This window comes from Conger conger, chromosome 8 (assembly GCF_963514075.1).
Source record: "Conger conger chromosome 8, fConCon1.1, whole genome shotgun sequence".
In the NCBI taxonomy this organism is placed as follows: Eukaryota; Metazoa; Chordata; class Actinopteri; order Anguilliformes; family Congridae; genus Conger; species Conger conger.
Genome location: NC_083767.1, coordinates 57,830,655 through 57,953,683, shown reverse-complemented (window position 1 = coordinate 57,953,683; position 123,029 = coordinate 57,830,655). Strand labels below are relative to the sequence as shown.

Sequence of the window (123,029 nt, the reverse complement as noted above, 5' to 3'; positions counted from 1 at the left end):
TATCTTCTCCAGACATTGCGTATAGCCTCCTGGCTCCGGGTACTTCATTACTGAGTGTTCTAATGTCGTATATTATTTCATTTTTAATATTTATTTCCATGGTAGCTGCCCCACCTTCTCCTAGGGTCACATCTTTCGATTTTCCTATCAGCAAAAAGAATGATCAACTTCTGAAAAGTTGAAAGGGTTTTACCGCAGTAAAGATGCCAGGCGGCAGGAACAAAGGGAAGCGTGTGGCTGCTCCTGATTCACCCGAGTGACCTCTGTGACCTCTGTGATAATGCCATTGTGTGTAGTGAGAAATCAAATTTAGTGAGTGATAAAAAAACACCGTGCTTTTTTTATCTGTTCGAAAAATAGTTTAAACCAAAACAAGGGATATTTCTTTATTAATATAATCTAAATATAGTATTGAGGTTATAGGTTCTACAAAGCAGTATGCATTGTACTGCTTTGTATACATGGGTTCCTTAACACATTGGAAAATACTACTGATGTACTGAAGTCCAAAACAAGCCTCTGGATGTATTTGATGTATCTTGGGGTCGCCTTCCCAAGAATAGAATAGTTTACATTCCAAATGTGCCGTGTAAACACAGATTGTAAACTCCTGTAATCATTGGATGTGTTTTTTTTTTTTTGTACATGCAAACAATTCATGGAGGCTATAACCCACCCTGTCTACATAAAGACTAGCATCAAGCAAAATATGTGCTAACACTTCATGATGAAATTTTATATCCATGTAAATTGTCATATGTCTAAGACTACTGTGCACCACATGAATACACAAAGTTATGTTTCATTCAGTATTAATAAACAGATTTACTCAGTTTGTGGCTCCCTGGCTTCATGTAAGCTCTTTCTCCAATGCGTGTAAAGCATGCTTATAAAGGGAAATGCTTCACACCATTTTTATGCATTACCATAACGATATGAAGGTTTGACTGCCCCCTCTCCCCTCCCACTACCCCATAGTAACAGATGTTTAATAGCAAACTGAACAGACTTACACGGACAGCGTTGTAAGCATCCGGTGAAGTGTGTGACGCAAAGACTCATTCAGCGTGATGAAACCCAGCTGCCAGACTTAATGAATCAATAGGGTCGACATGGCTCAGGCAGTAAGAGCAGTCGTCTGGCAGTCGGAGGGTTGCCGGTTCGATCCCCGCCCGTGTCGAAGTGTCCTTGAGTAAGACACCTAACCCCTAAATGCTCCTGACGAGCTGGTCGGTGCCTTGCATGGCAGCCAATCGCCGTTGGTGTGTGAGTGTGTGTATGAATGGGTGAATGAGAAGCATCAATTGTACAGCGCTTTGAATAAAGGCGCTATATAAATGCCAACCAATAGGGAGCAGGGCACAGGCCCAAAACCCACACACCAGTCCATCACCACCAGGGGGATCCCACCTGGAAAATCCATCGATCCATCCATTATCTGAACCCGCCTATCCTGATCAGGGTCGCGGGGGGGCTGGAGCCTATCCCAGCATACATTGGGCGAAAGGCAGGAATACACCCTGGACAGGTCGCCAGTCCATCGCAGGGCACACACCATTCACTCACACACTCATACCTACGGGCAATTTAGACTCTCCAATCAGCCTAACGTGCATATCTTTGAACTGTGGGAGGAAACCGGAGTACCCGGAGTAAACCCACCCAGACACGGGGAGAACATGCAAACTCCACACAGAGAGGCCCCGGCCGACGGGGATTCAAACCCAGGACCTCCTTGCTGTGAGGCGGCAGTGCTACCCACTGCACCATCCATGCCGCCCCCACCTGGAAAATTTAACTTCTAAATGGCTTTGCTAGAACACTTAACACTTCGCTACAGACAGCAAACCATCACCCTTTGCTTTTCTACTTTTCAACTGGCATCAGATGTGTGTGGCGCTGAAATGCTGAAATGTTAGGCCCCAAAGGCAACCGAATCACGGGGCTCTCGCTGGGTTCTCTGGAAAGTAAGTTATGCACATAAAATGGCAGAAATGCCGAAACGTTAGGAGTCACATTCTTAGAGAGCAACATTTCAGCCGTCTTAAGTACATAATGTTTTTTCCAGAGAACGCAGTGAGAGTCCTGGATGCAGCAGGCTTTGGGGCCCAGTGCCAGTCACACTGCTTACAGTGAAGCCAACCAAATGCAGGCAATGCCTGTTAACTGAATGTTATGTTTCAGGGCATTTGTAAACTGGCCTTCTCTTGCATTTGTTTCTTGTGCTGTGCAGGTCTGAATGTGGCCAAAATGTGACCACATTTCCCAACATTTCAATTCAGTCAAGTCAGGAAAAGAACTGAATTAAATTCATGAACTGAAATGCAATTCACTCATTCAAAGTGTTTATGTTCTTTGAGCTATATACAAAAATAAGCTGAATTTCAATGAAAGACCATTGTGAGATGCTGTACTAGTGACCTCAGCGCTAAGCTATGGCTTAGATTCCCAAGCAACACTTGGCACAGAGTGATTTCCAGAGACAGCTGGAGTTGGCCTATAAGTATTTGCAGGTGTGAAATCATGTTTAATAATGCCATCTGGCATTTGATGTAGTCACTATTGGAAAAATGTTAACTCTTCACAATTCAACCTTTCTAATAATTGTAATAATTATAGAAATTACACATAATCATCAAAATAAACAGCTGTGCCACATAGTTTTCAACCGGTCAGATTACAATAAACCCATTCCAGCTAGTGCAGTGCCTTGCAGAATACTTTACACACATTTAACCAAAATAAAACAGCATGATTGACCACAAAACGATGGCACAAAGTGACAGGATTAAAGGTACCAGGCCTACACTGTGTACGGTATTCAGACGATAGAACAATAAAAACTTTGCAAAGGGACAAGGCCATGGAACTCAGACACATGGAAGATCGATTCCCCTTGGTGCTGCAAACCCTCCTTCAAGGCTCTTTCTTCACTGGATCACATGACTGAGAGACTGCACTGATCGGCCAGAAGTCGGCTTGATATCATTCAAGCTTGATTGCAATCTGAATCTCTGCGTCCCCTGATCTTTTCTTTAAATATTTGATGGCGGAAGCGACCACCAAACTGCTTCTTAATCACACATCAAAGCTTTGTGTGCAATAAACAACAAAATACATTTCGAGAAAATCTTAATTTTGATAAGATTATATATATATATATTATTCATTAGACAACACATTTTTGTTACATTTCTGAAGTTGTTTTCTTAAAAAATGAATTTTTTCAAATAGATTTTAGCATTTTAGGCTGTCCATCAGTTTTGTTCAGCCCTGTAATGCTACATCACCCCCTATCTGTAAAAATAATGGAATCTTATCTTTTTCATAATTCTTGAGGAAACTGCATTTGAAGAACATGGTTAAAAAAGGGGTAAATGCGTCTTCTCATTGTTCAGTTTGGGCTGGGACTTTCATTACCAGTACAATCAGTTGAATATAAAAGTTTCAGTCATTTTAGTCAATGTCAATTTCCTTTAGAAAAATCAGGGTGGAAAATATAAAAAACACACAGCATGATTTGGATCAGCAATGTTTACTATTATTATTATTATTATTATTATTATTATTATTATTATTAGTGCATGAGTGTTGTCTAAAATGATATTTCACAAAATGTTTTTTTTTAAATGTAAATGTCATTTATTTATAAACGCGTTTTAACGAAGATTTCCTTGACCACTACGGTAATAGATTAAATTACGCCTTCTACTAACGCAACCTCTCTAGTCCAATCACAAAAGATAATTTTGAACAACGTCATCATATGTGCGCCACTAGCTGCCACATATCTCAGTACACATGCGCGGAATGCAAATTGTACTGTTTCAAACTGAGTGGCGGGTAGAACTGCAGAGTGTGGCAACACAGCGGAATTTCAAGAAAACGTACTGCAAAATAAGTTTGAAAATGTCGAGTACATTGAAAGGAATTACTCTCAAAGGCAGCGCGGAACTGGTTGCTGAGTTTTTTTGTAAGTTTGAATCATATGGGTTATTTGGATAGTTAACGTTTGTCATATGACGACCAATACAGTGAGCTTGGGGGAGGGGAACTTCACGATTTAAACCAACGGTAGCTAAACTGGCTAGCTTGCTAGCAAGCTGTATAATTTTGTTATCTAACTTAAGCTAACAATGAATACATTTCGATTTCGATTCAATACGATTTCGTGCCTGTTAAGAAAATAGCTTTTGCATATTGCATAGTGCCAACTAACCACTAGACTTGGAATTGTAACTGTTACTTGACGTTTCCGTTTTTAGTAACTTGCAGTCCTTACTTGCTAGCGAGCTAAATGGCCGAGCTAGTTAATGCGGATTAAGTTACTGACTTGGGCTAGCTAGCTAACTTACTGTTGTGTAAATCCCGTGATATTTTGTGCAAGAGTATTGATAAAACACCGCTTGATAGTTAGCTGCCAATGTCACAGCTAGCTAATTCAAAATGTTATCCACCGCTAGTTGGATAACTTGTGAGCATGCTAGCTAAGTACCCTTGCTTCACAAACGCTTTCTTTGTTTCGCAGCATTTGGTATCAACAGTATTCTTTACCAACGAGGCATCTACCCTCCAGAAACCTTCACGCGAGTCACTCAGTACGACATGAGTCTATATCTTACCACGGACGCCAAGCTGAAGAACTATCTGACCAACGTGGTGACGCAGCTCAGAGGTAACGGGGGGGAATTCCATAGGTTTGGTCCTATATTCATTTGAATAATGTATGGAGAATCTCCATTCCAAATTGAAGACGGGGCTTCATCTGTGCCAGTGAAACTGGTGCTTGTCATTGTTTTTATGTTTTGGGCTTTGAAGAATGTATACTAAATGACATGCCTAAAGACTGTACAGTACTGGAGCATCTAACAGGGAAAATGTGAATCGAGAAACAATAATTTGACCAGCCATCTCTTGGTTATTTTGTTAAATTTATTTTTGCAGAATGGCTATTTGACTGTACGGTTCAGAAGCTTGTCCTTGTGATCACGTGTTTGGAGACCAATGAGGTGCTGGAGAGGTGGCAGTTCGACATCGAGTGTGACAAGAGCGCTAAACAGAGCAGGTATTTCACCGGGTTTTATCTAGGGAGTGACAATGTCATGTTACAGTTTTCCTCAGTCGAAGTTTCTTGCACAAATGAAAATGGCGACCACATCAACCATAATTTTCACATCCATGGAAGGACAGACAATTCTTATTTATTTTTATTAATTGCTTGCTTTATTATTAAGGGTAGAGCATGAGTCCAGAGAGCTACAAAGTCTGTATAGCTTTGCTTGTGAATTTTACTGCTAAAATAAAAATGAGATCTTTAGACTTATAAACTACACTTTAGACCAGTAAGACTAGGCTACATTTGGAGTGATATTTTCACATCATTTTAATCTCTTAGTCACATACCACATAGTTTTAAGCCTTTGCCATTTTGAGCTGTTCTTGGCTAATAGAAATATGACCCCAACGTCCTCATGCAGCCGTAGTTCAGTCTGTTGTACTGTGAATGCACTTCTGAAGGAGGAGAACGTGTCGGCTTGAGTTGTCAGTACTGAACGTTTCTTTCCTTTGTGCCAGCGGTCCCAGGGACAAGTCCATCAAGGCCATCCAGGAGGAGATCCGCTCCGTTATCCGACAGGTCACCGCCACCGTTACGTTCCTGCCCCTACTGGAGACCGCCTGTAAGTACTGCTTCCCTCGTTGTGTGGACATCTTGCTGATCCTTCTCCCTTACCGGAGAAAAGGGGTGACATTGGCTCAGGCGGTAAGTACAGTTGTCTGGCAGTTGGAGGGTTGCCGGTTTGATTCTGCCCAGGGTATGTCGAAGTGTCCCTGAGCAAGACACCTAACCCCTAAAAATGTTTCTGACAAGCTGGTTGGTACCTTGCATGGCAGCCAATCGCTGTTGTTGTATGAATGGGTGAATGAGAAGCATCAATTGTACAGCACTTTGGATAAAGGCACTATATAAATGCCAACCATTTATCAAAAGGCTCTTCTCCTAGGTGTTTTGTCCTGAGATCAAGGGCTTTACCTGGATACACTAGCCAGCAGTTCTGATTTGGCCCTGTTGTCAAAGCCCTAGTCCTGGGGTCTGTATCATGAAGCAGGATTACTTGGATAGCAGGATAACTGCACTGAGTTAAACGCAGGACCAAGTCATCTCAGACCATGGACTGAAGTAAAAAGAGCTTTTAATAAGGGGTCACCAACCCTGTTCCTGGAGATCTATCGTCCTGTAGGTTTTCACTCCAGCCATAACACCGCACACCTCATTCAACTGCTAGAGAACTGATCAAGCTGCTAATTGGTAGCATCAGGTGGGCCAAATTAGGGTTGGAGTGAAAAAGCTGCTAATTGGTAGCATCAGGTGGGCCAAATTAGGGTTGGAGTGAAAAACCTATCAGATGGTAGATCTCCAGGAACAGGGTTGGTGACCCCTCTCTTACTCCGTGCAGTTATCCCACTAACTCCGTAATCCCACTTGGTGACGCAAGGCCCCCAGATGTTAATTCCGGCCGAGTTTTAGTCCGGTTTGAGTGAGATTTCGCGGCAGCCGGCCCCCTAACCCGCCCGCGCCCCCTTGTGCCCAGGCGCGTTCGATCTCCTGATCTACACGGACAAGGACCTGGAGGTGCCCGAGAAGTGGGAGGAGTCCGGGCCACAGACCATCGCCGACTCGGAGGAGGTGCGCCTGCGCACCTTCACCACCACCATCCACAAGGTCAACAGCATGGTGGCCTACAAGAGGACGGACTACCTCTAGACCCCCCCCCGCCCGCAGGGGAACCCTGTATATACCCCACCCTCCACCCGCAGGGGAACCCTGTATATACCCCACTCTCCACCCGCAGGGGAACCCTGTATCTACCCCACCCTCCACCCTGCCCAACAACCGGTGTGAAAGTAGTTCTCTTTACAGTGTTCTGTTTCTCCCCCTCCACCCCCAACCCCCAACTCTGTCTCTGTAAGATGTGTACAGTGGGGGCTGCTGAGGCGTCCTCTACACTGCCTGTTGTAAATAATGCCGGAGTGACTGTGTTACCTGTGTCCGTTCTTCTTGAACTGTTTCTTCTTCTTCTTCTTCTGTCCTCTTTCCATGTGCAAAGCCCAGTTTTAGAGTCTCGTGGTTTCTTTGTTCTATTTTAAGAAAAGGAGTATCTAAAATAAAAAAAAATTAGGAAAATTCCTCTGAAAGAGTCCTCTTTATTGTTCTTGAGTGTGCAGCCATTTTATACAGGAGGACTCTTTCAAATCCTGCATTGACTGGGTTTGGCCACAGGGTGGTAGCAAACGGCCAACCATTTTCACAGCGGTTGGTACTGTGGCTCCTGTGTAGTCCGATGTGCCTTAGGCTAAATTAACCCATATGACTTTGGGGTGTGTTCATTTTTTCTGGCTAAACTAACTGATCAATTGGATGTCTTGAGATGACGTGTTGGTATGCAGTCTTCCTTTTTGGGCTATTTTTTCCATAACTGTTTTGACGTTTAGTTTAACATAAATTATATTCATTATATCATTTTAGTGTTTGTACTTCATATGCAGTAAAATGAACTGCATATGATGGTACAAACCTTGCACGGTCATGGATAAATAAACTTTGGGACACAGATTCAAGCTGCAGAGGCAGCACTGGATGTTCCACAACCCATGTAAAACTGGGTACACTGGGTACGCTGAGCTCCAGCCGCAAGCTGATTTGGATTAAGCCGGCAAAAAAATAAGGCACAACATGGACCGCAAAAATGTCATCTTTTCATGAAGATTCTATCAATAGAACTAAGATAATTGCGGGCTGAGGGCAGCATTTTAAGAAGGTTAGGAAAGTAATGTTGGGAAGCTGGGGAGTGTCATGTGAAACAATAAATGGAACGGGGTCTTGTGGTCAGAAGATAGAGACTCCAGATCTGCAGTGTAAGAATGCCCAACAGTAACCACGTTATTAAAAATGGCAATTTTTAAAGATTGTGTTTAATAATGCATTTACCCTGTTTGCACATGTACAGTACATATACAGAGCTATATGTACAATTCTAAACAGGGGAAATGTGGCCTGTATATACCTTTTAAAAAATATATATGTTTGGCACTCTAGTAGTATATGAAGCCACCACTAGAGGGCATATTGGTGAGTGTATCTATTTTTGTACTATCTCTGATTTGTGTTAATTTCAAGTAGACTTTGTGTTAAAGTTTTACATATTCAGCCCCAAACTGAGAGGCATGTAGAAAATATTTTGTATGCTACAAGAATTTTGATAAAGGTAATATGCAGGTAACATGTGACTCGTGTTAATAAAGCACAAACAACCACACTGTAGAAAAGATGTCCCTTTACTGGAATTTACCATTAATTTCATCAGTGTTCATCAGTTTCAACATAGCGAAAAAAACAAGTCTTCATGGAGGCTACGAGCATCCACGCCAGACTCCTCCCGCATCCACAAGTGCTGAGGCCCACCATGGCACTGCATCCTCTCAATTCTATGACATCATCAAGGCCGTTATTCTCAAAGCATAGACGGGAGGTACGTCAGACACGGCTTCTAACCAATCGATACAAGGATAGGCTCTGAAACCTATCATACCAAAAAATGCGACCAATCGTCTGACCACAAGCGATCTACTGGGACACAAAGTGCTGCACAGTTTACGAAAGATACAATAACAATCAATCTGGATGTTGGTGAATTATTTATATAGTTTCTACACACTGTAACAACCTGTTATCTGTGTTGTGCGTCAAACATAAACAGAGGTGTGACCGTGCCTTCTTATATCACAGGTCCTGGGCCCCCATTGCAACATACAGTATGAAACAAGAAAGGCTAAGGGTACCCCCAGGAAAGAAAACCTCTTCTCTTACTTTACCTATCTCTTTTTGGGGCAGTTGTCTGGATAGCTGGTCATTTTATTTTCTTTCATAATTTTTTTTTTCCTCATGTTTTTCATTATAAAAGTGCACACAAATATGAGGCATTTCAAAGAGGATTTTTTTGATATGCAAATAAACCTCCTCGTGGTGATACTTTATACAAAACAGACTCTAGCAGCAATGGCTTCTTTGGTGGTCCTTTGAACTTCTATTTCAGACTTCAAACGTCCATCCATTTCACACCCCCAACTCGGGTTCAAAGTGGCTTCAAAAGAGGACACCTGCTGGTCAGGTCACCGTCCAAACCCGGTGACAACAGGTGTCCAATCACCTGTCCCCCTTGCCCCCCAGCAGGCCCGCGATAGGCCCTGGCTGAATGACGTCAGAGGGTCGCAGCGGAAACACCTCTTCATTCTTAAATGCAGGCCGAACACACCAGCTCTAGTGCTTCTAAAAGTAAAAGGCGAGGAATTGCGTATAATTATATCGGTGGGATGAATTCATTTTGTGGTTTTACAAAGTGAAAAAAGATTGGTGTATTTGTGTTGTCCATTAAAAAGCTTTAGTTTTTGTCAAATGTTATATAGCACTCTCATAAAAGGCTTCTGTATTATCGACATTAAACTGTATAAAACTAATAAATATATAAAACAATAAATACTAAGATGTGGTGTAAGACAGTGTGAAAATGCTAATAAGGTTATTCTAGTCTAATTGGTAGTGCGTGTTCGTGCAGTTCAGATAGTCTGATCCATGTAGCCGTGTTGCGTTTGTGTTTGTTTGGATTTCCAGAGAGCAACTGACGGAGCTCCTATCAGTTGGAACTGCACAAGCGTCCATCACGTCCTCCTCTCTGCCTTTCTGCGTGAAGGACACAGACACGATCATCTGACACTCTCCTTTGTGCAAAAATAAAGGACGGCTAAATGAATAAATATAGCTTAAACAGGTGAAGGTTTGAAAGGGAGTCTGGAGGATTTGGGGGGTGTGTGTGTGTCCTTGGGGAACATTACAACGCTCCATTGACCATTTCCTGTTTCTCCTTCTGCTCCGCCAGGACGTTCCAATTCTGCCGGTTCTTCATGCACCCGTCCAGCAGAGGCGAGCACGAGTCGGAGATGTTGGTGAGGGTCTGAGGAAGAAGAAGAGGAGGAAGGTGGGCTTTCAAACACTGACCCCTTCATCACACGGAGGTAGTGCTTTTATCGCGCGCGGAAATATTTCCCACCTCGTAAAGCTCCGTGCAGATGGCGTCGATGAAGGAGACCTGCATGCTGGGTATCTTATCGCTCTTCTCCCTGTTCATCAGGTCCTGTGCGACACAACCGGCCAACAGCACTCACTCACACGCTGCACTCCCATTATCACACAGGGCAGCGTGACCTTCATTTCCATGTACATAACGAGTGCCACTCTGTGTGTTGTATTAAACTACACGGGGCACGGTTTGAGGGCAGCGTGCTCCATCACTGTGGCTGTCCTCCATTCGATGTTCTTGTTCCGATTGCTTTGTCCATCGTCCTGTGTTATTAATTTAATGTGTATTTCCATGATGCCCTGAATGAGCTGACTTTAGCAGGAATGCCTGCTAATTACAGAATCGCACACAGAAAGTGGTTTGTGTTGTGCAAGACATACTGCTAACAAATTGCTGAAATGTGCTTGTTTGGATGAGGCAGGGAACGATGCACGACTTACAATGGGCTCGATGTTGAGCTCCCTTTCCTTGTCTCCTTGCTCGAAGAACTCTGTGGCGACCAGCTCCGCTATCTATAAAACGGCAGGGAAGAAGAGGAAGGAGAGGTCAGCGGGTCAGACTCACCGGTCTCACGCTTTCTCCAGCTGTGCCTCCCTCTCACTCCCTGTGGGACAGAGACAGATTAGGTACAGAGAAGACGGGCAGCAGGGCCAGGTCTGACAGGCTCACCTCGTGCTTGATTTTCTATCAGCCCCGATGAAGGCCAATGTGGACGAAACGCATTGGCATTATGCATTAACCGGTTTTTATGCATGAACCGGTTTTTATGCATTAACCGGTTTTTATGCATGAACCGGTTTTTATGCATGAACCGGTTTTTATGCATTAACTGTTTTTTATGCATTAACTGGTTTTTATGCATTAACTGGTTTTTATGAATTAACCGGTTTAAAAATGTATCATCTGTCTTAAGTGCTTTAGTCTTGTAATGAGACTTAAGCCCAGTTTAATACTGTGTACTGCGCCACCTTTCAATTGGAGGTGCTATCTTCGATAAACTGTCAAATTCAATCAGTCTATACTAGCTGGACCTGATGTAGTTACAATGATACTAAAACAATAACTAAAACTAAATGGAAACTATTTAAATGAAAATACTATTTGAAGTATAACATAACTGAGTATGTATTTCCATTTATAAGGAGGTCAATTATAGATACTTTATGAACATTTTCTTGAAGAAACTACTTCTCCACAGAGACTTTATGGGCTCACCAGGGCAAATAAAGGATAAAAAAAAGGATTCACACAGTTTAACTGCTTTCATCACCGCCAACAATGGCTGATTGAGTGGGCCCATTAAGCTTTCATGAGGTACCACATAGTACCACTTTGACTGCCATGAATTTAAACAGCACCATTTTCCCTGCTCAAACGATGATGAAATCTATGTCCAAAGGACAGTAACCGGAGTAGACTCTGCCTCTGAATCTCAGCCTGGGCAGGAAAGTCCTCCATCCGGCCTTGAATACGGCTCTTTGTGTCAGACCTCACCCCCCAGCAGAGAGACACCTTTCCCTCTCAGTCCCCCCCCCCCCCCCCCCCCCCCTCCATAGTCCACAAAACCTGTTTCTCCACCCAGGAACACGACAGAGGTCCCACCAAGACGCTTCTCAGAAATGTACCTGCGAAGGAGACGTGGCCATAACCTCCAGCAGTGAGTGTCAGCAGCAGGTCTCTGCGGGGGTGTTCTGCTGTCTGGGTGTTTCTCACTTGACTGACTGTGCTCATGAGGATTAGCTGAGAGAGTGCTGATCAGTGCCCCTGGGCAGTGACTGTCAGGTGGAATATGAGGCAAATCCTTTGAGTTTGGCCAGTTAAAGCCACAGCTGCAGAGCCCAGCTCTCATGAGATGGTGGAAAATACACACACACACACGCACACACACACACACAGATACACATACACACACACGCAGACACCCACACACTGCACCCCCCCACACATACACACACACACACACACACACACACACACACACACACAGACACCCACACACCGCACCCCCCCACACACACACACACACAGACCCACAGACACATACACACACACGCAGACACACACACACACACACATACATATACACAGACACACACATACACACAGACCCGCAGACACACACACACACACACACACACACACACACACACACACAGACCCGCAGACACACACACACACAGATACACATACACACACACGCAGACACCCACACACTGCACCCCCCCACACATACACACACACACACACACACACACACACAGACCCACAGACACATACACACACGCAGACACACACACACACACACACACACACACACACATATACACAGACTCACACATACACACACAAACTCACGCGCACACACACCCACACACTGCACCCCCCCACACATACACACACGCACACACAAACCCATACACACACGTGCATACACAGTCAGGCACACTAAAACGAGGTTACTCTTGGTTTGCGTGGCCTTACGTAACGCGGCTTCGCGGGATGGACTTCGTCTGTTTACGAACGGCAAACAGGATGTGACTGGAGCTCAGTTTGTGGTACACCAATCAGCCGCTGGCAGCAGAGGAAACCATCAGCAGTGCGTTCTAATTACAGCTCGTTCAGCAGGAGAAAAATGCTACTTGTTTCTGCTGACGGCGGAGAGTCAAAACAGACTCATTTCTGTGCACGGCTCTCTGTCTGGATCTTTCAGCCCAAATGGTCAACGTGGACCCGGATCCTTCAACCACAGCAAGAGGAAGTGGCCTTTAGCCAGCACTGTGGATGTGGATGACCCACAATACAGCTAAATCCGCTGTATTTCCAGCGCTTATGAGTGACTGCCTTTTCTAAAGCCTTTCCTGTTACTTAAGCCAATTGAACTATGACAGTTACAAGATCCAGGATCTAACCCACTTTCACTGAGTCGTAATGCTCTTTGTTTCTTACTAGCCGACATGGCTAAGCTCCATAAATGGTAAATGGGCTGCATTCATATAGTGCTTTTCCCAGCAACATAGGCTACACAAAGTGCTCTACAGTCACTGTAACAATTACAATCGCCCTTTCACACACACACTCACACGCCAACGGCAATAGGCTGCCATGCAAGGCACCAACCAGCGTGTCTGGAGTAATTGAGGGTCAGGTGTCTCAAGGACACTCCGACACAACCAGAGCTGGAGATCAAACTGACGACCGCTCGACCTCCTAAGCCAATGTGGCCCCGATAGAACACATTTCAAAAAATTGGATGTACAGCTATTCACAATCTAGTGATGCGACCAGGCTCACACATCGCTACCGTGGAGGAGTCAGTCAGTCAGACGTCAGTCAGTCAGTCAGTCAGTCAGTCAGTCAGTCAGTCAGTCAGTCAGTCAGTCAGTCAGTCAGTCAGGAAGGAGGCTGTCTCCACGGCTACACAGTCAGAAGCATTCGGCAGGGTGTCTGAGGGCAACCATGACGGTGACGACAGGCCAATCACACTCACCCTCCTCTGAACCGGCCAAGGCTTGGTGATGGCAGAGACATCACAGGCTGTCATCAGCATTGACCTGTTGGATATGGGGTTCGAGGGACCGTCCATAACACATACACACACACACACACACACACACATACAGGCACACACACAGTAAATAGCAGGATGTTAGGCCGGAACACTTGCTGCCTCTTTTTAGAGATAAGCGCACTATTATATGAATCACACAAATCTACTCATAACCAAGAGGTACTGGAAGAGGATTGCGCGGGGTATGAAGATGGTTTGTATCACTCACCTCAGTAAGTCTCTGTGATAATCATCATCCCAAACAAACTGGCTGTTTTTGGTGAGATCAAAGAATTCACCTCTTTTCCTGTAAACAGACAAGAGACAAAATTACTCTCCTGGATTTGTCTGCCGGCTACACACAGCGACTTCAGGAAGCAAACAAGATTACAAAAAGCCATTAAGACTCAATACTGTTTCTTGAGTTCCTCATTTGTCTCTGAGTTGTTATTAAATAAAGGCTTTGCTCTTTAGAGCCAAAGCAAAGCGAAACCACATTAATATAAGGCTGTATCTCTGTCTGTCGTGTTGAAAAGCATCTGCAGTGAATATTTAGGCTGAATAAACCCCGTTGGCATTGTTATACCTGTGCCTGCAGAGGAATGCAGAGATTTGCAGGGTTAGTTCAGATCTACAAAATGGAGGACAGGTTGAGAAGTGAGATGAATGTCTGTGCTAAGAGTCCCCACACCTTTCTTTGCCTATCCTGTCCCAACTGTGCTATGATAGCCTGTCAGTATAACACAACATAACATGAGGTAATGGTGGGAACAGACCATTCAGCCCAGCAATGCAATGTACACCAGAGTGCACTGTGTGGCACAGACACAAAACAGATTGGAATAGCACAACATTCACAACCGTGGTGCCTGAGTCCAAATCCAGTCCTGGTTTTCTTTCCTCCCAGATAATTAGATGAACAATTAGTTCAGGCACAGGAAGGGTGGAAAAGCAGCAGTTCTTGGCCCACAAGGACGGTGATTTGAGAAAGGCAGGAGTACTTTGATATGTACGGCATTGCATGCAGTGTATGTTGTATACTCAAATTTAACTTGTCATCATATAATCATTAGGGTGAGAGGCACTCAGCAATAGATGCACAGACAGAAAAATGATTGTGAAAACAGGTCCTATAAATGTAAATACATAAGATATTTACAGTAACAATATTTAATTTGATATGAAAATGACCCCCCCATGGTAAAGTCTATTTGCAGCTCTGTTCCCCCATGAAGCGGCTGTTGCTGTCACTTGGTACCTACTTCATGTAAAGTGCCAGGTCTGTCGCCAGAATAGCCTTCTCGATCATCTTCAGTGTGGATTTGTACTCCTCCAGAGACAGGCCACTCAGGATCTGATTACCCTAACAAAGAGAAAGAGAGGGATAGAGTGCAAGAGGGTCCAAAGAAAGGGAAAGGAAAAGGCAAAAGAATGAAAAAATAGGGAGATGGATTGAGAGATGCTGGCGGTCTGCATGTGATACCAGATGGTGGGGCCTGTCCATACACTGTTGTAGTGGTGCCGTCACAGGATAAACCACCCAGCAGCCATACATCTGTTGTATTTTTACACCCGTGTGGATGCTCGCCAGTTTTGTGTCTTGAGCAGCTTAATGTCCCCTTGGGTGAACTGTGGCGAGACGCAACACAGCTGAACGCATCTGAACTCATCCCGCGCTGAAGGGACTCTCTGAACTCATCCCACGCTGAAGGGACTCTCTGAACTCATCCCGCGCTGAAGGGACTCTCTGAACTCATCCCGCGCTGAAGGGACTCTCTGAACTCATCCCGCGCTGAAGGGACTCTCTGAACTCATCCCGCGCTGAAGGGACTCTCTGAACTCATCCCGCGCTGAAGGGACTCACTGAACTCATCCCGCGCTGAAGGGACTCTCAGGCGATCTCGGTGCATTCCAGGGGATTGCTTTTTGTCACTTCCTCCACTGTCATGATTTATGGTCCGAGTCTTGAGGTTCTCTCCAGAACGTTCCGTGAGGCGCACGTCTGTTTACCAGAGTTATATTTAGTCGGCGCTCTTGGAAGACACCGCAGGATGCAGGAAGAGCCACTTGCCTTAATTGCAAGACGTGATTGTAATGTGTAATTAGACAAGAATGACTGCGATTTTAAAGGAGCAAAGTTTAGCATGACATTAGGGTTCAGTGTTGTGTTCTCAGTCTGAAGGCGCTAATATTATCCCCTTTTTACAAACTTTGAATTTAGACTCTGAACAGGAATAGAAAAGAAAAAGGATGTGTTAATGAGTTGCGAATGTGTTAATATGAGAATGTGTTAATGAAAGCAGAATGTGTTAATGTGAGAATGTGATAATGTGAGTGTGATAATGTGAGTGTGTGTTAATGTGAGAATGTGTTAATGTGAGAATGTGATAATGTGAGTGTGTTAATGTGAGAATGTGTTAATGAAAGCAGAATGTGAGCATGTGTTAATGTGAGAATGTGCAAATGTGTGAATGTGTTAATATGTGAATGTGTTAATGTGAGAATGTGTTAATGAAAGCAGAATGTGAGAATGTGTTAATGTGAGAATGTGCTAATGTGTGAATGTGTTAATATGTGAATGTTTTAATGTGTTAATGTTTTAATGTGTTAATGTGAGAATATGTTAGTGTGAGAATGTGTTATTGAATGCAGAATGTGTTAATGTGAGAATGTGTTAATGAATGCAGAATGTGTTAATGTGAGAATGTGTTAATGAATGCAGAATGTGTTAATGTGAGAATGTGTTAATGAATTCAGAATGTGTTAATGTGAGAATGTGTTAATGAATTCAGAATGTGTTAATGTGAGAATGTGTTAATGAATTCAGAATGTGTTAATGTGAGAATGTGTTAATGAAAGCAGAATGCTCACTGGGCTGTTGAGGATCATGAGGCACTGGTCAAAGTGGTGATGCTCCATGATGGAGTGGCAGTAGAGCTGTGCCAACGGGTGGTCACTCCTGCAGCCAGAGACAGAGGCGCAGTCAGTATGATATTCATCACACACGTACACACACACATATACACACACACACACACACACACATATACACACACACATATACACACACACACATACACACACACACATATACACACACACACACACACACACATATACACACACACATATACACACACACACATACACACACACACACACACACACACACACACATATACACACACACACATACACACACACACACACACGCACATACACATACACACACACACATACACACACACACACACACACACACACACACACACACATACACACACACACACACACATACACACACACACGTACACACACACATACACACATGTGCACACACACACATACACACATGTGCACACAAACACATACATGCACACACACACAAACACTCATTCACATGTAAAAATATTTTTTCATGCTAAATTGTGCACTACATAGCAAATTCATAAGCACTACATGAGCATTCATAAGTGCTCATGTTAAAAACTGCAAATAAGCATACGGTGTGTATCATTGATGCAGCAAGTTCCCATTACATACCAAGGCAACCCTCACAACATCCTTACGTCGGTTATTGACATAAGCGCTTAAGAATGCTTATCCTGCTTATGAAGGAGTTATAAACAAGTGTCACCTGATTCTCACATTTCTTAAGTGACGTTTTCGTAAGGGACAAATGTAGTGTTGGAGGCTATATTAGTGGCTACATGCAGTGCTGTAGGCTCTCTCACCTCTGTATGTAGGAGTTGTTGACCCCTCTGTGGTCCAGGTCATGACTGAGCGTGGCGATCATTAGGGCCAGGATCTCAAGGTCGTTCATCTTGCTCTGAACAAGAGAGGACAAACAGCAGCACACCTGCTCAAACCGCATTGACGCTCAGGCATTTAAGCAGACACTCCTCTCCAGGAGCAATTTAACAGCGTACGTTCCTTTTAACATGCAATCTATTTATACAGCTGGACATGTAATGAAGCACTTCAGACTAAGTACCGTCCTCATGAGTGCAACAGCAGTACCCCACCAGGGAACTGAAGCCGCAAGCTTTGTGTTAGAAGCCCACTGTCCTACTGCCAATGCTTGCTCACCTGGGTCTGACACCACCCCACTTTGAATTAAAATGAAAAATTCATGCGACAAATTATTTTTTTGTTTCTCTTACCCACAGTGTTGTCTGTGGCAGGAAGGATGAAAAAGTTATGAGCAAATATGTATTTAGTAAAAATAGGATAACATGCCACCACCTCTCATGGTTGGCACTAAACTGCCTTTTACTAACATTACTCCAAGGCAAAAGTAACACAGGTTTAATGACAGACCGCAGGTAATGAGCAGTTACCATGCCTGACTCCAGTGCCTGTGTTCCCCTGACACACGACACACTCCAGAAAGCATTAGACACAGAGGAGACGGAGAAAAAGACCCTAAATCCCTCCATCCCAGTCGCAGATAAAAGACAAACGAGGGCTGATCGCCTGTGTAATTACCCCCACCCCCCCGTCGACCCTACTGCTCTAAAAATACATTTCTAGGCAAATACACGTCCACTGCCAGTCTAAAGGTACTCTACAGTATGACTGCCTCGTTGCACTGAAAAGGCTGATTGCTTATTCAGGAGGTTCCAAGCTGTCTGTGTGGCAGGCTTTTATAGCCATTTGACCATTTCTTAGCAACACGGATCGCTTGTACTTCTGTTGTTCACAGCAGAAAAGAGACCTACCTATCCGCACAGGCAGGAGCAGAGGCAAGCGTATGTAGCAGCTGTGTTATTCCTGTCTCCCCAGAAGCCCAGGGGGTTAATTGCAGTGTGCTTCGCTGGAGCTTAAACATCAGGATTAGACATCAAGACCACAGAACTGCATTACAACTGGAACAAATCCAAATCTGTGAAATACAGTAAGTATTAGCCGGCCCAGTTGTAATTCAGTTCAGTGGTCTATAGGTCTAAACCCGAGGTTTAAACTCCTGCTACTGTAAACACACTGCAATTGACCCAGGATGTCAAAACCAATGATGGAGAAGGATGCTTGCAAAGCTCTTCCACTTTACTTAGTTTCTATTTATAACCCCTTTCTTTGCAGTTATTGATTTTATGAAAACATTTGATTAAAAATGGGATATTTCATTCAGTACAGGTATATTACATTATAATAAAACTAAGGACAGAATAAAAATATTGTGTATATAAACTACATAAATGAGTCTTCTCTGCATTTTCTGTCAGATGCGATTTGGCATTATCTCAGAATATACAGGCACTAAATAAAAGCTTACTCTTGTGAACTTTATCATTACCATTATCATATCACTAACTACGACCTACTTCGACAAAGCCCAGAAATTATACATTTTAGTAGGTGAACATAAAGTATCTCGGATGTTGATGAGACTGCAATAATCAATAATAAAGTTTATGGGGCTGAATGGCTTAATGTCCCTCTTATGGATGTGCATGTTGTGCACTAAAAGGTGAGATCTGAGAGTCCTGTGTATCTGGTACTGAATGTGCTTCATAAATGTCTCGCAGTGTGAGGCCTACTCTGGCCAAAGGTCAGCCGTGGTTGATTGTGATACGCAGTGTTGATTCAGACTTCAGAGGTCAGTGTCCTTCCATTATACTGAGAACATTGACCTGTATCCTGCTAGACGTGATGTAATCGGCATACCGGTCTGACCTGTGTCTCTCTGGATGTGACACTAGATTATTATTATTATTATTACTATTATTATCATTCTGACCTGTATCATATTGGATATAACATCACAGGTGCATCACCCTGGCCAACACCCTGCAGCCTTACCTGTATCCTTCCTGATTTTAGCACAGCAAACATGCACTGTGCGGTGTTGAAGGCATGTCTCCAATTGTGGTAGGCCACATTTTTCCTGTAGTTCTTTTTCACACTTAGGATCCAATGGCAAAGACTCTACAGAGAGAGAGAGAGAGAGAGAGAGAGAGAGAGAGAGACAGAGGGGGTGAAGGAGAGAAGAAGGAATGGTGAGTAAATCTGGAAAAACTTTGAATGATTCAGCAGGTGTGCTCTTTGAAACCACAGGCTGTGGACAAACGTCCAAAGTGAAATAGGCAGATATATAAACAATTACAGAATTTCATAGATGGTATCTGACTAATGACGGCCTAAAGTTGAGCATGTTGCAGTATAACCTTCTTCACTCTTCTCGTGAATTAGCATTCAAGGCGGTCATCGAAATAATATTTGAGTGGATGAATTATGTCAGAAGCAGGTAGAAGTAGGAAGTCACTTCAGGTTAAAGGTACAATAGGTAAGATTTTTGTGTTAAAACATTGTTACAAGATCATTGTAAGTCCCTTCCTATCATTGAAAAAGGCTCACTGACATGTTGACTCACCCTCTGCCTGTGTTTATGGTCTTTAAATTCGAGTTTCAAAATATACAGTTGACGGCCCAACACTCTGCACCAAAACATTGTATAACTGTACAATAATTCAAGCGCATTGGTTGAAAATACGTTGTAATTGCCACAGCCAATGGCGTTTCAACGTCAGCGCGTTTACAGAGAAGGGGGAGGGATAAACAGTGTTGTGGTTTGAAGGTGTTTGTTGCTGCTATTCCTCGCTTGACTGTTGAAGTCCAAAATGACCTATTGTCAGACCTAGGTGCCTTCAGACTGGCTTCCTTAAAAGTAGACCATTGATTTTCAGAAGAATTTGAATGTTTATTTATATCATATAACACTGGAAACCAGGGTTTTCAAAGATCCCGTACAAGGATATAAACAGTGCTGTTGCTGTGATATCCTACCATCCCAAATGTGCTTTTGCTAACCTTGTGTGGAGCTCTCACTCTGGAAATCTTGGCCTCCTTCTTCAACTGTGACTAAGATATATCCATGCTAACGTTCAAAAAGTTATTTATTTAAATTATTTACGATATTTAATGGGACTGTGATTAATAATTTGTTAAGCATTTATAACTGAAGTGTATTCCAAATGTTGCCAATAGTCATTTGCTTCCCTTTTGAGGTGCAGAAAAAGCAAGAGCGTCATTGATTTATCATTTTGAACTTTCCCGAGAATCCCCCTGTAATCCAACTGTTCTGGTTCCTGTCTGTTCAGTGCGAAAGCACATCAGTCAATTACAGTGCAACCGTTCTCGGGTAATAGGTGAGTGGCCACGCTTAGAGTGTCTTAGTAATTCACTAAGCATTATCCGCCCAAGCGATGGGATTCCCTGCTGTTGTCATGGCCTTCTCAGGCGTTCGACCTGCTTGGCTAGTTCTGGCCGCAGGATGGTTTCATTATACCAGTGGTGTAATGAAACACTGATGCACCAGTGCATCGTGAAGCAAACATCACAATGAAAGTGCATCGCTGTGACATGTACGAATGGATTTGTATGGCGATGAAGCATTGATTTACATTACAAACTTTCATTTAGGCATACTGAGGCACTGAAGTTAATATGCACTTGTTAACTTTGAAAGCGATACCGTTTGTTATTTCAATAATCTCTTGAGTGTTGCTGGGGGGAATTTGTCAAATCTAATGTTCACATTTACATAGCACTTAACCGCATCGTGATTAATCGTATCATACTCTAATAAGAGAAATGATATCGCATTGCATCGTCGTTCAGAGTATCACTACCAAATCGTATCATGATCGAGACAGTACCTTGTACTTCATCTGGAAGTTCTGCACCAGGCTGAGGTCCACGAACATGCGTATGGTGGCCTGTGTGGTCTCTGCGTCCGACAGGTCAAAGTCGCTGAAGCTGAAGTCCATCAGACGCAGGGACTGAGCTGACGGAACAGTCGCTGCCTTCAGGAAGAGGAGAAAAGGAGGGGTGAGAGGATGTACACACACACACACACACGCACACACACAGGCACACACACACGTGTGCGCATGCTCACACACCAGCCCACGCACACACGCAGGAACAGGGGAAGCCATTCCTATGGGAGCCAGGATCTCCATCAGGCATTAATAATCGATGAGCTGTGATCAGCACGGGCTGAGGCTCGCAAGAGGAGCATATATCTCAGATACGTGTCCCTCGCTGCAGAGAATAGACAGATGGCCTCTAATGCACCTGAACACTCCCCACCCCCTACACTGTCTGTTTCTCTCAAACGCTCTCACCGTCCATGTTTTTCTTCACCGTTCGCCATTCTTCCTCTGTTTCTCAAGGTTTCGGGTTGCTTCGATGCAATTATTCCGGCCAGACGTTGAGCAGTCCAATCTACTTCTGGACCTACTTCTGGAGAATTCGCCCACTGAATGCCACAATCTTCTTTGACCTTTTTTTTTTGTATTCCTCTGCACTTCCCTAGAGTGAGAAGAAGGAAATAGTCCACCCCACACCCACTCACCCCTTTTCAGTTCCCACTTGCATTGAGGTCCACAGGGTGAGTAACCTTGACTCACAACCACTCTTCCCACTGTGATCAGCGGATGAGCATGAGAGAGGCCACTTGCATTGATTAATGAAGTGCAGTCTGCCCTCGTCACTGTGGCACCCACACACATTTCCACAGGGTTCGGCATGGCCTGCCAGGCCGAATGGAACCTGTGCTTGAAATAGCATCTTTCCAAACGGACACATCTCACTTGAAGGTTACTCAGTGCTCAGCATCATATTTTCCAAGTGGTTTTTTTTTTCTTTTTTCCAAATGTGGGAAGACAGTAAGAACAAGAATATGACGAAAGGCCATTGTACGAAGGCCACCGGATGCCACGGAAAGTTACTTGGGTTCCCACGCACGACTATGAGGAGATGAGGAGTCGGACATGAGAATCTACCAGAATCCACAATCGTGGATGAGAGAGACGGTCCTTTCCCCGCTCCTAGCTCCACCCATTGGAGGAGGCAAGGAAAGGAACTGAGGAAAGGACGCGAGGATGGAGGAATCGAGGAAATGTGAATTAGCAAAATGGAACGTCTTTGGTCTTCCAAGCATCAGTTTGAAGCCACATTAATTACAGATGTGGCAGATGGGGAGAGGTGGGTCTATAGGTCCATCATTCGTACGTCATGCATTCAGAGAAATACATCCACAAAGGAATGCGCTTTGCTTTTCTTTGGTCAAGAATCCTTTGGAAGCCTCCTAACTCCTAGCTCCTTCAAAGAGCATTTAACAGGTTGGAATGGAAGATGGCAGACCTTGATCGATTTCCGGGTCATTATACTGCTACAGTATAGGGTTGGGTAAAATATACAGTACAGAAGTTCAGTCCATTAACTGAAAGGTTCACAAAAAAAAAAACATTGGGGGCATTTCTTTATTTTATTTCAGATTTCCAAAACTGAACGAACTGCAACCGAATTAGACCCCAACCCTGATACAGTACGCACTTCTCCTATTGACCGCTGTGGTGCTGGTTTGTCGTGGCAGTCACCGTGCTGCCGGTATCATAATGAGGAATGTCAGGACGTATGGCATTCGGACACAGTGAGAGGGGGCGGACAGAGGAGCAGGGCAGAGGGCCGTCACCATATGTTCCCACCGGGAGGTCTTCGATCCTGGGAACAGCAGCAGCCTCCTCCATGGCCGGCTCAGCTGTGTCTGGTTATCAGCCCGGGTATTGCTCTTTGCCTTCTCCAGGCCTTTCACGAAGGGCACCATCTGCTCTGCCTCTCCGGGAGAGACTTTTATGGACACCCACTACTTATTTTGGTTCCCCAGTCCACAGAGCTTCCAAAAGGACTATCTTTTCAACTTCCTGCTTCATTTCATACAAATTTTTACAGTGGTCTTATAAGTTCATTAGCCCCACCCAGGTCAAGGAGAAATAATTATGTCCCGTATTTTCTCTCACTTCATAGTATGGTGGTCACACATTTCCCTGCATTACAAAACCATACAAATCTAATCAAATACATTGAAATAATGTTGATGGAAACAGCAATGCAATAAATAAAATTACCTTGAAAATCCACTGTTCGTGTGAATCGATGGATGGACTCAAAATAACAATACCATATTGTGCCTCGGACCTCGGCTTATGCTACTTATGCTAATATAATTCACGCGGCTGCACTTGCACCCACACTCTGATATTAAGTTGCAAGTAAAACACACGTCTTACTATTGTGGCCAACATTCATCGATATTACATTACATACTCAATTCAAGCCCACAAGGTCAGCAGAAACTCCAGACCATTCAGACACACAGAACATTCCCGGTCTTAATTTCTGTAGCCGAAGGGACAGGATTGAATTATGTTTCTCCCTCAGACTCGTATTATCTCAGACTGATGAAGAGTGATCTTTTGGAAAGACCTAATAGCGCTTGACCTTGGGTCAGCTCAACCGCTCCTCTGCTGGGACTAAGGTCTAAGGTCTGCTCTGCATTAAAGTCTACGGCTGCTCCAGGAACCAGGCCTACGTCTGTATTCATTAGCCCTGCTGCGCTGAGGGGGGAACGAGTAAAATGAAACTGGTGTGGTGACTTCAACCACTCAAACTAAGTCATCTGTCCTCAGAGGAAATTACGGAGAGATAGAAATCCTGAAATTATTTATTGAACTACAAAATCATTTCTTTACTGGTTATTCATACAATGGTATTTTTTCTTTCTGGTCTTAAAACATACATTTCTGCTCATGCATCAGAGAATACCTAAATAAAAAACAAATAAATAAAATGAAATGAAAGATAATGATAATATTAAAATGTAATTTACCGCGGTTACCTGCAGCGCCCGCGATTCTTCCTCAGCTGCAGAGGCGTGGTACGAGAGGACCTGAGGGAGACACACACACACACACACACACACACACATACACACACAGACACACACACATATACACACACACACGTACACACATATACACACACACACACATACACACAGACACACACACATACACACACATACACACACACACACACCAATATTTGTCATTGACTAGGGAATTACAGGCTTTTAAAGAATAATACATAAAACACAGTTTGACACAGCACTATTTTTAAAAAGCATAAAATCCAACAAGCTACTCTAAGCGTGGCATTTGTATGAATTCATCATGTTGTGTAAGCTATTATGTTTTGAGCATTTGCCAAAGGGAAAGACTCTCGGGGAACGGGCTACAAGACGTCGGGAGACCGGTGAGGACCGCGCGGGGGCTGGATGAGCAGGGTTAAGTACCAGCTGCAGTGGAGAGCTTATGTCACTGTGTGCTCTGACTGTGACAGCTCGAGAATAGGGCCGGTCTCAACAGGGCCCCGAGGAAATGCTGATATGTTTGGGTACGTATGAACATAAAGTGCTTCGGATTACAAACTTATTCCTTACGTCAAAATAAGGATTATCTTACGTCAAAATACAGCATTGATTGGCATATGTTTCCTTACATAATTGTATGTTTTGGATTTATAACGTCTGCATACAATTGGCTACAGAAATGCAATGCAATGCACTTTAGATTAAAGAATTTAGATTCAGACATTTATGAAAAGCATGTGTGTGTATGTGTGTGAATTCAGTTAAATTTAATTTGTTTTGTATAGAACTTTTTTATAGAAACTAATCACAAAGAAAACAAAAACAGGGAATAGGAAAAACTAGGCAAGACAGAACCCCCAAAATGAACACACACAGACAGACAGACACAGACACACACACACACACTCACCTCTAGTGTGACCTCCTGTTTGGCCATAGCCCTCTCCACCGTCTCGTACATCTGAGTGTTCTGAATGCCTAGGCCGCAGAAGATGGCGAAGGCCTCCAGGAACTGCTCGTCATTTCGGTTAAAGGCTTTGATCTTCCCAGCGGCCTCGTCCATCTTATTCAGCAGCTGACAGACACCTCCGAACACAAGCACGCTACCAACGTTAGCCAGTCGCATACTTCGCAACATACACATTTTGTAGTCAGGAGACTTTCATTTGTGCTCATCTACGTTCAGATGAGAGTTGCGAGCCATTTTAAATATTTCCGTATTTGTGGAAACACTACCTCCTGTGGTGTGTTTCATTGAGTTTTACATATTAGACCCATGCCAATTATAATCATTTAAATGACGACTAAATCAGGTAGGTAAGATTTAACTTACAAGTATTTTCAGATACAGGGCTGAAACTATTTGTCAGAATAACTCACCCTTTTCACAATTCAAAATCAAATTGCAAATTTACTAGTCGTTTAAATTAAACTTCCATTAGTGCACAGAAGACAGCTATATTCACATGTGCTAATTGGCAGTGACATCATGTGAAATAGTTTTCCTGGTTCAGTTAATTTATGCTTTGTTAAACATTTAATCCTGTGCAGTGACCTTGTCGCTAGTCATAATTATTCTATTCATATTGCAAAGCTCAAAGAACGTTGTAATTGCTTTGAGTTGTCCACTTCATAAATATTCATGGGAAATTGCATGAAACAGCATTAGGCAGCAAATTCAATCGCCAGTAGAAAAATTGTGAAAAAATTACAGTAGGAGAAAAGATGAAATTTCCAGGAATAGCAGTGGACATTATTCAAATTAATTCAGGGCTTCATTACAAGGGTATGTTTGATCTGAGGAGAATCTAATTGGATTTCAGAATTTCTTAAATGAAAAGGGAACTTCCTATTGTGTCAGTAAATCGAATGTATTTTTGCCAGCAGGTTAATGTCATATTACAATTTAAAACTGAACGTGAAAAAGGTAAGGCCATTATAAAGTGAGAAACAGGGGGAAAGGGTGTAGTTTAATCTGGATTGTCAGGGCCACTGTTAAAAGGGGAATGATATGTGTGCAGACACCACTGTTGAGCAATTAAACATTAAGACATTAACATTAAAAATCACAGTTACATTACATTTACAGTACAGACACTGTGTCACACAGCCACCACGCATTACCACGGTAACATTTCTGAAAAATACGTAAACTCTTATGCACACGATTTCTGTGGAATGAAACTTCATAAAACAGATGAAAAAATGACGAAAGATGTTCTGTTTTTTTCAGCTTTCAATGTAATATTCTGAACTGACTGAACCAAAGTGTATTTGATCCCATCTCTGATGCTCCTATCCCCTCTGAATCAACCAGAAAAATGTATATAAGTATTTACATACTTGACATAATGCAAGTGCCTTGGATGACAAAAACATATTGCAGTGAAAATATTTTCTAAAATCTATATTACTTTCTACCGAATGTCCCTTGTAGCAAAATATGTGGTTCTCGAGAATAAGATCAGACTCATGTCCCCTACAAGGGGAAAAAATGAATTGCTGGGTCATTGGAGGACACAACAGACCACATAACTGATAAATGGGTATAACAGAAACTGGAGGAGAGAGTTATGATGTACTGATGCAGTGCTGGTTCTTTTACTCTGTACATAACAATGGTGTGGGCGAAATGGACCTCAAAGTGACTGAGGGTCAGAAAGAAAGTATTCTCCACTGCCGGCCTGAAGTACCCTCTCTGACTTCAATCTTGAAAACAGACTAAGAAGGATACTTCATACACCTCTGTTCAGACTCCTTCACAGGGAAGGAGATTACATTACATTACATTACATTATTGGCATTTGGCAGACGCTCTTATCCAGAGCGACGTACAGTTGATTAGACTAAGCAGGAGACAATCCTCCCCTGGAGCAATGCAGGGTTAAGGGCCTTGCTCAAGGGCCCAACGGCTGTGCAGATCTTACTGTGGCTACACCGGGATTAGAACCACCAACCATGTGTGTCCCAGTCATTTACCTTAACCACTACGCTACAGGCCGCCCTGTATAGATTCCCCCCTCATTCATTCCACACTCATTCACCTGCAGTGACAACAGCATTGTTTTGATGATTCAAAGACAATGGGAAGGCAGGTTTAACATGGACTGGCTGACAGGAACGGGTCAAACCAGTGGTCTCCAACCCCAGTCCTGGTGAGCTACTGGGTCTGCTGGTTTGCATTGTTACTCTGCACTTAATTAATCAATTAGGGCAGTTGATAACACAGTTAACTCACCTCACCTGGTTACCTGGGTCTCAACAGGGTGCTGATTTTCGCCCCAGTGAAGGCATGTGCACGCAACGGCAGTGAAAGAACACACATCCTAGGCAAGTCGAATTTGGAGCATAGAGCATGGAGATGTCCTTGCATTCTCTTTGAAAGTCCATCAGCGTGTAAAACAAGGGGGCCAGGCACCAGGCGGCACAGAGGGTCCTACCTATAACCTTGTCCTTCTTTCCGTTTTTGATCGGGGTGCAGAGCAAGCTCCTCATCTGCTTCCGCGAGTGCTCCGCGCATTCACTCTGCCACGGAAACAAAACAGGCCAATCAGAAAGCTTTTACATGGCATTACATGTCATTTGGCTGACGCTTTTATCCAAAGTGACTTACAGTTGATTAGACTAAGCAGGCGACAATGCTCCCCTGGAGCAATACAGGGTTAAGGGCCTTGCTCAAGGGCCCAACGGCTGTGCGGATGTTATTGTGGCTACACTGGGTCCCAGTCATGTACATTAACCACTACGCTACAGCTTGCGTGAACAGTAAAAGTAAAAAATGTAAAAAATGACCAAGTTCCAGAATGTTCCAAAGCCTCAGTGTTCTCACCGTCCAGGGGAATCGCATGTCTTTGGTGACGTCTCCGATGTTCAGGGGCTCCATGGTGTTCTTCACATACTGCGCATACATGTAGTTGATCTTACTTACGTCGCAATCCCTAGAAAGAGAGAGACCACAAGCTCACGTCAAAATTCATGTTTTAATATGAAGGCGAGCCTCTACGTATGCATCTACTGGAACACAACCTTGCAGAATGTTTACCTTCTGCCTAAGGGCTTCGGCCCCGGGTTTCTGAGAGAGAGAGAGAGAGAGAGAGAGAGAGAGAGAGAGAGAGAGAGAGAGAGAGAGAGAGAGAGAGAGAGAGAGAGAGAGAGAGAGAGAGAGAGAGAGAGAGAGAGAGAGAGAGAGAGAGAGAGAGAGAGAGAGAGTCTGACACTTTCTGCCTGGTGGATGCAGTTGTGGTCATACGTGAGAAATGTACTAAAAAATGTTTTACAGATTTTTTGGAGCAAGATTGTTGTGCTCTTCCTGAAATGAGCTCATTTCTGAATGTCAAATAGCTGCTAAGCCAATGATTGAAGACAGATTCATAGGGACGGTTTGCATGGGTGTGTGGCATGTGTGTGTGATTTTCAATGAAGCATTTAAATCACCAACATATTCCTGAACCTTGAATTTACGGACACGTTGACCAGCTGAAGAGGCTCAGGGAAGCTGGTTACACTGACACTGTCCAAGAGTAGGAATGGACACAGTTTCTATAAGCAGGTAAAAGCTTTTCAGAAGGCACTCGTGGCTACATGACATGGACAACAGCAGACCAGAGGCCATCTCCTCAGGCCTGTGAACTCTGCTGATGTGGAGATATGTTAAGCATGCTTTGATGAGCTGGGAACACTAAGGCCACGACAGAGAGAGAAAGGATGAGGGTCTACTCGAGGGGGTGTGATTGGTGGGTCACAGGTTAACAAACTCAAGATTTACTCACACACGCAAACATTCCTCCAAAGAAGAGTCGAGTGATTTACAGAAATGCGTCTGGTAATGTTTCAGCGGCAAAGCTGACTAGCATATTACTGCCAGAGTAATACTTTGTGTGTGTGTGTGTGTGTGTGAGAGAGAGAGACAGAGAGAGAAAGTCAGAAAGACAGAGGGGAGAAATTAAGAATTGTGGGATAGCAGGAACAGCATGGGGCCTCCATGTTGACTTTAATTGTCTCTGTACTTGCTCAGAATGTCGAACATTAATTTGAGCTTTGCTTACTCTCTCCGGAAAGCTCTAAAAACAGGTCAGATACAGTAAGCGATACTGTGGAACGAGTAATAAAATAAAAAGTAATTGTTTCCACCAAAGCTATTAAACAAATACAGTAGAAGGTAAAACAATCACTGAAATATGCATGAGATTAAGACGGTAAAAACAACATTGATATTACATTCTAAACAAAGCTACAAATGGACTACAGTCTGATAAACAAGGCCCAAGATTAAAGCCATTAGAAAACTGCACAAAGTTCAGAGAGTCAATGAGTCATCGCTGGTTTCATTTTGAACAAACACTGCAAACTACAAAGACCAGGACTGTGCATGAAAGAGGTTACTTATATACAAAATGAGGTTGGTGGATGTAGAAAAATGTAAACCTAAAAGCTTCTGAATCTTAAAAAAATGAAATGTAAAAGTATGAGAGCCAGAAGGGCCTAAGAAAACAACATGCTTTTCATCTCAGTTATTCCACTTGGCATTTCAGGTTTTCTCTCTCTCTCTGTCTTACTCTCAGCTGCATAAGCAGAAAAAATACTTTGTAAAAAAGACACAGAGTAAGCATTAAATAAACAAATGAAGTTATTGGTCCAAATGGGACCAATGGGGGTCCAAATGGGGTGGCCTGTAGCGTAGTGGTTAAGGTAAATGACTGGGACATGCAAGGTCAGTGGTTCTAATCCCAGTATAGCCACAATAAGATCCGCACAGCCGTTGGGCCCTTGAGCAAGGCCCTTAACCCTGCATTGCTCCACGGGAGGAGTGTCTCCTGCTTAGTCTAATCAACTGTACGTCACTGTGCGTCTGCCAAATACCAATAATGTAATGTAATGTAAAAATGTACAAGAACAAATAATTTGAGGATTATATGGGGATAGGGATTCTTATGGACCCAAATTTCAATTTCATTTTGTTTATTTTTCCTTTATCTCTCTCTCTCTGACTCTTTCTCACTCTCCTTTGCTCTCTCTCTCATCTGACTCTGAAGATTCTTCTCAGTGTTCCAGAATATAAACTTGCAGAGGATGTGTGGTCTGACTCTGACCCAATGGGGGTATCAACCGATGGCCTTCTCGAAAACCCACAATCTCTAGTAAGAGAAGTGGTCCCCTATGTGCCAACTCACTCTGGTGTCCAGCAGAGGAAACTAACAAATATTCAACAGGGCGAGGGACTTCAAGTGGTTGAAGTTAGCACATGCACATTGTTTTACTCAAACAAACACTTCACTGTCCTATACAAATCACAAAAATAATAAAACAGGCACTACAAATGTCTGTGTATCGGACAGTCAGAAAGCACCGCCTTGCCCTTTGCTTAACTGCTTAAACTGAGGCTGCCCCTTCACTACAGCCAGTGACCAAGCCATCAAGAACAAACCCCAAAGGTTGGCCATAGATCAGCAGAATTTTTCGCTGTCTTAATAGCAGCCCTGATACAAACTTTTACGCAATCGTGTTCTTCAATTAGACACATGGGCTTTTACTGGCTACTGGTGCAAGTAACAAGATGACCCATAACGGATTCAAACCGACAGCACTGAGAATCCCCTACCCTACAATCTGCTCACTGGCTACCCAACAGCTTCCTCAGTCAACCTTTTTATCTCAAAATAACCCTTTGGGAAGTCTGGTACTACTGAGCTTTCACAAGATATTTATTTTCACCTGTGCCTCCCCTTAAAATCGGTCTCACGGAGCATCTTTGTCGATTGCCTTCTTTGGGAGTCTGGTGGCTGTATACCAAATTACTGCCTTCCTTCACATCACAAATACATGCACAGCCAATGCACATGTCAGGAAAACCCACGTGGCCAGAGAAACGTTTGGCCTCGGTCACCATACCAGCTGTGTGGTGAGCTCGTTAACCTGCAGAGGTTTTTCCCGGTATCTTTTTGAAGGACAGAAATTCCTTTATTTAACCCTAAGCCCGAAAATTACTCTCAGCAGTTGTTGATGGAGGAAGCACTGTTACAGACCTTAAAAGGTTTTTTTGCCTCAAGCCAAATTCAACTGGTAGAGGACAGAGCGTATTCTCTGGATGAAACACCAGTGTTATTACTGATGAAGGATTTTAATCAAATCCTTTCATAACTGCTCTTTATCTCCCACCTGCGAGAAAACAACTGGTTTCATAACCTCCTTCTCCTTTCCAACTGTGAGGATATCCTGTTTCATATCTCTTACATCTGTACCTCCCTGAAAGATCAAAGCATGTCACAACTCCAACCTCTCTCCCACCTGAGAGCAATCAACATGTTTCATAACTGTTCCCCGACCCACCATCATCCTTACACCTGTCCAAGTCCAGAGAGGGCCACAATGCCCGCTTCAATTTAACTTATGGAGGATCAAAACCAGAGAGGACGAAGGACTGGTCTCCACATCTAACTGGAGTGTATGTGCACGCACATGCAAATTCACACACGCACACGCACACACACACACACACACAGGCACACACACAGAGTCCATGTTGCAAATCTATGGGGAGGACACTGGGGTTACTACAAACATATACTGAGTGTATAGTATTGTGCATAGTTGTTGCAAGTCAGGCTCCCACAGACATGAGTCAGAGGAAGAGCATTGTGCGAATTTGCCGATGCCTGATGACATCATCCCGGCTGACTGAGCCAGGTTTGTATGGCCGTGTGGGGCTGCTGCTCGGTTGGTCAGAGCGGTCTGGCTTTGACACTAGGCCGCAGGTCCCGTCAACACACTGAAACAGCGCCTTATTGGACGAGCCGCCCAGCAGCCCCACCAATGACTGGACAGGCTGGACAGAAATCGTTTCTGAAAGATATTTAATCTTAAGGAAAAAAAACCAAAAAAAACAGATCCCCTTACCGTTTGGGAACCTCGACGGGCTCGCCAAGTTCCTCGTGCTCCATGTGAAAGACGCTGGAGAAAGAGTTCTGTAATACAATTAGAGGAGAGATTATTTATCTTGGGGGTCATTACCGCGGAGGTAACGGAGACGGCTACACACGCACTTCTAATGTCATTCGTCTCAGGTGATGGCGCAAGTAAACCCAGCATCAGTCTGCTGCCATCAAACACCTCGGGGTTTTTTCCCCTGGAAGGATCGGGTTCCTTTACTACAGTTAGGGCATTATCGAGCGCCGCGCCGAAAAGGCCAGGTCTGCGCAGGGTGCTGCCTTCGGGAGACCTGGAGCGGCTCGCCGTAAAAACGGAAAGCTGATATATTGCCCATCGGAGCAGCCAGAGCTGAAGTTCATTTCGGCATTCCTGGACATGTGTACACCACCTTATAGGGACTTGTTTAGAATCTCTGCTCCCCTGCAACCAAAAAAAAAATACTGTTGTATTTTTAACACCGGGGGGGTGAAACGCGACCAGATGTTAGACTGCCGCCATTAAGGCGGAAAACCTGTCTTCATTTGAAATAGACGTACTGCATGTCCTTCTTTTATCACCGCCAACATTAAACCTCGTTTCAGTACACAGCACGACACTGGCTGTTCATGAAGGGCTGACAATGATCTCCTCACATTCACATTCATATTCACACAGAGGAACCTCAAACTGTCAAACTCAAACTGTCAGACTGAAAATTACAGTTCTTTTCCATATGAAATGGCACTGAACCACGTCAAAATCATCTCCATTGTCGCCAAGTTTTATAAACTCCTACGCTTTCTCTCTCACATTTCAGTTTATGCAACCTATCTCATCACCTGGGTTTCTTACAAATGCACCTTAAAAAAAGATTATAGTCCTTGTACTGTGACAAGAGGTGAATGACACAAACTCCAAATTTTAAACTCACAAACTCACCCAACAGCAAAAATGAAAAAATACGGTTTCTTCTCACTGTGTGCCACCCATCCAAACATAAATTACAAATTACTTGGACAATGGACAGATAACTGACTGTCAGAACTGTATTTGCGATATGAAAAAAGCCAACACAACTCAGTAATATTTATCCTCCGTGCTACAATATTATCCTCTGCTAAAAAGACAAAGTAGGTGTTGCTACAATATTCCAGAAAGGTTGTGTGATTTGTTAGCTGTTAGCTGGTGGATACCTCCACCACTACGGTGATAATGTTGCTATGAAGATGAAAAGGGTTGTCGAAATGTTATGAACTAGTAGGGCTGAGCTGTGTATTCAACAATGTCTTGCAAGTTTCTACACTGCAGTAACACAACAACGGTGCTTGAATGTTAAAAGAACGTTTCAGGAATGGTATGATGTGTGATCTGCAGTATCAGTAAGGTTTTCAGCGTAAGTACTCAGCATTGCTACAACATAGCAGAAGGTTAGAGTTGCTATGTTCACTGTACTGAGGTTTGTAATCTGTTGGAATCGGAGTATGCCGTGGAGAAAGTTGATAACGTTGCCCCAACGTCGCAGGGTTGCATCGGTTTGTGTCGATAGTCACAGGCTGAAGTCAGTGTTGACCCTGTAGTGAAAGAATCCCTGACCTTGCCCCCTCCCCAATTCGCACACTGATAGAGGACAGCTGTCCTGGAAAAACAACTACGCCTGGAGTTCAAAGGCAAAGAGACGCTTATCAGGAAAACCACAAATTTCGGGCTTACTGCAAATCAATCGGAGGAGGTGGCGCCTCTGATGTGAAACATTTCACAGAGTTTCTTTGACCTGTAGGCCCTGGCTTCTACAGGCAGTCTCCCCCAAGGGCTATGAATGCACATTCATGGATTCAGCTCAAGCATTCCTAGTGAATCAGTCCTAGAGATTAAAGTGTCAGCACTGGCCCATTAGATGACAACAGCAACATTTATGCATCAAAATACCTGCCATCAATTGACATCACCACGAAAGTTAACCACAGGGGGGCTAAGCTGTACATTACATCAGTCTGGTTCGTACCGAGTTTGCTATCAGACAGGAATGCCGTTAACTTAGCACGGAATTTAGACCAGAAACAGAGCTGAAAACATTCCTGCTGTACATAACAAAATGGCAGTTCAGGAGTTATTCCTCTTCAGTGGCAGGGTAAATATTATGGTGCTGTTCCATCACATTTCACGGCTGCCTGATACCTGGGCAGTGAAGTCAGAGGCCTTGCCCAGCGAAGAGGTTTACACAGGCTGCTCCACTCAGCCGCTGTGACAGATCCTGGGCTCCTGTCCCAGCACCCTCTCCGACTGACGACCAGAGAGGGGACCAGCTCTGATTGGTCTCCCCCCGAAGAGAGCTGGCCTGTCACTGGCCTGGCCAATAGTGACTCACAATATTAAAGACCTGCTTAATAGCTTTTCCATAATGCCCGCACAGCATCCACGTAATACTCAAACAGGAAAATAATAACGCAGCACAGCAAGTATTAGTGGGGGAGGCAGAATCGGCGGGAACTTTGGTACAGCCTCAAGGCTATATTACTCTTTGTAATAAAACTGATTCTCCACAGGCCTAAAATAAGATTGCCCTTTTAATTTGCACATGTTTTTTTTAAAAACAGTGGATCCTTGGAAACTGGGCATAAGAAGTTAATTCACTGAAGGCAGTTGCCCGGTTGCCTTCTATAAATGAGGCCAGTGTGGCTCCTGATGTCTAAGCCAAGTCATCCGCCTCTCACCAAACCAAAGGCATCCGACACAGGCCCTCTTCTGCGGCCTCTGAGGGAGGAAGATATTGGTCATCTTCCCCAAATAGGCTTGTTACAAGGAGGGAAATGGCTTACATATTGCACCATGTGTAAACGGGCCTTAAGTCACAGGATGTACTGTGTGGACCTCACAACAGCACTGGTCCCCACAAAAACACAAAAACAAGGTAAATACCTCGATTACTTTCCGTCTTTTCCGTAACAATCCATCCAGCTGGGCAATGCATTGACATATCCATTCATACCTGTTCTGTCTATAATAGTCAATATTTTTACACAGGGCAGCAAAAGCTTTAGTTACTGAAAATAATATCAGCAGCACCCAGGACAGGACAATTCATTCAGGGCAGTGTATGGGATACAGCTTGGTCTCAATGCCTTTTCCAGCCATCTCAGAAAATTAAATGAGAATAATTTGAATTCCTAAATTGATAGCGAATTCTTGCGAACTGACTGAGCTGGAATGGAAGTGGCCCGACCCCGGCGGTGTCTCTCCCCGCTCACCATGGAGCCTCCGTCTGCGATGAAGACGGTGCAGCACTGAGCCTGCATGAAGGACAGGATGGTGGCGGCGATCTTCCTCAGGAGCACCTCCAGAGACTGCTGCTCCTCCAAGATCAGACTGGCCAAGTCCAGCAGCACCTACGCCACGCCACCAGAGAGCACACCACAAACACACATTACACACCACAAACACACATATTATACACACCACAAACACACACTATACACACCACAAACACACACATTATACACACCACAAACACACATATTATACACACCACAAACAGACATTAGACACACCACAAACACATTATACACCACAAACACACATATTATACACACCACAAACAGACATTATACACACCACAAACACAAATTACACACACCACAAACACACATTACACACCACAAACACATACATTATACACACCACAAACACACATTATACACACCACAAACACACATTACACATCGCAACACGCATTACACACACCACAAACACACATTACACACCACAAACACACACATTATACACATCACAAACAGACATTATACACACCACAAACACACATTATACACACCCGGAGAGCACAGACTACACACACCAAAGTGTGTCAAAGCATACTCTCCCAATCCCCCCGACACACACACTCACACATGCACGAATACACGCACACATACACACAAACACACACACACCACACACACACACACACCCTCTTGGTCTTGGCATGTTGCCAAAAACACAAAGTAGACCAAAGGAGAGGATGCTCTGAAAATATCAACATTGAAAATGTTTATTTTCATACAAAACAAACGCTGTGCATTGGGCACACTCTTTCAATAGGTGAATTATTAACTATAGTGGAAGGGATTTTTTTCTTTAACATAAAATCAATGACCATTTCCTTTTTTTTGCTCACATGAACCTTGAGGTAGTTGTCTGAGCACCAGTTGATAAAATTGAGGTTCGAGGTTGAGTGAAATGAAATCACCTGGTGCAAACTTTTTTGCATCTGGTGCAGATCACATTTCAGACGTGCGACGCAAACTTTCCATGCCTGATATAGACAAACACTGATGGAGTGATATAGAAAGACATATCCAGAGTATCTGGTGTATTTCTCATGGTAGAAAAATAAGGCCTGAGTTTAAAAGCTAAAAGTTCAATGTCTTTGGTGCAGAGTGTGCGCGTCACCGTGATGTGGGCTGGATTACAGTGACTGTCGTTTATAAAAATGCCCACACACCACCACCGACACACCCTCAGTGAGTCAGCACTGGCATGGTCTACATTCCGGGGCGACATGGCTCAGGCAGTAAGAGCAGTCGTCTCATTGGCTCAGGCAGTAAAAGCAGTCATCTCATTGGCTCAGGCAGTAAGAGCAGTCGTCTCATTGGCTCAGGCAGTAAGAGCAGTCGTCTGGCAGTCGGAGGGTTGCCGGTTCGATCCCCCGCCCGGGTTGTGTCGAAGTGTCCCTGAGCAAGACACCTGACCCCCAAATGCTCCTGACGAGCTGGTCGGGGCCTTGCATGGCAGCCAATCGCCGTCGGTGTGTGAGTGTTTGTATGAATGGGTGAATGGAGAAGCATCAATTGTACAGCGCTTTGGATAAAGGCGCTATATAAATGCCTGCCATTTACCATTTACCATTTACACTCCACCCAAGACTGTGGAGGTCATCCTTTCACAATGACCTGATGCCTCGACCGGAACTAATGTTGCAGTCTGGCCTCACCGGCTCTACTGAAGCCCAGTAGATCCACCACAGAGTCAGAGTCTGAGCCACAATCTGAGGGATACTTTGCGCAGGCTCGGTGTTACTTGGCTTCATTCCATATGCTTTGGACTTTACAAAGCATGATGGATGGTAGTGGCTGTCTAAAACAAGGTCTGTAAACCCCCCCCCAGCTTCTTGCCACGTTTCCTGGATTTAATTATCGTCTATCATGTCAGCTTCACGTGCTCGAAGTATTGACGTTACTTCATCACCTGGGGGAAATATGCCGTGTTGACTGGAAGGTCATTAGTGTAGGCGGTTCTGGGTTGCGGCCCAGTGAATGAATTTGCAGCTTGCATTGTGCGACTCAACGCATAGGCGGTTACTCACAGCAGGAGAGTTGCTATTTCCACCTTTTCATTTTGTAAATTAAAACTTTATCGATTCCAGGGCTTGCCTGGTTTGTGAAATTGGCAAAAAAAAAAAAAAAAAAAAACTTAAAATAATGACACACACTATTGCACATGACACATCCAGAGGACGAACACATCATACAAACACAGTGAACATAAACACACACACACACACACACACACACACAAACTGTATATATCACAACTGCAACACGCACTCAGAGAACCTGAGCCATACAGGCAAAGAAACTAATCCAGAAGAAGGACACTTCCCAATTCACTGGCTTCAAACCGCTACTTTCTAGGCCGCTAAATCATCTCTGTTTTTACCATTCTGCCATTATTAATCGCGCACTTACGGCCGTTTTTTCCACGGAAACCGTCTACGGTGATCTTAAACACTGCTCTGCTTCGTGAATAAGACAGCAAAGCTGTCACGTCCCCAGCCCGCGTTAACGTGACAGTTACCCGCCCTCCCCCGCGGTCAACCGGGAAACGCGGTAACCGCAGTCACTTTCCTAAACAACGTCCGTCCGTTCGCTGGAACATAGCCGGAGCGCAGCAAGACTGTTCCGGAAACCCCCCCTAACCCCCCCCCATCCTCCACATCCCACCCGCTCTCCCTCTTCCCAGCCCTTCAGGAGGTCGCACCTGATTCCGCCGGTTCTCCAGCTGGGACGTCTCGTAGAGCTGCGCGTTGTGGAGAACGATCCCAGAAAACGCCAGATAGGAGGAGAAGTCCTGTCAAGAGCAGTCAGAGGGAGAGCCGTGTGAGTAGGGCATGACATTTACTGTAAAAAGAGGCGGTGACATCCCCCTCTCACCCGACGCCCACCCCCGGCAAGAACTTTCCAGAGCACCAGTCTGAGTGACACACGAGAGGAAAAAAAAGAAGAAAGTTTCAGGTTTTTTTTTTTTTACCTTTTCATTTTGCTCTGTGCTGTTTGCTTTAAGGCTTTTTTTACCTTTTCATCTTGTTCTGTAAACGTGCCGTTGTTCCCGCACTTCTTATTAATCGCCTGTGCCACTCCAACCACCTGGTTTTTAAAGACAATAAAATAAATATAATTAATAATAAAATAATACAAAATAATTGGTACTTTCTGCCACCTCAACACACGCCAAGTTGCATCAACTTTGACCTAAGTATCAGTCAATCAATATATTACATCCTGTAGATAGGCGCTCAGCAGTGAACAGCACACTTCTCTTTTACAGAAGCTTCCGGAAATCAAACAATATATTTATAGGAATAAAAGCAAGGCCCAATTATTTGTGTGACAGGTTATACTACATTCAAGAATCTACTAATATACACTCAGTGAGCACTTTATTAGGTATTTATTAGACCTATTTATTTTACTTTTTAAGTCTTCTGCGGCTGTAGCCTTTCCACCTAGTGGTTTGATGCGTTGTGTGTTCAGAGACGCTCTGGATGTTTTTTGTTTTTTGCAACTCCAGAGACTGTTGCTTGTGAAAATCCCAAGAGAGATCAGCAGTTTCTGAGAAACTGAAACCACCCTGTCGGGCACCAACAACTATTCCAAGGTGAAAGTCACTTAGATCACATTTCTTTCCCATTCTGACATTTGGTCTGAAAAACAGGTAAACCTCTTGACCAAGTCTGCATGCTTTTATGCATTTATTTGCTGCTACATGATTGGCTGATTAAATATTTGCATTACACATTACAGGCTGGTGTACAGGTGCACCTAATAAAGTGCTCAGTGAGTGTTTACTGTGCATTACCATCAGTATCAGAGCAGATCACAGTCCCTGATTCAGGTCTCATCCCGGTAACAAAACCAATGAGTTGAGCACAGGATTTGGTGCAGCGCAGCAGTGCAGCAAGGGTAAAGCTTTTCATTTCCTGGATTTTTTTGTCTGGACTATATGTTTTTTTATGACAAACATAAACCTGACACTTTAATTACAATGCAATAATTGTCGGCAGTAATTATATTGTGTATATATTATACTGTCCCTCGGGAATTATAAGAACGGCTTTCAGTTGATTCGCTGTTACTGTTCCTGTCATCTGCGCTGTTTCATCTAAGTCGTTTGGTGTCGTTTGGCTCCGAGAAGCGGTATTTTTATTTCTGTTCTTCCGGGCATTGGAAGGTACCTCCAGTGCACATGAAGGTATGCTCTGTATACACACCTTAATCTTGGGACCACAGGAGATAACAGCGCTCCCATAGCCTTCCATAGAATGCTAGTATGTGTTTTGGCTCATGGCCCTATTGACCCATTTATCTAGTCAGGCTGACGTCTGTGGTGTTTGATACGATGAAAGCCAACTCCGTCCTCACCTCCTCTCTATGGTTCTTGATGGGCATGCAAAGAATGCTCTGGGTCTTGTATCCCGTGATCAGGTCGACCTCCGCATTGAATCTCGGGTCCTGCGGAGACAGTAACAAACAGTCTTCAGATGTTCATCATTAGCCAGACTGAGAAATCCATATCCAATATGGAGAACCAGAGATTTTTTTTTTCATAAATATGTTAATCATTACTTGCCGCTTGCAAAATTCCTACAATAAATATAGTTTATTGTTTATTGCTGGCATGATGAGGTTACAGCTGCTGAACATATGAATATGAAAAAGATCACAAATAACAACTCTATTTTCGGAAAGTCATAAATTTAATATGGCAGCCTTATGTTTCAACTATCTCATCTATGTGTGTTATAATTATATCTTAGTTTATAATATAATATATATAACAAAATTATATCCACTAATGCTGTGCATCTGCTGTGAGAATGGCATGAAAAACAAAGTTTCAACATTAACATTTAATGGGCTACATTACGATGCATTGGGACTTTCTAATTCATGATGCCAGAGGATTTTTATTAACCCTCCTGTTATGTTAAGGGTTTATGACCCTTTTTATGTTTGGGGTTGCAAAAGAAAAAGACACTTTGTGTGTCACCTTCTTATTGTCTCGCAAATTACTAGGCTTTTATCCATAAATATTAAAAATATCATTTTAGAGCCTGAGGTACAGGAAGTGAAAGTTTGGCACCTGTATTATCCACAAAGAAATCTGAGATAAAAATGTAAACGGTTGTATATTTTCTGACATTTTATACAGTTACAGGGTCAAAAAAAGCCCATACAACACATGCAACACAAGTTGGTACAGGACTTCTGAAAACATCGCATTATATTTATCGCATGTTTACTATTTAACCCCACCAAAATAGAACATTTTAAATATCATACAGTATCAATGTGAAAAAAAGGTTAGCTGGTTTTTAAGAGATGTCCAACAATACAAGCCATATTAATTATCTTTAAAATAAATCAGCAGTCGTAATTGCAGCGTTCTTGAGTAACGCAACCGCAGGTATATGCAGCCACACGTTATGACCTTTCCCTGTGAAACAGGCCTCTTGCCTGTTATAATTACCCAGCATGCTCTGAGGCCCCACGGTGAGAATTGTTTACCGACGGTCCCTGTGGACACTCCCGCTGAACATCACTACGGGGGAGCTTTCTTAACGAGACACCCGTCGCACACGCACGCACACACCGACACGCGCACGCGCGCTAGCGGTCAGCCTGCGCCTCTATGGGCAGGTTACCTCAAATGACACGGCCTGCAAAGCACCAGGACACAGGGAGCCCTGTCAGAAACGGGAAGGAAGCGGAGCAGTATATCACGGGGCGGAGGGTAAATATCGGGGAAAGGATACTATTTGGACTGAAGGGTGAGCTCAAAACGGCGCGAAGAACATAAACTGTGTATTTTAAAAACTCCTCCGACTAATCAAGTCCCCCACAGTCGACTTCCTGAGTTCCCACACACCACAGTCTGTTCATCGCACGGCGGACGTCTCTTACGACAGGACGTGTCTAAAGCCTTCTGTTGTTTTTATTCGCTCTGCTGTATGCAATGTGGGCTACAAGAAATGTGCAAAGGGAGCATTGTAAACAACGTTATCGTTACTTTTTTCTTTTTACGGCAGAATTCAGCAACCATCACCAAGCAAACATATGCCATTTAATGCATTTACTCTTATCCTGCCAAACAATGGACAGAAAGCATTTCTAATAAATGTTAGCTGTCTTTGTATGGCCCTAGGGTGAAACATGACCAAAAGAAAAACAACTTTAATTATTCCCACAGAAGAAAAATCTGTTAATGTCTGGATCTCTTTATTCACTGCTCACAGTGTGAGCCACCTGCGTGCTAACGTTTTCCGCAGCGGTCATTTTCACCTCCTTAAAAGTTAGCATGACACCTCGTAAAAATGCTCTCATTTCAGGCCAAGGGCCCTGCAGCCAATTCCGAACCGCAGAAAACTGTGGCCTGCAAGTTTTAAGACCTACAGAGAGAGTTCCTCTCACGTGTGCACCGAAGTAAAGTCATAAACTAGTCACGACATCTCCTTTTCAGGATTCACAGAAAAATTGTTCACAAAATAAATGTAAAAAAAAGATTGAGTTCACATGCTGTCAGATGCTTTTTCCTCACAGGTGCTCCCAGGGGTGTCCAACAAGCATTCAGAATAGAAAGTAGTCCCAAGCCACTGGAAAGGTGGTCTCCATCGTGCACTGTGTGCTTTTAGAGGAAGCTCAGATACAGGCCCGATCCCAGCAAAAACTCGCTCCACTGCCCATGGTGGGAGATTACCGCTGTCCTAATTGGACACTAGTGTATTGCACAGCGATGAAGTCTCTGTCTCTCTCTTTCTCTCTACCTCTCCCCATTAATTCAAGAAAGCGTTATTAGTATGGGGCATTTTAGAATATATTGGCAAAGATTTACATCAACATCAAAGATTTACATCCCCCTTGGGTCTCGTAGGGACACCTTGTGATTTGCTCAGAAATGAGAACCTGCTATAAATGGTACTTATAAAATGGCAAACCTCTGATGATCGGGCCAGATGATACGACTTGCCACAGCAGGTAAACACGTACACACAGGTATGCACACACTCATAGACATGTGCGTACACACACACACACACACACACACACACAGTTCAGACATCTGATTCTTCTGGAGCACACACACATTTTTACATGTTCGTGTGCACTGTACACTCCCAGCAGATTTCATTATGCTCACTCTTGCCCCATCAGTCATTTACACAGCTGGAGGATTCCTTGGAAAAACAGTGGTAATGTGTAAATAGTCCAGTAAAACACTGAACAGATGCCCAGATGACAGATCATTTTCAGAGCCTCTCTGCATTGTATGGCGTCTGTATCGTCTTCCCCATACCCAACAGTAGGGAATAACATTAATATTTTTCATTTTATTTGTATTTTTTTTTACTCTTTCCTACACGAGAACAGAACCCAGTACCCTCTAGTCTCAGACATAGCACCTTCATCATCCCCTCAATGGACTTTAAACTATCAAAAAAACCACGGGCCCTTGCCACAGTTTAGCTAAGGAAGAAGCCGTAACGTCCAAACCAAACGTGCGCAGAACTCAAAGCCACGCCTGATGTCACAGAGGGGGTCAAAGGTTAAAGACACATACAGTCTCCTGGGAACGTAAAAGCAGAAATCTGACCTGGGTGTAAAAGCAGCAGACTGAAGGGTAATCCACTGACTGAAGAAGAAAGGTTTTTTTTTTTTTTTTTTCATGCAGTCTGTCTGCCTTACATTTTATATCTCCCTGAGATCTTACAGTACGAGGGCAGAGCAGGGGCGTGTGTGCACATGGTCAAAATAAACACGTGCGTACATCATTACCAAACGCACATTTAATCCTGCGAATTAAATTATTGTCATTGATCCAAATCAAACAAAATGCCTTTCGAAATATGATCCTCACAAATCAATATCCACAAACTGCTGTGGGAAGAGACGACTTTGCACAAAGACTGAATGTGGTTGTATGTCTGTGCGTGTGTGTGTGTGTGCGTATGCGTGGGCACGTGTGTGTGTGTTTGTGTGGGTGTGCACGCGCATGCGTCTATGTGTGTGTGTGAGAGCCAATATTTAATTCCTGCTGTTGATATCTACCTTCAGTCTGATATTTAAAACATCAATTGGGACTCACCCAGAACAGACAATTATCCCTCATTTGTGGACTGTGTATCTAACACATTGTCATCATCATCTGAAAACGTTTGATATTTCTCTGCGGATTCTCAAAGCCACCCAGTGCTCTCACGGGGGGGGGGGGGGGGGGAAGCAGGAAAAGTGGAAAATAAAACAGCGGAGTACCTCATAGGCGTCCTTTATGTTCAGCGGCAGCCCGGTGGCCGCCACGTGTCCCACAATGCCCTTGTTCCAGTCCAGACGGATGCAGTTGTTGGACGCCTCCTCCAGCGTGGAGCCCTCGGCCACGTCGAAGAGCCGGCTGACCAGGAACTTCTCGTTGGAGCTGTCCTCGTGCACCAGGAAGAGCGAGTAGCGGTCGGCGGCGATGAGCTCGTTGATGTGCAGAAAGATCTTGTGGCAGAGCGCCGTGATGTCCAGGTAGCTGGACACCTCCCTCACCAGCTCCAGCAGCCGGGCGCAGCGGTCCTTTCCCTGCTGCCCCTCGCCGGCCTCCGAACGCTGCGCCCGGAGGGGCATGAGCAGCCTCTCCGAGTCACTGAGGAACGTCAGCGAGCCCTCCGAGTCCTTCACCACGATGGGCCGCAGGGGCCTGTCGAACTCCGAGGCCGAGATCTTGCGGGTGGGCGTCCCGGGTACCGGGGAGGGCGCGGTGACGTCCGACCGGCCGCCCTGGAGCGGCGCCGGGCCGGGCTCGGTCAGCGATCTGGAACCTTCCTTGGAGGGCTGGATCGTGTGGACTCGGTCGGCGAACCAGGCGTTAACCATCTCCCTGCAAACACACGACGGCGTCACTGGGCATCAGCTGCACTATTTTTGCCGGTGGCTTCCAAACCGAAAATGACCGGGCCAACTGGACAGGCAAGCATTCGCACAGCTTCTGTTTACAGCTGCTTTCATGCCACCAGGAATAAGAGAGAGAGAGTGTGTGTGTGTGTGTGTGTGAGAGAGAGAGAGAGAGAGAGAGAGAGAGTGTGTGTGTGCGTGCGCGTGAGAGTGTTTGAGAGATGGAGTGAGGGAGAGTGAAAGAGTGTGTGAAACTGAGGGAGAGAGAGAGAGAGATAAACGACAAGTAAGTGATAATGCGCTTTCTAGGAACCTGCCTATTTAGGTCCGTGCAGGTCCCTCCAGCTGCTCTCTGTAATCACTAACACTATTTACACCCTCTCACTGTCTCACTGGCCACAACAAAACAAGCCATTTTCCGCCTGTGACATTTTACACTCCAGCCTCTTGTTTGCAGTGCTTTTACTGAAAGCCTGGGCATCAATTACAGGTCATTAGTGGAGCAGAACAACACCACACATTACACACCAATGGACTTTTGAACGCCATGATACACCAAGAGACCCCATCCTCTCTACAAAACACATAGACCTGCATTCAGCACAATAACACACACGCACACCTGCCTTTGCTAAAGTATGTATATAAGAATAGAGAGAGAGGCTTTAGTGAAAGAGAGATTGACAAGTACAGTGTAACAAGTACAAGTAGTGTGTTAAGTACAGTAACACACCCACACACCGGCTTTCACTTCACTACAGTAAGAGAGACAGAGAGAGATAACAGCCCTCACTATTATAACTTACAATTACATTTTTAAAAAATCTGATTACGCTACAGTTTAACATAAATAGTAACTAAGGTAAAAATAGAGCAAGAAAAGAAACAGCAGGACTTTAGAGGTACATTCAGAGACATGCTAGGATATTATATCCAGTTTGCACTAAGACTTTCTCATGTTGTCAGAAATGGGTTATACAGCCGTTACAGTAAAGCATTGTATGGTAACAAGAGCTAGCATCGATAATGGTTCAAAACTGAGTTTGAGTGAATTCAAATCCTAGATGGAACACAAACACTGCTGTCAACACTGTCAAACACTCACTATCACCTAAGAAAAAGAAAAAAGTAGCATAAACAAGTTGTAAAATGCAGGCTATCAATGTGTTCAGGGAATGCCAAAGTCTGCCAGCAGTATAAAAGTTAAACTGCCACTGTGGAACTTGAAGAAGATAGGGACTTGGCTCCTTAGTATAACACAAAAATGGCCACTCCGTCGCTACAGTGATCCTTTGCGATAATAACCGTGACTACTGTATAGTTCAGTTCAGGAACCATTTATAATGATACTTAATGTGTCTCCGCAATATATTACAAAATCAATAGCTTTCACTATGCAGAGCTGTAGCTGAACAAAACAGCTTTTGCTGACTGACATGGAATTGCCCGCATTGTAGGCTAAGTTTTGATTTGAACGTTACTACCTCAGTTTGTTCAATCTTAACTAATTTTGAAAAATGAATGCACTTGAGCTGGACTAAAAGGGCTACACCAAACACTCCTGCCTATATTAAGTGCATCAAAGGGGCACATTTAATTTCTTGAAATGAGACGGATGGTGTTCATGAACATCAGGGACAATCTAACCTAAATACTTTTCGTGTGTGAGATCAATATTGAGTATAATACATTCTAAAATTAGGCGTTTTTACTACTCGTTTATGTTATTCAGTATCATCCAAATTACCTCTCTAAACGCTGAACAAATATGGCTGTATTTGAATCACGTTGAGACTCCATAATAATAACGAATAAAACTTCCATATTTGGACTGAGACGCTATCTTTCCCTCTCTCACTCACACACACACACACACACACACACACACACACACACGCACACGCATACTCTCTCTCCCTCTCTCGGGGTATCTGCTGTGACTGTCAATTCATTCTGACTCCTGAGCTGGACTGTCACGTGTAGGCTACATCTTCCTCTACTGTACAAAACAGTGTTGCGTGCGAGGAACCCAAAGTGTGCACAGCGCACGGACTATAGCCTGCTGTTGGTACTATAGGCGAACGAATAAACAAAAACACGTTTGTCAAAGAAAAACTAATATTATGGTTCAATTTCATCGTGTATGCAAGTGTGGCTGCGCTACAAAATTCATTACGTTACTGTATCGATACTGTTACTGAATTGGAAACAAATTGTTGAGGTTTTCATTCAAATATAATGATTGTGGCCAAAAGAAAATCGTATTCACTAAAAGCTACCCGTGAGCTATAGTTATAGTTATTGATACCGCCTAGGTTATAACACGTTGTTGTTAAACAAATCGCACCTACAACATTACGTGGATTATAAAAAGCGTTCATGATTAAACACCAGTATATTTTATAGTGTATCGATCTTTCTTTGAGCTGTAACTGACTAACTACTTTACTGGATCGATAACGCAGTGAATGAATAGATGAACGTGACAAATGCTGCAGGACAGATGTGCGGTATTAAGTGTATCGACATAACTCTAAATTGTTACCACAGCAACCCTCAATGACACCATACATAATAGGTAGGGTACACCTTTGAATCACAATGACCAAATACTGCCTTCAACTATACAGCAATAAATGCAGATCGCCTTTGCACTTTCAGACAGTATACTGATTGCCTATCAGTGGAAAAGTGTGCGCAAACCTGCCGAAATCAGTTATCCATGTGGGGAACACTTAGTCTTACCTCGTGCCTTTTCGTACAAAGTAGGAGTGAGCGAAGTCCAAGTGATCATCCAACCATGCCTCCATCATGTCGTCTGTCGGGGAATCACAACTCTCCATGCCTGAGCCAACTTCCCATGTAATGAATTGGCATTAAATATGTGTCACTTTCCCCGTGTTGTTGCGAGTAGTGAAAGAAAAGACGTCTCCTTCAGCCTACATGATGCGCGCGTCCTGGCAGAATTCTGCAATGCCTCTGATCGCAAGACGCGAAGCTGCACACACATCTCTCTCTCTCTCTCTCTCTCTCTCTCTCTCTCTCTCTCTCTCTCTCTCTCTCTCTCTCTCTCTCTCTCTCTCTGTTTATCTCCCTCTCTCTCCCTCAATCTCTCACTCACTCCCTCTCTCTCAACAACGTGCAAAGGCGAGAGGGAAAACATGGAGTAAGGCTACTTCCACTCGCTACAAACATGGAATTGCACGGGGCACTTTCCCCGATTGACATGCTGTGAAGCGTTTGAGATTTATGCTCCGAGTGGCCTGCGCTGTTGGTGTGCGAATAACCCGGATCCCATAGCCTCGAAATTATAATATGTCCTCATTTATTTTCACTCAGTTGTACCATGATGGATGAGCACAATGAAATGGTAAACAACGGAAATGGGCACAGGTGAGTACATCTGTTTTTGAGGAATAGCAAAGTGCACCATATCTGGACATATATGGTTCATTAGATACTGTGGCATTCAGTGAAAGTCACAGTTGAGACAAAAGAAAACAGTGCAAACCGTGTGTTGTGGGGGAAAGGGGGATGGTAAATCAATGGCCAACGCTGTGACAATGTGAGCCCTGAAAAATGGGAAGGCGCTTGCTTGCATCCTGCAGTTTGGGCTGGTGTTACTTTACCAACAGATGGCCCCATCTTTTTCCTCATGAGGAAACCAAACGTGCCTGAAAGGCATATGTCCTTCTGGCTTCTGAGAGAGCGCGAGAGAGAGCGAGCTGTTCAGTAAGGACTGACCGGTAAGTGTGTACCCCTCCAGGCTACTGTAAGCTTGACGGGACATAAAGGAGGCAAACCACACCCCTCTCCGACAAGCTGTTGTCAGCGTTCGCCTCGATCTCCAAAACGGGTCAGGGCAAGAAACATGGTAGGCTGTCTCTTTTCCAACAGAAGTGGAGCACCAGACCGTTGGATCAATGCTGTCGAGGAGAGCCGAACGCAGAGGAAGAAGGCAAGCTGTCGCTGCTGACACCAGACTTTCTCTGGATCCGACCGCTTCTAATTCATTCGATTTCACTGAGCTGTCGATTGAATACTCAACTGGGCCTGGTGTATCCTGTCACTTATTAAAGAAATGAGCTGGCAAAGGCATGTTTATGTAAACAAAAAATTATATTATATGAAAGGGCTGCAGTATTATTCAATTTACTTTCATTATGAATATCTGGCATTAAACAAAAATTAGGCAGTGACCTCAAATAAGTTTGGCTGTTCAATTATTATAGTCTAAAGCATATACTTATGAATATTGTTATTTAGCTTAATGGAACAAATAAATGATCAATAAACAAATGCAGATCAGTATTCACTTAACAACGATACTACATAATCATTTAATGAATTAACCAACAATCAATTTATTAACTTAACTTCCCTAATAATAATTGAAACAAGAGCTAGCTGTGGGTCTTGAGGGCCAAGCTTGCCAAACATTTTATGAAGCAATACAGGTCAGATTTTTTAAGATGACAGGTATGGCAAAAAAAAAAACCTGACATTTTTTTGGATATCACGGAGGCACAGGAAAAGATCTCTTTTGCTGGAGAGACCTGTGTGATGATTCAGCTGTCAGTCATGAGTCAAACAACGCTGTGCTCCACCATGGTTCCCCTGGGAGTAATTTAAACAGTGCTCCCTCTACTGTAAACTCTGACTACACTTAAGAGCCGTGAGAAGATAAGCGCGAAGCTCTGGAACTTTCCAAGCGCTGAATGTTGAATTGCACAATGCTTTTCCATGTACGTTTCGGGCGAGATTGACTTCAAAAATAGAAAATGGCCTTTCTTTGTGGGGATGTTCCCTGCCCGTTTTCCACGAACCGAAAGGATAAAAAATGGATGTGTTACATAATGTGCCTCCAGTTCCCCAAGGCACAACCATTTTTAATTATTGGCTGAATTCTTGCAACGACAATATCAATCTTAAAATCCTGCTTGGCTGATTAATTAAAGTGTTTCCCTGTTTGACTTCTATACGATTCTACTCGGCTACACCGCCTCAATCTCTAAAACAAGACTACCTTTTCTTAGCTTCTTTCTTGAGAAAGAATAAACAGTATAAAAAATAAAAGAATTAATTAAATAATTTTTTCCATTGTTCTCTGCAGTTGGGATTGAGGTTGCAATAATCAAAGTAAAGCACCTTAACCCTTTGAAGAGTAGGTGTTTTTGGCATGTTTTTTCAAAATGCTAACTCGGGGCTCATGAACTCCGTTGCTTTCAATTACCAACAGTGATTGGCACATCAGCATTAAATGTTCAGTTAAGAACATTCTAATCACATATTTCTGTATTGTCACCTTAAAGGGTTAATTCAGTACCAAACACTCTGCTCTTTGTCAGCAGTGAAACGGTTTGGACTGTAAGTACTTAATTCCAACATCCCACTGGCTCTGCTTTCCGAAATTAAATGGTAGATTTAGAGCAAAAGATTGTAAATATTTATCCCGGATGTGTCACGTGTTTTGGCGTCTGCCACTAATGGGAGCCCCCACTGGAACCGCTCTATAGATAGGTCCGTTTTACCCACAATGCCTCAGACCTTCATCCTGAACCAACGGTCATGGGACTTTGCCCCGGAGTCTTGTCTAAAAGGGCCAACAGTAAACATGTGTCAGTGAGAAATATGTGTGGGATTTATAACTCTCACACTCTCTGACATAAGTCTGCTTAACAAAGTCTTGCCTTATACCAAGGAACCATTGAAATGCATCCCGGTTTGTGTACATTTGTCTTTTAGCAGAGCTGTAAATTTAGAAGCTTTGGGGGAAAAAGGACAGGGGGAAATCCCTGCAGTACATTAGCGAAACAGATGATGGTGTTCCGGTCTGAAAGAAAAAGTAGTTATCCAAAGGTCACTGAAAAGAGCTGAGCATATGAGAATGTGCCAGTGCAAGTTTTAAGTTTTTTCCTCCCACATACGTGAACTATGTGTGTGTGTGTGTGTGTGTGTGTGTGTGTGTGGCACAACTAAGTCCTGCAGGATAGCAGAGCATGAGTTATAGATCTATAACAAGACTCAGACCAGTTCCATTAGGGCGGCCTGTAGCGTCGTGGTTAAGGGACCCGCAAGGTCGGTGGTTCGATCCCCGGTGTAGCCACAATAAGATCCGCACAGCTGTTGGGCCCTTGAGCAATCCTCCCCAGCATTGCCCCAGGGGAGGATTGTCTCCAGCTTAGTCTAATCAACTGTAAGTCGCTTTGGATAAAAAAGCGTCAGCCAAATGACATGTAATGTAAAATGTCTGAGTCTATAGCTCCAATTCACAATTCTTTATGTACCAATCAGGCAAGCGGAGCAGGAGACACTGCGGTTTGAGATCTGCTGATCTCCCACTGATCTCCCACTGATCTCCCACTGATCTCCCACTGAGTCTGTCCTCACGTCACAATCAACGGCGACCTTGGGCGTGTCTCTCTGAGAGGAACCCACCAGTGATGTCTCTCCCGGTTCAGGAGCGACTGAATTTGGGAAACGGGGACGGTACAAGCGCACAGCGAGGAACGGAAGGCTGGGTGGGGTGCTCTTGACACGGTCCCATCTGAGAAAGCACAGAACAGTCCCTGTGGCCCCGGGAGGAGACATCTGGTGTAAGCAAAATGAAAGGGGGGAAGAAAAAAAAAAGAGTCTCTGGGCCCAGATGTAAATTCCCACGGGCGATGGTTCTCAGAGATGAAGTGACACATTTCTGCCGCGCCGCCCTCCCTCCCTCGGCAGTGCAGCGTCTGGGCAGCGTCAGGGACTCCCTGCGGTGGTATTGTGAGAATGGCTGAGCCGGTGCGGAGGGGAAATTTACACCGAGGGACGGCGCGGCCGGGGTCGCATTCCGGCCGCGGCCATTTCCTGGGACGGCGGAAACGCGCTCCGAAAAAAGGGGAACATCACGAGCCTGGCAGGACCCCAGTTTCTGAAGTTATGAAAAAAAATGGCGGAAGGAAAATTAGCAAAATAGTCTCTTCCACGCGCGTTACATCTTGTGAGACAGTTTTAACCCTCCTATTATGATCGGGGTCAGTTTGACCCCACTCAGTGTTTGACATCTCTTGAAAACCTGTTAACACTCTTTTTATATTGATATTGTATGGCGTTTCTAAATTTTCGAATTTCGTAGGATGAAATAGTACAGATGTTGTGCAGTGTTATTTTGACCCTCTCTAACTGTATAAAATGTAAGAAAATATTTTTTTCTTTGTGAATTATTCTTGTGGCACTTTCCCATACAGGTGCCCAACTTTCACTTACTGTTCCTTAGGCTCTAAAATGAGATGTTTCTCACAACGTTTTCACATTTATGGATAAAAGGCTAGTCATTTGGGATGCAACAAGAAGGCTACGTGACACTATGTGTCAAATGTTTTCTATGACAATATTTTTATGTTTATTTCAACTGTTGGGCTCAATTTCACCTCAAACTGGTCATATAATCTGAACATAATCGGAGGGCTAATGAAGGGCAACATGGCAGTGTTCTTGTGTTCTTCTTTCAAAACGAGGACTTCGGAGTGCCAGTTGAGATCGTCTGGTCTGCTTAGAGGGATACAATGTTTTGGTTTAATTGTCGTCAGTGTGTTCCTCCAAAGGGCATGGATGTGACCTTGTTGATGATTATGATTCTCACAGAGCTCTGCTACACAAACATTGAAAAACATGCAGTGCTATGCTGATTAAGGCTAAGAACACACTGTACACCACACTGCATCTCAATTTAGCCACGGTTCACTCGAAGCCAGTGAAACGCTATTTTGGCATGTACGTGCAGTATGTATGTACCATGGCCATGACACCATGGCCTCTCACATGGTTTTTGTATGCGTCAAGCTTTCCAGGCAACAGTAATTCCAAAACTTATGTTGGCACTATGGCAAGCAGTAACTGAATGCAATGTTTCTGATTTCATATCTACAGTATAACTTAGTTCCCTATCTATATCTATAACTAACTGGATTTTTATGGCTAAGTTTTACATTCCTGCCACCCTGTTCACATCCTCATGAATCAATTGCAAAAAAAAAAGAAGGAAATTCTCCAAAACCTCAGTAGAGAAACACCCTGGTGATTGGTGATCACCGTTATTGTCAATCAATGTAAATATAGTGTAGTAGAATGGTAAAATAATTAACCTCACTTGTCGTCTAAATTGTGTATTCTTCATTTTTTAAATTGACATAAATTTACGTAAACAACAACATAGTCTTCGGCTACAGGTGTATAAGCATGTTTTATGAAAATACCAAGAAATATGGTCCATGGTCATCTCAAAACGGAGGCGGGGGTTCTGGTGGGGGGCAGGCAATCACTAAACCTCTGTCATGGCAAATATTGTGATTTAGCAAAATCCTTCCTTTCTCTCTTAAATGTTATGAGTTCTGGCTTCGCAATGCATAATGTCTGAGAATGGCTTCACCTCATCTCCTCGCTCAGTGGTCCATAGCATTTTTTACGAAAACAGTGTGTCAGGGCCGCAAAAAAAGCAATTTATTTATTAGAGTTATGAAAGTTTTAAGGCCTATATTTCAAGAAAAATATCCCTTTTTTCAACAATGGCTCCATCCATCTGGAAAGCATCTAGCAGGCCCTCGAGTAATAACTCAGGGTGCCTCCTATGCTGTAGCATTATACCTCACCTCCATTTGAACTCTGTTGTCTTGCACAGATTTAGAACATTCAGAAGTTCAGTTTTCTCCGGGTGAAAAAGTCTCATGTGACATCTGACTAGGCACCACTGACCACACAAAGATTTGCATCATGGGCCTTTTCAGAAGCATTTTATTTTTCAGAAATCTGTGTGTTGATATCTGGCCGTGAGAAAAAAAAAAATCTGCTATAAAAAAAATAAATAAACAGTTAAAAACATTTCCCTTTCAGCAGCAGAATTGCATCATCAAATCAGGAACAAATTTAGCCCCAAGATCCACGCTGATGCAACCTCATATTCCAATGACAAATTCAAGCAATTGACAGGAACTTACCCCCTGTCTTTTCAATGAGAACCCAAGGGGCCCTGGGCCCTGGGCCCTGCTACCACCACAGCCGCCCAAAACCAGTTGTGCCCCACCTCTGGGGGGTCCAAGCCATAGTTGGGTAATAATATAACACAGACTTGAGTCGAGATGTTATAACTGCTATAAGGCAGTTTTCCACCCATGCCCTACACTACCAGATTTCACTCATAAGCTTACTTCATGGACCAAGAAGATATATACATAATTTGTGAAATCAAGTAGTAGTAGTAGTAGTAGTAGTAGTAGTAGTAGTAAGTAAATGCAATAATATTTTTCCTTCACAAACACAGTTTGGCGAGTTAAGCAATCCCTAAAACCTACTAGCCAGATGGAGTTTGTAAATAAAAAAAACAACTGCTTTCCTTTACTTGTAACTCAAAGTTAAAGATGAGTGATGATTAAACACAGGCCTTAAAAGTCTTCTCATGACAAGCCAAGCACATTGAATGACTTCAGCCCACTGAGATAATCAATGAAATGATCAGAGGAGATCAAACCTACCCTAACATTCCCATGCGAGTTGAACAGTTAACCGTTAGGAATATATTATCCAATAATAAACACACATACACAAATACATGCACACACACGCACACAAATACACAAATACAGCATGTTTTTGGTTCAGGAAACCTGAGACGTTTGGTCTGCATTGTTCACCTGACTCATCGTTCTCTCTGCATTTCCTCAACAGCAGGCGATGGACGACCTTGAAGGGAAGTCATGCGCACACAACAGCACCTACTCCTCCTGATGGGTAAACAGCCGCGCTGAAGCAGCCAGTCAGCAGCCCCGCTACCGCTCAAACTGCAGCTTTATCACTTGCGCAAGGGAGGAGGAAATTATCTGTGTTTCTGTACTACCAGATAGTAGCATTTGACCTTTGAGGTGGTGGGTCAAAGTTTTAATGCCAGCTAATATTATTGGTCATTTCAGTAGTTGTTTTTTCCTCCTCTGAGACAGGAATCACAGAACACCTGCCTTGTCCTCTTCAGACAAGCCTTAATCCACAACAGAAATGTTGCCACATTACTTGCAGTAACGCACCTTTGTTTTTTTCTTGCTGCCTGTTGACCATACAGTACCACAGGACAAGTGATGGTTCATGTAACCTTTGGTCTGTAGGTTCCTCAAAAACACTATCACTCCATCACTCATTGACCATACAAAGGTTTCTTGAGACCCTGACAAGCCACAGCGGTCTAAAAGCGTATGTTTTGTGGCAGCCATATTACACAATTACCATGTCGACAACCAGGAAACAAATCCATCCATTATCTGAACCCGCTTATCCTGATCAGGGTCACAGGGGGGCTGGAGCCTATCCCAGCATACATTGGGCGAAAGGCAGGAATACACCCTGGACAGGTCGCCAGTCCATCGCAGGGCACACACACCATTCACTCACACACTCATACCTACGGGCAATTTAGACTCTCCAATCGGCCTAACATGCATGTCTTTGGACTGTGGGAGGAAACTGGAGTACCCGGAGGAAACCCACACAGACACGGGGAGAACATGCAAACTCCGCACAGAGAGGCCCCGGCCGACGGGGATTCGAACCCAGGACCTCCTTGCTGTGAGGCGGCAGTGCTACCCACTGCACCATCCGTGCCACCCAGGAAACAAATGAAGATCCAAATTTCCCCAGTTTATTGCTGAGAGGACTATCCATATAGTGCTTGTCACGTGTCACAGAAGCTGTCTTTATGCGATGCTTGCTCTTATAAAATCACCTACATGTGACAGCAGGCACAAGGAACACCATTCGTATGGGTGAGAACTCGGGTGAGGGTTAAACTCCTCTTCCTTTTAAGAGGAATAGTCAGGCATGCATGCCAGGTGGTCATACAGGCTGTTGTGCATTAAGTAGGAGCAACAGAACATTCAGTTGTCTATGTATGCATCTGTTTAGGCACAATATCGGACTAGACTTGCCAAAGCACACAATATAGAACAGAAGTACGTGTTTATTTCAGTGGGCACATACTTACCATATACTATTTACGGTATAAGCCAATATATGAGTAAGACATATTTTAAATACGTGAAAACATAATCACTAGCAAGAGGTATGCTGATGTCGGCTAGATGCACATCTGATATTGATATTGATTTGATACATCTGAATAATACTTTATGATCTATGTCTTCTCAGCGATTAAGAAGCGAATGGCCACCCTGATATAAAATGTTCCAATGAAGTAACCGTAGATTTACCGGTCCTAAGCCCAGACGTTTTCCACATCATGTACAAAGCGAGTGAGCTCATCTTTTTTTCCAAGTTGGCTGGACCAAAATGTACAACAGTTTATTTATTTCATTGTACATTTGAAGAAAGAATTTTCTAGATTTAGATTTCAAGATTTATTTTCACACATTTGCCACATTATTTAATGCCAGGTCAAAGTTTATGGATGGAATTTAGCGATTGTATCTGTAATATAATACTTTTGAAATACTTTAAGTCAAAACAGAACTGAGCATATGTGTGACCTATCTGCATTTTACACTGCATTTTTCAGCATGTGGTCTATCTGCTCTGTTCAGAGCCATGACTTCCATTGTGTCCTTTCTTGAATCCATTAATCACTGTTTGCATTGCTATGCAATGTACACTGAAATATAATATACATTTTCCATGTAATCCAATGGAACGGCATAATTAACTTTGATGGTGAGTAGTGTTTTCATACCAAAATCTCACTACAATGCAATTATGGATAGTTTACAAAATAATTAAAATGAGTATCAATGAAAAAAAAACTTTTTTTGCCTCGGAAAAAAATGTTCTAACTCTTGGATCCTTTCATTTGTCAATTCTAGGTCAGGACAGATTCTAGGACAGAGGTTGGAAATTCCAGTCCTGGAGGGCTAGTGCGTATGCAGACTTGAGTTTCCACCAATTACCCCGGCTAGATGAACTTATCGGCTGTTCTTACTGTTCACCCGCCCTGGTTCATTGTAGATCATGCGCTTATCAAAACATGTAGTTAGAATATCAGATGGAGTAAATGTTAGGGCTAGTTAAGTAACCAAGGCCAGAAGTTGGCATGAAAATCAGATACAAACGTTTCCCACCTCTCATTCTACGATATTCACAAGGGCTCTCGCAGTGTCGCATTTTCTCCTGAAATTATCCAGCCTGTGGGCTAAGGAGGAAGGTGTGCTGTATACGTGGAGTTAAAACTATGAAATAGTAATAATAATAATAATAACCATTTTCAATAACCTAAATCAAATCAAACCTAAATGGGGGCGACATGGCTCAGGCAGTAAGAGCAGTCGTCTGGCAGTCGGAGGGTTGCCGGTTCGATCCCCCGCCCGGGCTGTGTCGAAGTGTCCCTGAGCAAGACACCTAACCCCCATTTTGGTCCTGACAAGCAGGTCGGGGCCTTGCATGGCAGACAATCGCCGTCGGTGTGTGAATGGGTGAATGAGAAGCATCAATTGTATGGCGCTATATAAATGCCAACCATTTACCATTTAAATCAAACTGTTTTGAATAACCTAAATCAAATTAATTTCAGTCTTACAGAGGCACCCTAGACTTTATTATATATATGTTTATTTTTTTATGTGTGTTAGTATAAAAGAACACATTTGAGATTCCCAAATATTCATTTTCCAAAATATTTAATTTTACAGAGACATTTTTATATTTAAATAAAAAACGTAACATATTACTGTAAGCAACTGACCACTTTTTACATAAAAACTTGATCAAGGCTGTCTGAGATCAGAAGCAAGGACCCAACCAAAGTCTGCTGAAGAACTGTGGCAAGTTCTCCTGCATGCTTGGAACAGCCTCCCTGCTGACTGTCTTATAGAACTGCAGGACAGCGTTGGCTCTCAGAGAAGTGATGCCGTTTTAACGTCGAAGAGTGGTCACAAAAAATATTGATTTGATTCAGTTTTTAACTATTCTGCCAATCTACTAAAATGTAATGTAAAATGTATAGTACGTTTATTTAGGACCTTTTGTTGAATTATTTTTGAAAGAATCTTATCTGTACAGAATGTCATACAGGTGCCTAAGGCTTTTGCACAGTACTGAATGTGCAAGCACCTTATCCAAGAAAACCGTGCTATTTCGTCATTGGGAACCTAGCTATTGCGTGCAACATACATACAACCATACTCATACTGCCACCACTACTCTGCATTACTGTACACAATGTACCAACTTATTTGTTTTGCTGTTGTCCATATCTAGGGCAACATAGATAGCTACATAGTCAAAGCTGCCAACTTCCTGGTTAATTGTCCTGTTCCCTAGAACTAGAACACTGCTCTGGCGACCTGTTGCATGTCACATCCTATGCATGTTATATGACGCCACAGTAAAGGCCATTTCGTAAAAATTGACACCGTCATGACCTTTTGTTTGGATTCTTACGATCGTTCAGAGAAGATAAGCTCAAGAGAAGTCCCAAAAACCTGGCATTTACTCCCCATTATCAAGAGAGAAAAGTATAGCTGCCACTGTATCAGTAGCTGTATAATTCTGTAACCACCTGCACATTCTGTAAGACATTTCACAGATGGATATTTCTTTTAACAGATGAATAAAAGTGCTTTGCTCACGGCCACGAGCACATCCTTCATGCAGCTCTGTGGGTTTCAAGCTATTCTCATCCTGACTTTTTTGACAGTTGTTTTTTACTTTGGTGAAAATGTCAGACGAACAGAATCCATTCCCATAACAGGTTAGAGACACTATGTTCCCTCTCCGCGGGGAAAGGATGAGCTCTGTACGGAATGTGCCAACAACGCCAAACGCAGGTTTCATCATCAATCAATAAATATTCCGCGAATCAGTCCAACTGGAATACTACAGCGCGGTATCTGTTATTATCGGTCCCTGAAACATGGCGTGCTGTGCAGTCCGGTAATCAGTCTCTGCTAATACGTCCAGCTGACCTTAGCGCAGTCAGTAGTTCATGAGTGCACCTGAGCGAGTGGTATTAATGACAGGGCTAATCAGGAGTGTGAGCTGAGGTGATAACTATTTCCCCTAGAATGCACTGACTGTTGGGAGACAGCGATTTACAAAAACAAGCACACGCACCTGTGCACATGTAAACACGCAAAGGTGGACACAAATACACACAAACTTCTGCACACCGAAAAGGAGATCATCATTTTCTCATGCACAATATATATCACTGCTTGCTACTGCTTGCTACCTTTTGAAATGTCCTTTATCAATTTTATGATTTTCATCCTTGCGTCAATATGAACTCTGCCATAGGAACTATAGATTTTTGAAACAGGGCTGTGATATCACACCGAGGCAGGCCCGTAATCAAAATGGAAAATTCAAAGAAAATTCGATTTTGGGTCCAATGAATCACACGGCCCCGTACCTGTTTTCTCAGCAGAAGGAAGAGCGGCCTCATTTTCAGCGGGGATTCAGTGGAGATTCCTGAGATCCAGAGTTTACGGCAGCGTTCTCCCAGAACTCACCGTGCTGCTGCAGAACAAAGCCGGCAGCCGCCCAGACAAGAATGAACTGACACGCTTATTCTCAAGTGCGCGATAGCTATAAGAGACGCTGGGGATGTCCATATTTGGACATCTAACATTTATCATCTTCCCAGGTCCTGTTGTGTTTATTTGGCCCCACACGGAAATTTATTACACCGTTTCCCTTTATATAAACCTCAGCCGTCCTTCAAAAAAGGCTTGCCTTAGTAATGGCAATGTATGTCACAACTTTAGGGCAGGAAGCACATTGACATATTATCCTAATCCCATTCTGGCAGCGCTCCAGACGCACTCTGTCCCATTCATATAAAAACGGCTCAGTTCTGGGAGAGAGGAGTCTCGCAGCATTATTGCTTTTTATAATCCACCATTTTGTTTCACATTTCGCACATGATACATTCCTTAAGAAGGCTATCGTGACATGTTGCTCTTGGCGCTGGCCGTTGGCTTTCCGTCTCCACCTGCCGTTTGCCGTTTGTTGCCAGGCAAAGCTCTCCAACCGGTCAATTCAAATTACGAGTTTTAAAACGTCAGTATCAGGATCCTCGACTGAAAACGTGTATTCACGACCTGTGGTGGCAACTTCAGCCAGACAGAGATATCCGTCTTTCTCCATTGCTGGTGACAGTAATTAGAGTATAACAGCAACCACATGGATGTTGCTTCGCTATATCTGCATATCACAAAGTCGGTATGCAAGGCTCAATGTAATCAAACCTTTGACCTCTCTATTCCTCAACAAAGTGAATTTTCCCTCTCGAATAAGAGAGGGAGAAAGTATGGGTAACCACACAGAAGTGGTGCCGTGGTATGTGTGTCTAATGGCGGGAACTGAGGGCAAGTCTCCGTTGTTATTTAGGCTTGGCTTCAAGGTTATAATACAATATCCGTGACAAATTAAGTTTAGAGAGACTGTGATACACAGCAAATAGCTGACATTTCAGGAATAATCATTAGCAGCACTCCAAACAGGGAGACTTGACGAGTAACCTTAAAACATAAACCAGAAAAAATGATATTTGAATTTCCATCAATGCAAAAAGACACTGCCAACCAATGTTGTGTACCAACCATACCTGCCAACAGCAGCACACCTGACCAGTCAACACACACCACCAGCAAATATATTATCCCAGTGTGCTCAACACTGACGACCAACCAAATTACTGTAAAGTTACCAATCAGCATATTTTATCAACCAAGTTTTATCAACCAAGATATTGCTCCACTTCATCAGGCAATTATTAAACCATTCAATAAAAACAATGAGTAAAAGTACTATGCCAGGTGGCTCCTTAGTTTTTTTGAATTATTAGTAATCATTGGTAACATAAGCATTGGGACACGAGACAAGTATTATCATTATTGCAAAACAAAGCAAGTACAGAAATTGCATGAAAACGTCTGTTCATGAGAATGCACACTCCTTATTCCGGTAGTTGCACAATATATATTTTAAAATGTAATTTAGTGATTATAAAAAGCAATCTACATATATTTAATTTCCCTATTTCCATCCGACAGGATGCAGCTTCCTAAAATAATTTCCCTATTATTTCCTCCATCACCCCACCCTCCCACTAAACACAAAAGCTGAGAAAAGGTTTTCAATCATAGTACAGCTCATGTTCATTCATGATATATCGAGTTTCGGTTTCTGGCTTCAGCCCCGCTGTGCAGTGATGAGAAAGCAGCTATTCTCCAAGCCACAGGTGATAGATTACAGACCTCACTTTTTTTACGAAGGGACACTGATCAAAGGAATGCTAACCCTGTTTCTGTGCTGGGCAGGTAGAGCACCAGGCCCCGTCAGAGATCCCGCTGGCAGTGAGATTCAGACTGCCACAGGCTGTCAGAGGTCCCGCTGGTGATGAGATTCAGACTGCTGCTCCTTACGCCGCCATTTTGTGCCACCATTGGCTCCAGTTGCGTTGCCAAGGAGTTGGAAATGCGTGTGCAGTCGCCTCAGGGCGATTGGAGATGCCCTCTGTAGCATCTCTACGTAATGAATCTTTGCATCTCTACATCGCAGAATTGCATTTTACAATTGAAAAAAAGTAAATGCAATACATGCATGAGTTCTTTTCATCCTGTGAATTTAAAAGGTATCGTGATTTAAGAATACTAGTCTAAAAGAACAGACTTTCTTTTATTGCAGGTCACTGTATACATACAGTATATTGTGTGTGTGTATGTGTGTGTGCGTGTTCCCGTTTCACGGCATTTGTGACATTGTTTTGTTATCACAGAATAATTCTGCATTATCTATGTTTGGGAATTCCAGTGCACGCCTGTTGTGTCACACAGAGAACTGGGGCCAGGGGTATGTAACCACATAGGAGCTTTAACGCGGGATAATGCTGAGAGTCCGCTGATCCACAAGACGGCTGTTTTTATGAGAACTTTTCTGGATGGCGTCAAAGCCCACCAGAGGTAGCACCACAAACTTTTGCTCGGGCACAAAATGAAAGAAAGAGATTTTAGTGTTTAAGTTGGGAATGTGGAATGGCCCAGATAGTGGTGAAACATCCATATATAGTAATGACAAATGAATTCTGGGGATCAGGCATTCACGGTAGCAGCTAAGCTACTATCTGACCTGCCCACATCACAGATAAGCTATTCGCTCTGTGGTATGCAGCATCAGGAAAAAACTGAAATGCAAAAAGCCTTTCTACTAATTCCAGGCCCTGTGAAAACTGCACTCTGCGCAGTAATAGTCTGCTAGGTTACAAATGCAACCCAATTTTTATATCTGATGCCCCAAGTATTATTATTATTTTTTTTAATGTGTATTTTCATGCAGATAGCAACATAATCGATGTAGGTGCCAAACCGGCCCTGCGCTGCCCTGTTTAACATCCCTGCCAGCTCAGCTTTTCTTCTTTTTTTTAAAATCAGTTTGAAAATAAAATACTGAAAACAAAGAGCATACAAATCACAACCCCTACATAACACAAAATGTTTAAAGAATTCTGGGGAACATTCTGGTTAAGACCGCTGTTTGGTTGTGAGATGTTGTGTTCCTCAACATGGTCTGTCAAAGAAAAACATTCCAAGCATGTCATATTCACAGCTCACTGGAAACATCCCCTGATGGCAATCATTTAGTACTGTAAACACTTCATGGAGGATTCGTGTCAATAATATTTTTAGACTAGCCCGTATATAAACACTGAAATGCCAGATTTGTTTACCATAAAATAAAAAATCATAGCCACACACAATTAAAATTTAACTTGAATAACACAACAAAATAAATTAAAACTGCTCCCGAAATCTTCCCTCTGCCTTAAAAATAACACTCAAGAGACCCCAGAGACCAGAAAAACATACTTGGGGCATTTACCCCACATTTCTGGGCATGTTCCAGGAACCAGAAATTGTCATCTGGGAAAATGCCTCTAACATCATACAGAAACAATTTCAACAGCTTATGAAATATCGGGGTGGAGTGAATTTCATGTCAGTTTAGTCAATTAAAAGAAATACAATTCAATTCAGGAACTTCATTCAGAAATGCCCATAATAATCTGCAGTATTGTGTCATTCCCAGAGCTGACTGATTTGAAATTTGTCACTTGGAGTTGAAACAGAATTGACTCCAAGTGACAAATAGAATACAAATCTGGTTCCCTACACATTCCATCATTGCTTCCATGTCGCTTCTTACCAGCGCAGCAAATCTCTCCCACGGCCCCCGTTCCATGTTCAACAACCTAAACGCTTCCTTTGAATAACGCACACCTTATGGGAAGGGAGGCAACAGAGAATTTTGGGGGGTCTCTCTCTGGTATGAATATCCTGGCCATGCAGAGCAGATAGTAGAACCGCATGACGAGCACTCAGCCAATAGGGATCGTCTACTCTAAGTGTTGAAGAAGGATGGTTTACCAGCGCCAGGATGGTCTCTATAAAGATGTTTACTTTACAGGGCATCCCTCTTCAGACCCAACTCTCACAGCCCCCTGGGGCCTGGGGCCCTATGTAAAAACACTGTCCCCCGAACTGCATGATTTACTGCCTATGACTCTTCTGTTCAACATCGCGGGCTATCACGACGGTCCTGAGTGTGTACGCTTATCTGAACAATCCGCACTAAAGTACCGGCGAACACCAAACCTGTCTTAGAGACAATATACGAACTCACGGCGGGAGCATAAACACACGTCACTGTAGCGAGGCTAAATAGGGAGCGATAAACAGCGCAGCGAAATCTATCACTCCGCAAATCTCACGGAGCCAGTCTTGAAGAAGAAAATGAAAACAATCCCGGACATGAATTACACACAATCACACTCCTGCTTTTATGTTTCTCTGAAGTTGTGTTTTGTAGATTTTATGTCGGTGTGAAAACGGTCGGCCAGTGTGTCGAGTACTGAGAAGTTCCAACATTTTTGCAATGCTGCCAGGTCCTGATGGCAGGCTCACACACACACACACACACACACACACACTCACACTCATACACCAAACAAGCATGCACACTCACACATACACACTCACACACACACACACCAAAAACACGCGCACAAAAAAACACACATGCACGCCAAACACACACACATCTGACAAACACACGCACACCGCACACACACGGACACACACGCAGAAGACATCATCCTCCCCCATTCCCAGCCAAAACCTGTCTCTGTCTCATATCTCCCAACACCCCCCCCCCCCCCCCCCGCCTCCGCCCCTTCTCCACACTTCTTCAACAGTGAGCGCGTGGTCTGTTCTATTGTTTTGGAAAGGACACTAGCGCTCAGAGAAATTTACCTCATAAATCGTCAAACGTTTTTTTTTTTTTTTTTTTTTTTTTTTGTTACCGCTCCAAAGCAGGAGGGAACGCTCCGGCCGGTCGGAGCAGTTGTGGAAGTTCGGCCTCCCTCCCCGTCTCGCAGACGTGCGCGGCTCTCACGAAGCCCGCTGAGACAGAACCGCCCGTCATCCCCGCCGTCGAGCGGCCGTCGAGCGTATCCCCCCCCCACCCCCGTACTCACCCCATGGCTGCGGATCGGGCCGAGAGCTTCCTGTGTGCTGCCGTCGGTGGTGCCGCCTCCGCGCTCTGATGAGATACAGCCTGTTGTGAGTTCTCTCTCCTCTCACCCCCCCCTCTCTCCCTCCCTCCCTCCCTCCCTCTTCCAAACCCTTTTGTCAAACTTTTTTCTCTCTGAAACTCTGGAAACTGGAGGCTGCCTGAGCAGGATGAAGATGTTTGTTTTTTTTTTTGTCCTTCTTTGGGGGCGAGAATGGGGATGGATGAGAGATTTTTAATTGCTCCTGTGGCCATGGGGGGGGGTCCTTAATGAACACACACAACCCCCCCCCCCCCCTCCTCAGCTGCAGGGGCTGACCACACAGATTAGGGGAAGAAAGCTCTGCCAAATTTACTTACAGGTAACTGTCAGTGGGGCGACAGCCCAGGCCTGTGTCCCGGCCTTGCCCCACACAGCACCACCCTCCCTGGCCCCCCACCCTCGTGTTCAGCACCCCAGGTTGATGACACGCAGCCCAAAGATGGAACCCACCTTACCTTGCAATGTAGACTGTCTGGGCATCAAACACACAACCTTCTGGCACTCGGAACACGCTGTTTAGCAGGCCGTCTGTAAACGTGGTGAGGTGGTTTCAGACACACAACATAAGACCTGCTACAGGGAGCTGTTTTCTGTGCAAAAAAGATATACTATACAGTACATGTAATAATAATAAAAACACTGAGTAATTCACCAGATAATTGCACCCAGGTTTAAATCTTTCTAACAAAACTTAATTTTGTTAGCTGAGGCACAGGCGGCTCAGAAAGGCAGAGAGTATTGCACAGAAACTGGACACTGTAAGAAATTCAGACTGGCTGGTTTAATTCAGTTTTTCCATTACCTTACTGCCGTACTGACCTCGGTCAGTTCAGCCCGCGGGCGTTTGTTTACGGTGAGCCTGCACACACACACACACACACACGCATATATACACACATACACGCACACATCCCCCCTCCCCACACATACACACGCATGCAGGCACGCATCACACACACACACACCCATACACATACACACACGCCCACACCCCAACACACACGCAGGCACACACACACATAGACAATACACACACACACACATGCACACAACCATACACACACACACACACACATGCACACACACACACAGACACGGACACACACACACACACACATTGGCCACGGCCAGCTTGGCCAATGGGAGCTTGCTTACGGTGAGCTCTGGGCAGAGGTGGGAAAAGCACATCGCAGCTTTGCTTCCCTCTGTGACGGCTGTGAATATTGTGGACTTCACTTACACAGGTAAAGGGGACTGGAAGACTCACAACAAAAATGATGATGAAGCACTAAAGGGAAGAAAGTGCTTGATCCTAAAGTCCTTGCAAGTTTTTTTTTGGGTTGCCAGCCAAAGCAAAAGAATGTTGCAAACATGGAAAAGACTTTCAAGGATGCAGTTTGAAGGAAATTTGAATGTGTTCACACACAATTGGCTCTAGTCAATGTGGCGTGTGCCACTAGTGCTTAGTGCTGTTGATTTCCCATATGCCAAAATGCATTCGTTTATTTGTCCACGAGGGTGTTCAAAATGGGTCCTTGAAAGCTTTGTGGATGTTCTTAGGGAGATACTTCCCTAGCCTACATGAGTGGTTTCGACACAGACTCAGTTCAGTGATGGAACAGGAACAGCGTTGGTCCCAGTATGTGCATGTGTTCATATGTGTGCACATTAACACACCGGTGGAAAAAACCAGGTTCAGAAACTAAAAGCCATCCCCAGTATTTTGTTCCAATCACCTGGATACGCATACATAAACACACACACACACACACCTGCAAGCAATGCATCCTTTTATAGCTACCATTAGCCAGATAAACGGTGATGGGACAACTTCCAACTTCCCATCTGGGTCAGCCGAACTGGTGGCACGTAACGTTAAGCTCACAACACCGGGTTCCAAGTCAACAGCACTGAGTGCGTCAGAAAGCACTTATCAGCTGCAGTTTCGATGGCCTGCCACTGACATGGTAAGGATAGGGCGTTAGATACAGTTCTTTACATTATTGGCATTTGGCAGACTCTCTTATCCAGAGCGACGTACAGTTGATTAGACTAAGCAGGAGACAATCCTCCCCTGGAGCAATGCAGGGTTAAGGGCCTTGCTCAAGGGCCCAACGGCTGTCCGGATCATATTGTGGCTACTCAATATGGAATTGAACCACCAACCTTGCGTTCTACAGCTAGCAATGGATTCCAAAATGCATTTAGTTCAACAAGTATTGTTTTCCAAGTGGTTGTGTGTGTGTGTGTGCGTGTGTGTAGTACACTGGATGAACCCCAACCCCCTTGCCAAGTGAACCAATAGTCACCAGGACATTGGCCATTTTCATTGGAAAGACGGTGGACCAGAAGTATGTCCCCTTACTTTGATGTGCATGGACCACTTTGAAGACTGCTTTTCTCCATTAAGAGAGGACCTTCCTTTCTATATACAAACATGGGGTTTGAGACGATGCAGATTGACAAGTGTTTACACGGCAAGGATGCCTTATTCCAAACAATCTGCGTCCATTATCAGGAATTAAGTAAGGAATTGGGGCCAAGACCGAAAATAGAGATTGTTGTTCCTTCTGGGTGGTATTTCCAGCCACAGTGATAAACCCCAGTGAAAGCGATGCACTTCCCCATCCAGAATAATCCTAATTGAGGCCTCGATTTTTGGTAGGACAAACTTGATGTCACCTTCAGAATGCAATCGCAGATTTACATACACAAGCAGGAACTAGCTCACGGATATTCACCACAGCAGCAGGGCTTGGTAGTGTAATTATAGTAATTATAATCAAGCCGTAAAAGTGTGCACAACTGGGACAGCTCAAACCTCTCATCACATCAGCAGCAGGGCCAGAATTATTCATACAGCTGGGCCTGAACTACAGTGCTGCCCGTAAGTATTTGGACAGTGACACATGGCTCCGTACTTCAGCACATTGGATGAATTAATATTATGGTGTTGACTGTCGGCATTCATTTGGTGATATATACATCCATATCAGGTGAACCACGTAGGAATTGCAGCCCTTTACATACATGGACCCAGTTTTGTACCTCTCGGTGAGCATTGCCAATTGGGGTACTATTTAGGTGGCTGTGGCCAACCCTGGCCCACTCTAACACCATCCATCTTACTTAGTGACGGATCACACTCTGCGCACCTGAAAACAAGGATGAGCTTTACTGAGCTGCAGTGCCATTTAGCCATCAGCTCTCCTCCGTGTTCTCTTATGGCGCTCATAACCACCACTGGAAGTCCTTTTTATGTCCTTATATTCACCCCACTTTAATTGCCAGAAGTTGAGTAAACGTTAGGCAGAGACTGGTAACAAGGCTGAGGCCTGTCACATGCTGTAATTCTCCCCTCTCTCTGCTGATTGCCGGTATTTTCCACTCAGTGTTTTTGTGGCCTTGCGGGAGATGGCATAGGCTTGTGGGACACTGAGGCTCTGTTTGTGCCAGTTGGATAATTGTCGGGTAATTACCCTGTAATTGGGCAGGGAGACACCAGGACTCTGTCCCAGGCTTGGCACTTTCCCGCTGCTCGGTGTGTACTCTCGGTGCAAACCAGTGGAAAGCAGAATAGGTGGTTTGGGTTTGTAGCGCCGGCCTCCCTCAGAAACGCGCCCCTGGTACGCAAGAGCGGCTACAGGGACTCCAGCGTTTACTGCGAGAGAGCCTACACAAACACGCCCCATCCATTTTGGCGTGCGCTCCCATAACAGATCCAGGCAAAACAGCCCAAACAGTTTGAATGGTGATCTGTTCTGAGGGAAACCATGCAGGGAATGCTCAGAATAACAAAACAGAAATCAGGGTCTTCGAGACTAATCGCTCTGCGAGAGGATTATGAGACTGCTAACTCTTACGGAGCTATGCTGCCTACGGAAGGCCAACACACGCAGGTTTTGTCACATCCACCCGAGGGTCCTTTAGCGGTTTGTGTGTATGATACTATCTATTTTCGCTGTGTATTATTCATATTAACACACAGCCATAAAGAGTTTTAACTGCAACAGTTATTTAACTTTGTGTAGACACTATTTTGTGTTGATAGGACCCCGAAGCACTTTGTGACAATTCCTTAGTGAAGGGTCATTAAGTAAAACTCCCTTGACTGGCAGTTTGATGCTTTCAATAAAGGTAGGACGTAAGCAACTATGAGCCTGGCTTTCCTCCCGTGCCAAATATGGCTTATCTAACCGGGCAGCCGCTGTCATGGATTCACTCGGCTCCGCCTGATAATTTATGTGGCGGTTGCTTACTTATGAGAGGCCCATGAATCCAGGACCTCCGCAGCCCCGCGGACCAGATCTTGTCTGGCGGTACAGTAAACATGAGAAGCGGGAAAGTCGGTTTGCCCCTTTTGGAGTCAGAGTCGCCGGCCTCACCTGCCATGCCGCGAGTCGCGACCGAAGATCTCCGCGAGTGAATGTCCGGTAGACGGGTCTCTCCGCTCTCCTGTAGCCAAATCAGGAAGTCATTAAAAACTCCGGTCGAGAAACAGACCCGTAGCCCTTGTGTACGCCGAGAGCTACGCTAAGGCAAGATAGCATCGGTCGCGGGCGCAGCACGTTGAGTAGAATAACACAGACGGAGTGTGATTTATTGCCATTTCCAGGAGGCTAAATGCACGACTGACCGACACGTTAACTGTTGGGCGAAACGAGCAGGAGAGGACGGGTGCCGGGGTGAATCAGTGACTGGGCATCTCTCAGACTTTCATCTGTTCTCTAATGTCTAATCCTTTATTCGCTTTTTTTTGTAGCTAGCCTGCCGTTTTTGATGTGTGTTAAAAGGTATCATATTCATTCACGACAGGATGCAGCTTCCTAAAATAACTTTTCCCCTTTTGATTACCATCTCATCTAGTGGCAGTCCGCTGGTTTTCTCTGATACATCTGTTTAGCATTTGAAACGTTGGTCAGCAGTAAATAGCTTCAAACAGTCTGGGGTCACCTTCTGGTAAGGGCATGTTGCTGCAGGATTTTAAATTCATGGGCGAAGATCAAGTTGGTGGGTTGTTTTCATGGGCAGGGCTTGGCAGAGACCATAACCTTTACAACAGCCAGTTATTGGTGGTTAGGCACCGTATAAAGCTACCCCCTATGCACATGCCTGGTCCTGGAGGTTTTCTAAGTATAAAATGTCTCACATTGTTGGGGCCAATTCTGAAGAAAATGTTTTTAAATAAAAAAAGTGATTGGGTGAATTGAAATGGAAGTCAGCCCAAGCCTGCATGACTCTAGATGTTTAGTGATGTATACAATATTACAGTACATTACATTAATGGCATTTAGCAGACGCTCTTATCCAGAGCGACGTACAGTTGATTAGACTAAGCAGGAGACAATCTTCCCCATGGAGCAATGCAGGGTTAAGGGCCTTGCTCAAGGGCCCAACGGCTGTTATTACACATAACGGATCTTATTGTGGCTAGATTGGGGATCGAACCACCGACCTTGTGGGTCCCAGTCATTTACCTTAACCACTACGTTACAGGCCGCCCCAATACAAATGAAAGACCAACACAGTGTAATCAATCAGTCGGTCCAGCAAGCAGACAGAGCCTGTTCATTTCATTTTCCCCTCTATTTTCTATTCTATTCAGAGACAAAAACTCTCCAAAACCCGAATGAACAAACTAACATGACAAACCAATTACCTCATAGTCTTTTGTTTGTTTTGTGTAATGGTCTACGATGAGCTGAGCAGTGCTTTGGTGGAAATTGCGGTATAACGAGTTGCTCCAAGTTATACGATTCAGGATGCAGTGTTCTCTCTGTGGCGTGGTTCACTAAATTGGAGGGGACGGCTTCTTGGCCCACTCACTGCATAGTAGCATCTGAAGCTTGGGTTTGGTTGTCATCAACAGAAATGTCACTACATTACATTTCAATCACTTACTGTAGCAGACTTATCCAGAGTGACGTACAGAACTCCCACGAAGACAAAAATGCAGATGTTAATGGACAATAGTATGTATTGTAACAGAAGAAAGTGCAACTTCATTATTTATGTACAGAGCTATAACTAACACTATTCAAATGGAAAGCCAAAGAAAAGAGAAAAGCACTGAAATATTCACAAACTAGCATTCCGTTCCAGCGCACTATTGCAAATCCATTATCAGTTGGCAGTGAATGTCTGAATAATAAATAAACACGGAGAAATAACAATGATAAAACACAATGCGAATGTGGGACTTTTGTTCTTCACGGTGTGCATAGCTACCTAATACATCTTAAGACATAATAATCCCTCAAAACATGAAATGTAGTAATTTAAATGAAAAAGTAACAGTTCGGTGAGGGTATTTGCGGTTGGTTGGAAAATGGGCATACACTGGGGACCCCAGGATTGAGTTTGAGAACCATTGTCTAGAGCAGGAATGTACACCAAAGAGCTGATCCCTTTCAGGATTTTGTGCCAACTTCTGCTTTTAACTGTTTAGTTGGCACAATCATATCTTGATCTGACATTTTTATAAGCACCACCGGCTACAGACTTCTCTGCGCACAAGTGTAGGAGAGAACCAGCGTAGTTTATAGAATGGTCAGAAAACTAAAACTAATTGTTTGGAACAAAAACCAGGACACAGACCGGCCACTCAGGAGCAGAGTTGTGTGTCCCTAGTCTCAGACTAGTGCTCTTCAGCTCTGGTCTCAGTCTAGTGCTCTTCAGCCCTGGTCTCAGACTAGTGCTCTTCAACCCTGGTCTCAGACTAGTGCTCTTCAGCCCTGGTCCCAGACTAGTGCTCTTCAACCCTGGTCTCAGACTAGTGCTCTTCAACCTTGGTCTCAGACTAGTGCTCTTCAGCCCTGGTCTAGACTAGTGCTCTTCAGCCCTGGTCCCGGACAGCTACACTGTGTGCAGGTTTTTGTTCTTACTCCGCACTTCATTAATCAAGTTAATTACACAGTTAACACGCCTCACCTGGTAACCTGGGTCTCAACAGGGTGCTGATTTTAAGGTGAAAACAAAAACCTGCAGACCCAGTCCCTCTACAGGACCACTGACTGCAGAATCTGCAGAAGTCTGCCTGACTGGGACCAGTAATCATTATTCAGGTGTGCTTTGGAGGTGTTGATGAGCAGTCCACTGGGATAGTGCCCGACTCTTTTTAAATGAGAGGTGTGTTTGCGTGCGTGTTTATGTGTGTGCGTGCGTGCGTGTGCGTCTATTTACTGCCTGACCCCATCATTAACCTCAGAGGCAGTTTTATTTTTCCATTCCCAGCACCTTAGCCTCAGAGAGAGGCTTGTTCCTGAACGCCCCCAGCTTTAACACATGCAAGAGCACAGCTACGTGTATTGACACCCCAGTGCCGCCCTCCTCTCCCCCACCACGCCCTGCCCTTCCGTCCCATAGGAGTGCAGCGATGGAAACCGCCTCCTCCAATCCCAAACGAAGGCTAAACGCAGACGACGGCGATTAGACAGGAAATGACATCACTTGTGCCGAGTCACTGTTCTACTACATTTAATAGCTTCTCAAGGGACTGGGGGCGACGGGGAGTGGAGCCTTCAGCCTGGCGTGCAGAAGACAGTGACGTGAGTGGACCAGAAAAACAAAACAAACAAGACAGGAGTTAATGGCTGATTTTTTTGTGTGGGGATTATAGAGAAGGAGTCATTTAATCTTTTTTTAATTTTTTATTACTCCAGCTAGGGACCCCCACCCCTCCCAATCAACACCTGACCCAAGATCCCAACATTTTAATGAAGTACCAGGTGCACTTATATTAAAAACACTTTAGTTCAGCAGATTAGTGGGTAGGGAAGCTCACTCAATGTTGGCACCGATTCTAAACTAAAAGGAGGGGTGTGTTTACCAAAGGCAAACTAGACCCAGTATTCTCATTACGGACATAATTTCCCTGACACCAAAAATGATGTGTTCAACAGCCAAGTACTTTTATCTTTTATTTTGAAATTGCGTATGAATTAAATACAGTAGTCAAAACAGATTAACAGCCCCATAACAGAGCAGTTGACATTACATACCTGCGTAAATCTGCTTAGATTTGATGATTTACAGCCATCAAATGGCACTTTTGGGCCAATAACATCAAGACGCCAGTTGGGGTAGCACCTTACCGCTTGCCACAAAACTCTGATAAATTCCCACGGAGCCCTTCCACACAGACATATACATGAATAATGCCCTTTTAAACTGACCACACGAAAACAGGATGTGGGAACCTGCGATGCCATGTCAGTTCACTTCACATTCTGCCGTAGCACTATGCCCCCTGGTGGAGGAACGCCAGTATGACTGCTGGAAAAACTCCACGGCCGCTGACTATTCAAACACGAGTAGCTTTTTAATCAACCCGCTCGTAAAACTGCATTCAGCGGAGCTCTGTTAATGGCCAGGGGTTCATAACGAAGTGTTTTATTTGCTGCGGTTTTAGTAACGCTATTTACGAGGCCCATTTCATTCAAATGCTTTTGCAGTATGTATGGCACACGGCAGAATGAGGCTGGAGTGTTTACAACACTGCCCTTAATGTAGATGCTTCCAGAACAATGTGGGTTTTTTTTTATTACAAAAAAAGATCAGTTTTCCAGTTTTCAGAAAACTCAAAGTGAATTCTTTCAACACCTTCATTTAATTTACATTCCCGTGTTAAAAACCTAGTCTCGAAACAAACTGAAGCGGACAGAGTACGTTTGAATTCTGACGCTTCATTTGAGGTTAAAAAAACCCCCAACAGAAACCGGAAAGACGACATATGTACAAGAAGGAAAAAATCTTTAATAGAAAATATTTTGAGTACTTCCAAGGTGCAAATACACGTACAAACACGCGTTTCGCATGTTCTGCCGTGCTGAGAGGTCATGTGACTTTGCGAGCCTTTGATGTGTGAGGAGAAGGTTTGCCCTTTTTGGCTGCGACTCTGTTGGCGGTGTGTTTGGACAGGTTTGCCCCGGGTCTCCTCCCCGCGGTATGACCTCTGCATGGCAGGGAAACAAAGACAAACGACACATTAAAAAAAAAAAGGAAAAAAAAAAAGAGGGAATACTTTTGTATTACATCACATCATATCACATTACCATCGGCATTCTGCAGACGCAATTACCCAGACTTACACAGATTAAATGGTTTTTACGTACAAATAATTTATAGAGCTGAATATTTTACTGAAGAAAATCAGGTACTGATTTCAGGGGCACTGAACCCACAACCTTTGCATTGCAAGCCTTGTGACCCAACAAACATGCTACGCTGCTGGCCACATACAGAGACACCATGGCAATGCAAACAAAGAGGAGCAGTGAGAGAGATATTATGTTTGTATGAGGGGATTATGGAGAAAATGAGTGAGTATGTATGTGTGTGTGTGTGTGTGTGTGTGTGGTAAATGGTTGCCATTTATATAGCGCCTTTATCCAAAGCGCTGTACAATTGATGCTTCTCATTCACCCATCCATACACACACTCACACACCAGCGGCGATTGGCTGCCATGCAAGGCGCCAACCAGCTCGTCAGGAGCATTTGGGGGTTAGGTGTCTTGCTCAGGGACACTTCGACACAGCCCGGGCGGGGGATCAAACCGGCAACCCTCTGACTGCCAGACGACTGCTCTTACTGCCTGAGCCATGTCGCCCTGTGTGTGCTAGTGTGTGTATGTGTGCATCCATGTGTGTTGGTGTGTATGTGTGTGTGTGCATGGGACTGCATGCATTCATGTGTGCGTGAGTGTATATGTGTGTGCACGCGTGAATGTGTGAACAAGTTTGTGTGTGCATTTGTATGTATGTGCATGCGAGTGCTCCAGTGTGTGAGTGCATGTGAGAGAGGGAGCGTGTGCGAGTGTGTGTGTGTGTGGGTGTGTGTGTGTGTGTGTCCGTGTATATATACCTGCCCTCCCTGCGTTTCCCACTGTGAGGACACGCCCTGCATTTGTGCCTGTGTGTGTGTGTGTGTGTGTGTGCATCTGAGAGACGGAGCGAGTTTGTGTGTGTGTGTGTGTGTGTACATACCTGTCCTCCCTGCATTTTACACTGTGAGGACACGCCCTGCATTTGTGCCTGTGTGTGTGTGTGTGTGTGTGTGTGTGCGCATGTGAGAGAGGGAGCGAGTGTGTGTGTGTGTGTGTGTGTACACACCTGTCCTCCCTGCATTTTCCACTGTGAGGACACGCCCTGCATTTGTGCCTGTGTGTGTGTGTGTGTGTGTGCGCATGTGAGGGAGCGAGTGTGTGTGTGTGTGTATGTGTGTGTGTGTGCATGTGAGAGAGGGAGCGAGTGTGCCTGTGTGTGTGTATGTGTGTGTGTGTGTGCATGCGAGAGAGGGAGCAAGTGTGTGTGTGTGTGTGTGTGTGTGTGTGTACACACCTGTCCTCCCTGCGTTTTCCACTGTGAGGACACGCCCTGTGCTTGTGCTTCAGGCTGCTGCAGGTGAAGCAGCCTGTCTGGCTCCTCCCACAGGGGTGGTCTGGCAGCGCACAGTGGCCACACACAGCGCAGTGCAGCCAGGCTGAGGACAGGGAGAGCCAATCAGAGAGGAGAACCAATCACAGCATCAAAACACAGCTGTCCGTCCGGCACAACAGGACTGGAGTATCATATGAAACTCGGACACCAGTAGCTGAACCAAAATAAGATAAAAGTATACAGTAGGGCTGAAGTGTGTAGTAGATTTAGGTTAGTGGGGTGGTAAACATCTGGAATAATATGTAAAAGTGTTAGTTATTCGCATCTCTGTTATGCACTGGAAAACAGTTTATCCAAAGTGTTTTAGTCTTGTAATGAAATGTAAAATCTAAAGTAGAAAATGCTCGTTGTTTGAGTTTGAGACAAGTGAAATGCTTACCCCCATGGCAAATCTAGAAATGATTAAAATGTTCCTCATTCGCAATTGTTTTGACTTATTTAGCAAAGAAAAATGGAAATAAGATTTCTAAAGCCTAAATATAGGATTAAATGCTTGTTAAAATTGACTTATTCTTTAACTGGTGTAACACTGTTTGCATGGATGGCGGGTGAGTTTTTCACGAGGAGAGGTTCCTAGTTGTGCTTGTTGACTATCGCCCAACCCAAAAGCCAGTTAGTTCATCAATTAATAATTTTAATTTAATTAACTTGAGAAATTAGGGAAGGCTTAGCCTCCCCAAGCCTATTGCATATGCATATATACGCCTACGGCTACATATGTGTTTTGTGGAGCGGCAGGTGTTGGCACACTCACATGGCTTTACACACTTATTACACAGCGTGCAGTGTCTCCACCCCCGTCCGTCCTGGAACCAAGCAGAGAGAGAAGGAAACAGAGAGAGAGGGAGAGAGAGGGGGGGAGGGGGAGAGAGAGAGGGAGAGAGAGAGAGACAGAAAGGACACGGTAACGTGCCGTTAACCACCGCTAATGCTGCCGAGGGTGGACCTTACGGTGAGCCCTAAACCACTGCCATCAAAAACAACGCGATCCAGAGTAAAACACCATGATTACTGGAATGATGAGTGTCTAACAACATAACCGCTCCGTGAGACGGGAGAAGGAAGGAACGGCACAGTGCCTTCTGAAGGGAGCAGTTTAGTGCAGGTGCAGAGGAGACCCTGCAATCTTCGTGTGATGGGGATGCATGCACTCCAGCAAACCCAGATGATGTGGAAATGAAGCATCTGTGAAGCACCTTCTTTCAACGGATCAGGAAGAGTCATTTTAGTGAGCGAGGAACACAGTAGGAGCAAATGCTACAACATTAAACTGGGGTATATACTATTATTACAGAGATGGTACAGCAATGGTACAAAATGAAAAAACAACAAACAACTGGACACAACTTCCACTTGAGATCTGATCTGAATGGGTTTCTGGGTGTGTCTGACAGTTTGGATTGTATTTTATACTTTTTATTCTTTGTGCATTGATATAACGGTCCCCTCTGCCTTTCGCAGATGTATTTATGCCTGTCTTGTAAAGGAAAACAACTGCGATATAATACAATAAAATAAAACGCATTCATGAAATGTGGAAATTGCAGTGAACGAGCAGGCAGTCGCGGCTCTCCGTGTTTAGCAGCACTTCAGCAAATGGCTCTCCGGGAGCACTTTACCTTGGACGTGCAGGCATTGCAGATGGGACAGTGCTGGTTTCCTGAGGACACGAACCGCTCACAGAGAGAGCAGAACCTGAGCAGGGCCACAACAAAAGAGCCACAGCGTCACACGAAGTGCAGGGAACAGCGGCTCGCAACTTCACTCTCAACAGCCTCTGCCAGCGCCACCGCAACGCACGAGAAGAAAAGAAGTTCACCGGCTGATTGATTATAATCATCCATTCAGCGTGTGTCCCACGACTGTGTCATTTCATTCATTTGATGAGAGAGAGAGAGAGAGAGAGGGAGAGGGAGAGGGAGAGAGAGAGAGAGAGAGATAGAGAGAGAGGGGGAGGGAGAGAGAGAGGGGGAAAGAGAGAGAGGAAGAGAGACAGAGAGGGGGGGAGAGAGAGAGACTACAATGGGCTATTTCAATGAAGTCAAAGGGGGGAACAAAGCTCATTGTTTTTGTGACGATGCCCGTTGACAAAATAATGTGGAATACTGAATAGGAGATGGTATTCGGTGTGCTATCAGACAGTACTGATATGCTCAGAGAAATTAAATACTGAAGTGAGACACGATTCACTGCCTTATCACTCCCACTGTAATAAAGTGAAATACTTCATCCATACAGTGTTTGCTGGGTTATCAGGGTTTAGAATTTATTTATTTTTGTTTCAGATTTGTTCAATTTCTCCCAATTCGGTTGCCCATTGCACCCTGTTTATTTCAACCGGCCATCTTAGCTGAGGACACAGCGCTACGATCCCCCTCCCCTGGAGGCAGGGAGGAGATCGACACGCCGTCTCCAAGCCCACCGCATCCGAGGCTGAGGGTGCCGATCCTCCCCGACACCCTCAGAGCAGTGGGCCAAGTATGCCGCTCTCTTGTCTGCCGGCCAAACTCGGCTTTGGCAGGACAGTGGTCATACTGAACTCAGAAAGATTGAATATCCTTGGACAGTGGTCATACTGAACTCAGAATGATTGGATATCCTTGGACATTGGTCATACTGAACTCAGAATGATTGGATATCCTTGGACATTGGTCATACTGAACTCAGAATGATTGGATATCCTTGGACAGTGGTCATACTGAACTCAGAATGATTGGATATCCTTGGACGGTGAAACGGGGCTCACCTGTACCCCTCGCTCTCGGGCAGAACCACGCTCCGGGGACAGAGGTTGGTGAAGAGCCGCACTGGGGACTGCCTCCGGCCGGTCTTCCCGTGTTTGTAGAGAGGGTGGTTGTCATAGTCCACCTGAAAGCACGGTGTGAGGCAGGTCTTCAGTGAAGAAACACGGATATGTCACGTAATGTAAGCTGTGACTGTGTTTTTAAACTGTGTTTGTTGCAGGAGCTGAGCTGCAAGCACAAACAGTCCTAAAATCAGAGGTTTGAATCCTGACTATGACATTAGTGCCTGGGACACCTTACTGGAGAAAGGCAAATATGGCCATGACAATAATGACCAGTTTGATCATGGTTCCTCTGTTTACCACTACTTTATCCAGCCCTCTTCCCCACAATGCACCAGCAGGCTGCCACACGCTACCAGCTGCCTCCAGTCTCCTGTAGACCTGCAGTGTTAAAAGGTCACTGACTCGACACACACTCCAGACCCTCAGCACTGGGGGAACGTGGGATACCTGGTAATCCAACATGGAGAAGGAGGGGAGGCACTGCAAGATGCGGGACTCAAAGAAGTACGGGAAGATCCAGACCATGGGCATCTCCTGACTGCAGCTCTCTGCACCAAACAGAACACAAACAATAATACCCTTACAAAAGGAAGACTAGAACAGACAATAGAATAGAACAGAATAGCTCTAATTTTCCTAGGGGGAAACCTCAAACTGCATGTTGCCCATGACAACCACAGCTGGATATTTAGTGATTCAGGTGAAGCTCTTTGCTCACAGTAATTACAAAGGTTTCAGGAGAAGGGCTACTTGTGAATTTGGTTCCCCAGCAGATATGCTACACGGGGTTGCATAGAGGAGGATGTCACTGCCATAGAGGAAGAGTTTGTGACTGTTCATAATAGCCAGGGTTTACATTATAGACATTTTTCATACAATCTTTCATACATTTTTCTTACACAGCTGTGGCAGTTGTGTTTTTATACAGCTGGATATATACTGAGGTCATCCATGTAAAGCACCGAGCTGAAGAGTACAAGGGCAGTGTCCTAGCTGGGAATCAAACCTGCAACCCAAGTTAAAAGCCTGGGTCATTAACTATTAAACTACACTGCCACCCAAACACTGAGTTTGTCCCACCCAGGGTAATGGGAGTGCCCCTGACCCTCTGGTCCTGGGTGAGAGGGGAATCTGAGGGCACTGACCTGAGGTTTGGAGGGTCTTCCAGGCGTCCGAGATCCGGGAGAAACTGTGAGCCAGAGGCTTCACCAGACCCCCGAAAGGTGGGTCGGTCACCATGACGACCTTCTCAGGGCCTTCCTCGCTCAGGAAGGCCTTAAACACGGCTTCTGCTCTCTGGGGTGTGTTAAAACATTATTATTATTATTATTATTATTATTATTATTATTATATGTTAACATTATTATTATGAAACTTTTTCATACAATCACAGTAAAAGTACCATATTTTTAAAAAACCAACTGATCTAGACTGTCTTACCTCTGGGTTAAAAAAGTGGTGGTTGAACATGTTGTAGTGGCAAAATTCCTCTTCGCCGTAAAACTGAGCATACCTGAGGACAAATACACAAAAGATCAGGTTACATATTCATACTTCCCGTTTCCTTCTCTTCAGACTTAATGGGGCCAGTTTCACAGACACAGACTAAGCCTTGTCCAAGAATAAATTCAATATTGAATGGAGATACAATACAAAACTCATTGTAGTCCAGGACTAAGCTTAACCTGTGTCTGTGAAACTGGCCCAATGTCGGATAAGCTGACAGCCTCTATGTGTTTTTCCCCACAGGGGCTGGGCCCATTTCACAAGGCCGGAGCTTCAGCCCCATTACACGACTACATGTTCCTCACAAAATCTCTGCAGAGCTGCAGCAATGACGCCCAACTACTCCGCCAAAGCAACACAGTGGAAATGGTTCATATGAACCACTTCAGGAAGAGCAAATATTCCACTCGGTAATGGAGATGATTGACGACTTTGAGAGAAATGCACGGCATTAGTGCGTCAGAGGAGCGATTCACTCGGGGAGAGGAGAGGACAGGCTGCAGCACGCCGCCGTTAACCTAACAAACCGAGCAAGCCACACCTATTCCGCGTCGCATTCCTCTACAGACCAGCGAGGCGCAGACACCCACAGCCCACAGCGCGGTGAGTATCAACTCAGAATACCGTCGTCTGTAAAATTAAAATCGTACGCAGTGCCCTTCTGGCACGAGAGAGACAGGATTTAACGTGGAGGGTCGGGGCTTGACGTCGTTCCAGAACACGTGAAACGTGACCGTTTTACGAGCCGACACAGGATCGGCGGCAGTCCTGAGTTCTCAGAGGCAGAATGATCCGGAAAAAAGAAAAGAAAAAGAGAACGGACTGGGGCAAAGCGTGTTGCTATAAAACGGCAGAGCACAGAACCGGACGGGACAGCCTTGTGGGCTTAATTTGTGCAGCCACAAAAACCAGATGAGCTACTTCCTTTTCACAACTTACCCACTGGCAGAGCGTGTCTGACATCGGAACAGTAAAATGAGAGCCCTCTTCAAAGGCTGCTTTTAAACAGGCTCACAGTTTCTTTCCCCACTTTGAATCGCTTTTTCGAGTTTTACGATCCATAAAAGTACAGATTCATCTGGGATTATTATTTTTTTTTTACAAGGTGGTTTATAGTCTTCTTTGCAATGGCTTCCAGCAATGGCTTGAGTGAAACCACATAGATTTCTGTTCTAAGTGCCCAGTGCTGTTGTTAATAATGACAGCATATTTTCTTCACAGGCAGTCACCCATTAATGAATCAATGCCTTAGAATCAGTAGCCAATGTTGTACTGAGGGACTATGTGTTTATGTCTCTTTAGAAATAGATATCGATGGCAGAGGAGGTGAAAGAGATCCCTGCAGCTCAGATGTTGGCTGCAGTCTCACAGGTTGGCACAGCGCCCCCTGCTGTCAACATCCCAGCGCGGCAACCCAGCCCCCTCTGCCTGCCTCCACAGGACCCGACCACGGAGGAGGGCACCCTGCCTTACCCTCGCTCCCCCCGGCTGTCCCGAAAAGCCAAGCAGCCAGCAACACTGTCCCGGGTACGGCGTGGTCTAACAACGCATGCTATGCTAGCCACATTCACGTCAAAGGCAGTCATGAGTTAAAACGGTTTTTGAAAATATAAAAATGAACCTGTATATTTCAGGTTATATGGAAATGCACCCTAAGGCCAACAGCACCATGTGTATACAAGCACTGGCTATGACCAATGCAATACATGATTTCAAAAGTAACTGACGCTCTATATCATCTATAGACCTTTGCACAGGTTCAAACCTCCCGTTTAGCTAATGAGATGCAAAAGTCCACACATTGACCTTGAATTACCTCTTTTTGGTTTTCTGAACTAAACGCTGTTTCCTGTTTTATTCATGAATGAAGCACTCTGCTTTGAACAGAGCTTCTGTGTTTTTTTTTTTGTGTGAATCAAACGTATGGCCCCTTCGATGCGTCCGCAGGAAGCGCTGTCCAGGCACTTGGAGGAGTTGCAGGCGGAAAGATCCGGAACGGAGGCCCATTTACAGTCTCTGAAGAAAAGGAGCGATGACTTATCGGTGAGAGAAACGGCGGCTCCTAGTGGTCACGGGCGGCACTGCAGATAATCTGTGTGAAATCGGGCGAGGGTACCGTCTTATCACCGGATGTACACAGGGGGACACTAGCAACACACTATCTGCAGTATGTTTTGTTGGATATGTCAGTGCTACAATTCCTGACACATGCTTTGTACCGAAGTTACTTCGCCCCAAATTTCTTAATTAACATTCTAAGACAGTGAGACAACTGATGTTGTAGTCCTTGAGAAAAAAAAAAAGACCAACTACAAGAGAAAAGTGCTGCTAAGCAAAAGAACAGAAGTATGAATATGCTATACTACTACTGCCCCCGCTTTTGCTGGATGCTATAAGGGCTACGGCTTGAATGCTTCAGTACAGGGACAATTAACCGCTGAGTAACAACGAAAGCCAGCACGCCCTGCGGCTCTCCAGGACCAGGGTTGGCCACCCCTGCTTTAGTATCTATCCAAGTCGCCCATTCCCTGCTCCTGTAGCGTAGTGGCTAAGGCATGTGACCGGGACCCGGTGTTCGGTCCCGGTGTAGCCACAATAAGATCCGCACAGCCGCTGGGCCCTTGAGCGAGGCCCTTAACCCTGCATTGCTCCAGGCTAGGATTGTCATCTGCTTAGTCTAATCAACTACAAATCACATTGGATAAAAGCATCAGCCAAATGACATGTAATGTAATGCAATGTCATGTCATGTCATGTCATGTAATGTCCTGTAATGTCCTGTAATTCCCCTGGTTGCCGGGCTCCAGCGGAGCGCGGAGGCCATGAAGCAGCAGATTGGGGAGCGCTTTGAGATCATGCGGCAGGCCCTGCAGCGGGAGGAGCAGGCGGCCGTGGACTGGGTCGAACAGGACCGCAGGGAGGCCAGCGGCCGCCTCAACCGGGTCCTGAAGGACTGGACGCAGCACCTGAACCAGGTCCAGAAGAACATCGTCTGCGCGAAGAGGGCCTTGGAGCAGGCCGGGAAGGAGGGACCTCAGGTCAGCTGGGAAGGCTTGGCACAGCCCCGATTGTTTATTTTTACTGATCCCGGGTCAGCCCTTGAGGGCAGTATTTGCGTAAAAAGAGCATACAGAAAAGCTTCATCATATTCTCCGGTGGCTGTATGGTCAACACAGGGCTGCCCAACCCTGTTCTTGGAGATATATCCTGCTCTAGGTCTTCATTGCGACCATAATTTTGCACACGTTTCGACAAATTATCCACTTAACAGGGTCTCCAGCTGTTGAATGAGGTGTGCTTTGTTAGGGTTGGAGTGAAGACCTACAGGATGGTAGATCTCCAGGAAAAGGGTTATGCAGACCTGGTTTAAAGGTTGCAGGTTCAATTCCCAGGTAGAACATTGCTATTGTGCTTTTTAGCAAGTATCCAGCAGTATAAATGGGTACTATGTAAACAATGCAAAATCTGTGTAACTATCTCTTGATAAGAGTGTCTGGTAAATGGTAGTAATGTAAAGTAAACTGAGTGTCTATGGGAAGGCAGTCCTGAACATTGCGTATGAGGGCTAAGCAGACACAGGAAAAGGTGATGTTGGAATTTCCTGGTCCTGGTCCCACTGTGGGGACTTTCTTTCCACTTATACTGAGACTAATAAGTTGAAAACATTAGGAAAAAAAGTGGAAAGAATTTCACTGACTTTTCCCTCTTCCTATTGCAGGAGTACACTGGGGATCTAAGGTACAAATCACTTTCTATTTTAATTCTCTCCAAAGTGAAGTATCAGACAGAAAAAGCTTTTGAACCCTCATTTCTCTCATTTTGGATAAACACAGCAGAAGGGTTGTCAGCAGTTAGGATTCAACGCAAATGATATTCAGTGGAAAAGCTGATGAATTTAAATAAAACCTGAGAATAGAGCGTGTGTTACTATTCCAGCTGCCGTAAAAAGGAGGACGCGGCACAGGAGGGGATCAAAATGAGTGAAGGCAGGTTCCAGAGGCTGCTGAAAGCGCTACGCAACATTTCAAAGGACCTCCAAGCCCAGCTCCAGCGAAGGAACTTCCTGCTGGGTAATCCTTTCAGTACTGCTTTAATCACCCAGGTGAAGTCTACGGAGAGCGCCTCCGCTCCTGCGTTCACCGGCACCGCAATGATGTTCAAGTCCCCACCGCTGCAGATTGTGCACAGTGCCGCTGCCATCTGAATGGAGCGGGAGACTGTGGAAGGGTACCCTTAAGGGATGGGGTTTTAAGTCATCAAGCGTGCTCGTGTCTTGTTCTGTTCGTCAGCGGTCGTTACAGATCAAGGGGTTGTGCTTAAGAGTTTATCCAGCTGGAATAAAGGTATGTACATAGAGAACAATAGAGAATGAGTCAAGTGTACAGTTTAGAGGTAAAAACGCAGCGTATGTATATTAAAGAGCTTGCCGCTTTGATTCAGAGAAAGCACCGTACTTAAGTACTGTGAATTCCCAACCACGCTGCATGTAGTAAAAAGCGCCTTATCACAGCGGTCCTTTTCCTTGACAATTTTGATTACATATTACATATTCCGTCTACAATGGTTGTGAACCACACTTTCTGCATTTCAGACTCCGTGGCGGTGCAGATAGACAGACAGGCCTGTAACAGACACATCGCGCTGGGGCGGGACCAGAGGCTGATGTACTTCACCAGCGAGCCCCGGGCGGGCCCGGAGCTCCCCCTGCAGTTCGACCGGGTGTGCTGCGCCCTGGGCTCGGTCGGCATGGCGACGGGGAGGCACTACTGGGAGGTGGACGTGGGGTGCTGCTCGGCATGGGCGGTGGGCGCCACCTACGCCTGCATCGAGCGCAAGGGCGTGGAGAAGGGCGCCAAGCTGGGCCGCAACCGCCACTCGTGGTGCGTGGAGCTGCGGGAGGGGCGCCTCTCCGCCTGGCACAACGACCACCACGTGGCCTGCCGGGTCGGCGGCCGCAAGCCCCTGCGGAGGGTGGGCGTGCTGCTGGACTACCAGAGGGGCCGGCTGGCCTTCCACGACGCGCGCACCATGAAGCAGCTGCAGGAGTTCTCCGCCGTGCTCACGCCCGTGTTCGACCGCATGCACCACCAGTTCATGGAGCCCGTCTTCCCCGCCTTCCGCTTCTTCAGGCCCGACGCCGGCCAGCTCGGGCCCAGTCACATGGAGGTCTGCGACCTGCACCTTTAAGAGCCGTCCCGGAGCCAAAATGGCTTCCACCGTGCTACTCTGTGTCTGATGTACCGATGGCACTTATTTGAAGAAATTCGGTAAAAAAAATGTCTGCTTTGGCCAAACATTCCGAGGGCAAACCTGCCAGGGCACTAGACGTCTTCCAACAGAGTGGGGTTATATTTTAATAGCGTTTTTACATATTTATTTTTCAGTTAGGAGGGAGTGGATCAAATGTGTGATGTTAATGTTTACTGAAAAACACAATAACTTTTTCTTTTTTTTACTACAGTTCAGTGACACTGGGCCTTTATACTGTTGCAAGTGCAGTTCTAAATTCCAGATTTAAGCAAACCAAACCTACAGTATGCTCACTTAGTAATTAGGTAACTATGAAACTGTTATTACTCTTAATACTATTATGCTACTAGTAACGTAATGACAGTATCAGCAAAGGCAAGCAGTGGTCTGAGGTATAAAAGCAGGGGTGCATTCAGGATGGATGTTTATGCCTTTCCAGCTTGACTGCCACATTTACTCTGGAAGGTTCCAAGTCTTACGCAACAAATCTTTGAAATATGCTTGCTTCCTTTTGGTGCGAATGCCAAGGGTGTAACCAGAAGCAGAGAATGCTGCATTTAATCCTGTATGATGCAAGCTTGCCCTATCAGCAGCCATAGTAACAGTGGTCTGCAGTCAAGACATCGAACATCGACATAGTCAGAATTTTGCTCTGAATGTTGTGTATGTGTGTGTGTGTGTGTGTGGGTGTGTGAGTGAGTGAGTGAGTGAGTGAGTGAGAGTGAGAGAGTGAGATAGTGTGAGTGTGTGAGTCTGTGAGTGAGTGAGTGAGTGAGTGTGTGAGTGAGTGAGTGAGTGAGTGAGTGAGTGAGTGTGTGAATGTGTGTGTGTGTGAGTATGTGTGAGTGAGTGAGAGTGAGAGAGTGATAGTGAGAGTGTGTGAGTGAGTGCGTGAGTGTGTGTGTGAGAGTGAGTGTGTGGATGTGTGGGGGTGTGTGTGAGTGAGTGAGTGAGTGAGTGAGTGTGTGAGTGTGTGAGTGTGTGTGTGTGTGTGTGTGTGTGTGTGTGAGTGAGAGTGAGTGAGAGTGAGAGTGAGAGAGTGAGATAGTGAGAATGTGTGAGTGTGTGAGTGTGTGAGTCTGTGAGTGAGTGAGTGAGTGTGTGAGTGAGTGAGTGAGTGAGTGTGTGAATGTGTGTGTGTGTGAGTATGTGTGAGTGAGTGAGAGTGAGAGAGTGATAGTGAGAGTGTGTGAGTGAGTGTGTGAGTGAGTGTGTGAGTGCGTGAGTGTGTGTGTGAGTGCGTGAGTGTGTGAGTGTGTGAGTGAGTGTGTGTGTGTGTATATGTGTGTATGTGTGTGTATGTGCCAAACATACCTGAAATCAATGTCCAGTAGCAGGCTCTTCAAAGCTTTATTTCCTGCTTCCTGGTTGCGGATCTTTACGAGCTCATGGAGCCTGCAGGTAAAAGATCAAACAGGACTTTTATCCACCAGCCACTCAGGGTCTTCCAGTTGTACAGGCTGGCTGATCCCCAGCAATCACTCCTAACATGACTGCTAGGCATAAGGCTGAGAAGGAGAAATGGCAAAACTGGGCCGTTAATATGAGAGATAATATTGTATATAAACTAGCCTTTTGATAATATGAGTTTCTGATTAATCGGTCTGCAGGTGACAAAAAAAGATAACTACACATGCAGACTACCACACTGAGAAGTGTGGAGGGATGTCTTTTTTTGGGGGGAGGGGGGGTTCAAGTATTGTACAAATAAATATGTAACTGTATAAATATATGCCATGAACCGATTCATAATTGCACTGTATACTGCCTGCCTCAAATGCTTCTGCAGCAGAATGTAAAATGAAATAAAACGATTGCGTAACACACGTTGTGAGTGGGAATGCAGACTTAAGAGCAGAGCCCACCTGGGCGTCCCGACGCAGAGCAGCTTGCCGAAGCCCAGCCCGGCCAGCAGGTCCAGCAGGAAGTGGCAGCTGCGATCGGCGAACAGATACTGCGCGTTGCTCTTCTTGTTCTCCAGAGGACGCAGCAGCAGGCTGGGCCGCCTCAGGCGCGCCACTGTGATGTCATCACCCAGCGCCCTGTGAGTGGCGTGCGCACTCCACTCGTTGGGGAGGAGCAGGAGCTGACACTCCTGGCAGAACCTCCTCCGGTCCAGGGGCAAGGACACAAACTCCCGGAACCTTGTTTTTGCAAGAAAGGCCATTAATCTCCCACGACCCACCCAGCTAACGCAAAATCTTCTCACAATGTTGCTGGAATGTCTTCATAGCATTGCCACTGCCTGGTGGCAACATTGTAAGAAAATGTTGTGTTAGTTGTGTGGCTGTTCGTTAATGTATCAACGAACAGCTTGGTTATGTACGTCATACATTTTAGGGACATTCTCAGTGAAATTCAGCATAAAATAACAATCTTTAATTTCCCTGCATGGTAGACTGAGCATTTGCAGATTTCCTTTCAGGCACAGTAACAATTCACAAAAAATGTTTGCACCATACAGTGCTTGGGAGTGTAATTATTCAAACATTCAAACTTTGGAGCCATGAAACACAAACACTGAAACATCAAATTACATTTAAGGCACATAGCCATCTGACCACACAGCTTCACCTTAGTTTGCTCCTGTAAAATGTCTCTCATAAAGGCAACCGACAGGCTGTGACATAAATGAAGAACAATTACGCTTGGCGGAGATCGAGCCTGAAGGCGACGGCGTTTACCTGGAGCAGTACTCCTGATGAGAAAAGGGAGGCTGTTTTGATTGATTTTCCTTCTCTCTGGCCAGGAGCCTAGCCTGGGAAACCTACAGCACAAGCACATACCACCATCTCACAGCCAGCACCAGAGAAGCACGTCTTCACATCTTACAAACATTTGGCGACATTGGACTAATTTAACAGATGGTCTTATCCAGACCTATCCAAAAAAAAGCATATAACTAAATACACTCAACTGGTTCATAAGAGCAACAGTGACTACAGAAATGGATAATGAACACTCTTAGAGCCACTGAAAAAAGCAACCTAGAAGTAGACCTTGAATGAAATATACTGTTAGCATAATCGCCGATCCTGACAAACACATTCCACATCGCTGTCAATCCAGCATTAAATGAAGAGCTGAAGAGCTCTTCAGTATCCACTGGAAGAGAGCGAGTGACTCATATCAGACAGGACACAACACCAGGAAACCAACCGAGCGATTAACTACATCAGGGCGGCCTGTAGCGTAGTGGTTAAGGTACAAGACTGGGATGTGGTTCGAATCCCGGTGTAGCCACAATAAGATCCGCACGGCCGTTGGGCCCTTGAGCAAGGCCCTTAACCCTGCATTGCTCCAGGGGAGGATTGTCTCCTGCTTCGTCTAATCAACTGCACGTCGCTCTGAATAAGAGCGTCTGCCAAATGCCAATAATGTAATGTAATGTAAAGAACTGTATCTAACGCCCTATCCGTACCATGTCAGTGGCAGGCCATCGAAACTGCAGCTGAGGTGGTAAGTGCTCTGCTTTCTGACGCACTCAGTGCTGTTGACTTGGAACCCGGTGTTGTGAGCTTAATGCATCTGCCAAATGGCATTAATGTAATGTAATATCAGTGTGTCTAATGAGTGTGGTCGGGTGTCCCCACCTTCTCGTCCTCCCACTGAAAGAAGCTGCAGTCTTTTCTGTCTCTGCAGGCAGAGCAGGCGTAGAAGCGCCTGCCCTGCGTCTCTCCTCCACCCTGCTTCTCAAACAGCAGCGTGGGGCCTGGACATAAGGGAAAGCACGCTTAGGAACCAAAGAGGACATCACAGTTCGTACCCCCAAGTAAGGTAAAAACGGAGGGATTTTCATATTCACTCTGGCTGGTATGAAAGTCAGCTCAATTTAATCATAAATGGCTTAAAAGCTGCTATGTTTATTTCAACTGCAGTTGCTGGCTCTAGTTACAGTAGGAGAGAGTGGGGTAAGTTCATTGTTCAGTTCACACAGTTTCTCCAAAGCAAGAAACATTATTTGTTGACAAATCCAATGTGAGAACTTACCCACTGACAGGGCAAGTTGACACAAGTGCAAACCCTCTACATAACTGTCTATAACTGAAATAAGATATGAAGATGTAGGCTAATTAATACATAATATATGCCTGAGACTAGTGTCCATTCTTTCATGGACACATTCTTTCGTTTGGTATGACATTTATTCCATTGATCACTTTATACACCAATATCACTAAGAGACTCAGCCACTTGCAGGTATAAGAAAGACTTACAGCCTGTTCAGGCATCCGTTTAAATCTGTGTTTGACACAGTCAGTCCAGGGGACCCTCTGCATGATACCACCATTCCAACTTCTCAGAGTCAGTTCATTCAATTTCATTAAAATGTTAAGTGAATTTACTTTAGATTTGAGGCTTGCATAAAAGTCTTTGCTCCCAGTCCTATGCTGGAGACATTGTCGGGACTGCCTTTGTCCCAATCAGTGGATATAGCCTACTTACCTACAATTATTTATATTACTGTAAGTCCCATAACAAGTAACTAGCCTAATACAGAGACTTAACATTACAAATATGTTACCTAGTTACAAAAAATGGACCAAAAACCATAACTAAGTTTAATAAAATTTTACATTTTGACAACTGCCCCAATTATTTAACAAAAAAGTTGAATGTCTGTGAATAAACTACTTGCTACTTAAATGTTATGCAGCCAGTATACACCCAACAGCACACTGAGTTCAAGTTCATTCATTTAAATGAGGATAAGTATGCATCTAATTCACAGCTCAACAAGCCTATTTAAGCATTTGACATCACAAAAAGAAACCAGCATACAGTCGATGCTGCCGTGAAAAACAATCATTTTAGAGCTAGCGCTGCCACAGAATATATATATATTATATCATATTTTATTATATTATATTCACTACTGGTCCACCTGGATTGAAACAACGACCAGTAATCTACTCAACTAATTGCCTAACTTGATTTTCGCAAGCAGTAAGTTAGTTAATGTAGCTTCAGTTCACGGTAACCACAGATAGCAGGCTAGTTTCTAACATTCAAAAAAGAGGCGTGTAACAGATCATGGAAACGAGCATGTTTTCACATGCTTCTTTCGGAGCACATACCATGGGGACAACATGGTCCTTTTTCTTCTTCAGTGTCGCGTAGAATAACTTCAATGCCAAACCCTTCCCCATCAGAGAATTCAGAATCCATAGCCAATTTTCTTAGCTAATACTCCCGGTACATAACGTTAAGATTACAGTGGGGGGAAAATAAAAACACACATTCACTGCGGGCTGACATATTGCCACAGCGTTCCCATGACTCTCTGGTAAAACTCTATGGTGTCGCAGTTCTTGTCGCGGATATATGATGTCACATTTCACCGACAATCGTACTGCTTGATCGATGATTCCTGATCCGCATTTCACTAAGTTGAATGCTACGAGCATTTCTTTATATGATCTTAATCAATACTTTCACTCACTATTGTGTTAAACCATGTTCTCTTAATCCAAATGGCAGTTGCTTTTTACGAGCGCTTGATAGATTTATTCTGATCACATTTTGACCGCTAGGGGATGGTAAATTCACTTGTAACCGATGTTTGCGTTCTATTCCATCCAAGTTACTAAAATGCGTGTTATTTCACATGTAGGAAGCGAACTTGAAACCTCTCCAAATGTTACTGTGTGAGCAATTGCTGCTGTTTGTTTTAAGGAATGTTCTGCCTGACAAAACAATAGCCAGTGGGTGTGCGTATGGCAGCTTTTAGAAAATCTTTTGGGAATCCACAAGATGCTCTTAATGGAAAACTACCCCAGGGAAACAGTGAGAGATCTCCACCCCACAATCAAGACATACGAATACATTGTAACTTATTTGTCCCATCTGTGAATCAAGATCAGAGAAATTGGATGAATAACTAAACAATTTAGCATGTAATGTCTTTGGTCAGGATCTCTAGCAGGTGCAGCAAATTCACAGACATTCAAAATGTTCTCAAAATTATAGATATTACATTTCGCTACTATTTGCTTAGCTGATATCTTTGTCCTGCAGCCCGTATTTCACATAGCATAATATGTATAGAAGGAATAACATTGAGCGCAGTACAAGTGCCCCACCCATGATTCAAACCTGCAACTCTGACAACAACAGCCTGATTCCCCTAGTAATATTGTCACTGCTAAATAACTGTCAATTAACATCGTGTGTATACCCTTTATTATATATACAGTAGTAGTATTGCAGGTATATATTATATATCAGGGATTATTAGCAAGCTGGTATAGGACATTGGACATCTGACATTATAGCCTACTGTCCCTAGAATGATACACACGTATGCCATAGTCCTACTCAGTGCATTAGAACTTCGTTTGTTGATACTTCATGAGAGTATACAATTGTTACTATGACTCTGCAAGCAAACATCCCATGATTTGGATACAATACAGCTTTGTAAGGCCATTTGTTTACTTCACATTTTGATTCATGGAAGTTGTAGTCTAAATCGCAGCAGCCGTAAGCGTCACTTAGCTAATCTCTATCAGTGAAAACTACACTTCCCAGATGTCCTTCTTGCAAAATATGCGCAGCAGAGCTGTTAGAACCATTATTTATCACCTGGCTCTAGCGATGCTGAGACAGAGGCGCATGAAGAGTCATCACGACTTACACCCACAACCAGCCCCGTGCACTTGGATTTGGAGTAGCCTACGCTGCAAACGAGAGCAAATTGTGCGTTCGTGCTATTGAAATGGCAAATAAAACAGTAATACTTGCATTTCTTAGCTCCCATCAAAAATAATTGATCATTTATTAATGAAATTACATTTCTGAAGATTTTTTTTTCTCGTGCATCTCCTGCAGGCATCATTAATGTGCAGCGCATATTTGGTGCCGTAGCGGACACAGATGAATGAGGATTCGGGTGTCTGAATTCTGACGGACGCAGATATTAAGATGAGCACGGGTAAGTTGCTTTCAGGTTTACACTAACACTCTCATTTTTAATCATCTATGCTGTTCACAATACCATACGGGTTGCTGTGATTGAGATATGTCTAAAACATAATATTATGCGAACTTAGGCGTATTATTTTTTAGCCCATCCTGTCCCCATGTATTTATTTTTACAAAACACCTATCTGTGCTATAGTATATGAATTACTCTTGTTGCAATACAGTCTCTCCTTTTGATTTCTCAGTATAGAAGATCTGGTTCTATTTAACATACACTGCATACAATTGCATGTCATACTGTATGTTGTGTGCTATTTGTCCTATGTACATATCATGTATTATTAGTATTTAGAATTCACCAAAATAAATAGATAATACAGTATATTGGTCTCATCTCATTCATCATTATGGTACCGTTGACCAATAACCGGAAAGCTGGCCATGTAGGTTTTACCCATATTGTACTAATTCACTTAACTAGGCTAGTCAGAATGAAAAAAAGACACAACATCCAGTATGCTATTTTCTGTGGTATGTGGTCAGTACGTGCGCAGGTCAATTGCAATGCAGTTGCAATTGCAAAAGTTTCACTGGATTGTTTGTGACACAGGGCAACGTGTACAAGGCTGCTAGACTGGAGACCTTCTAGAAACAGCTTTTTTATATCTGTAGAAATGATGAAAATGAACCCATTCTGGTGCCGTTCCTGTCAGGCAAGCGCAGGAGTGACCTCCTCCCCTTTTAGAAGCACATGAAAGACGGCCGTGGTTGCCATGGCGGAACATTCACGTCAGTCCGTTGGAGTAAGCTGGATCAGGTGTGCACTACATTCTAGAGGTGGATGTTAATGGCACTTGTACTTAAATGTCTGTCACACATGTTGCCAGTCTGGCTGGAAGTATCAGATTGCACAAGTACTTTAACATAATTGATTGGCACTGATCAGTGGGTTGCAGTGAGTGATTGTGGTTCTACCTGCTGGTCCTAAGAGACCATTAACACCCGTGAAGGATTGATACTTGTTGGAAGATTTGTTTTGGTGTTTAAATCCTGCAGACATGCATCATTTCTAACTGAAGAACAGAGGGCTTGTAGTTAAAAGTTTTTTACAGAGAACAGAGGTTTGATTTTTTTTTTTTAAGTCAGTGCTGCCCAGAGGCTGACAGACTAACTGACATTTAAACTACCTGGATGGCACATCCTATTCACTGATCCCACGGCATCAATTGATCCACACAGATCGGATCAGATACAGATCAGTGAATGTTTCCCATGGCTGCTCTTCATTGATCCAGAAAGAACTGCACTGGGGGAAAAAAAAAAAACAAGCTTAAGGTCTTTACCACCATTAAACACAGATACCTACAATTTCTGACGTCTGACTTGGTACTGTGAATACCGTTCCTTTGTGCGGAGACTCGTGAAGACCTGACACCTCTGGCGGGCTCACAGTGCCTACTGAGCCTGCCGTCATACCGTTCTGCATTCATTCCCACTGACAGGCCCGTATTCTCTCCCAAGGTTTTCTGTGAAGCGGCGGTGATGTCACTGCTTAGATGCAAATGGGGCCCTCTTTTTTCGAGCCGCCGAACACTGGATTTCTGTGCTGCGGCTTGTCTCCGCGCTGTTGTGCTGTGATTTGCGGTCCGGTCAGGCCAGAACCCCCGGCGCTGTGCCGATTACCAGGGAAGGAAGGGCTCTGGCGCAGGTCCGATAGAGGGATTGAGCGCTGCGTGATGAAAAGGCTCAGGCAGGCAGCTGGGAGGAAGGAAGCCTGGTGATTGGTGGATTTATGCTCGGTTTCACCATGGTGATGTAGAATAGACATCGCGTATCAAGATCCCTGTTGTGGCGCGTCTCTGCGTTGAGCAGTTCCCCTTCGTGGTCTGAACTGTGCCATCGATGTTGCGTTTAGCAATCCGTGCTGTTATGTTAATGAAGTAATCCTCTGAAGGAATCACTGGTTTAATTCTGATGTATTATCTTGATCATGACTCATGTTAGTTATGGCTGGGAGAGCTTCAGAGCTGTTGAACCTTTGTTTAATAATTGGGTCCATCACTTATGCTAAAGCATCTGTATGGCGCACTCCATACAGTACTGTGTCCTGACTGCTTGGATAGGGCAGATTGGGTCATTTAACTGTACAGTATCTTTAGAACCTTCTGCAGTGAAACTCAACAGCATCAGTTACAGGAGGGAGACTCAGTGTTAGAACTAGTGGGTGCACCTTTTTTATTTATTTATTTATTCATTTATTTTTAATGGCATTTGGCAGACGCTCTTATCCAGAGCGACGTGCAGTTGATTAGACGAAGCAGGAGACAATCCTCCCCTGGAGCAATGCAGGGTTAAGGGCCTTGCTCAAGGGCCCAACGGCTGTGCGGATCTTATTGTGGCTACACCGGGGATCGAACCACCGACCTTGCGTATCGCAGTCATGTACCTTAACCTCAATGCTACAGGCTGCACCTGTAAGAGCTATGCATGTCAACAGAGGAGAAACTACACCTGCCTTGTGTGAATCTGTGGCATGCTGACCCATTCTACCACTTTCCTCTCTCCTCTGACGCTTACCAAAAAGCTTTCCATGGCTGTACTTTCATTTAGGGGACTTGACTGTGTGTGGGAGAGGGTAAAACAGCTGGTCAGAAGGTGGGGAGAAGTCAGGAGATTCAACAATGTGGTTACTAATCATTTAATAATCAATCTCACTACAAAAGCACACACACATGCTGGCAAACAGAAACAGAAACGTAATTAACTCACTCCTGCACGCCCACTTTCACACATACGCAAATCACTGACACACACGTGCAAATCACATACGCACACACACACACACACACACACACACACGCTCACACACACACAAACATACGCAGGTAATTAACTGTAAAATGTGACGTTAGTCTGTGACATTTCCTAGGTGCGCCTGCTGTATTTATGATTTTGCGGGAATAGAGGAAAGGCATTCTGGTCCCACATGACCCCACTCATATTATTACCTCCGACTGCCATTTCCTCCAAGGCTAAAGTGAAAATGTGGCCTTGCTTGATAACCTGCTTATAAATCTAATGCCACAAATATGTCCAATTCATAAAATGAACTGCAGTCTGTTAAAGTAATGTTTGTAAATGGTGTTAATTTGAATGAAAAATAATTTTAGCTAGTGCCCTACTGTATAATAACAGTCATACATTTTACATCATGCATTTCAATGTTCCCAAGGATCACATTAAAGCAACGATTTTGTATTTTTTGCCAGTATATTGTGAAGTGTTACTGTGAAATACATCCATAATACATTTATTTCAATGCATTCAGTTTCCATAGGGGACACAGAAGGGGTCAGTGAAGGTTTTAGCATGTGGTGCTGTGAGTTTGGCCTCCTGCCATTAAATATGGAAATGGCAGAACACAGCGGACGTGTTAACATATTTATTTTCAGCAAGGAATCATTGAGCATGACATTACACCTACAGTCCTGCTGCAGCATAATGACCGGGAGAGCTGTAACTCTACTTCCGTAAAGAGGGCATTATAGGGTGAGCTGCACATGAATCATTAATTATTAGCCTCTAATATGTGTCTGCAAATGAAATAGACACAGAGAAAGACAGAGCCTCCACAGGAAGGATGAACCTGGGGTATTGGTTTAGTTACTGTAAATCAGAATCAAATATGCAGAAAATTCTCAAGGCCAGTCTTGGAAAATACAATGCAATGCAAAAAAAAAAAAAAAACATTCAAAGCTAGAACAATATATCTATATCTCGAAAATAGGCTACCATATCTGATGTCCAGCAATCTTAGTTTTAGTTATGCCTATTGAATTTGTTAACTCATGTTTGCTGTGCTGCAGGCGTTCCTCTGAACACCCTCAGTTGTCGGGCTGACATTTTGTCTGCGTTTTTAAATGGCAGACAGTGTGATGAGAGTGTCCCACCCAGGAGGCCAGCTCTGGAGACTGCAGTCACTGTTCCCCAGTTATTACTGTCCAGCCATTTTCTTCCCATTAACAACTGACACTCCGTAATGCTCAGTCAGAGGCTGTGTGTGTGTGTGTGTGTGTATGTGTGCGTGCGTGTGTGTATTTGTGTGCATTAGTGTGCGTCTGTGTGTGTTTCCCAGCATGCACTGCTGCAGGTCCAGGAGGCCTGCAACATATTAAGGCTCAAGGCACTACAGTGGTTTTGTATGTACACCTGCTCACAGACATTTCACACGCACATATGCACGCATAAATTAATACCCAAATACACACACATAAATCTCTCACACACACACTCACACACAGACACACACACACTGGAGCTGTGCGGTACGCGCGGTACTGTGTGGTACTCACACAGCTCCAGGTTTTCTGTCCACACCTGTCTCCCTGAGGACAGACACCACTGAGTGGTGACAGCAACTCCACTGCCCCGCCCAGGCACTGCGTGCCCTCTCTGGACTGCAGCAGAGAGAGAGAGAGAGAGGGAGAGGGAGAGAGAGGGAGAGGGAGGGAGAGAGAGAGGGGGGGTGGAGAGAGACAGGGGGAGAGAGAGAGACAGAGTGAGGGAGAGAAAGGGAGAGAGAGCAGGAGAGAGAGGGAGGGAGAAAGAGAGAGAGAGAGAGAGAGCGGGAGCGAGAGAGGGGGAGAGGGAGAGAGAGCCTGGCATGGGTGCAGCACCTCGGTCAGTAATGGAGCTCTTCCCTCCCACCGCTCAGCCCAGAGGCACGCGGCTCCTCGTCCATATCCAGTGTCTCCCTCCTCAGCCACACCCCAGGGCTCCCAGGGTGATTTCTCCTGCGTCTCTTCCTCTCCGCCTCTCTGCCTCTCTTCCTCTCTGCCTCTCTGCCTCTCTGCCTCTCTGCCTCTCTGCCTCTCTACCTCTCTACCTCTCTGCCTCTCTACCTCTCTGCCTGCCAGCGGTGCTGTCCTGCCCGCAGGGTCAGCTTGAAAGGCTTCCGTGTGTCCGTGTCCGTGTGCGTGTGCGTGTGCGTGTGCGTGTGCGTGTGCCTGTGCCTGTGCGTGTGCCTGTGCGTGTGCATGTGCGTGCGCATCTGTGTGTGTGTGTGTGTGTGTGTGTGTGTGTGCGTCTGTGTGTAGGTGTGTGTGTGTGTGTGTGTGTCTGTGTGTAGGTGTGTCTGTGTGTGTCTTCGAGGCAAAACGGCACACCCCTTCATCATTAAATCCGGCAAAGAATTTTAATAGGAAGAAGGGGACATGCATCACTGTGCCAGAGCGAGGGAGGCAGGGAGGGAGGGGCAGCCAGGAAAGAAGGAGAGAGAGAGAGAGAGAGAGAGAGAGAGAGAGAGGGATGGGTGCTTGCTGGAGAATGTAGAGAACTGAGAGCAGCCCTGGCTGCTGTGTATGTGTGGTTTTTAGATGAGCATATCCGTCTAATCCGAGGCAAAGTTAAGCCTGTTATCACCACAGTCTCCTTCATTCAGCCTCCCAGTCCCTGCAGAGTCACCCTAGAACTGACCTGAGCTATGGCTCATGACTGTGTGTGTGTGTGTGTGTGTGTGTCTGTGTCTGTGTCTGTTGAGGAGGGGGTGGGGGTGGGGGTTGTGTCCGACACAAACATTTTAACTGGCTAACCTCTGGTTCAGTGTGTAGATTCCGCAAGTCCTTCTGTCTAGTTTCCTGTCGTAGCGATGGCAGTGTAGCATCATGGCTGGATATCGTGCCGACTGAGTCCCTCCCTACCTGTGCAACGCTGTGGCTGCTTATGCATCAGCGGGACTCCTGGTCAATTATTAATGTGTCAGACTCCTGGCTGATGTGATACGGGCTGGAATGCACACCACACCAGAGGGTACCCCCCTCAGGAACTCCGGACAATGCTAATTCTCCATTAGGGCAATGGCAACGCTTGATCGAGGCAGTGCATTACTTTCAGTATACCTTGGTATTCACAAATGGTATTTATAATATAAATTTGGGTGAAATTGTGGATTTTGCTTCATCGCACCTTCTGTCTGGCTAGATGATTGAGTGACTACGGCATTAGCATTACCGGCGTAACAAAAAGGCCTATTAGTTTTGTGCAGAAAAATATGTTTGGCCAGTCATGCAAAGTAAACAGACAAACAAAAAGATTATTCTAATGTCTTTGTCATTTGTCAGATGACAGTTCCGCGGGAGAGTGCCTCATCAAGCCACAGGGGGTATGGCCCTAGATAGGATGTCTCTCAGGCGAGGGGATCATTCCAATCACTTATTTTTCTCCTTTTTTTTTCTTTTATCTACTCCGAGCTTCACCCATCGGGAGAGGCTAGAAAAAGAGGCAAATGAAGGCGGGGAAATCGAGAAAACGTGAATTAGGCAAATGTCCTTGCTCTTGAGGTGTCAGTTCGAAGCCACATCAGTGGCAGATGGAGAGAGGTGGACCCACAGGTTGATCATTTGTACGTCAGGCTTTCTGAGAAAATACTTCCGCAAGGGAAGCTGATGTTTCCTTGGTCAAAGGAAAGATTGGGAGTTCCTAACTTTTTATTTTTCTCCTGGAAGGAACATTAAAGGGGTTTGAATGTCCTTGAAGATGGCGGAGCTCGATTGATTTCCAAGTCAGGGGCAGGAAGAAGAAAAGAGAGGACAAAAATAAGCGATTGGAAGGAGCCTGAAGTCTCTCAGGCCAGGCCTTCCTCATGCGAATAACCAGAGCATCATCAGCTGATTAAAGTGAAAACCATCAGCTGATTAAAGTATCGCTGTTCCTGGTGCCTCCTCGCGTTTATGAACGATCTGTGTTGGCCCAGGAACAAAGGTCAATATTAATCTTCTGTTATTAGCTGCACTCAGCTTCTTAATCTAAGTCATGTTTGACACTCAGGAACTATTTTACCAGAATTTTAATTAGCAAGTTTGGGGCAGCTAATCTTATTCAGACACTGTGCTAATGCGCCCCCCCCTCCCCATAATTATGTTAATGATATTACATTATGCAGAATTATATGATTTAGAGCAGTGTTTCATGTTGAGCCAGAATGGGGTTAGAATACTCATGAAACTAAACAACCTGGTAGAGTTGAGCTCACACTGAAATAATTTTCCTAAATCATAAATCATGAAAATCACACACTCCTGAGTGTGTGGTGCTCCATATGATTTTTTTTTGCAAATGTCTACAAATAACAGCAAACGCTCACTTCATTCTTAAGGTCTTTGTTTGAATCTATCTATATAATGTTTTCAATCTGCTTCTGTAGCTTTTTGTTGTACATACAGTACTTGGCAGTCAGATAATATTCCAGGTGGGTATTGACCTTATCTTGTCGTAAATGTGAAGAGTTGCTAAGCGCTCGAGCCACCTTTGAGCTTCATCCAAGTTTCTTAAAGGACCAGATTTTTCTGATCCCCTTTGGTCCTCATCGGCAAATCATGTTTACGGTCCGGACGTGTCCTACATGTTTGTAGTTGTTAGGCCGGGAATGTGGTGGGAGGGTGGCGGAATGTTCCGGATTGGGGATCGGAGGAACACAGCCCGAGGATTCTGGAGCCCCGGCGTGAAGGTGCCGGGCCGTTCTGCTTCAAGGTTAGCGGGAGGCTGACGTTTTTATCGTTTTCTCTGCCTAAGCGTATGGGTTTACGGGAATTACGGGAGCGTCCCAGCTGTGGAGAGGCTCGGCGTTCCGCCGGGTAGAGGTGTGGCAGCCGGCCTCACCCCCCGTCGATCCCGTTTCGCCTCCGTTTCGCCTCCGTTTCGCCTCTTTCTCTGCCGGTTTGATGGGGAGCATTGGAATGGCAGCAGGGAGAGTCGGCCCCACTGGGTCCCCTGAGAGAGGCGAGGTGTTATTAGGGCTGGCTCAGCCTCGCCCACGGGGCTCTCCCCCTGCCCACAAGCTAATCAGTTTAATAATTAATAACGGCATTCACACACACACACACACACACACAGGCACACACACACACACACACACACACACACACACATACACACACACACACACACTCACACACACACACACACACACACATACATACACACACACACACACACACACTCACACACACTCATACACACTCACACACACACACACACACACACATACATACACACACACACACACACACTCACACACACTCATACACACACACACACACTCACACACACTCATACACACTCACACACACACACACACACACACACACACTCACACACACTCATACACACTCACACACACACACACACACACACACACACACACACACACACACACACACACATACATACACACACACACACACACACACAGGCACACACAGAGGTAAGCGATATGCATTTTTATATGCACAGATTTGCAAACACACACACAGCAGGAGTTGCAGGAAGGAAAGACGGAAAAGCATGTGTTCAGTAAACAGGACTGTACAGGGAGGATCCATGTTCATCACGTGACACAGTGTGGAGCTGTTTCAGGGGCAGCTGGGGGTAACACCAGGCCCTGTAGTATAGAGCTGTTTCAGGGGGGAGCTGGAGGTAACACCAGGCCCTGCAGTGTAGAGCTGTTTCAGGGGGAGCTGGAGGTAACACCAGGCCCTGCAGTGTAGAGCTGTTTCAGGGGGAGCTGGGGGTAACACCAGGCCCTGCAGTATAGAGCTGTTTCAGGGGGAGGTAGAGGTAACACCAGGCCCTGCAGTGTAGAGCTGTTTCAGGGGGAGCTGGAGGTAACACCAGGCCCTGCAGTATAGAGCTGTTTCAGGGGGGAGCTGGGGGTAACACCAGGCCCTGCAGTATAGAGCTGTTTCAGGGGGAGGTAGAGGTAACACCAGGCCCTGCAGTATAGAGCTGTTTCAGGGGGGAGCTGGGGGTAACACCAGGCCCTGCAGTGTAGCCAGACAGGGTTAAGTATTGGGGTCAGGGGGGATGAGTCGCTGACTGCAGGGCTTGAGAGCACTACTGGGTGGCTGGATTTAGACCCTCTGAGACAGAGTCGCCCCATCCCTCCAAAATTCCTACTCCGGGTCTGCACCACAATCCTGTAGCCGTGCAGAATGAATACACGAAAAGGAATGAGCATTTGGCTACATGCAGCTCGTTTTAAAATGAGCATGAAAGCAAGAGGACGAGAGACAAAAAAAAAAAAAGTGCTAAATCCTTAAAAGTGGGTCATTTCATTCATGCTTTGAAGTGTTCAGCCCGCTAATTCTCTGGGTATCTGAATTAGATAAAGAGAATAGTAGGTCTCTTGAAGCACTGTGAAAGCCAGGCACGGCAGCGGAATTAGCGCGATTAGTCAGCACCAGATTTCCGCTCTGATGTGGTCGGCACAGCCCTTAAAAGCACTCATGTCCTGAGTGGGGACACGGGGCCTGGACTTGACATCCGCCCTGCCGTCTGGAAGTCTGTACCCCTCCATCGTCGCATCCTTGCCGGAGTGGATTTGTTCCATTGCGTCTGGAACAGGCTTCCCCCCTTTAGCTCCACACCCGCAAACTGGGTCAAGATGGTGGCCATGGCGACGGGCTCACGGCGCCTGTTCATTGGATGCCGCGTGTGAGCGTCATCCCTGCCCCTCTCGCCTCCTGTGTCCCGACCGCCGGCGTATGGCAGCCCATGAAAGAGCAGGTCTGCAGCGGCTGTCTCAAAGAGAACACCATCTCTCGGCCGGCAGAGACACCTACACACCTCTGGTCCTAATGAAAGACCCAGGTGCCTTTGCTGTTGTTTCAGCATCGCTGAAATGTTGAAAACCAGGGCACATTAGGTCACAGAACACATAGGGAAGAGAGTAAAGCCAGTCTTGATTTTATACAGTGTTGTATAGTGGTTAGGGAACTGGGCCTATAACTGAAAGGGCGCAGAATCAATTTCCAGGTGGAGTGCTGCTTTTAGAGCAAGGTACCAAGCCTAAGTTGCTTCAGTACATATCCAGCTATATGAATGATATGAATGTACTGTACTGTACTTTAAAAGAAACATAAGCAGTGTACTGTAAGTTCCTCTGGCTAAGAGCATCTGCTAAATATCATGTAAAGGTGATATTTTTTCTGGCACTCTGGCATGGAGTTGCTTCTGTTGGTTGGTGAGTTGCTTCTGTGTCTGTCCAGAATGAATGGAAATAGTTATAACACACTTTTTCGTACCTGTTTTTGACAGATATTTGCTGAAATGTTTTGGCTTGTTTTTAATTAAAAACATTGTCAGTGCATAGAGCTCTTGTATAACATGCTTGGCATCCCACGGTTTCAATCTGTTCCCAATCTCATTTAAAAGATTTCATCAGCATCTTTGGCGAAAGTGACAAAACTTCCCTGTGCTAGTTTAAATAAGCAAATAAATCAGAAGATAATGGGCTGTGATATTTGATAGTCGTCTACCTGGGGAATTAAAACGCACAAATTCAATGCCTTAAGCACAATCTCCAAAAACAGGGGGCTGCTAAATATGAAGACAGATCATGGGGAGGTCAGTCGAAGTCTCCAGGAGGAAACAGGTGCCGTCCTCTCTAACAGCACAGGGCATCACAGTTTGATAAAACACGCTGTCCTCTTCAGTGCACCAGTGAAGGACATTACGTGCTCGCCCTGTTCTTCTGTTTGGAGTTATTAGATGTGAGGATTTACGGTACGGTTTATCCGTGGAAATGAGGGGCGACGTGTACTTTCACCCTGTTTCATCCTGCCTGCTGTTCACCATGTGGGTCCGCAATACAGTAGCCTCCAGCTCACTATATGTGCCACATACCGTGTGATTAAACTGCACTGCACTGCACTATAACCATGCTACCTGCTGACCATGTCTGCCTCTTAAGCTATTTAGCCCTTTAAGGTGTAAGACCACAAATATGTTATTAGAACTGGACGTTCTAATTCTGATGTGACAATAACTGCTGGTAATGGAATGCAAAGGTTCTACACTCAGTGATCACTTTATTAGGTTGACCTGTACACCAGCTTGTAAATGCAAATATTTAATCAGCCAATCATGTGGCAGCAACTAAATACAAATAACTGTGCAGACTTGGTGAAGTGGTTTGCTGTTTTTCCGCAGAGAGTGGTGCGAAAAACAAAAAACATGCAGTGAGCAGCAGTTCTACAGGCAAAAGCACGTTGTTAATGAGAGAGGTCAGAGGAGAAGGGCCAGACTGGTCAAAGCTGACAGGAAGCTGAGAGTAACACAAATAACCACACATTACAAAAGCGGTATATGGAAGAGCATCTCTGAACACACAGTGGATAGGCTACAGCAGCAACAGACCTATAAGTCTAAAAAATAAATGCGCAATAAAGTGAAACGAAATGAAAATACATTCCAAAAAACCTATTCCAAAGGGTTAAACCAGTGTGTCTTTACATGAATGGCACATCTCAGTTTCTGCAAACAAGCAAAAACAGCTTGTGTTTGAAGCCTGTGTGTTAGGAGTGTCAGGTGAAGGATGCATCTGGTGTTGATGACATACTGTACAGATAACGACAACAAGCAATATGCAACAGCACACACAACTGGAAGGTGTTGATCAAGATGACTGACGCTGTGAAAATGCTCTTCTGTAATTTAACAAGAACAAGATTATTGCACTGTACTTATTAACTAAACAAGAATTAGTAGTGTGATTAAAATTCAGATTTGATACATGGTTTTCTGTATCGTACGAGTCCCCTAACAGATGCGTTACGAATTCTCTACTGTAGTGGTAACAGCTGCGGACAGATGGCAATCTGTATTGAATTAGAACTGTCCTGTTCCCAGCACACTGAGAGCTGCAGATGATGAAGAAATTGTTTCAGGGGCATCGAAGCCCTCAGGTGAAATCTCGCTGTTCTTCACATTTTCCAGTAACCCCCCCCCCCCCCCTCTCTTTCTCTCTCTGAGGCTTGGAGAGGATTGGCTGATAGAGAGGAGCGCTGGGATTGGGTCCATTAATAGATATGCAACATCAGGGGAAATTGGGGACTGGGTGGACAGGTGGTGGGGTTGAGAGGGGGAAGGGGAAGGCAGGTGGTGGGGGAAGGGGAGGTTAGAGAGAGTCAGGGAGAGCAGTGGGTAGCCGGCGGTGCGGTCTGAATCCATTCTGAACCGTACCTTAAATCTTTGTCCCACACCCTATCCACAGCTTGGAGGCTTCAGTGCTACAACCTTCATTCACCCTCATTAATCCTTCATTACTATCTTCGTTATTGTGGAAACGCACTACAGTGACGTGCACCGTGACATCATCTCATTTTTGACAGCACAGCTTGTGTCACATGACTGGGTTTCTGTGGTAACTTTGGAGTTGGAGAATGTTGGAGACTTTCTCTTTTGTTTTTTGTTTTTTCCAAGAATCGTCTCGTGGTTTTCTTGTTTTTCTTCTATTTCCTCAGGATGAAGCTACCTTGCTCCAAGCTTTGTGGTGAAAAATGCACAATAGCAATGGCCTACATTTCTTTGTATTGATTTGTTAGAGTTTTTTGGGGGCGGTAATTGCGACTGTGGCCTTGCCATAGAATAGGCAACAAAACAGTGACAACAAAAATGAATCTGTATGTTGTATTTATATGCAGCATATACCATATCCAGCTAGTTATAATGTAATGTCCCTTTACTATCAATGTTTCAAATCATGTGGGTTGCTGTTTTGTAAGCAGTTTCCAAATACATAATCTTGCTTTTGTATCTCAACATTAAACAAGCGTCTCTATATTATTCACGTCAGAATGACTGTGCAAACCATCTCTTTTCACTTGGTTTTAGTATATTAGTATATTAGCGAAAAGGTTAACTGAAAAAAAACAAAAACAATTATGAGTATGTTAAATGTGGGATACTGCTCCAGCATTAGAGATAAATGTTTTAATTCAACCGTGGGAGGCAGGTCATTTTAATATGAAACTGAGGATGCGGGGAACATATTGCCTGTAATATTAATGAGCCGAGGATGAATATTAAGCTGAATATGAAGTTGAATATAAAGCTGAATATGAAGCTGAATACGGAGCTGAATATGAAGCTGAATATGAAGTTGAATATAAAGCTGAATATGAAGCTGAATATGAAGCTGAATATGAAGCTGAATACGAAGCTGGATACGAAGCTGGATACGAAGCTGAATATGAAGCTGAATATAAAGCTGAATATGAAGCTGAATATGAGCCGTCTGCGATGTGCTTCCTGAGCCGCCAGAACCCGGGCTTCTTCAGTCTGACAGCAGCTCACAAAATGGAGAATACTTTTAAAACATGGCCGTCATTAGTCGATGTTTACTGCTTCTGCAAGCCTGAAATAGGCAGAGCTCCATGGGCGGCATTAGCTTAATTAATTTCAGGAAAGAGTAAGTGTTTCTCGTTTCTTAATTTTGGGGAATACACTTGCCTGAGCCAAATACAGTGCCTGAGCCAAAGATCATCTGGTGGAAAGTCTTGTGTGGTTCCAGCCTGCTTTTAAGATGACCCAGCTGGATTGAAACTGGTTTTTAGATGGTTAAGCTGGCAAAGAAGTTGGTTGAGATGAGATCGCAACCATGTCAAACAGGCAACAGCTCATCACCAAATTTCAGATGGTATCCAGCTGGGGCAGAAGCTGGTTCCGGACAGATTCCATTTTGGGTTGGTAGCAGGAGTCATCATGGCTGCCTCTGCTCCTGCCTTTTTTACAGTACAGTACCGTACATTACCGCACTCATTGCCACCAAGTAACATACAAGTAATCAAATATTTTATCCTTTTGTTTTTCTGTGAATGATACAAGGTCACGTCTACTTGTCTAAGAACCTGGACAGCATTATTATTTTGGTTAATAATTTACTCTATAAATATTGTGGTGAATGTAAATATGTATCCATAATAATTTGGCCGATTTCCGAGAATATAAATAACAGATTAAAATGGTATCTGTTGCCAAAACAGCCTTCTGCTCAGGTGCCTAATGATAAGCACATCAAAGGATTTCATTTCATAAGTTGTTTTAATTGTCTGCTTATCATCAATGTGACCATCCTGCTTAAAGGAACATCTAAGCTTATCTGAGCTTGCCCCACACCCTGAAGAACAGAGCTAGACTAGGATAGCAGTCATATTAGCAGTGATTTCATCTTATCCTGTTTTTCCAATCTAAATGCAAGTTTGGCCTGTGTTATTGAATGAGGCAAAAGATGTATAATTTAATTGTGAAGCCTGCTCTGTTAGGAATCTAATAAAGCTTTTGATGAATAACGCTTTTTTCCGGTCCGCTTCTGCTGTCAGGGAGAATGTTCCTCCACCAAGCCAGCACTGGCTATGGCAGCTTCCTGTTAAAACATGCAGTACTTCTCCTTTCCTGTTACTATCATTAAGATCTCCTCTGAAGTTTGTAAGATAAAAGAAATGCTTAATTTTCTTTAGGTCAAACTGTGCTTAAATGTCAATTAAAAGCAGATATGGCTCTCCAGGGGATGGGCTGTTTCCCCTTTAATTCGTAATTTACCACTCCACACCTCGGCTCTTCTCTAGCTCATCCAGCTCCATATTGATTGCACCGGTATCTGCTGGCTCCTGTTTCGAGGCGCCAGCTCCAGGGCCCTACCCTAACTGCGCTCCTATGAGTGATGACAGTCGCGCGTAAGAACATTATGAAGTATAATGACAGTGCACAAGACATTCAGCACTGCGCCAGTCGCCATTTTGATTAGACTGCTGCCATGGCTGTGGGAAGCTTGGTCTCGTGGGGCCTCAGAGTCTCTGCCTCCACTGGAAAGCCTGTGTATGTGTCCCCGTGCGTGACATTATGTTGTTCCAGCTTGTCCTCGTCTTTCGGAGAATATGAGAGTGTTTTTATCCTGTGTGGTCAGCTGAGACATTCTGTCACCCTGTGAGCTGAGCACGCATCACTTCCTGTCCGCATCTCTCATCTGGGCCTTACTGATCTCAGCCCACATCAGGCAGTCCGGTTCAGCCAATGCATTCCTCAAGTAATATTACTGCATAGATCCACTGCAATGTGACTCATCGTTAGAACAACCGAAGCATCTGCTACTGAAGGCGTGTTTGTGAATGTTTTTTCTTTGGATTCTTTAGGGGAGTGTTGTGGTAAGAATTCAGTCTGCTTCAGAAATTGTCCACCCGCAGTATGTAAGTTCTTTGTAGAATCAACTCTGATAGAGAAGATGTTGGGCCTATTGGACTCATGGAGGCTGATAGTCTTGATGAATACATAAGCTACAGCAACTATTGAAAGAAGCTTTGCTATTCCCAGTCCCCAGTCCCCTCAGTGGATCACCCAAAGAAACAGTCCATACACACCACATCATTTAAAACCAGGGTTCCTCGTGTTCCCCCACCATCAATCATCTGTGTCCTCGGTACTGGTTCCAGTCTGGTAGACCCTCCAGCTTTCCCCATTAACAAGTGAGCTACAGAGTGATTGATCACCGCGCCACTGTTGCATGACAGAGTCCCCTGCAAGCTGGATCGGAGGAGGGGAACACAGTGAGGGTGTTGCGGGAAGTACAGTGCCGTGAAAAAGTACTTGCTTCCCTTCCTGATTTTTCTCTATTATTACACTGATTGGTTTCAGCAAATTATAGTGAGGGTTTGGCTGCAATTATTGCTGCTAAAGGTAGTGCAGCCGGTTATTAAGTTTAAGGGGGCAATTACTTTTGCACAGGAGTGACTTCCATGTTTGATAATTTTTTTCGTTAAATAAAGGAATTAAATTTTATGTTTACTTAGGGTCCCTTTGTCTAATATGCCATTTTGTCTAAAGGTCTGTAACTGTTCCGTGTGACAAATATGGAATAATAGAGGAAAGCAGGAAGGGGGCAAATACTTTTCACGACTGTTCTTTCCTTACTCGAAGGTACAGTATAAAAAGAGGCGTTTGCTCTTTGTTTACCTCAATGTACTTCACCCGTGAAACCTGAGGAGTTAAATACTACGGTGAAACAACACACAGATTGCTAGCCTTGCTGTTTGTATGGTTGCTGTTTTCATGGCATCATGCTGGATTATGATTTTATGCTTTGTACACTTCCCCTGGCTGCAACCTCACACTTTTCTTTCTAGTTCGGCTTATCGCCTGCCTGGGAAGACTGGCTGGTGCCAAACTTTGCATAGTAAATTAAATCGGATTCAGCGGGTGGGGGGGGGGGGGGGGGGGGGTCTTTGTTATAATTAACCCCCGTTTGAATGAGTGCTATTTCAGTCAATTCGCTGCCTGATGAATTGCTTTCATTTCATAGGGAAATTCCATAGAATGAATGGCACTTCAGCAGATGCAGGTACGTGAGACGCTGCTGCAGTGGTTGTTTGATTTAGTCAATGTGGCGCAGCTTTCAATGAGGTTTAAATCACGGCCTCTTAAAATTTTTACGTGCCTATTGACTGTAGATGATGTGAGAAAAACGCTTGTTTTCAGTTCAAGTGGCAACTGCAGAATGCACAGGCAGCTTTTTTTTGCATGGGCGTGGGGCACATCCACAAATCACTGTACTGTCTGACTCCGTCTGAATGGCTATGCTGTCAGTGTGTGTGTTTTGACACCAGAGTAATGTGTGAATTAAGTGTACTGCCAATTGGAAAAACATGTGCTCTTTGTACCCATCTGTGGACTAACCTAGTGATCGACTGGTGTCTGGACCAAAAGTCACTGCACACGCCCCGGCCTTTGAACTTCTGAGGCTTGGGCATGGGGTTTTTGTATCCATGGTAACAGCAGTTGTAAGTTGTGGAGGCGCTGGAGTAAAGAGGCCGGAGTGATTAATGCATACACAGTTGTCTTTTTCAAAGATGTGCATCACAGGCAAATTGTAATTTGACATATGTGCCAACTAGTATGCATTTCTGTTTTCTTACTTGGTTAATCTTGTTGAAATTAATCAAATTAAAAACACTGCATATAATTACCCGTTAAAAAAAGCAGAATTGCTTCAACTAAACCGCTTCACTGTACGTACAGGCAGTGTGTACATTATGTCCCGGAGAGATACGTGTGTACATTCAGTGAAGCTGCAGTGTGCGAGTATCTCGTTCTCAGCGAATATTCTCTTTCATCACCACAGCAGAAATAGTGCGCAAGGCCCGTACAGCATGAAGACCCGTCTTAATGTTACGTGCAGCCCGTTACCGGGGGCCAAGTGCGGCGGTGCATGAAACCTCTGCAATTAGACGGACGGGATTCCCAGATTGTGACACTCGGGCGGGCGTTGAAACGCAAACTCAGTACCTAACGCAGCCGCTGGAGTCACCGCCGCTGAAGCCTGCTGGGTAAAATCTGAGGCCGTGAATGATTACGTCATTATTACCCCTTTGGGGAGTAGATTTTTGGAATTACTTTTTTTTTTTTTTTTTTAGTTGGTGGGTTTTAGAACCCCATTGCTTTCCAATTAACAGTAATGATAATTGATAATTGTAAATACAAATCACGTATTTGTGATCTTACACGTTGAAGGGTTAAAGGTTCAAGCTGGGCATCTCACCTTTATTTGAGCCTTTGTCCAGTTCTGTTGTTCTCATTAATGTTGGGTCTACAGTTTACAGACTGCGAGTGAAATACCAGGCCAGTTTTGTCAGCCTCCAAAAATGTATTGATATATCTCATTATTGATTGCCAAGTTTAGGGATTTTTTCCAGCAGCTGTCCGTGTAGTTGCAGTTTGTGTAGTAATGAAAGACAGGGAGGAGCAGCAGGCCCAGAGAGCTCACTGCATCTGAGTTTATTCCTATTTTAGAACTGACTGGCATGAAACAGCCTGGGGCACAAATATTCCCCATAGACAAGATTCATGTGTGTTGGATGGAAACTAGTCACCCAGGAGGGCCATATTTGAGCCACAATGGCTCTGCCAAAGCTGACAGGTGGCTAGGGGGTCCATGGCCTGGGTTTGACTCATTGGTTATTTGCTTACTGCTAACCATGAGAGAGAGGGGGTGAGGGAGGAAGACAGAGAGAGAGAGAGACAGAGAGAGGCCTTTTTTTTTTTTAGAAGGCATCAGAACTGTTTTAATTAAAAGAACTTGGAAGTGTGAAAGGTTTCAAGCCCCATAAATGCCCTCTGTGACTGTCATAACGGAATTCATATTTCGAGCCAGCATTAGAAAAGTTCTCAATGACGTAGCCTTGAAAATAGCGTGCATACAATAAAATGTAAACCATTCGCCACAACCAGCTGGACCTGGCAGCTCCATAGAGCACCCTTCAGTTTAACAATCATACAGCACAGAAGCTAGGATTAGGAACCGCGAATATTAAATATAGGTTTTATAGGAGGGGAGTGGTTTAGCATACACATGCCCATTATATATATATTTTTATTAATAACTTATAGCATATGCATTGATTAAAAATATTGTTTGTTGGTTGCCAGTACTTTTCATCACGACAGTGTCAGATGATCAGAAATTCCAGTGCCGGTATTTTCTTTATTTTAGAGCCGGGCTTAAATCTGCTTTAACTTATTCAAAAGGCGTGTGTGCTATTACAGTACATTCTGGACATGGACGACACTTAAATTATTTACATCATTTTAGTGGGTAAAAACCAAGAGGAAGTGCATTCCCCGGTGCAAGAGCCACTGGTGAAAAAATCCTTCTCTTTCCCCATAATGGTAGCTTATAATATACATTATAAGTTCGAGCGTTGAGCATACTGAGAAAATTAATTCCTGTATGAGTCACATAAATTCTTCTCGCGTGTTATAGTGTGTATTGAGTCAACTGTTCTGTTCGAATCTGTGATGACGTTAGCCTGTGTTTTCTCCCGTTAATGGTGATAAGCGGTATTCCACTAAGCGGGCGCCTCTCGCGGGGCTAGTGCGGTAAACGCCCTAGGAGATGTCAGAGAAGGGTGTTATTTTTTCACGTCTCTAGAAGATTCTATTTATAATAGATAGCCGCAATAGCTCAGCTATAACTGAGTCTGCTTGTGCCCGACAGCCATTTGGAGTCATATGACCCGCCGCTCATACCTAAGGTATCTCCAGTGACAATCCAAACTCCGCTGCCGCTTGGAGCGTCCTACCAGGACACGCATTCCCCTCGCGCAGCACCGCGCCGAACTCGTTCGGAGGATGTACAACGCTGCGAAGTGTCTGCAAGAAGACCTTGGATTTTAACTTAAAAAAAACAAACCGCACAGACCGTGACTGAAGCGACAGCTGAAAATTGACACACCGGAATTACTCATTAAAAAACCGCGATGCCAGAGGAAAAAGGTAATGCGGGCATGACAGCTGATTTGGCGATGATACAGTTTGGTATAGTATGAAACAAGCTTCTTGCTAATGAAACAGTTAGGCTGTTACCTAGGTCATCGAAGCCTGCAAATCGCTACATTTAGACTACAGTTTAGAAGACATAATCCGATGTATTTTGTGAAAATTCCACAGAGAACAGCTGAATACATTTCGGAAGGTATATCAGGAAATGTTACCTGTATTTGCAAGTGCACCTGCTATTGCTGGTCGTAATGACATGCTGTATAAAACGCTTAAATCCAAAAGAAAATGCACTATGCCTACTGCAAATACACAATTCTTCACAAACTGTTAATAGAGCGTGTTTATTACTTCCCTTAATAATATAATGGATTTTATTACCAAAATAAATCACACAATTACAATCTGCTGGAGCACCAACTCATGCTACTCCTCAGTGTGTTGTTTATTATGAACGGTTTTATTGTGATTAATGGTATTGCCTTTTCCCTTAGCTTCCTTTTAACCGACACAACAACAAACATCGCCAACAAAACATCCTGTGGAACATTAGCTGAATATTGCAATAAACAAGATATGTGCTTTTGGCCGTTTCTGTGTTGGACAAATGCTGTGTTTGGGCCCCAAACGATATGAAATGCATGCTAATAATTAGCATTAATAAACAACGCGCCTGTTCCTTGGCGCGTTGCCAATGGATACCTGCTGGAACAGACTGCAAAAATCCACCCGTCTTGAAATCTCAGCATGTCTGGCGATAACGTGCGGTGTCAGATGGAGGCACAGTGCCCCTCTGCAGACGGCACTCGCAAAGGACACGGTGTGAGCTCAGGGCGGGTTCAGCTTGTTATTGGTGTGATGTTGTTGAACCGTGTTCCAGAAGGGGTTTTTGCCAGCTGAGCTAGTATACTGGGACGGGGGGGGGGAAGGGAAACCGCTATAAATATCTGTGTTTGGTACCCTTAAGTCTGGCATGGCTGCCAGAATCCTCGTTTGTCTGGGAGGTATGGACAATGGGATTATAGTGTGAGAATCCTGGGCAGGGTGGCTGTTTTGGGACACATGACACACAGAGGCCCTGGCGGAACCCCCCCCCCACGCCCCAGACAAACACACACACACACACACAGGCGCAAGGGCACTGTACCCTCAAAGTGATGCAACGGTCAGCGGAGAGCGCAGGCCAGCCAGAGCGACAGCGCTCACCCCCGTGGCCGCGGTAAACCAGCCGAGGAGGATGTGTTTTACACGTGACCGCGCTCGCTCCTGAATAATGCAGCTCGGGCCTTATCTCTCCAGCCCTCTGTCTAATGCACCTCGGGGATCCTGCAGGGCTCCACTTCCCCTGCTCTAATGCCCCTTTCCCTGCCCTGCGTGGAGGTTTACTTTTGGCGTTTTTATCTCAGGGCTGCTGGTGCTGAGAGGGCGGGGGGGGGCGGAGGGGGGGGCCACTGAAGTGCAGGCTGCTGGTGGCTCCTACGTGAGGTGGCCACATTTTTTTGTAGTGTTACCCGTGGATACGGGAGGAACGGGGCGTGGTTCAGGAGACGGGTAGCGCTCCTGAACGAGGGTTTGAGACACTGTGCGTGAGATGCACCTGGAAGAGGGCAGTCTGTGGTGCATGTGAGGACGTTACCTGGAAGAGGGCAGACTGTGGCGGTGTTACCTGGAAGAGGGCAGTCTGTGATGACGTTACCTGGAAGAGGACAGTCTGTGATGATGTTACCTGGAAGAGGGCAGTCTGTGGTGGTGTTACCTGGAAGAGGGCAGTTTGTGATGACGTTACCTGGAAGAGGGCAGTCTGTGGCGGTGTTACCTGGAAGAGGGCAGTCTCTGATGACGTTACCTGGAAGAGGGCAGTCTGTGACTATGTTACCTGGAAGAGGGCAGTCTGGCGGTGTTACCTGGAAGAGGACAGTCTATGATGACGTTACCTGGAAGAGGGCAGTCTGTGGCGGTGTTACCTGGAAGAGGACAGTCTCTGATGACGTTACCTGGAAGAGGGCAGTCTGTGACTATGTTACCTGGAAGAGGGCAGTCTGGCAGTGTTACCTGGAAGAGGACAGTCTCTGATGACGTTACCTGGAAGAGGGCAGTCTGTGACTATGTTACCTGGAAGAGGGCAGTCTGTGACACACGTGAGACGTTACCTGGAAGAGGGCAGTCTGTGGCGGTGTTACCTGGAAGAGGGCAGTCTGTGGCGGTGTTACCTGGAAGAGGGCAGTCTGTGATGACGTTACCTGGAAGAGGGCAGTCTGTGGCGGTGTTACCTGGAAGAGGGCAGTCTGTGATGACGTTACCTGGAAGAGGGCAGTCTGTGGCGGTGTTACCTGGAAGAGGGCAGTCTGTGATGACGTTACCTGGAAGAGGGCAGTCTGTGACACACGTGAGACGTTACCTGGAAGGGGGCAGTCTGTGGAGCACATGACACCGTTACCTGCCGTTTCCTCTCAGACGGCGACCTTGTGATTAGCCTCGTGTAATTACTGCTCTTGAGGTGAGGGGGCGGAGTCACCGTCCTGCCATCTGTGTACAGTTTGGCTGAGAAGGGGAGGTGGGGAGGCGGGGAGGGGGGGGAAGGAGGGTAATTACTGCAATTTCCACATTCCATCTGTGGCAAAGGCTTTCATTCAGCGCATTACACAGGCACACTTGTGGTTCAGGTTCAATGCGTTTCCTGCACTGGACTAAATCGTGATGCCAACGTGCATTTCCCTCTCATAGTTTGGGACTGGAACTCAGTATACGGACAACGTTGCTTTATAGCAGAATATCTATGGGTCAGGGCCCAAGAGCATATGAGCTGGGTCCCAGAATGAGTCTGTATGCCACTAGGCTATGCTAGTATGTGTGTTGGATGGGCTGTGACAGATACTCTGCTCCACACTAGGAGGTGTGCTTCAGACTCACAGTGTTATTGACGATATTTGGCTAAAGACTAAAACAGGAATAGCAAATATAAGCGCAAAAAGCATCAGTAATAAATGAAAACAGAGTTGGGGACGGAGAGAGAGAGGTTGAAAGATTAATTAATTGAAACGGACACATGCGGCTCGCTGTTGATTTGATTCCGCAGACCAGGGCCTTTGTCCGAGTCCACGGCCTCGTTCCGAAAATGCTGAACCACATTCTTTTTTACTGCTTCCTATTATGAGGGAATCAGTATTCATTACCCAGCATTCCTGCTTCTGGCCCACGGGGAGCAGCAACCAACAAAAGGAAATTAATCTGGGAGCCGTGTTGGGGGGAAAAAATCGTATCATTTCTTTGTAGTTTAACAACAGTTTATACGGAGGAAAAACAGCTGACACATATTTGACAGGCCGCAGAGGGCTGCCTGGCTCCAGCATCCCCTCACAGTCCTGAGTGTCCGTCCTTAGGTTACTAGGTTACCATATTTATCCTGAGCCAGTGACCAACATGGTTTCCCTTATTTTCTGTGATTGAAAATGATACAGGTTCTCAGGCACGTGTACTAACTACACGTGCCCAGTACACACGCTCACAAACACAATTATGGACTGTGTGCATACACTCCAATCTAGTCTGAACACATGTTCTGACAAATATAGTGCATGGTGTCTACCTCTTAACACTTGTGTTTGCATTGTCCAATAGGGCGCACTGGATAAGAGCAGAATACCATAGAATTGTTGACACACACACACACACACACACACACACCTTTTCTGCTGTGTCATTATCTCTTTGAAAACAGGTGGCTAGGAGGCTAAATCTCCGTTGCTCTTGTTCAGCACAGGCTAAAGTGATATATTAGTACTGAATGCTGAAATACGAAGCTCTCTGTGACCCAGAGCCTACCTTTCATATTTGCTGTGCTTTTGTGGGCTGTTTCTCTCTCTGAACCGTTCATTTGCAAACTCAAACCATTGTGCTGCTCTCGTGCATGACAGTGTAGCAGTGTGCTATCTGTGTTGTTCCGAGTCTGGGCCTTTCACGAGCTCAGCCCATTATTAAGCTGATTTTATTACCCTGGTTTCAAAGCTAATGATTTTGTTATGTTTCCTAAGGCAAATTGAGCACATGCATAAAAGTGTGATTTCATATTGTGAAAACAACTATGAAATGTTGGCTGGGTCCTGAGGCTGGGGGGACAGCGGGTGTGGCGGCTGGATTGAGTATGCTCTCATGCGACGCATCGTTCAGTTGCGAAACGAGATTTTGTTTGATGGGAAAATGGGGGCTTTCATGCTTTTGTAAATACATCCTTCGAGCTGTGTGTGCTTTCGTGCTCTGGCACCGCGGCCACAGTGGAGTGCAGTGTGTCCCTGTCTCTCTGGATGAGGGTCATGAGACGCAGGGCGGGGACGCACTGTGCGGTTACGCAACAATCCTGAGCACAAGACAGCGGATGCCAGACACTCTCACTCTTTCTCCCGCTGTCTCTCTTTGACGTAGTCTGCCTGCCACTTAGTGAGCCTCTCTCAATCTCCATACCCCCCCCTCTCTCTCTCTCTCTCTCTCTCACTCTCTCTCTCTCTCGCTGTCTCTCTCTCTCCATCTCCCTCTCTCTCTCCCTCTCTTTCTCTCTCTCCCTCTCTCTCTCCATCTCCTTCTTTCTCTCTTTCTCTCTCCCTCTCTCTCCATCTCCCTCTTTCTCTCTTTCTCTCTCTCACTCCCTCTCTCTCTCTCACCCTCTCTCACCCTCTCTCTCCCTCTCTCTCACTCTCACTCTCACTCTCTCTCTCTCTCTCCAGCTGTTCATGAATCACCGCGTTTGTTCTTTTTAAAGACCGACCCACCCCGACTCTTATGTCACGCCGCGCATGGCTGCAGTGAGCCGAGGGATGAGGTGGGATCGGTTGGTAAGGAAGAGCCCTGCTGCTTGACCTGAAGGTCGTGCCTCTGATTCTGGGTGGCCCTCTGCAGCTGCAGCTAAGAGCAGGGCTTAAACTGAACCCCTTCTGCAAAAATCCTGAGCGTGCGGTTCATGTGCCGCAGACATACCAACTAGGTGATGAGTGCAGCCGGGTAGGTTAGTCTAGCGAGCGTGCGCATTATTGGAATGATTGGGTACAAAAGCACATAGTGATTCTATCCATGCTGTCTTTGAGGACTTGCATTGCAGACATTGGTGGTGCTGATAGCATTAGCTGACTGGTCTCTGTGTGTGTGCTGTTTGGTACGGGTGGTTTTTTTTTTTTACTGTTTATCTGCTGACTCCAGGGATCCTCGGAAAGGATGTAAATTTGACTAAAGGTAGAAATGATCTGCAGGACAAGTTTAACAGTGTTCACAGCCTTCCATAGCTACTGTTGAACTCTGCTCGGTCGACGGATTTGGCTTCATAGCAGGTTGTTACACAGAACCGTAATGAAGCAAGGACCGGAAGGGTCAAAAGCATTGGCATCAGGTGTAAATGTGTGTAAACCCCCACAAATCACAGAGTTTCATTTTTAGTGTCACTCAAGATCACAACTGAGGTCAGGTCCCTCTTGAAAAAGACATTTTAATATAAGTGGGACTCACCTGGTTAATACAGAGATACTTTTATTAGACATGGCAGTATGTCAACAGGAGAAGGCACAGCATAGCGAATGATGGTGCAACACCGCTCGGTAGCGCTAGCGTGGCACTTTACGACACTTCTTGAGCTTTTTACGACTCAGGTCCTAACTCCATAAAACGAGATGCAGTATGTTTTTGTCATCTGTCGTGAAATGTTTCAGCATGACATCATGTCAAAATCACTTTTTTAGATGGATAAATTCTAGTTGCCAGGCCTCTTTAATCATCACATTGAGGCAGACAAGTCTTTTCCCCTTGTAAAAAGGATTTATAATCTTTGTCAAGGTTCCATTCATTTTCTTTAGCCAGTAACGGGCTGAGCACTCTCTTATGAAAATTACCGATTATCCTTAGCGCTGCTATTCACAATTAATGGAACACTAACTGGCATTTTATTGGTACCAGAGTTCCAATAAAATGTTCCAATAAAAAAACGTTTGTCTTAAGTCCTAGACATAGGCCAAACCTTAGGCTTACCGAAATCCAACTGTTTTGAACATCATTAAGAAGAAAGAGATCCCTGGTGAGCTCAAAGGGCCTGGTAGGTCAAGGAAGTCCTCTGCTGTTGATGACTGAAGAATTCTCACTGTGATGAAGAAAAACCCCCAAACACATGTCCAACAGATCAGAAACACTCTTCAGGAGGCAGGTGTGTGTCAGTGGCTACTGTCTACAGAAGACTTCATGAACAGAGCCACAGAGTATACAGTCAAAGATGCAAACCACTGCAAAAACAGGATGGCTATGTTACATTTTGCTAAGAAGTGTGTACCTAAAAGAGCATGTGTGTCTGCCGAAGGTACTGGCTCATTGTCTTCATCGATGATGTAACTGCTGATAGGAGCAACATAATTAGCTCTGAAGTGTACAGAAGCATCTTATCTGCTCAAGTGCAAGCAAATGCTTCCAAACTGATTGGACGGCACTTCATTTTCATTCCGCAGCAAGATAAGGATCCCAGACATACAGCTAAAGCAACAGAGCACTTTCTCAAAGCCAAAAGCTGGAGTCATTCACCTGAACTGAATCCAATCGAACAGGCGGTTGAAATGTTGACGAGAACTTCCACCTACCCCCCAAAACAAGCAGGAGCTCAAGATGGCAGAGCATGACCAGAGAAGACACTGGTGATGTCAACGAGTCACAGACTTAACAGTAATTACATGCAAAGGATATGTGACTAAACACAACTAAAATGTTCATTTGTATACCATTAATATGTCCCAAAAGTTATAGTGTGTCGGGGGAGAGGGGTGGGGGTACAAAAAGTTCTGTCATTTCTACATGGTGTTTTTGTCTCAACCATTATGGAACTCACTGTATACAAAAATACATCTTAAATCTTTAAAGAGAAGTTAGAGGAGTGCGTGCAGTGTATGTTTTAGATTGGGTTTTTTATTTTCTGCTGTCTGTTTTGTATTTAATCAAAAGCAGGAGCACTTAGTTTGATTCTGACTGCATTGCACCACACTGTGATACGAGAAACAGCTCACAGTGGTTTATAACCGTTTAGTTTGAGGAGCCAAACCTGAGGCAGAACTGTCTGCCATTGCAATCTGTTGTGATGTCAGAGAACTCCATTGTAGTTAACCAAACCTCCTTACGAAGAGTCCTTCTATAAAATGGGTTACGTTTTTCATTCACTGCTGCAAATGTAGGGGTGCACACAGAAATGAGAAAGAAACAGCACTGCTAAGGTCACAAATAGGAAAGGGCATTTGATAAAAGTTTTTCCAATTCAGAAACATAATTACTCATGGCTCCACCGGTGGGCCCTGGCAACTAGTTTCATGTAACTAGGAGGCTTTGCTTATCTTCCAGTGAGCGATCTGTTGAACGATATATCAGAGCCAATCCTTCTGTACAGTCAGGCCTGGTACATATGTACAGACAGGAAGTGACATGTTCAGGCTCAGTTGCTTATGTAGAGACGGGAAATCAGAAAGGCAGACATATCAAGGCAAAATCCATATGTACTTATGTACAGACATGTTCAGAGACATCAGGTCCAATTTGTATGTACAGACAGGAAGTGACACAGGCTCCCGATCAGGTGCACAACAGCGCTCTGCTGGCTGGTTCTGTTTAGGACTGAGCGCCTCACCCCTCTGGCTGACGACACAGAGTGCGCCTCTTTGGCAGACCTTCAGTCAACCACATGTTTCAAATAAAATGTACGCTTTTGATGTCCCCCCGATTCCTTTATGAGGATAATATTTTTCTCAAAAATTCTTGTCTTGATTGATAACATGCTCTGGCACCGAATACACGCAGATGTTATTAAAGTATTAGCTCCCAGCTGGAGCGTTGCCTCTGTTTGTCCTTCTCATTGCAGTCCTCTCACTGTTTTGATTGCATTTGTCCAACTCGTGCTTTCCTATGAAACAATTCCCAGAGTTCATTATGCCATAGATTGTAATCTACAAACTGGTCTAGAAACGACGGACGCGACTCCACCAGAAACATCATTTTCATAATCAGGTTTATGTTCTGCTACCCATTGCTGGTCGGTCGTCCAAAGTAAAGCAAAGCGCTGTTTTCTTTTGAGGAAATGCATGCGTCTCACGCCCCTCAAACCCTTATCTTTCAGGCCGAGTGCCCAGGGAAAGAGGGAAATTGGGAAAACGGGGATGTTGTCCTTGGATTGGGAAGCGTGTTGATTTTGTTCAGGCCTGCTGGCATTTTTACCTTCAGGCAGGCTGCTCAGTCTCATAAAAGTGTCCCATTTTGTGGTGCAGAGAGGAATAAATTCTGTGAGCTCCAGTAATAACACTTGGTTCATGTTGCTTTCTGATTTTCTCTGTGCAGAATGGGTCAGTTGTGTGAGCATTTCAGTGATCGTTTCCAGTGCCAACTCAGCTATTTTCGCTCACTCTCATTTCAGGTTAAAACTAAGTCAAGGTAAAATGTGTCACTTTGTACAAAACCGAAAATGCAATTCTCTTTCAAAGCAATGTTTGTACTGATATTATATTTGTGTTATGAGATTCCTTACCCAGACCTCTTCACAGGGACTAGCCTGAAATGAGAGACGGTGAAGCACACTGGGCTCAGAGAAATACACTCTGTTTAATGTCTTAAATTATACTACGTTTAATGTCTTAAATTATACTCCATTTAATGTCTCTGTTTAAATTATATTTGTGTTTCTTGCTTGATGATAGATACACTTTAAACTGGATCATTGATCTTCCCAGGAGGCTTTGCTTCCCCTATTCTTTTTTTTATCCAAAGTGACTTACAGTTGGTTAGACTAAGCAGGGGACAATCCCCCCTGGAGCAATGTGGAGTTAAAGGCTCAAGGGCCCAACAGCTGTGTGGATCCCAGTCATGTACCTTAACCTCTACGCTACAGGCTGACCCGTAGTTTAGGTACAGTAGGCCGGTCATGTACCTTAACCTCTACACTACAGACTGACCCGTAGTTTAGGTACAGTAGGCCAGTCATGTACCTTAACCTCTACACTACAGCCTGACCCGTAGTTTAGGTACAGTAGGCCAGTCATGTACCTTAACCTCTACGCTACAGCCTGACCCGTAGTTTAGGTACAGTAGGCCGGTCATGTACCTTAACCTCTACACTACAGGCTGACCCGTAGTTTAGGTACAGTAGGCCAGTCATGTACCTTAACCTCTACACTACAGGCTGACCCGTAGTTTAGGTACAGTAGGCCAGTCATGTACCTTAACCTCTACACTACAGGCTGACCCGTAGTTTAGGTACAGTAGGCCAGTCATGTACCTTAGCCTCTACACTACAGCCTGACCCGTAGTTTAGGTACAGTAGGCCAGTCATGTACCTTAGCCTCTACACTACAGGCTGACCCGTAGTTTAGGTACAGTAGGCCAGTCATGTACCTTAACCTCTACACTACAGCCTGACCTGTAGTTTAGGTACAGTAGGCCGGTCATGTACCTTAACCTCTACACTACAGCCTGACCCGTAGTTTAGGTACAGTAGGCCGGTCATGTACCTTAATCTCTACACTACAGCCTGACCCGTAGTTTAGGTACAGTAGGCCGGTCATGTACCTTAACCTCTACACTACAGGCTGACCCGTAGTTTAGGTACAGTAGGCCGGTCATGTACCTTAACCTCTACACTACAGCCTGACCCGTAGTTTAGGTACAGTAGGCCGGTCATGTACCTTAATCTCTACACTACAGCCTGACCCGTAGTTTAGGTACAGTAGGCCGGTCATGTACCTTAACCTCTACACTACAGGCTGACCCGTAGTTTAGGTACAGTAGGCCGGTCATGTACCTTAACCTCTACACTACAGGCTGACCCGTAGTTTAGGTACAGTAGGCCGGTCATGTACCTTAACCTCTACACTACAGCCTGACCCGTCATGGCCGTGTCCTGTCAGAAGGGTGAGAGCAGATGATTGGGGCTGGGTGATTACGAGCTCATGGCCAATCAAGTGAAGCATCTGCAGTTAGATGATACCGTGTTTTTACTGTGAACTATATAAAGACATACCGTGCGTGAGTGTATGGAGTGTATGGACAGTAAACAGCCAAGTCTCATGAATGGCCACAAAGTCGTTCCCAGGTCTGCATCTGTACAGGATGGGGCTTTCTGCTGGTTTTATTTTTTATTTTTTTGGCGAAGGGAGTCACTAAATCACAGGCCAGGGTGTTGTAGTGATTAATCTGTATTTGTGATGTAGTCGCTCCCAAGACTCAACAAAAACTGTATTTATATCCGATAATAAAAGGCCACAGAGGCCTCAGAGTTGTATTCTGAGTGGTCGTCCTGGCCTGAACTCTGGCTGTGTTTGCAGTGATTGCCTTCAGAAACAAGACTGAAAGTACAGATAATACTGTAAATGTTCAGAGAATTACAGTAAGTCAATGCATACTTCCAGTCATTTATGAAAACGGATACAATGACGCCTTTGTGTTGAAGATGGCTGGTGTTGTTCATCCTCGATTTGGTTACATCTGCATATCACGATTTTACAGATTTGCATATTTGTTTGTGTTAGCATGCAAACCACTCGCAAACAGTTGTGTGTGTGTGTGTGTACCTGCGTGTGTGTGCGTGTGTGTTTCTGCTAGCATGTGAGTGTGTATCTGCTTGCCTGTGTTTGTATGTGCATATGTGTGTATGAGTACAGCTGGTTTACTCTCTCTCTCCCTCTTTCTCTATCACGCTCTCTCTCCCTCCCTCTCTCTTCCTCTCTCTCTCTCTCTCTCTCTCTCTGTTTTTCTGCAGTCTTCCACCAGCAGGCTGTCCACAGCCCATTGGATCAGAAGCAGGCCAGCTCCATCCCGTGCCAGAACTGTGGAAAGGCCTGCAAGGGGGAGGTTCTGCGCGTGCAGAACAAACACTTCCACATCAAGTGCTTCGTCTGCAAAGGTAGGGCCCCGCCTCTCCACTCTCAGGGCCACGCTTAAAGGCCAAAGCCTCGCCTTACCGCCCCCCGGGGTCGTAGATCAAAGGCCAAAGCCTCGCCCTACTGCCCTCAGGACCGTGGATAAAAGGCGAAATCCCCCCCTCTCTCATACCGATAGGTAAAGGCAAATGTCAGAGTGTCTGCGCTGGGCGTGGCCTTCGGTGCTATGCGAGGCCCAGCTGGTGGCAGATATCAGCGAGGACAGCGCGAGCTTAGCATGCTACGAAGAGCTCGCAGGCCGCCGCAATCATGGGGGGCTTAAGAAGATCGAATGCGCGTCTTCCACGTACAGAAATGCAAACATTTTTTCCCCTCGCGGTACACATGCATGAAGTGAACAGGTGCTCCACACTGGCGGCTCCCCTGCTTTCAAACACAGGCTACAGAGCGGTCAACGTTATGGCATATTGTGGAGAAAACAACCGAAAGAAAAGAAAGTCGAAACGAGTCTTTTGAGCACCTGAATCATAATTTCCTGCCGTGCGTCTTGGATGGGTGTGGTCCCCCTTTGTCCCGTGCGCGGGGGCCACTTCCCCCAGCTGGGGTTGTGTTATTGCAGCGTTGTTTTGTACACACGTGCTGTTGCTAAGAGACCAGGGGTCATTTGACAGCCGGTGCTTCCTGGAGGTCAGCGCGCGTACAGTACGGGAGGACAGGGAACACGTAAAGACACCCGCACGCATTCCGAACGCTTCAGTCACAGAGCGAGGTGCCCCTGCTTATCGCCTGCATAAATGGCCTTAATGTAATACCATGTCCCTTCAACTTGAGATGATGCCCAGATTGAAAGAGGATTGCGGTAATTTATCTGCTAAAGATAATCGAGATCTTAAGAGAGCAGTTGTTTTGCTAATATGTGGACTTTGGCTGGCAGCCTGTAGATTACCTTATGGGAAAACCACCACTGAAATAGCTAATTGCTATTTAGCCTACCTTCTGATCATCTAGTAATGAATCGCTTTCATTCCATTCCGCTTTCATTGCTGAGACAAAATATGGACCTTTTTCCATGTAGATTATTTCAGTGAATACTTATTCATAATAAATGTGTTAATTTCTTGCCTTGTCAGACAGCTGCTGTTCTGTAAATAGGTCAGTAATAACCTGGCTTCATAGATTAATCTCTATATTAGAAAATGGTAAGAAGATGCTAATTTGTATACCGGGAAACCAACAATGGTGATGCAGTTTAGCAGGGCTTTCCCGTTTCATTGTGAGCCCCTACAGTGTAATTCTGCCCTAAGAATGGGAAAGCAAACGAACTAAAATAAAAAAAAATGGGTAGTTGATGAAATGTTGAGAATTAATTCAGCGCACCCCGTGAAATGGATCTGAAGTCCTGGGTGAGTCTTGACACAGCCTGGTGGTATAAAATTAGAAGTTTTATCCAGCGGTTTATCACCAATTAGCACTAATGGCAGTGCTCATCAGCACAGCCTCTGTGTGACTCCATTGGGGTCCCACTAATAGCACAGTGTTTGTCATCATGAGCAGTGGATCATTGGTTTTTGCTCACTTTAACGCGTTTGCTTTCACTGCGATGACTGACTGGACTGCAGCGTGACCCAGGCCCAGCTCCAACCCTGGTGTTTTCATCATTAAAGAATTCTTACCTAATCTGTACACACGTAGCGGAGCCTCACGCCCCACTGCGATGTTATTTCCCTCCCGAAATGATAAAATCACTCCAGATGTCAATGTCATTAACAGACTTGAATCTGGCACTTTCCCAGAATTGTCGATAGCAGCCGAAGGCTAATAATTACATTACACTACATTATTGGCATTTGGCAGATGCTCTTATCCAGAGCGACGTACAGTTGATTAGACTAAGCAGGAGACAATCCTCCCCTGGAGCAGTGCAGGGTTAAGGGCCTTGCTCAAGGGCCCAACGGCTGTGCAGATATGATTGTGGCTACACTGGGATTAGAACCACCGACCTTGCGTGTTCCAGTCACGTACCTTAACCACTACACTACAGACCGC

At 44.8% G+C, this 123,029-nt stretch overlaps 5 protein-coding genes across 7 annotated transcripts in view; 3 read left to right on the top strand and 2 right to left on the bottom strand.

Moving 5' to 3' along the window:
- Positions 1-3,796: 3,796 nt before the first annotated feature.
- Positions 3,797-7,183, top strand: mad2l1 (MAD2 mitotic arrest deficient-like 1 (yeast)). The gene is made up of 5 exons (XM_061252425.1): positions 3,797-3,973; positions 4,529-4,675; positions 4,945-5,065; positions 5,575-5,678; positions 6,591-7,183. Exons 1-5 carry the CDS (start codon positions 3,802-3,804, stop codon positions 6,761-6,763), a joined length of 717 nt encoding a protein of 238 aa, XP_061108409.1. The 5' UTR covers positions 3,797-3,801; the 3' UTR covers positions 6,764-7,183.
- Positions 7,184-8,318: 1,135 nt separating this feature from the next.
- On the bottom strand, positions 8,319-64,071 carry pde5ab (phosphodiesterase 5A, cGMP-specific, b). Of its 3 annotated transcripts, none has more exons than XM_061252424.1 (21): positions 64,007-64,071; positions 43,882-44,488; positions 39,994-40,083; positions 38,647-38,718; positions 38,333-38,422; positions 35,548-35,685; positions 32,291-32,358; positions 28,227-28,335; positions 27,838-27,922; positions 25,308-25,483; positions 24,356-24,415; positions 21,339-21,485; positions 19,483-19,608; positions 17,415-17,509; positions 16,552-16,639; positions 14,943-15,043; positions 13,910-13,987; positions 13,621-13,684; positions 10,574-10,645; positions 10,104-10,187; positions 8,319-10,007 (listed from the first exon to the last, which is right to left on the bottom strand). In XM_061252424.1, exons 1-21 carry the CDS (start codon positions 64,009-64,011, stop codon positions 9,885-9,887), a joined length of 2,478 nt encoding a protein of 825 aa, XP_061108408.1. In that variant the 5' UTR covers positions 64,012-64,071; the 3' UTR covers positions 8,319-9,884. The 3 variants fall into 3 exon arrangements, with proteins under 3 accessions (XP_061108408.1, XP_061108405.1, XP_061108407.1); XM_061252421.1 differs by lacking the exon at positions 64,007-64,071 and adding an exon at positions 47,248-47,439; XM_061252423.1 differs by lacking the exon at positions 64,007-64,071 and adding an exon at positions 47,248-47,439 and having other exon boundaries at positions 24,365-24,415.
- Positions 64,072-72,026: 7,955 nt separating this feature from the next.
- Positions 72,027-89,375, bottom strand: zcchc4 (zinc finger, CCHC domain containing 4). Its single transcript, XM_061252297.1, has 13 exons — positions 89,166-89,375; positions 87,681-87,799; positions 86,772-86,854; positions 85,953-86,231; positions 85,402-85,482; positions 78,772-78,844; positions 78,477-78,627; positions 77,779-77,879; positions 77,269-77,390; positions 76,142-76,217; positions 75,277-75,328; positions 74,424-74,565; positions 72,027-73,037 (listed from the first exon to the last, which is right to left on the bottom strand). The coding sequence occupies exons 1-13, from the start codon at positions 89,254-89,256 to the stop codon at positions 72,920-72,922; spliced, it is 1,488 nt and encodes a 495-aa protein (XP_061108281.1). The 5' UTR covers positions 89,257-89,375; the 3' UTR covers positions 72,027-72,919.
- Positions 79,304-84,816, top strand: si:dkey-219e21.4 (tripartite motif-containing protein 14). The gene is made up of 7 exons (XM_061252694.1): positions 79,304-79,440; positions 80,140-80,364; positions 80,785-80,880; positions 81,645-81,875; positions 82,556-82,575; positions 82,774-82,907; positions 83,429-84,816. Exons 2-7 carry the CDS (start codon positions 80,152-80,154, stop codon positions 84,022-84,024), a joined length of 1,290 nt encoding a protein of 429 aa, XP_061108678.1. The 5' UTR covers positions 79,304-79,440; positions 80,140-80,151; the 3' UTR covers positions 84,025-84,816.
- A 20,448-nt stretch (positions 89,376-109,823) lies between the features above and the next one.
- Positions 109,824-123,029, top strand: part of ablim2 (actin binding LIM protein family, member 2) — an 83,641-nt gene continuing 70,435 nt past the window's right edge. The window contains exons 1-2 of the mRNA XM_061252868.1: positions 109,824-110,109; positions 120,863-121,006. Of these exons, the coding sequence (XP_061108852.1) occupies positions 110,094-110,109; positions 120,863-121,006 (160 nt within the window). The 5' untranslated portion in view covers positions 109,824-110,093. The remainder of the gene's footprint in view (positions 110,110-120,862; positions 121,007-123,029) is intronic.

Coding starts and splice junctions, on each gene's coding strand:
- mad2l1 (XM_061252425.1), top strand. CDS start 3,802: ATGCGCGGAATGCAAATTGTACTGTTTCAAACTGAGTGGCGGGTAGAA. Junction 3,974..4,528: donor ACTGGTTGCTGAGTTTTTTT/GTAAGTTTGAAT, acceptor TTTGTTTCGCAG/CATTTGGTATCAACAGTATT. Junction 5,066..5,574: donor AAGAGCGCTAAACAGAGCAG/GTATTTCACCGG, acceptor CCTTTGTGCCAG/CGGTCCCAGGGACAAGTCCA.
- pde5ab (XM_061252421.1), bottom strand. CDS start 47,345: ATGGAGAGTTGTGATTCCCCGACAGACGACATGATGGAGGCATGGTTG. Junction 35,686..38,332: donor TGGAGAACCGGCGGAATCAG/GTGCGACCTCCT, acceptor GGCGTGGCGTAG/GTGCTGCTGGACTTGGCCAG. Junction 28,336..32,290: donor CCCGTCGAGGTTCCCAAACG/GTAAGGGGATCT, acceptor CTCTCTTTCTAG/GGATTGCGACGTAAGTAAGA.
- si:dkey-219e21.4 (XM_061252694.1), top strand. CDS start 80,152: ATGGCAGAGGAGGTGAAAGAGATCCCTGCAGCTCAGATGTTGGCTGCA. Junction 80,881..81,644: donor AAAGGAGCGATGACTTATCG/GTGAGAGAAACG, acceptor GCCGGGCTCCAG/CGGAGCGCGGAGGCCATGAA. Junction 81,876..82,555: donor CCGGGAAGGAGGGACCTCAG/GTCAGCTGGGAA, acceptor TTCCTATTGCAG/GAGTACACTGGGGATCTAAG.
- zcchc4 (XM_061252297.1), bottom strand. CDS start 89,256: ATGGATTCTGAATTCTCTGATGGGGAAGGGTTTGGCATTGAAGTTATT. Junction 87,800..89,165: donor AGGACCATGTTGTCCCCATG/GTATGTGCTCCG, acceptor CCTTATGTCCAG/GCCCCACGCTGCTGTTTGAG. Junction 74,566..75,276: donor TAATAAGTGTGTAAAGCCAT/GTGAGTGTGCCA, acceptor CCCTGTCCTCAG/CCTGGCTGCACTGCGCTGTG.